The sequence below is a fragment of the Brienomyrus brachyistius genome, unplaced genomic scaffold (genome assembly GCF_023856365.1).
Source record: "Brienomyrus brachyistius isolate T26 unplaced genomic scaffold, BBRACH_0.4 scaffold82, whole genome shotgun sequence".
Taxonomy (NCBI): Eukaryota; Metazoa; Chordata; class Actinopteri; order Osteoglossiformes; family Mormyridae; genus Brienomyrus; species Brienomyrus brachyistius.
Genome location: NW_026042357.1, coordinates 500,681 through 643,341, shown reverse-complemented (window position 1 = coordinate 643,341; position 142,661 = coordinate 500,681). Strand labels below are relative to the sequence as shown.

At 48.0% G+C, this 142,661-nt stretch overlaps 5 protein-coding genes and 1 long non-coding RNA gene across 18 annotated transcripts; 2 read left to right on the top strand and 4 right to left on the bottom strand.

Moving 5' to 3' along the window:
* Window positions 1–39,100: 39,100 nt before the first annotated feature.
* Window positions 39,101–56,904, bottom strand: LOC125726975 (rho GTPase-activating protein 45-like). Its single transcript, XM_049003522.1, has 22 exons — window positions 56,364–56,904; window positions 53,615–53,987; window positions 51,039–51,182; window positions 50,864–50,948; window positions 49,039–49,111; window positions 48,503–48,581; window positions 48,095–48,229; window positions 47,496–47,557; window positions 47,195–47,305; window positions 47,032–47,112; window positions 46,770–46,937; window positions 46,038–46,175; window positions 45,759–45,946; window positions 45,144–45,259; window positions 44,959–45,057; window positions 44,723–44,821; window positions 44,455–44,618; window positions 44,156–44,344; window positions 43,944–44,081; window positions 43,618–43,850; window positions 43,015–43,265; window positions 39,101–42,661 (listed from the first exon to the last, which is right to left on the bottom strand). The coding sequence occupies exons 1-22, from the start codon at window positions 56,499–56,501 to the stop codon at window positions 42,456–42,458; spliced, it is 3,270 nt and encodes a 1,089-aa protein (XP_048859479.1). The 5' UTR covers window positions 56,502–56,904; the 3' UTR covers window positions 39,101–42,455.
* A 491-nt stretch (window positions 56,905–57,395) lies between these two features.
* LOC125726974 (tight junction protein ZO-3-like) lies at window positions 57,396–83,266 on the bottom strand. Of its 4 annotated transcripts, XM_049003518.1 has the most exons (32): window positions 83,108–83,266; window positions 79,869–79,930; window positions 74,808–74,864; window positions 74,388–74,512; window positions 74,011–74,113; window positions 73,028–73,316; window positions 72,834–72,937; window positions 72,088–72,280; window positions 71,880–71,955; window positions 71,693–71,787; window positions 71,188–71,260; window positions 70,979–71,094; window positions 70,736–70,820; window positions 70,573–70,655; window positions 70,225–70,306; window positions 69,258–69,346; window positions 65,117–65,204; window positions 64,492–64,580; window positions 64,287–64,359; window positions 64,033–64,094; window positions 63,479–63,551; window positions 63,106–63,262; window positions 61,566–61,674; window positions 61,255–61,474; window positions 60,948–61,147; window positions 60,124–60,219; window positions 59,933–60,009; window positions 59,529–59,739; window positions 59,240–59,340; window positions 58,621–59,139; window positions 57,833–57,882; window positions 57,396–57,690 (listed from the first exon to the last, which is right to left on the bottom strand). In XM_049003518.1, exons 2-32 carry the CDS (start codon window positions 79,890–79,892, stop codon window positions 57,576–57,578), a joined length of 3,834 nt encoding a protein of 1,277 aa, XP_048859475.1. In that variant the 5' UTR covers window positions 79,893–79,930; window positions 83,108–83,266; the 3' UTR covers window positions 57,396–57,575. The 4 variants fall into 4 exon arrangements, with proteins under 4 accessions (XP_048859475.1, XP_048859476.1, XP_048859474.1 ...); XM_049003519.1 differs by lacking the exon at window positions 79,869–79,930; XM_049003517.1 differs by lacking the exon at window positions 83,108–83,266 and having other exon boundaries at window positions 79,869–80,111.
* LOC125726976 (piggyBac transposable element-derived protein 3-like) lies at window positions 65,211–68,766 on the top strand. 2 transcript variants are annotated; one of them, XM_049003523.1, is made up of 2 exons: window positions 65,211–66,289; window positions 66,862–68,766. In XM_049003523.1, exon 2 carries the CDS (start codon window positions 67,177–67,179, stop codon window positions 68,164–68,166), a length of 990 nt encoding a protein of 329 aa, XP_048859480.1. In that variant the 5' UTR covers window positions 65,211–66,289; window positions 66,862–67,176; the 3' UTR covers window positions 68,167–68,766. The 2 variants fall into 2 exon arrangements, with proteins under 2 accessions (XP_048859480.1, XP_048859481.1); XM_049003524.1 differs by having other exon boundaries at window positions 66,576–68,766.
* Window positions 83,267–84,978: 1,712 nt separating the features above from the next.
* On the bottom strand, window positions 84,979–132,092 carry LOC125726977 (protein strawberry notch homolog 2-like). 5 transcript variants are annotated; one of them, XM_049003526.1, is made up of 33 exons: window positions 131,759–132,092; window positions 124,538–124,615; window positions 120,423–120,624; window positions 118,959–119,041; window positions 116,337–116,436; window positions 104,612–104,761; window positions 100,778–100,855; window positions 99,943–100,042; window positions 99,662–99,822; window positions 99,438–99,571; window positions 99,249–99,339; window positions 99,025–99,168; window positions 98,775–98,892; window positions 98,576–98,681; window positions 98,334–98,487; window positions 97,660–97,836; window positions 97,464–97,561; window positions 96,522–96,604; window positions 96,044–96,226; window positions 95,212–95,333; window positions 94,832–94,963; window positions 94,130–94,265; window positions 93,276–93,388; window positions 92,790–92,861; window positions 92,529–92,637; window positions 92,381–92,452; window positions 92,067–92,210; window positions 91,720–91,814; window positions 91,324–91,416; window positions 89,871–90,002; window positions 89,711–89,787; window positions 89,434–89,624; window positions 84,979–88,751 (listed from the first exon to the last, which is right to left on the bottom strand). In XM_049003526.1, exons 3-33 carry the CDS (start codon window positions 120,543–120,545, stop codon window positions 87,988–87,990), a joined length of 4,335 nt encoding a protein of 1,444 aa, XP_048859483.1. In that variant the 5' UTR covers window positions 120,546–120,624; window positions 124,538–124,615; window positions 131,759–132,092; the 3' UTR covers window positions 84,979–87,987. The 5 variants fall into 5 exon arrangements, with proteins under 5 accessions (XP_048859483.1, XP_048859482.1, XP_048859484.1 ...); XM_049003525.1 differs by lacking the exon at window positions 124,538–124,615 and having other exon boundaries at window positions 131,759–132,091; XM_049003527.1 differs by lacking the exon at window positions 124,538–124,615 and having other exon boundaries at window positions 100,778–100,852; window positions 131,759–132,091.
* Window positions 111,179–115,707, top strand: LOC125726979 (E3 SUMO-protein ligase ZBED1-like). 3 transcript variants are annotated; one of them, XM_049003533.1, is made up of 3 exons: window positions 111,179–111,645; window positions 113,910–114,059; window positions 114,401–115,296. In XM_049003533.1, the coding sequence occupies exons 1-3, from the start codon at window positions 111,423–111,425 to the stop codon at window positions 114,685–114,687; spliced, it is 660 nt and encodes a 219-aa protein (XP_048859490.1). In that variant the 5' UTR covers window positions 111,179–111,422; the 3' UTR covers window positions 114,688–115,296. The 3 variants fall into 3 exon arrangements, with proteins under 3 accessions (XP_048859490.1, XP_048859489.1, XP_048859488.1); XM_049003532.1 differs by lacking the exon at window positions 113,910–114,059 and having other exon boundaries at window positions 111,179–111,534; window positions 114,472–115,707; XM_049003531.1 differs by lacking the exon at window positions 111,179–111,645 and having other exon boundaries at window positions 113,837–114,059; window positions 114,401–115,707.
* A 5,831-nt stretch (window positions 132,093–137,923) lies between the features above and the next one.
* Window positions 137,924–141,863, bottom strand: LOC125726980 (uncharacterized). Of its 3 annotated transcripts, none has more exons than XR_007388484.1 (6): window positions 141,824–141,863; window positions 139,762–139,841; window positions 139,497–139,605; window positions 138,928–138,984; window positions 138,341–138,438; window positions 137,924–138,213 (listed from the first exon to the last, which is right to left on the bottom strand). It is a non-coding gene; the product is annotated as an uncharacterized LOC125726980 (long non-coding RNA). The 3 variants fall into 3 exon arrangements; XR_007388483.1 differs by having other exon boundaries at window positions 141,630–141,857; XR_007388482.1 differs by having other exon boundaries at window positions 141,716–141,857.
* Between the last annotated feature and the right edge of the window lie 798 nt (window positions 141,864–142,661).

The following is a 142,661-nucleotide window of genomic DNA, read 5'->3' as shown; positions in this document are numbered from 1 at the left end:
TCGTCCCCCTACGTATCAGGACTCTGGCCCTATGCATCTTGGGACACCGTCCCCCTATGTGTCAGGACTCTGGCCCTATGCATCTTGGGACTCCGTCCCCCTAAGTATCAGCACTCTGGCCCTATGCATCTTGGGACTCCGTCCCTCTAAGTATCAGCACTCTGGCCCTATGCATCTTGGGACTACGCCCCCCTATATATCAGGACTCCGGCCTTATGCATCTTGGAACTCCGTCCCCCTAAGGATCAGTACTCTGGCCCTATGCATCTTGGGACTCCGTCCCCCTATGTGTCAGGACTCTGGCCCTATGCAACTTGGGACTCCATCCCCCTAAGTATTAGCACTCTGGCCCTATGCATCTTGGGACTCCATCCCCCTAAGTATTAGCACTCTGGCCCTATGCATCTTTGGACTCTGTCCCCCTAAGTATCAGCACTCTGGCCCTATGCATCTTTGGACTCTGCCCCCCTAAGTATCAGGACTCTGGCCCTATGCATCTTGGGACTCCGTCCCTCTATGTGTCAGCACTCTGGCCCTATGCATCTTGGGACTCCATCCCCCTAAAGATCAGTACTCTGGCCCTATGCATCTTGGGACTCCGTCCCCCTATGTGTCAGGATTCTGGCCCTATGCAACTTGGGACTCCGTCCCCCTAAGTATTAGCACTCTGGCCCTATGCATCTTGGGACTCCATCCCCCTAAGTATTAGCACTCTGGCCCTATGCATCGTGGGACTCCATCCCCCTAAGTATTAGAACTCTGGCCCTATGCATCTTTGGACTGTGTCCCCCTAAGTATCAGCACTCTAGCCCTATGCATCTTGGGACTCCGTCCCCCTAAGTATTAGCACTCTGGCCCTATGCATCTTGGGAATCCATCCCCCTAAGTATCAGCACTCTGGCCCTATGCATCTTCGGACTCCGCCCCCCCTAAGGATCAGCACTCTGGCCCTATGCATCTTGGGACTCCGTTCCCCTATGTGTCAGGACTCTGGCCCTATGCATCTTGGGACTCTGCCCCCCTATGTGTCAGGACCCTGGCCATATGCATCTTGAGACTCCGTCCCCCTAAGTATCAGGACTCTAGCCCTATGCATCTTGGGACTCCGTCCCCCTATGTGTCAGGAATCTGGCCCTATGCATCTTGGGACTCCGTCCCCCTAAGTGTCACGACTCTGGCCCAATGCATCTTGGGACTCCGTCCCCCTAAGTGTCAGCACTCTGGCCCTATGCATCTTGGGACGTCGTCCCCCTAAGTATCAGCACCTTGGCCTTTTGCATCTTGGGACTCCGTCCCCCTAAGTATCTTGACTCTGGCCCTATGCATATTGGGACTCCGTCCGCCTATGTGTCAGGACCCTGGCCGTATGCATCTTGGGACTTCGTCCCCCTAAGTATCAGGACTCTGGCCCTATGCATCTTGGGACACCGTCCCCCTATGTGTCAGGACTCTGGCCCTATGCATCCTCGGACTCCGTCCCCCTAAGTATCAGCACTCTGGCCCTATGCATCTTGGGACGTCGTCCCCCTAAGTATCAGCACCTTGGCCTTTTGCATCTTGGGACTCCGTCCCCCTAAGTATCTTGACTCTGGCCCTATGCATATTGGGACTACCGTCCGCCTATGTGTCAGGACCCTGGCCGTATGCATCTTAGGACTTCGTCCCCCTAAGTATCAGGACTCTGGCCCTATGCATCTTGGGACACCGTCCCCCTATGTGTCAGGACTCTGGCCCTATGCATCCTCGGACTCCGTCCCCCTAAGTATCAGCACTCTGGCCCTATGCATCTTTGGACTTCGTCCCCCTATGTGTCAGGACTCTGGCCCCATGCATCTTGGGACTCCATACCCCTAAGTATCAGCACTCTGGCCCTCTGCATCTTGGGACTCCGTCCCCCTAAGTTTCAGGACTCTGGCCCTATGCATCTTGGGACTCCGTCCCCCTATGTGTCAGGACTCTGGCCCTATGCATTTTGGGACTCCGTCCCCCTAAGTATCAGCACTCTGGCCCTATGCATCTTGGGACTCCGTCCCCCTAAGTATCAGGACTCTGGCCCTATGCATCTTGGGACTCCGTCCCCCTATGTGTCAGGACTCTGGCCCTATGCATCTTGGGACTCCGTCCCCCTATGTGTCAGGACTCTGGCCCTATGCATCCTCGGACTCCGTCCCCCTAAGTATCAGCACTCTGGCCCTATGCATCTTTGGACTTTGTCCCCCTATGTGTCAGGACTCTGGCCCCATGCATCTTGGGACTCCATACCCCTAAGTATCAGCACTCTGGCCCTCTGCATCTTGGGACTCCGTCCCCCTAAGTTTCAGGACTCTGGCCCTATGCATCTTGGGACTCCGTCCCCCTATGTGTCAGGACTCTGGCCCTATGCATTTTGGGACTCCGTCCCCCTAAGTATCAGCACTCTGGCCCTATGCATCTTTGGACTCCGTTCCCCTATGTCTCAGGACCCTGGCCCTATGCATCTTGGGACTCCGTCCCCCTAAGTATCAGGACTCTGGCCCTATGCATCTTGGGACTCCGTCCCCCTATGTGTCAGGACTCTGGCCCTATGCATCTTGGGACTCCGTCCCCCTAAGTGTCAGGACTCTGGCCCAATGCATCTTGGGACTCCGTCCCCCTAAGTATCAGCACTCTGGCCCTATGCATCTTGGGACTCCGTCCCTCTAAGTATCAGCACTCTGGCCCTATGCATCTTGGGACTACGCCCCCCTATATATCAGGACTCCGGCCTTATGCATCTTGGAACTCCGTCCCCCTAAGTATCAGGACTCTGGCACTATGCATCTTGGGACTCCGTCCCTCTAAGTATCACCACTCTGGACCTATGCATCTTGGGACTCCAAACCCCTAAGTATCTGGACTCTGGCCCTAGGCATATTGGGACTCCGTCCCCCTATATGTCAGGATCCTGGCCGTATGCATATTGGGACTCCGTCCCCCTATGTGTCAGGACCCCGGCCGTATGCATTTTGGGACTTCGTCCCCCTACGTATCAGGACTCTGGCCCTATGCATCTTGGGACACCGTCCCCCTATGTGTCAGGACTCTGGCCCTATGCATCTTGGGACTCCGTCCCCCTAAGTATTAGCACTCTGGCCCAATGCATCTTGGGACTCCGTCTCCCTAAGTATCAGCACTCTGGCCCTATGCATCTTGGGACTCCGTCCCTCTAAGTATCAGCACTCTGGCCCTATGCATCTTGGGACTACGCCCCCCTATATATCAGGACTCCGGCCTTATGCATCTTGGAACTCCGTCCCCCTAAGGATCAGTACTCTGGCCCTATGCATCTTGGGACTCCGTCCCTCCTATGTGTCAGGACTCTGGCCCTATGCAACTTGGGACTCCATCCCCCTAAGTATTAGCACTCTGGCCCTATGCATCTTGGGACTCCATCCCCCTAAGTATTAGCACTCTGGCCCTATGCATCTTTGGACTCTGTCCCCCTAAGTATCAGCACTCTGGCCCTATGCATCTTGGGACTCCGTCCCCCTAAGTATTAGCACTCTGGCCCTATGCATCTTGGGACTCCATCCCCCTAAGTATTAGCACTCTGGCCCTATGCATCTTTGGACTCTGCCCCCCTAAGTATCAGGACTCTGGCCCTATGCATCTTGGGACTCCGTCCCTCTATGTGTCAGCACTCTGGCCCTATGCATCTTGGGACTCCATCCCCCTAAAGATCAGTACTCTGGCCCTATGCATCTTGGGACTCCGTCCCCCTATGTGTCAGGATTCTGGCCCTATGCAACTTGGGACTCCGTCCCCCTAAGTATTAGCACTCTGGCCCTATGCATCTTGGGACTCCATCCCCCTAAGTATTAGCACTCTGGCCCTATGCATCGTGGGACTCCATCCCCCTAAGTATTAGAACTCTGGCCCTATGCATCTTTGGACTCTGTCCCCCTAAGTATCAGCACTCTGGCCCTATGCATCTTGGGACTCCGTCCCCCTAAGTATTAGCACTCTGGCCCTATGCATCTTGGGACTCCATCCCCCTAAGTATCAGCACTCTGGCCCTATGCATCTTCGGACTCCGCCCCCCTAAGGATCAGCACTCTGGCCCTATGCATCTTGGGACTCCGTTCCCCTATGTGTCAGGACTCTGGCCCTATGCATCTTGGGACTCTGCCCCCCTATGTGTCAGGACCCTGGCCCTATGCATCTTGAGACTCCGTCCCCCTAAGTAGCAGGACTCTAGCCCTATGCATCTTGTGACTCCGTCCCCCTATGTGTCAGGACTCTGGCCCAAATCATCTTGGGACTCCGTCCCCCTAAGTGTCACGACTCTGGCCCAATGCATCTTGGGACTCCGTCCCCCTAAGTGTCAGCACTCTGGCCCTATGCATCTTGGGACGTCGTCCCCCTAAGTATCAGCACCTTGGCCTTTTGCATCTTGGGACTCCGTCCCCCTAAGTATCTTGACTCTGGCCCTAAGCATATTGGGACTCCGTCCGCCTATGTGTCAGGACCCTGGCCGTATGCATCTTGGGACTTCGTCCCCCTAAGTATCAGGACTCTGGCCCTATGCATCTTGGGACACCGTCCCCCTATGTGTCAGGACTCTGGCCCTATGCATCCTCGGACTCCGTCCCCCTAAGTATCAGCACTCTGGCCCTATGCATCTTGGGACGTCGTCCCCCTAAGTATCAGCACCTTGGCCTTTTGCATCTTGGGACTCCGTCCCCCTAAGTATCTTGACTCTGGCCCTATGCATATTGGGACTCCGTCCGCCTATGTGTCAGGACCCTGGCCGTATGCATCTTGGGACTTCGTCCCCCTAAGTATCAGGACTCTGGCCCTATGCATCTTGGGACACCGTCCCCCTATGTGTCAGGACTCTGGCCCTATGCATCCTCGGACTCCGTCCCCCTAAGTATCAGCACTCTGGCCCTATGCATCTTTAGACTTCGTCCCCCTATGTGTCAGGACTCTGGCCCCATGCATCTTGGGACTCCATACCCCTAAGTATCAGCACTCTGGCCCTCTGCATCTTGGGACTCCGTCCCCCTAAGTTTCAGGACTCTGGCCCTATGCATCTTGGGACTCCGTCCCCCTATGTGTCAGGACTCTGGCCCTATGCATTTTGGGACTCCGTCCCCCTAAGTATCAGCACTCTGGCCCTATGCATCTTGGGACTCCGTTCCCCTATATGTCAGGACTCTCGCCCTATGCATTTTGGGACTTCGTCCCCCTATGTGTCAGGACTCTGGCCCTATGCATCCTCGGACTCCGTCCCCCTAAGTATCAGCACTCTGGCCCTATGCATCTTGGGACTCCGTCCCACTAAGTATCAGGACTCTGGCCCTATGCATCTTGGGACTCCGTCCCCCTATGTGTCAGGACTCTGGCCCTATGCATCTTGGGACTCCGTCCCCCTATGTGTCAGGACTCTGGCCCTATGCATCCTCGGACTCCGTCCCCCTAAGTATCAGCACTCTGGCCCTATGCATCTTTGGACTTTGTCCCCCTATGTGTCAGGACTCTGGCCCCATGCATCTTGGGACTCCATACCCCTAAGTATCAGCACTCTGGCCCTCTGCATCTTGGGACTCCGTCCCCCTAAGTTTCAGGACTCTGGCCCTATGCATCTTGGGACTCCGTCCCCCTATGTGTCAGGACTCTGGCCCTATGCATTTTGGGACTCCGTCCCCCTAAGTATCAGCACTCTGGCCCTATGCATCTTTGGACTCCGTTCCCCTATGTCTCAGGACCCTGGCCCTATGCATCTTGGGACTCCGTCCCCCTAAGTATTAGGACTCTGGCCCTATGCATCTTGGGACTCCGTCCCCCTATGTGTCAGGACTCTGGCCCTATGCATCTTGGGACTCCGTCCCCCTAAGTGTCAGGACTCTGGCCCAATGCATCTTGGGACTCCGTCCCCCTAAGTATCAGCACTCTGGCCCTATGCATCTTGGGACTCCGTCCCTCTAAGTATCAGCACTCTGGCCCTATGCATCTTGGGACTACGCCCCCCTATATATCAGGACTCCGGCCTTATGCATCTTGGAACTCCGTCCCCCTAAGTATCAGGACTCTGGCACTATGCATCTTGGGACTCCGTCCCTCTAAGTATCACCACTCTGGACCTATGCATCTTGGGACTCCAAACCCCTAAGTATCTGGACTCTGGCCCTATGCATATTGGGACTCCGTCCCCCTATATGTCAGGATCCTGGCCGTATGCATATTGGGACTCCGTCCCCCTATGTGTCAGGACCCCGGCCGTATGCATTTTGGGACTTCGTCCCCCTACGTATCAGGACTCTGGCCCTATGCATCTTGGGACACCGTCCCCCTATGTGTCAGGACTCTGGCCCTATGCATCTTGGGACTCCGTCCCCCTAAGTATTAGCACTCTGGCCCAATGCATCTTGGGACTCCGTCTCCCTAAGTATCAGCACTCTGGCCCTATGCATCTTGGGACTCCGTCCCTCTAAGTATCAGCACTCTGGCCCTATGCATCTTGGGACTACGCCCCCCTATATATCAGGACTCCGGCCTTATGCATCTTGGAACTCCGTCCCCCTAAGGATCAGTACTCTGGCCCTATGCATCTTGGGACTCCGTCCCCCTATGTGTCAGGACTCTGGCCCTATGCAACTTGGGACTCCATCCCCCTAAGTATTAGCACTCTGGCCCTATGCATCTTGGGACTCCATCCCCCTAAGTATTAGCACTCTGGCCCTATGCATCTTTGGACTCTGTCCCCCTAAGTATCAGCACTCTGGCCCTATGCATCTTGGGACTCCGTCCCCCTAAGTATTAGCACTCTGGCCCTATGCATCTTGGGACTCCATCCCCCTAAGTATTAGCACTCTGGCCCTATGCATCTTTGGACTCTGCCCCCCTAAGTATCAGGACTCTGGCCCTATGCATCTTGGGACTCCGTCCCTCTATGTGTCAGCACTCTGGCCCTATGCATCTTGGACTCCATCCCCCTAAAGATCAGTACTCTGGCCCTATGCATCTTGGGACTCCGTCCCCCTATGTGTCAGGATTCTGGCCCTATGCAACTTGGGACTCCGTCCCCCTAAGTATTAGCACTCTGGCCCTATGCATCTTGGGACTCCATCCCCCTAAGTATTAGCACTCTGGCCCTATGCATCGTGGGACTCCATCCCCCTAAGTATTAGAACTCTGGCCCTATGCATCTTTGGACTCTGTCCCCCTAAGTATCAGCACTCTGGCCCTATGCATCTTGGGACTCCGTCCCCCTAAGTATTAGCACTCTGGCCCTATGCATCTTGGGACTCCATCCCCCTAAGTATCAGCACTCTGGCCCTATGCATCTTCGGACTCCGCCCCCCTAAGGATCAGCACTCTGGCCCTATGCATCTTGGGACTCCGTTCCCCTATGTGTCAGGACTCTGGCCCTATGCATCTTGGGACTCTGCCCCCCTATGTGTCAGGACCCTGGCCCTATGCATCTTGAGACTCCGTCCCCCTAAGTAGCAGGACTCTAGCCCTATGCATCTTGGGACTCCGTCCCCCTATGTGTCAGGACTCTGGCCCAATGCATCTTGGGACTCCGTCCCCCTAAGTGTCACGACTCTGGCCCAATGCATCTTGGGACTCCGTCCCCCTAAGTGTCAGCACTCTGGCCCTATGCATCTTGGGACGTCGTCCCCCTAAGTATCAGCACCTTGGCCTTTTGCATCTTGGGACTCCGTCCCCCTAAGTATCTTGACTCTGGCCCTATGCATATTGGGACTCCGTCCGCCTATGTGTCAGGACCCTGGCCGTATGCATCTTGGGACTTCGTCCCCCTAAGTATCAGGACTCTGGCCCTATGCATCTTGGGACACCGTCCCCCTATGTGTCAGGACTCTGGCCCTATGCATCCTCGGACTCCGTCCCCCTAAGTATCAGCACTCTGGCCCTATGCATCTTGGGACGTCGTCCCCCTAAGTATCAGCACCTTGGCCTTTTGCATCTTGGGCCTCCGTCCCCCTAAGTATCTTGACTCTGGCCCTATGCATATTGGGACTCCGTCCGCCTATGTGTCAGGACCCTGGCCGTATGCATCTTGGGACTTCGTCCCCCTAAGTATCAGGACTCTGGCCCTATGCATCTTGGGACACCGTCCCCCTATGTGTCAGGACTCTGGCCCTATGCATCCTCGGACTCCGTCCCCCTAAGTATCAGCACTCTGGCCCTATGCATCTTTAGACTTCGTCCCCCTATGTGTCAGGACTCTGGCCCCATGCATCTTGGGACTCCATACCCCTAAGTATCAGCACTCTGGCCCTCTGCATCTTGGGACTCCGTCCCCCTAAGTTTCAGGACTCTGGCCCTATGCATCTTGGGACTCCGTCCCCCTATGTGTCAGGACTCTGGCCCTATGCATTTTGGGACTCCGTCCCCCTAAGTATCAGCACTCTGGCCCTATGCATCTTGGGACTCCGTTCCCCTATATGTCAGGACTCTCGCCCTATGCATCTTGGGACTCCGTCCCCCTAAGTATCAGGACTCTGGCCCTATGAATCTTGGGACTCCGTCCCCCTATGTGTCAGGACTCTGGCCCTATGCATCTTGGGACTCCGTCCCCCTATGTGTCAGGACTCTGGCCCTATGCATCCTCGGACTCCGTCCCCCTAAGTATCAGCACTCTGGCCCTATGCATCTTTGGACTTCGTCCCCCTATGTGTCAGGACTCTGGCCCCATGCATCTTGGGACTCCATACCCCTAAGTATCAGCACTCTGGCCCTCTGCATCTTGGGACTCCGTCCCCCTAAGTTTCAGGACTCTGGCCCTATGCATCTTGGGACTCCGTCCCCCTATGTGTCAGGACTCTGGCCCTATGCATTTTGGGACTCCGTCCCCCTAAGTATCAGCACTCTGGCCCTATGCATCTTGGGACTCCGTTCCCCTATGTCTCAGGACCCTGGCCCGATGCATCTTGGGACTCCGTCCCCCTAAGTATCAGGACTCTGGCCCTATGCATCTTGGGACTCCGTCCCCCTATGTGTCAGGACTCTGGCCCTATGCATCTTGGGACTCCGTCCCCCTAAGTGTCAGGACTCTGGCCCAATGCATCTTGGGACTCCGTCCCCCTAAGTATCAGCACTCTGGCCCTATGCATCTTGGGACTCCATCCCCCTATGTGTCAGGACCCTGGCCCTATGCATCTTGGGACTCCGTCCCCCTAAGTGTCACGACTCTGGCCCAATGCATCTTGGGACTCCGTCCCCCTACCCCCTAAGTGTCAGCACTCTGGCCCTATGCATCTTGGGACGTCGTCCCCCTAAGTATCAGCACCTTGGCCTTTTGCATCTTGGGACTCCGTCCCCCTAAGTATCTTGACTCTGGCCCTATGCATATTGGGACTCCGTCCGCCTATGTGTCAGGACCCTGGCCGTATGCATCTTGGGACTTCGTCCCCCTAAGTATCAGGACTCTGGCCCTATGCATCTTGGGACACCGTCCCCCTATGTGTCAGGACTCTGGCCCTATGCATCCTCGGACTCCGTCCCCCTAAGTATCAGCACTCTGGCCCTATGCATCTTGGGACGTCGTCCCCCTAAGTATCAGCACCTTGGCCTTTTGCATCTTGGGACTCCGTCCCCCTAAGTATCTTGACTCTGGCCCTATGCATATTGGGACTTCCGTCCGCCTATGTGTCAGGACCCTGGCCGTATGCATCTTGGGACTTCGTCCCCCTAAGTATCAGGACTCTGGCCCTATGCATCTTGGGACACCGTCCCCCTATGTGTCAGGACTCTGGCCCTATGCATCCTCGGACTCCGTCCCCCTAAGTATCAAGCACTCTGGCCCTATGCATCTTTAGACTTCGTCCCCCTATGTGTCAGGACTCTGGCCCCATGCATCTTGGGACTCCATACCCCTAAGTATCAGCACTCTGGCCCTCTGCATCTTGGGACTCCGTCCCCCTAAGTTTCAGGACTCTGGCCCTATGCATCTTTGGGACTCCGTCCCCCCTATGTGTCAGGACTCTGGCCCTATGCATTTTGGGACTCCGTCCCCCTAAGTATCAGCACTCTGGCCCTATGCATCTTGGGACTTCCGTTCCCCTATATGTCAGGACTCTCGCCCTATGCATCTTGGGACTCCGTCCCCCTAAGTATCAGGACTCTGGCCCTATGAATCTTGGGACTCACGTCCCCCTATGTGTCAGGACTCTGGCCCTATGCATCTTGGGACTCCGTCCCCCTATGTGTCAGGACTCTGGCCCTATGCATCCTCGGACTCCGTCCCCCTAAGTATCAGCACTCTGGCCCTATGCATCTTTGGACTTCGTCCCCCTATGTGTCAGGACTCTGGCCCCATGCATCTTGGGACTCCATACCCCTAAGTATCAGCACTCTGGCCCTCTGCATCTTGGGACTCCAGTCCCCCCCTAAGTTTCAGGACTCTGGCCCTATGCATCTTGGGACTCGGTCCCCCCTATGTGTCAGGACTCTGGCCCTATGCATTTTGGGACTCCGTCCCCCTAAGTATCAGCACTCTGGCCCTATGCATCTTGGGACTCCGTTCCCCTATGTCTCAGGACCCTGGTCCTATGCATCTTGGGACTCCGTCCCCCTAAGTATCAGGACTCTGGCCCTATGCATCTTGGGACTCCGTCCCCCTATGTGTCAGGACTCTGGCCCTATGCATCTTGGGACTCCGTCCCCCTAAGTGTCAGGACTCTGGCCCAATGCATCTTGGGACTCCGTCCCCCTAAGTATCAGCACTCTGGCCCTATGCATCTTGGGACTCCATCCCCCTATGTGTCAGGACCCTGGCCCTATGCATCTTGGGACTCCCGTCCCCCTAAGTGTCACGACTCTGGCCCAATGCATCTTGGGACTCCGTCCCCTTAAGTGTCAGCACTCTGGCCCTATGCATCTTGGGACGTCGTCCCCCTAAGTATCAGCACCTTGGCCTTTTGCATCTTGGGACTCCGTCCCCCTAAGTATCTTGACTCTGGCCCTATGCATATTGGGACTCCGTCCGCCTATGTGTCAGGACCCTGGCCGTATGCATCTTGGGACTTCGTCCCCCTAAGTATCAGGACTCTGGCCCTATGCATCTTGGGACACCGTCCCCCTATGTGTCAGGACTCTGGCCCTATGCATCCTCGGACTCCGTCCCCCTAAGTATCAGCACTCTGGCCCTATGCATCTTGGGACGTCGTCCCCCTAAGTATCAGCACCTTGGCCTTTTGCATCTTGGGACTCCGTCCCCCTAAGTATCTTGACTCTGGCCCTATGCATATTGGGACTCCGTCCGCCTATGTGTCAGGACCCTGGCCGTATGCATCTTGGGACTTCGTCCCCCTAAGTATCAGGACTCTGGCCCTATGCATCTTGGGACACCGTCCCCCTATGTGTCAGGACTCTGGCCCTATGCATCCTCGGACTCCGTCCCCCTAAGTATCAGCACTCTGGCCCTATGCATCTTTGGACTTCGTCCCCCTATGTGTCAGGACTCTGGCCCCATGCATCTTGGGACTCCATACCCCTAAGTATCAGCACTCTGGCCCTCTGCATCTTGGGACTCCGTCCCCATAAGTTTCAGGACTCTGGCCCTATGCATCTTGGGACTCCGTCCCCCTATGTGTCAGGACTCTGGCCCTATGCATTTTGGGACTCCGTCCCCCTAAGTATCAGCACTCTGGCCCTATGCATCTTGGGACTCCGTTCCCCTATATGTCAGGACTCTCGCCCTATGCATCTTGGGACTCCGTCCCCCTAAGTATCAGGACTCTGGCCCTATGCATCTTGGGACTCCGTCCCCCTATGTGTCAGGACTCTGGCCCTATGCATCTTGGGACTCCGTCCCCCTATGTGTCAGGACTCTGGCCCTATGCATCCTCGGACTCCGTCCCCCTAAGTATCAGCACTCTGGCCCTATGCATCTTTGGACTTCGTCCCCCTATGTGTCAGGACTCTGGCCCCATGCATCTTGGGACTCCATACCCCTAAGTATCAGCACTCTGGCCCTCTGCATCTTGGGACTCCGTCCCCCTAAGTTTCAGGACTCTGGCCCTATGCATCTTGGGACTCCGTCCCCCTATGTGTCAGGACTCTGGCCCTATGCATTTTGGGACTCCGTCCCCCTAAGTATCAGCACTCTGGCCCTATGCATCTTGGGACTCCGTTCCCCTATGTCTCAGGACCCTGGCCCTATGCATCTTGGGACTCCGTCCCCCTAAGTATCAGGACTCTGGCCCTATGCATCTTGGGACTCCGTCCCCCTATGTGTCAGGACTCTGGCCCTATGCATCTTGGGACTCCGTCCCCCTAAGTGTCAGGACTCTGGCCCAATGCATCTTGGGACTCCGTCCCCCTAAGTATCAGCACTCTGGCCCTATGCATCTTGGGACTCCATCCCCCTATGTGTCAGGACCCTGGCCCTATGCATCTTGGGACTCTGCCCCCCTATGTGTCAGGACCCTGGCGCTATGCATCTTGGGACTCCGCCCGCCTATATGTCAGGACCCTGGCCCTATGCATCTTGGGACTCCGTCCCCCTAAGTATCAGGACTCTGGCCCTATGCATCTTGGGACTCCGTCCCCCTAAGTGTCAGGACTCTGGCCCAATGCATCTTGGGACTCCGTCCCCCTAAGTATCAGCACTCTGGCCCTATGCATCTTGGGACTCCATCCCCCTATGTGTCAGGACCCTGGCCCTATGCATCTTGGGACTCTGCCCCCCTATGTGTCAGGACCCTGGCGCTATGCATCTTGGGACTCCGTCCGCCTATATGTCAGGACCCTGGCCCTATGCATCTTGGGACTCCGTCCCCCTAAGTATCAGGACTCTGGCCCTATGCATCTTGGGACTCCGTCCCCCTAAGTGTCAGGACTCTGGCCCAATGCATCTTGGGACTCCGTCCCCCTAAGTATCAGCACTCTGGCCCTATGCATCTTGGGACTCCATCCCCCTATGTGTCAGGACCCTGGCCCTATGCATCTTGGGACTCTGCCCCCCTATGTGTCAGGACCCTGGCGCTATGCATCTTGGGACTCCGTCCGCCTATATGTCAGGACCCTGGCCCTATGCATCTTGGGACTCCGTTCCCCTATGTCTCAGGACCCTGGCCCTATGCATCTTGGGACTCCGTCCCCCTAAGTATCAGGACTCTGGCCCTATGCATCTTGGGACTCCGTCCCCCTATGTGTCAGGACTCTGGCCCTATGCATCTTGGGACTCCGTCCCCCTAAGTGTCAGGACTCTGGCCCAATGCATCTTGGGACTCCGTCCCCCTAAGTATCAGCACTCTGGCCCTATGCATCTTGGGACTCCATCCCCCTATGTGTCAGGACCCTGGCCCTATGCATCTTGGGACTCCGTCCCCCTAAGTGTCACGACTCTGGCCCAATGCATCTTGGGACTCCGTCCCCCTAAGTGTCAGCACTCTGGCCCTATGCATCTTGGGACGTCGTCCCCCTAAGTATCAGCACCTTGGCCTTTTGCATCTTGGGACTCCGTCCCCCTAAGTATCAGCACTCTGGCCCTATGCATCTTGGGACTCCATCCCCCTATGTGTCAGGACCCTGGCCCTATGCATCTTGGGACTCTGCCCCCCTATGTGTCAGGACCCTGGCGCTATGCATCTTGGGACTCCGCCCGCCTATATGTCAGGACCCTGGCCCTATGCATCTTGGGACTCCGTCCCCCTAAGTATCAGGACTCTGGCCCTATGCATCTTGGGACTCCGTCCCCCTAAGTGTCAGGACTCTGGCCCAATGCATCTTGGGACTCCGTCCCCCTAAGTATCAGCACTCTGGCCCTATGCATCTTGGGACACCGTCCCCCTATGTGTCAGGACTCTGGCCCTATGCATCTTGGGACTCCGTCCCCCTAAGTATCATCACTCTGGCCCTATGCATCTTGGGACTCCGTCCCCCTAAGTTTCAGGACTCTGGCCCTATACATCTTGGCACTCCGTCCCCCTATGTGTCAGGACTCTGGCCCTATGCATCTTGGGACTCCGTTCCCCTATATGTCAGGACTCTCGTCCTATGCATCTTGGGACTCCGTCCCCCTAAGTATCAGGACTCTGGCCCTATGCATCTTGGGACTCCGTCCCCCTATGTGTCAGGACTCTGGCCCTATGCATCTTGGGACTCCGTCCCCCTATGTGTCAGGACTCTGGCCCTATGCATCCTCGGACTCCGTCCCCCTAAGTATCAGCACTCTGGCCCTATGCATCTTTGGACTTCGTCCCCCTATGTGTCAGGACTCTGGCCCCATGCATCTTGGGACTCCATACCCCTAAGTATCAGCACTCTGGCCCTCTGCATCTTGGGACTCCGTCCCCCTAAGTTTCAGGACTCTGGCCCTATGCATCTTGGGACTCCGTCCCCCTATGTGTCAGGACTCTGGCCCTATGCATTTTGGGACTCCGTCCCCCTAAGTATCAGCACTCTGGCCCTATGCATCTTGGGACTCCGTTCCCCTATGTCTCAGGACCCTGGCCCTATGCATCTTGGGACTCCGTCCCCCTAAGTATCAGGACTCTGGCCCTATGCATCTTGGGACTCCGTCCCCCTATGTGTCAGGACTCTGGCCCTATGCATCTTGGGACTCCGTCCCCCTAAGTGTCAGGACTCTGGCCCAATGCATCTTGGGACTCCGTCCCCCTAAGTATCAGCACTCTGGCCCTATGCATCTTGGGACTCCATCCCCCTATGTGTCAGGACCCTGGCCCTATGCATCTTGGGACTCTGCCCCCCTATGTGTCAGGACCCTGGCGCTATGCATCTTGGGACTCCGCCCGCCTATATGTCAGGACCCTGGCCCTATGCATCTTGGGACTCCGTCCCCCTAAGTATCAGGACTCTGGCCCTATGCATCTTGGGACTCCGTCCCCCTAAGTGTCAGGACTCTGGCCCAATGCATCTTGGGACTCCGTCCCCCTAAGTATCAGCACTCTGGCCCTATGCATCTTGGGACTCCATCCCCCTATGTGTCAGGACCCTGGCCCTATGCATCTTGGGACTCTGCCCCCCTATGTGTCAGGACCCTGGCGCTATGCATCTTGGGACTCCGTCCGCCTATATGTCAGGACCCTGGCCCTATGCATCTTGGGACTCCGTCCCCCTAAGTATCAGGACTCTGGCCCTATGCATCTTGGGACTCCGTCCCCCTAAGTGTCAGGACTCTGGCCCAATGCATCTTGGGACTCCGTCCCCCTAAGTATCAGCACTCTGGCCCTATGCATCTTGGGACTCCATCCCCCTATGTGTCAGGACCCTGGCCCTATGCATCTTGGGACTCTGCCCCCCTATGTGTCAGGACCCTGGCGCTATGCATCTTGGGACTCCGTCCGCCTATATGTCAGGACCCTGGCCCTATGCATCTTGGGACTCCGTTCCCCTATGTCTCAGGACCCTGGCCCTATGCATCTTGGGACTCCGTCCCCCTAAGTATCAGGACTCTGGCCCTATGCATCTTGGGACTCCGTCCCCCTATGTGTCAGGACTCTGGCCCTATGCATCTTGGGACTCCGTCCCCCTAAGTGTCAGGACTCTGGCCCAATGCATCTTGGGACTCCGTCCCCCTAAGTATCAGCACTCTGGCCCTATGCATCTTGGGACTCCATCCCCCTATGTGTCAGGACCCTGGCCCTATGCATCTTGGGACTCCGTCCCCCTAAGTGTCACGACTCTGGCCCAATGCATCTTGGGACTCCGTCCCCCTAAGTGTCAGCACTCTGGCCCTATGCATCTTGGGACGTCGTCCCCCTAAGTATCAGCACCTTGGCCTTTTGCATCTTGGGACTCCGTCCCCCTAAGTATCTTGACTCTGGCCCTATGCATATTGGGACTCCGTCCGCCTATGTGTCAGGACCCTGGCCGTATGCATCTTGGGACTTCGTCCCCCTAAGTATCAGGACTCTGGCCCTATGCATCTTGGGACACCGTCCCCCTATGTGTCAGGACTCTGGCCCTATGCATCCTCGGACTCCGTCCCCCTAAGTATCAGCACTCTGGCCCTATGCATCTTGGGACGTCGTCCCCCTAAGTATCAGCACCTTGGCCTTTTGCATCTTGGGACTCCGTCCCCCTAAGTATCTTGACTCTGGCCCTATGCATATTGGGACTCCGTCCGCCTATGTGTCAGGACCCTGGCCGTATGCATCTTGGGACTTCGTCCCCCTAAGTATCAGGACTCTGGCCCTATGCATCTTGGGACACCGTCCCCCTATGTGTCAGGACTCTGGCCCTATGCATCCTCGGACTCCGTCCCCCTAAGTATCAGCACTCTGGCCCTATGCATCTTTGGACTTCGTCCCCCTATGTGTCAGGACTCTGGCCCCATGCATCTTGGGACTCCATACCCCTAAGTATCAGCACTCTGGCCCTCTGCATCTTGGGACTCCGTCCCCCTAAGTTTCAGGACTCTGGCCCTATGCATCTTGGGACTCCGTCCCCCTATGTGTCAGGACTCTGGCCCTATGCATTTTGGGACTCCGTCCCCCTAAGTATCAGCACTCTGGCCCTATGCATCTTGGGACTCCGTTCCCCTATATGTCAGGACTCTCGCCCTATGCATCTTGGGACTCCGTCCCCCTAAGTATCAGGACTCTGGCCCTATGCATCTTGGGACTCCGTCCCCCTATGTGTCAGGACTCTGGCCCTATGCATCTTGGGACTCCGTCCCCCTATGTGTCAGGACTCTGGCCCTATGCATCCTCGGACTCCGTCCCCCTAAGTATCAGCACTCTGGCCCTATGCATCTTTGGACTTCGTCCCTCTATGTGTCAGGACTCTGGCCCCATGCATCTTGGGACTCCATACCCCTAAGTATCAGCACTCTGGCCCTCTGCATCTTGGGACTCCGTCCCCCTAAGTTTCAGGACTCTGGCCCTATGCATCTTGGGACTCCGTCCCCCTATGTGTCAGGACTCTGGCCCTATGCATTTTGGGACTCCGTCCCCCTAAGTATCAGCACTCTGGCCCTATGCATCTTGGGACTCCGTTCCCCTATGTCTCAGGACCCTGGCCCTATGCATCTTGGGACTCCGTCCCCCTAAGTATCAGGACTCTGGCCCTATGCATCTTGGGACTCCGTCCCCCTATGTGTCAGGACTCTGGCCCTATGCATCTTGGGACTCCGTCCCCCTAAGTGTCAGGACTCTGGCCCAATGCATCTTGGGACTCCGTCCCCCTAAGTATCAGCACTCTGGCCCTATGCATCTTGGGACTCCATCCCCCTATGTGTCAGGACCCTGGCCCTATGCATCTTGGGACTCTGCCCCCCTATGTGTCAGGACCCTGGCGCTATGCATCTTGGGACTCCGCCCGCCTATATGTCAGGACCCTGGCCCTATGCATCTTGGGACTCCGTCCCCCTAAGTATCAGGACTCTGGCCCTATGCATCTTGGGACTCCGTCCCCCTAAGTGTCAGGACTCTGGCCCAATGCATCTTGGGACTCCGTCCCCCTAAGTATCAGCACTCTGGCCCTATGCATCTTGGGACTCCATCCCCCTATGTGTCAGGACCCTGGCCCTATGCATCTTGGGACTCTGCCCCCCTATGTGTCAGGACCCTGGCGCTATGCATCTTGGGACTCCGTCCGCCTATATGTCAGGACCCTGGCCCTATGCATCTTGGGACTCCGTCCCCCTAAGTATCAGGACTCTGGCCCTATGCATCTTGGGACTCCGTCCCCCTATGTGTCAGGACTCTGGCCCTATGCATCTTGGGACTCCGTCCCCCTAAGTGTCAGGACTCTGGCCCAATGCATCTTGGGACTCCGTCCCCCTAAGTATCAGCACTCTGGCCCTATGCATCTTGGGACTCCATCCCCCTATGTGTCAGGACCCTGGCCCTATGCATCTTGGGACTCCGTCCCCCTAAGTGTCACGACTCTGGCCCAATGCATCTTGGGACTCCGTCCCCTTAAGTGTCAGCACTCTGGCCCTATGCATCTTGGGACGTCGTCCCCCTAAGTATCAGCACCTTGGCCTTTTGCATCTTGGGACTCCGTCCCCCTAAGTATCTTGACTCTGGCCCTATGCATATTGGGACTCCGTCCGCCTATGTGTCAGGACCCTGGCCGTATGCATCTTGGGACTTCGTCCCCCTAAGTATCAGGACTCTGGCCCTATGCATCTTGGGACACCGTCCCCCTATGTGTCAGGACTCTGGCCCTATGCATCCTCGGACTCCGTCCCCCTAAGTATCAGCACTCTGGCCCTATGCATCTTGGGACGTCGTCCCCCTAAGTATCAGCACCTTGGCCTTTTGCATCTTGGGACTCCGTCCCCCTAAGTATCTTGACTCTGGCCCTATGCATATTGGGACTCCGTCCGCCTATGTGTCAGGACCCTGGCCGTATGCATCTTGGGACTTCGTCCCCCTAAGTATCAGGACTCTGGCCCTATGCATCTTGGGACACCGTCCCCCTATGTGTCAGGACTCTGGCCCTATGCATCCTCGGACTCCGTCCCCCTAAGTATCAGCACTCTGGCCCTATGCATCTTTGGACTTCGTCCCCCTATGTGTCAGGACTCTGGCCCCATGCATCTTGGGACTCCATACCCCTAAGTATCAGCACTCTGGCCCTCTGCATCTTGGGACTCCGTCCCCATAAGTTTCAGGACTCTGGCCCTATGCATCTTGGGACTCCGTCCCCCTATGTGTCAGGACTCTGGCCCTATGCATTTTGGGACTCCGTCCCCCTAAGTATCAGCACTCTGGCCCTATGCATCTTGGGACTCCGTTCCCCTATATGTCAGGACTCTCGCCCTATGCATCTTGGGACTCCGTCCCCCTAAGTATCAGGACTCTGGCCCTATGCATCTTGGGACTCCGTCCCCCTATGTGTCAGGACTCTGGCCCTATGCATCTTGGGACTCCGTCCCCCTATGTGTCAGGACTCTGGCCCTATGCATCCTCGGACTCCGTCCCCCTAAGTATCAGCACTCTGGCCCTATGCATCTTTGGACTTCGTCCCCCTATGTGTCAGGACTCTGGCCCCATGCATCTTGGGACTCCATACCCCTAAGTATCAGCACTCTGGCCCTCTGCATCTTGGGACTCCGTCCCCCTAAGTTTCAGGACTCTGGCCCTATGCATCTTGGGACTCCGTCCCCCTATGTGTCAGGACTCTGGCCCTATGCATTTTGGGACTCCGTCCCCCTAAGTATCAGCACTCTGGCCCTATGCATCTTGGGACTCCGTTCCCCTATGTCTCAGGACCCTGGCCCTATGCATCTTGGGACTCCGTCCCCCTAAGTATCAGGACTCTGGCCCTATGCATCTTGGGACTCCGTCCCCCTATGTGTCAGGACTCTGGCCCTATGCATCTTGGGACTCCGTCCCCCTAAGTGTCAGGACTCTGGCCCAATGCATCTTGGGACTCCGTCCCCCTAAGTATCAGCACTCTGGCCCTATGCATCTTGGGACTCCATCCCCCTATGTGTCAGGACCCTGGCCCTATGCATCTTGGGACTCTGCCCCCCTATGTGTCAGGACCCTGGCGCTATGCATCTTGGGACTCCGCCCGCCTATATGTCAGGACCCTGGCCCTATGCATCTTGGGACTCCGTCCCCCTAAGTATCAGGACTCTGGCCCTATGCATCTTGGGACTCCGTCCCCCTAAGTGTCAGGACTCTGGCCCAATGCATCTTGGGACTCCGTCCCCCTAAGTATCAGCACTCTGGCCCTATGCATCTTGGGACTCCATCCCCCTATGTGTCAGGACCCTGGCCCTATGCATCTTGGGACTCTGCCCCCCTATGTGTCAGGACCCTGGCGCTATGCATCTTGGGACTCCGTCCGCCTATATGTCAGGACCCTGGCCCTATGCATCTTGGGACTCCGTCCCCCTAAGTATCAGGACTCTGGCCCTATGCATCTTGGGACTCCGTCCCCCTAAGTGTCAGGACTCTGGCCCAATGCATCTTGGGACTCCGTCCCCCTAAGTATCAGCACTCTGGCCCTATGCATCTTGGGACTCCATCCCCCTATGTGTCAGGACCCTGGCCCTATGCATCTTGGGACTCTGCCCCCCTATGTGTCAGGACCCTGGCGCTATGCATCTTGGGACTCCGTCCGCCTATATGTCAGGACCCTGGCCCTATGCATCTTGGGACTCCGTTCCCCTATGTCTCAGGACCCTGGCCCTATGCATCTTGGGACTCCGTCCCCCTAAGTATCAGGACTCTGGCCCTATGCATCTTGGGACTCCGTCCCCCTATGTGTCAGGACTCTGGCCCTATGCATCTTGGGACTCCGTCCCCCTAAGTGTCAGGACTCTGGCCCAATGCATCTTGGGACTCCGTCCCCCTAAGTATCAGCACTCTGGCCCTATGCATCTTGGGACTCCATCCCCCTATGTGTCAGGACCCTGGCCCTATGCATCTTGGGACTCCGTCCCCCTAAGTGTCACGACTCTGGCCCAATGCATCTTGGGACTCCGTCCCCCTAAGTGTCAGCACTCTGGCCCTATGCATCTTGGGACGTCGTCCCCCTAAGTATCAGCACCTTGGCCTTTTGCATCTTGGGACTCCGTCCCCCTAAGTATCAGCACTCTGGCCCTATGCATCTTGGGACTCCATCCCCCTATGTGTCAGGACCCTGGCCCTATGCATCTTGGGACTCTGCCCCCCTATGTGTCAGGACCCTGGCGCTATGCATCTTGGGACTCCGCCCGCCTATATGTCAGGACCCTGGCCCTATGCATCTTGGGACTCCGTCCCCCTAAGTATCAGGACTCTGGCCCTATGCATCTTGGGACTCCGTCCCCCTAAGTGTCAGGACTCTGGCCCAATGCATCTTGGGACTCCGTCCCCCTAAGTATCAGCACTCTGGCCCTATGCATCTTGGGACACCGTCCCCCTATGTGTCAGGACTCTGGCCCTATGCATCTTGGGACTCCGTCCCCCTAAGTATCATCACTCTGGCCCTATGCATCTTGGGACTCCGTCCCCCTAAGTTTCAGGACTCTGGCCCTATACATCTTGGCACTCCGTCCCCCTATGTGTCAGGACTCTGGCCCTATGCATCTTGGGACTCCGTTCCCCTATATGTCAGGACTCTCGTCCTATGCATCTTGGGACTCCGTCCCCCTAAGTATCAGGACTCTGGCCCTATGCATCTTGGGACTCCGTCCCCCTATGTGTCAGGACTCTGGCCCTATGCATCTTGGGACTCCGTCCCCCTATGTGTCAGGACTCTGGCCCTATGCATCCTCGGACTCCGTCCCCCTAAGTATCAGCACTCTGGCCCTATGCATCTTTGGACTTCGTCCCCCTATGTGTCAGGACTCTGGCCCCATGCATCTTGGGACTCCATACCCCTAAGTATCAGCACTCTGGCCCTCTGCATCTTGGGACTCCGTCCCCCTAAGTTTCAGGACTCTGGCCCTATGCATCTTGGGACTCCGTCCCCCTATGTGTCAGGACTCTGGCCCTATGCATTTTGGGACTCCGTCCCCCTAAGTATCAGCACTCTGGCCCTATGCATCTTGGGACTCCGTTCCCCTATGTCTCAGGACCCTGGCCCTATGCATCTTGGGACTCCGTCCCCCTAAGTATCAGGACTCTGGCCCTATGCATCTTGGGACTCCGTCCCCCTATGTGTCAGGACTCTGGCCCTATGCATCTTGGGACTCCGTCCCCCTAAGTGTCAGGACTCTGGCCCAATGCATCTTGGGACTCCGTCCCCCTAAGTATCAGCACTCTGGCCCTATGCATCTTGGGACTCCATCCCCCTATGTGTCAGGACCCTGGCCCTATGCATCTTGGGACTCTGCCCCCCTATGTGTCAGGACCCTGGCGCTATGCATCTTGGGACTCCGCCCGCCTATATGTCAGGACCCTGGCCCTATGCATCTTGGGACTCCGTCCCCCTAAGTATCAGGACTCTGGCCCTATGCATCTTGGGACTCCGTCCCCCTAAGTGTCAGGACTCTGGCCCAATGCATCTTGGGACTCCGTCCCCCTAAGTATCAGCACTCTGGCCCTATGCATCTTGGGACTCCATCCCCCTATGTGTCAGGACCCTGGCCCTATGCATCTTGGGACTCTGCCCCCCTATGTGTCAGGACCCTGGCGCTATGCATCTTGGGACTCCGTCCGCCTATATGTCAGGACCCTGGCCCTATGCATCTTGGGACTCCGTCCCCCTAAGTATCAGGACTCTGGCCCTATGCATCTTGGGACTCCGTCCCCCTAAGTGTCAGGACTCTGGCCCAATGCATCTTGGGACTCCGTCCCCCTAAGTATCAGCACTCTGGCCCTATGCATCTTGGGACTCCATCCCCCTATGTGTCAGGACCCTGGCCCTATGCATCTTGGGACTCTGCCCCCCTATGTGTCAGGACCCTGGCGCTATGCATCTTGGGACTCCGTCCGCCTATATGTCAGGACCCTGGCCCTATGCATCTTGGGACTCCGTTCCCCTATGTCTCAGGACCCTGGCCCTATGCATCTTGGGACTCCGTCCCCCTAAGTATCAGGACTCTGGCCCTATGCATCTTGGGACTCCGTCCCCCTATGTGTCAGGACTCTGGCCCTATGCATCTTGGGACTCCGTCCCCCTAAGTGTCAGGACTCTGGCCCAATGCATCTTGGGACTCCGTCCCCCTAAGTATCAGCACTCTGGCCCTATGCATCTTGGGACTCCATCCCCCTATGTGTCAGGACCCTGGCCCTATGCATCTTGGGACTCCGTCCCCCTAAGTGTCACGACTCTGGCCCAATGCATCTTGGGACTCCGTCCCCCTAAGTGTCAGCACTCTGGCCCTATGCATCTTGGGACGTCGTCCCCCTAAGTATCAGCACCTTGGCCTTTTGCATCTTGGGACTCCGTCCCCCTAAGTATCTTGACTCTGGCCCTATGCATATTGGGACTCCGTCCGCCTATGTGTCAGGACCCTGGCCGTATGCATCTTGGGACTTCGTCCCCCTAAGTATCAGGACTCTGGCCCTATGCATCTTGGGACACCGTCCCCCTATGTGTCAGGACTCTGGCCCTATGCATCCTCGGACTCCGTCCCCCTAAGTATCAGCACTCTGGCCCTATGCATCTTGGGACGTCGTCCCCCTAAGTATCAGCACCTTGGCCTTTTGCATCTTGGGACTCCGTCCCCCTAAGTATCTTGACTCTGGCCCTATGCATATTGGGACTCCGTCCGCCTATGTGTCAGGACCCTGGCCGTATGCATCTTGGGACTTCGTCCCCCTAAGTATCAGGACTCTGGCCCTATGCATCTTGGGACACCGTCCCCCTATGTGTCAGGACTCTGGCCCTATGCATCCTCGGACTCCGTCCCCCTAAGTATCAGCACTCTGGCCCTATGCATCTTTGGACTTCGTCCCCCTATGTGTCAGGACTCTGGCCCCATGCATCTTGGGACTCCATACCCCTAAGTATCAGCACTCTGGCCCTCTGCATCTTGGGACTCCGTCCCCCTAAGTTTCAGGACTCTGGCCCTATGCATCTTGGGACTCCGTCCCCCTATGTGTCAGGACTCTGGCCCTATGCATTTTGGGACTCCGTCCCCCTAAGTATCAGCACTCTGGCCCTATGCATCTTGGGACTCCGTTCCCCTATATGTCAGGACTCTCGCCCTATGCATCTTGGGACTCCGTCCCCCTAAGTATCAGGACTCTGGCCCTATGCATCTTGGGACTCCGTCCCCCTATGTGTCAGGACTCTGGCCCTATGCATCTTGGGACTCCGTCCCCCTATGTGTCAGGACTCTGGCCCTATGCATCCTCGGACTCCGTCCCCCTAAGTATCAGCACTCTGGCCCTATGCATCTTTGGACTTCGTCCCTCTATGTGTCAGGACTCTGGCCCCATGCATCTTGGGACTCCATACCCCTAAGTATCAGCACTCTGGCCCTCTGCATCTTGGGACTCCGTCCCCCTAAGTTTCAGGACTCTGGCCCTATGCATCTTGGGACTCCGTCCCCCTATGTGTCAGGACTCTGGCCCTATGCATTTTGGGACTCCGTCCCCCTAAGTATCAGCACTCTGGCCCTATGCATCTTGGGACTCCGTTCCCCTATGTCTCAGGACCCTGGCCCTATGCATCTTGGGACTCCGTCCCCCTAAGTATCAGGACTCTGGCCCTATGCATCTTGGGACTCCGTCCCCCTATGTGTCAGGACTCTGGCCCTATGCATCTTGGGACTCCGTCCCCCTAAGTGTCAGGACTCTGGCCCAATGCATCTTGGGACTCCGTCCCCCTAAGTATCAGCACTCTGGCCCTATGCATCTTGGGACTCCATCCCCCTATGTGTCAGGACCCTGGCCCTATGCATCTTGGGACTCTGCCCCCCTATGTGTCAGGACCCTGGCGCTATGCATCTTGGGACTCCGCCCGCCTATATGTCAGGACCCTGGCCCTATGCATCTTGGGACTCCGTCCCCCTAAGTATCAGGACTCTGGCCCTATGCATCTTGGGACTCCGTCCCCCTAAGTGTCAGGACTCTGGCCCAATGCATCTTGGGACTCCGTCCCCCTAAGTATCAGCACTCTGGCCCTATGCATCTTGGGACTCCATCCCCCTATGTGTCAGGACCCTGGCCCTATGCATCTTGGGACTCTGCCCCCCTATGTGTCAGGACCCTGGCGCTATGCATCTTGGGACTCCGTCCGCCTATATGTCAGGACCCTGGCCCTATGCATCTTGGGACTCCGTCCCCCTAAGTATCAGGACTCTGGCCCTATGCATCTTGGGACACCGTCCCCCTATGTGTCAGGACTCTGGCCCTATGCATCTTGGGACTCCGTCCCCCTAAGTATCAGCACTCTGGCCCTATGCATCTTGGGACTCCGTCCCCCTAAGTTTCAGGACTCTGGCCCTATACATCTTGGCACTCCGTCCCCCTATGTGTCAGGACTCTGGCCCTATGCATCTTGGGACACCGTCCCCCTATGTGTCAGGACTCTGGCCCTATGCATCTTGGGACTCCGTCCCCCTAAGTATCAGCACTCTGGCCCTATGCATCTTGGGACTCCGTTCCCCTATGTGACAGGACTCTGGCCCTATGCATCTTGGGACTCTGCCCCCCTATGTGTCAGGACCCTGGCCCTATGCATCTTGGGACTCCGTCCCCCTAAGTATCAGGACTCTGGCCCTATGCATCTTGGGACTCCGTCCCCCTATGTGTCAGGACTCTGGCCCTATGCATCTTGGGACTCCGTCCCCCTAAGTGTCAGGACTCTGGCCCAATGCATCTTGGGACTCCGTCCCCCTAAGTATCAGCACTCTGGCCCTATGCATCTTGGGACTCCATCCCCCTATGTGTCAGGACCCTGGCCCTATGCATCTTGGGACTCTGCCCCCCTATGTGTCAGGACCCTGGCGCTATGCATCTTGGGACTCCGTCCGCCTATATGTCAGGACCCTGGCCCTATGCATCTTGGGACTCCGTCCCCCTAAGTATCAGGACTCTGGCCCTATGCATCTTGGGACACCGTCCCCCTATGTGTCAGGACTCTGGCCCTATGCATCTTGGGACTTCGTCCCCCTAAGTATCAGCACTCTGGCCCTATGCATCTTGGGACTCCGTCCCCCTAAGTTTCAGGACTCTGGCCCTATACATCTTGGCACTCCGTCCCCCTATGTGTCAGGACTCTGGCCCTATGCATCTTGGGACACCGTCCCCCTATGTGTCAGGACTCTGGCCCTATGCATCTTGGGACTCCGTCCCCCTAAGTATCAGCACTCTGGCCCTATGCATCTTGGGACTCCGTCCCCCTAAGTTTCAGGACTCTGGCCCAATGCATCTTGGGACTCCGTCCCCCTAAGTATCAGCACTCTGGCCCTATGCATCTTGGGACTCCATCCCCCTATGTGTCAGGACCCTGGCCCTATGCATCTTTGGACTCTGCCCCCCTATGTGTCAGGACCCTGGCGCTATGCATCTTTGGACTCTGCCCCCCTATGTGTCAGGACCCTGGCGCTATGCATCTTGGGACTCCGTCCCCCTATGTATCAGGACTCTGGCCCTATGCATCTTGGGACACCGTCCCCCTATGTGTCAGGACTCTGGCCCAATGCATCTTGGGACTCCGTCCCCCTAAGTATCAGCACTCTGGCCCTATGCATCTTGGGACTCCATCCCCCTATGTGTCAGGACCCTGGCCCTATGCATCTTTGGACTCTGCCCCCCTATGTGTCAGGACCCTGGCCCTATGCATATTGGGACTCCGTCCCCCTATGTGTCAGGACCCTGGCCCTATGCATCTTGGGACTTCGTCCCCCTAAGTATCAGGACTCTGGCCCTATGCATCTTGGGACACCGTCCCCCTATGTGTCAGGACTCTGGCCCTATGCATCTTGGGACTCCGTCCCCCTAAGTATCAGCACTCTGGCCCTATGCATCTTGGGACTCCGTCCCCCTAAGTTTCAGGACTCTGGCCCTATACATCTTGGCACTCCGTCCCCCTATGTGTCAGGACTCTGGCCCTATGCATCTTGGGACTCCGTCCCCCTAAGTATCAGGACTCTGGCACTATGCATCTTGGGACTCCATCCCCCTAAGTATCAGCACTCTGGCCCTATGCATCTTTGGACTCCATCCCCCTATGTGTCAGGACTCTGGCCCTTTGCATCTTAGGACTCCGTCCCCCTATGTGTCTGGACTCTGGCCCTGCCCATCTTGGTACTCTCACCCGGCGTGTCTCGAGACACTGGGCCTGGCACAGCATAGGAATCTGTCCTTGCGTGTCTTAGGACTCTAGACCCATGCACCTCGGGAGTCTGACCCCCATGTGTCTCAGGACTCTGCCTTGCTCCTTACACATGCTTCCCCGTTAACGCTGGATGATCGAAATGAGCCACTACCTTTTTTTCGGCCTTAACTTCACGACATCGGTCTCTTTCTCTCAAGCTTGGCACTTCAGCTAAACGAAACCCTCACCCCAGATGAGCGCCAACGCGGTCGGTCTCGACACATGCCAGCCGACCTCGATGCATGTTGGAGCGGGGGTTAGAGTTGCCCTCCACTGGCTTGCACTCCATGCTGCACAATGATGTTAGGAGAGGGTGAGGGGATTTATTAGCGAGCATTAGGAACGCTAATCTGTTGCAGGTGTTACTGGCCGCCATCCCAGACGTGGCCCTGCCCCAGGAGGCCCCACTATGATGGGGGAGGGGAACAAAGCGACCACCACCTCCTCTCCCCCATCAAACTCCCTCACTCACACTTTTGCTCCTCTGAGGCTCCCCTATGATACGCCCTTTTCTTCCATTGGATCTTCTCTTGTTCAGCCCAAAGGTTCATTGCACATCTGGCTACATCAGCATGTCAGAGGCAAAATCAAACAGGACAGTAAAGGATGCATGAGGTATATTTTTTTATGGTATATATGATTAAAGTTAAATCATAAAAGAAAGACCTTCATTAGTTACTGTGCCATAACTGTGGATACTTAGTTAATGCAGTTTAAAAAGAAACATAGAAATAAATTAGCTAATTTATCCGCTGTAGTGCCAAACATTAATTATATCAGCAATAGTTATAACGCAACATCGGTGGCTGAATTTTCTGCAATGTTTAGCATATACTTTAATTACTATATATCTAAATAATCCCTTGGTTACTACTAGACTAGAAATTTTTAAATTGGTTTGATTTTTCAGATTCTTGACAAGCAGACTATTACATTAAAGTAGTTAAAGCCTGTTCTGAATCCTTTTTTTTCCAGAGGCAGAACAATAATTTTGTTCTCCCTTTTATATAACAAACAGCCTAAATACTTTCCACGTATTGTAGGCAGAAACAGAGAGAAAGGCAGCCTTATTGTTATAAAGGCCCAAGTGTTTAGCATGGTCTGCTCATTTAGGGGTGTGAATTCAGTGAAATATCAACATATTATTGCTTCTTCAGGAGGCCGTCAGATTTGCACAACAAATGCATGGCTCCCTGAAACTGTGCAGAAATCAATCAGATACATTGGCAATTAATGACTAATTATAAGCTGATGAAACTGAAATGCAATCTGAATTTGTGACACTGACGTTTCCGATAGACGTCATTAATTGTATCCTATATACTACAGAAAGATATTATAATATAGACTATATAATTGCCAGTGGAGATTTCTTTAAGACTGCAAGGGAAGCTCAGCTTCCCCAATAATGTCACAAAATTAATGGTCAAATTATGTACTATTGTATTAACATTTTATTGACTAAAAATGCATTAGAAAACGTTAATCTCAAAGACGAGTTCGTTCAGAATCAGTTAGATATAGCAGGTCGGCTGACTTGATTTTCTTCTCATACATTCCCGTAGCGTCACAGTGCATTTCCCCGTTGAAGCCCAGCGTCCATTGACTTCAATGCGGCTGCTTTGAACGTTTTTTTTTCAGTGCTTTGAAACTAGACGGTCATTGGATAAACGCTGCGATTATGTCCCGCCCACGGACGCTCAGCGTCTCTGGGGGTGAATGAGGAGAAAATGAGGAGTGGGCTGGCCTGGACTCCGAGCTTCTGCGTGATGATTGGAGAGTCTGTCGAAAGATTGCATCTCCTTTTGACTGACAGCGATTTTGTACTATAAGGAATCGCTGAAGCTATTCGCGCTCAGTCCCATCGCGGATTTCTCAAGTTCAGTCGAAATAAAAACTGCTGCAACCTATTTCTTTATATTTGCTTGGCGAAATTGCTTGATTTTCATCATACATTTCACACAATTATACACCACATTCCTTGTTTCACTTTTACAGAGTTTAATATTTTTTTAGATCGTTCATTCATTCATTCATTCATTCATATAGTAGGCTTAGGCTAGGCTAGCGTCGTGGGTGAAACTGCACATGATGGCAGACAGTGCTAATATTGTCGACCTGATTTTGGCGAAGCGATTTGAAAGTGTTCCTTACGAGGAAAAACTTAGAATTAAACAGCAGGGCAGATCAACACCTAAGATTGATTTAGTGCAAAAGATAGGGAAAAATAACAGGTCTTTTCAGCTCTCCTGGTATGACAAAGTTAGCTGGCTGACTGGAAGTGCTGTGACAAATAAAATGTACTGCTGGCCATGCCTCTTGATGAAACCATCTCACGGATGTGTTGTTTGGTCAAAGGTGGGGTTTGGAGATCTGTCTAACTTTGACAGGGCATATAAAAGACATGAAAAGAGCAATGAACATGTGAGTGCATGTGCAAGATTAAGTTGCATGGGAAGGATCAGGGTTGAGCATGCAATAAATGAAGGTGCTCGCATTCAAGTGGCTAAACATAATGAAACAGTCAAACAAAACAGGGCCTTCCTAAACCGCCTTATTGATGTGACATCCTTGCTAGGCCGGCAGGAGCTGTCATTTAGGGGACATGATGAGAGTAGTGAATCATCCAACAAGGGGAATTACAGGGAGTTCACAGAAACATTAGCTAAATATAACTCTGTCCTGTCCACACAATTCAAGTCCTCAACTGTGTTTTCTGGTATGTCTCATACTATTCAAAATGACTTGATCTCTGCTCTTGCAGCCACCATTTCTGATCAGATCAGAGATGAGATTCAGGATGGTCCCTTCTTTGGATGGCAGGTGGATGAAACAACTGATATATCCTGCCGTGCCCAACTCTCTGTCATTGTTCGCTATGTGGATAGTGCAGGTAAAATTCAGGAGCGCTTTATTGGATTTTTTTATGTTTCTGGGGGGCGAGATGCCAAGTCCGTTTTTGAAATATTAAATGAGAACATGCAGGGCTACAATTTTAAGGATAAGCTTGTGGCAGACCTATGATGGGGCTGCTGCTGGCCATTGAGAGGACACTGGTCAAGTCACTGGAAAAGACGCCTAGTTGGTACGACAGGGTCACAGACCATTTTCTTGAAAAGGAACGTAGGGCAGAATTTACTTTTAAATAAATAGACAATTTTATGATGTAGGCCGAAAATGAGCTTCCCCTATTTGACAGACCAGTAGCCGCCACTGATAATAACGTCATTCACATTTGAATCATGCACAATAAGAGATTTCATGTTTTAAGTAAAAATATATATGTCCGAGAAACGAGATATTATATTAAGAAATTCGGTGGTAAAGTCTTGCACGTCAATTAAAATGCTGACGTTTATATATGCTCATCATATCTTAAATACGAATACAAAATAGACCTAATTTTCAGACGATTTCAGATCGAGCGTGTACCTACTTTTCTTTGGTTTGGGAACGCTGCCCCCTGGTGGATATATTTCGGTAAAATGAATAGCCACTATCATTGTGTTACGTCAGAATTATTTGCATATTGCCTTTATCTGGACGGACTTGCATCAGTTACAATTCTGCACACAGACATTGATATTCAGCAAAGTAGTTCAGGTTAAGAACCTTTCCCAAGGTTACAAGAGACAGAAGCCCAATGAGACCAAATATTTTCATTATTTCGGTATAATCGTCCAGCTCCTTCATGGACTTATACCAAGAAACGCTCGGAGTCTTTAATGCGGTATCAAGAGAATGCAGCACTTAGTTTGGAAACAAGCAAGTCGAGAAGGAAAAATAATTATCACACTATTATATTGTCAGTACCAAACCAGCATGCAGTATATGGGCATGCAAATGCTTTCATTAGAGTATGCTTCTCAGTTAAGTGTAGTCAGGTACGGTTCATGGTCCTAATACGCCTTGACCGTAATGCCACTAAAATAACATCCACAAGACCCAGACAAAAGCAGTGCGACAAATGAGGTGCTTTAGAGGGAAAATACCTGTTTCTGTTCTGATTTTCCTGTGTAAGCTTAGGCAGCCTGTCATGTGTACATTGTGCTTATAAAATTCATTTTTATATAATGTATGCATTTATATATGAGCAGATTATTGTGTTTCTCTTCTTTCAGCGAGTACAATATGCACACTGTCTTTCTTGTGGTGGATTCAAATTGTAATGTCCTACTCCAACATCTCTCCACTGGCTCCTGGTTAAGTCCAAGGCAGACTTTGAAATTATTCTGCTTACTTACAAGGCAGTAAAGCGTCAGACCCCTGCTTAGGTTACCGATCTGATCAAAGTGTCTAGTCGGGAGGCAGGCAGAGAAATGCGGAATCTTACTATTCCTGACGCGAATGAAAATACTGTTGACGGTAGAGCATTTAGCTACAGGGCATCAAATCTGCGGGACAGAGTGTCAGCAAGTGTGAGTCATGTCCTATCGATCCCAGTATTTAAATCCAAACTGAAGACCTATTACTTTAGCTCGACCCACCATAAATAAGGGCGCCGATGCTGCTGAACATGCCACCATTCTGTCCTGTGCTTTTTCTCGGTCACCTGTCATCATCGCCCCTGGCCCACTTCATCCCTCTCCCCTCCACATGGCCGGATGCCCTGTACCTGCGGTGGTCATCAGCTGAGCTCATGCCATGAACCTAGAAGACTACCTGCCGAGCTCATGGTCTGTAGAGGACTGAAGACTGGCCTGCAGAAGGCCGAAAAAAGAGCTGACCTACAAACATCATGACAGGATCTCGGCCCATGACTGGAAGGTCATGAGTTTGAATCCCCTGGCTGACAGACTGATCATATCACCCTTCAACAAGGCCCTTAACCGCAACAGCTATGACAATAAGGTACACGAGAAATGGGACACGTTCGCTTTCCCCATGCCTCTTTTCTGGCCGTGTGAGATACTTTTGGATTCCTGACCTACTTTTTCTGCAAGTTTGGTTATAAGTTGTGCTGTGGGTTTCCCTTGAACTGGTGATCTCTCGTGTTTTCTTCGTACTGTTGTGTGGTACAATGTTTCCCAGCCTTGTCATTGGGGACCCCCAAACAGTCCATATGTGGACTGTATGCTGGGAGGGAGCAAAAACATGGACTCGGGAGTCCATGAAGTCCGGGTTGAGAAAGACTGGTGTAGTACTGTAGATTGTTGTGATCCCTGAACTTTAGGAGGTGGGTTTATGTCAGATCATTGTTTTTGTCAGATCAAAATGGACGTACATCTGAATAGAATAATAGCACTGATTTATTTAAAGGTTTGAGAATGAGACTGGGATGGTCATGCTGTCATACAGTACAGAACGTTCCCACGCAGATACAGTAGCACTACCAGGTGTACAGCCGTCTGAAATTTATTTTACATGCAATTTTTCTTCAACTTTGATCATACGTGCAAGTCATCACAAGTTGCATAGGTTGTAAGTCAAGGACAGGCTGTTCCTTGAAAATGGTGCACCCTACTGGATACCATACTGCCTCTGGCAAATACATCACAGTAGTGTATATAGTGTGCACACGTAAGACATTACCAACATTAAATACAGTAATAATAAAGTACATTGTACCTTATTATACAGTACTGTACTTTCTCAAATGAAGGTGATTCTAATGTTTTAGCCTAATTTTCAAGAGGCGATATAGCAATTTAAAAAATCATGTATCAAGTGATGATGGAGCAATGAAAATCATGCTTTTTATACCCCTCAAAGGACAAAGGAACAATAAAAAATATAGGCTACTGTTACACATTTTGCAATGAAAACTATTACATCATGTGCCAGTGTATCATCATGTACATAACCTGTAATGAGAAAAATGTATTTATCAAAACATATATTATATCTCAGCCTATTGTAGGTACTCACTGATTTACAGCCTGTACTCGCTTGGTGTGCTGTTTGAAACTAATGAACCATTTCAGGAATTGTTCAAATAATTTTTTTTCAGACTGCAGAGATAACTGAAACCGGAGATAACAGAAATTACAAATACGTGGATCCCACTGTACTTGCATCCATTCAGTGACTTTCCTGGCCATTTTATTCAAAGTGATTTACAAGTTTTATACGCTATGCCAATTTATATTGAGCTACTCATATAGCTCGGCATTTTACTAGAGAAATTGAAGCACCTCCCCCAGCTTCTCTCCTGGGACCTGAATCATTTAGGCTATGAGGCCAAGTTGTTAATCACAGCGTTACCTAGTGTTTCGCACCACTAAACCAGGAAAAGATCAGGTTTGGCTCACCTGATGCCTTCCATGGCAGACAGGGTGTCAGTCATGCCCAGCATGCAGGAGGAGAGTGAAACATCACTCCTCTCTGTACCACCTCATGCTGCACTAACCCAAAGCAGCCATTTGTCGCAAATCCAGGGACCACCGCAGGCCCCCGCAAAGGTCGTGCACACCATATCTGCAGAAGCATATACTTTGGTGGGACAGCAAATTATGTTATGGTTTCTGAGGCCCAGTTTTGGCTGAAAAGTTGAGTGATGTAACTAACACTCTTTGACCTAATAAGGAAGACGCAATGATGACAGACTGGTGACTCTATCCATCTGTTTGTCCGTTAGTCCGTCCATCATCCATATGTTTATATATATATGAACAATAACCCACAACTCTATTAACGTAGCATTATTAAATGCATTTAACTATATGTATGCTCTACACAAGGTAATATGGATTCTTTGCTGAGATTTCTGTGTCAGTGCATTGAGGCTTATATCCTGAGCATCAAACTCAGACCTCTCGTTCTAATAAAATGAATGTGTTTTAATAAGATCAGAATATGCAGATGCCTTGATAGTACTAAGTGGTAGGCAAATGGATGCTTCAAAATATATGCAATTGCAGGAGAAACTACAAAAAAAACATTGAATGTTTCCTCTCCTTGCTGTGATGACAATTTAGATTCCAAAATGTCCTTGGTAATAACTGTAGCCCTTCTCCAATACGCCTGAGTTCCCTGTGCCCTGACACCTGGCACAGACGCTTCAGACAGGACTCTCACGCATCAAACGTGCAATAATAAAAACCTTCCCGTAGTCCATTTTCAGATGGCTTCAATTTCATGCCTTGGTGCTCTGCAGTTAAGTCTCCTGCCTAAACTGACCCTGTGAAGAGAACAGCAGCTTGTGTTTGTTTTGCAGGCAAAGCTGCGATGTGCTTAGGTGACTGAGTATGAAAGGAGAGCTCTGATAAGGAGATGAGGGAGACATTGGTAGCAAGCTGAACTTGATGACAGACTTTCGTTGGACTTTGATGTAGTATAAATTGCACAATAATTAAATAAAAAAAAAAAAACAATGAAAACTTTATTTAAACAATAGCATTTCTTTGGTTGCCGGAAAAAAATCATTACTTCCTGTTCTTAGTCCTCGTCACTTGTTCATTGGATAAAGCTGTTGAAAGCTGTGAGTATCTTTGTATATTTAAATGTACCTCTTTGGCAAACTTATAGAGTATATAAGTCAATCCTTCCTTCGGGCACATCTGAACAGCAGTTAAAATCTGAATGCCATTGGGGTTCGGTAGGTGACCGACTCGAATCCCAGAGTCAGCAGAGAGATTTCCCCGTTGGGCCCCTGAGTGAGGCCCTTAGCCTCCAATTGTTCCAGGGACTTTGTGACCCTGGTGACGTTGCTTTGGAGAAATAAGTGAATTGTAACTGAAATCAGTTTACATGCTATGATGAAAGTATTGCTGTATTTAAACAGAAAGACGTGTCTTGTCCTTGCTTTCACGCAGCCAAAGGAACAATTCGACAAGCAGCTCTGGGCACCAGCAGGAGCATATGGGCCAGCTGTGAATGTTGCGGGGTTAATAGGGCCCTCGGTGGGTGGGGCAAGGTGGAGCCGGGGGGACCAGGAACAAAGCTGCTCCATCCATATGCTGCTCTGCAGCCCTGCCTGGTGAACGGCCGGCACCCAGCTTCTCTGGAGCTGTAGGGCACAATCTGCAGTGAGGATGGCAGAGGGGGCTTCTGGGTAATGAGCAGACAGCAGCACCTCAGAATAGCTAAGGCCCGACACGGTCAGCCCCCCCCCCGCCCCCCCCCCCCCCCCCCCCAATAGCCCTCAGCCTCATCTAGACTGGGAGCCCGAACTGCATTCAGTTTGGGATGACTGGCCTGATCAGTAACTGGCCTGCTCAGATCCTGACCCCAAAAACCAAACAAAGAGGCCACTCTCTCCTACAACAATGGGGTGTGTGGCCCTTACACCCTCCATCTGTTTGTGTGAGGAACAATCAAACGTAAGACCTCCTGACACCCGTAGCCTTCGGGGCAGCGAGAGGCCCTGACATGCAGGAGGGAGCCTCGTCCCTCCATGGAGAGAGAGTGCTGCTTATGTGCCACCAACTGCTGAGGCCTTCAAGCTGGCAACACATGTAACACAGGCCATGACAGCCTGCCCTGGACAAGCTCACCCCCTGACAGCGCGATTGTCCTCTCTCTCTCTCTCTCTCTCTCTCTCTCTCTCTCTCTCTCTCTCACTCACACACACACACACATACACAGAGGTTTGTAATTACATCTTTGTGGAGACTCTCCATTCATTTTCTTACATGATGTCATTAACCCCTACCCAGCCCTAACCTTAACCATAAGTAACCAAGCAAAATACGAGACATTTGGCATTTTTAGTTTTTTGACTGCATTCACAGATCTTTGTGGTGACCTGGAAAATAGTCCCCACAACGTCAAAATAATGGGTTTTATCACATTGTGAGGGACATTTGGTCCCCTCAATTTCATATAAACATAATCCAGACATACACACACAGACACACACTGCTGTACAGAGCCTGACATTTAAAAGCACATGGAAGTCAATGAAACCAGGAAAGTAAGAAACAATTTATTAATTTAGCAGATGCTTTTATTCAAAATATCATACAAAAACAGGGCCAGACAGACAGTCCTTGGGGCAGCTGGGGATTAAGGGCTTTGCTTAAGGGCCCAACGATCACATCACTCTGCCAGCCACGGGATTCAAACTGGTGATTTTCTGATCAAGATCAGAATCATTGACCAAGTATTTTACCTCATACAAGGAATTCAGTTAAGCCTGATGGTCTCTCTCAAGCTATACAGACAATATACAGACAGAGAACACATAATTTACAGACAACACACAATATACAAGCCATATACAAATTATATACAAGACAAGTAATATACATGAAGTGCAAACAACAATGATGAGCATCACTTATGCGAATGAGAGTGTGGTCCGATTTCTTTATTTTATCTTGGCTTACCTTATCCTATCTTATCCTGTCTTATCTTATCTTATCTGATCTCATCTTATGTTGTCTTGTCTTATCTTGCCTTACCTTGCCTTGGGGTTTGGGGGCTAAGTGGCTAACTAGGGGCTTGCTTGGCCTGACCCTCCTATTGTAGCCGCTCCTGATCCGCGTTTGTTAACCACCTGAGGTTTTTTGATAATTCTCTCACTATGGAAAAGTTCAGATGACACTTTTTCTTGTCCAGCTAAGACACTGACGCTTACCACCGTAACAAAAGTACATTCTTTCCCTTAATTCCATTCAGGGTCTCTTTTTCCACTCTTAATGGGACATAAGGGGAGGCTTTGCCCCCATTGTTGGGCAGGTCTCCGGGCTGCAGGCAGGGGCCTACAGAGTTGGAGATGACGGATGGCCTGCCTGCCATGGGGGGATGCAAAACTTTCAAGTACCACCTCCCCAGTGAAAGAAACCATCCCCTTCTGACAGACACATGTGATTTCTCTAGGCTGATGTTTTGTGATTTACGTCCCCATATTTCCCATAAACCAAATGTATCTTCAAAGGTTTTGGTTAATGTTAATGATTATATGACCAAAATCCCGACCATATCAGGCTTGCTAAAGAGGCAGAAAAGCCCAGTGGATTCTGGGAATCCTGATGTCTTATACCGACTGATCCTGCTGTTTCCCTTCCATCTCAGAGGGCTAATGAAGAATTAACATCTAAAACGGGCAAAAGACCACAAGCTGCTAGTAGACCGTGGGAAAATAATTTTTAAATTTTATTGCTTCCATCTCGTGGCCAAACTATGGTACTGCAATTTCGGGAAGAAATCATTTAATTGTTTTCAAACTGCAGTGTTTAAATTTTGCCACAAGACGGCAGTATAAAGAGCGAAAAAACAGCAAAGGAGCTTATAAAATATACTTAAAAAAATGTAAATATAAAAATATAATATAAAATATATAAAAAAATGTAGATGTAGCATATTAAACAGCCAGTACACCGTGGGGAAATTATTTTCACTTTTCTTTCGACTGCAGGAAAGTACTTATTCATTTCACATACTGCCATCTGCTGGCTTTATGAGAATATTTAGATTATCATTTTCCCTCATAATTGCAGTTTTAACATTAAATTGATGATTTTCCACGGTTTTGTGTCCGTTTTATATGCTAATTATTTATTTAAATAGTTTTTGGCAAGTGAAACAATATCAAAATGATCAAAAGTATATTTTATAAGCTCCTTTGCTGTTTTTTAACGAATTTTTAAAGTCAGCGTAGGAGGAAGAAGCCGCGCCCCCTTCTCTGTTCGGGTGCCTCTCCTGGGAGTCCAGGCCACTGATTCCTCTCCCCAAGGCCCTCACATGCTGTTGGGGGCAGGAATGTTTCGCCTGTCCACAGAGGAATAGTTCCCTCTCCTGCCGGGATTTTTTTGGTCTCCTTTGTTATTCACCTGCTTTCTGTGTGGATCAAGATAAAGTATTAGCACAAAGATATAAGTATGCCATATCTCAGGCTTCAGGCTTATGCCCTTGATTAATTCTGAGCTTTGACATAAAATTCTCCTACACTTTTGCTTATATAATTTTAAGGAAGCAGGAAGAATGAAAAATCTGGTAACACTTTACTTAAAGCACTCTTGTCTAATGTATTATAGATCCCTCATAATGCTTTATAATACATTCATAAAGCATTATAAACACAGCTATAACTATAAAAAGGCATAACACATTTTAGCCATGTTTATTATGCATTATGAATACATCTATAATGCACTATAAATACCTTTATAATGCAGTATAATGCATCCTTAATACTTATACTGACCTTTATAATGCATTATGAAATGTATGAAGTGTATTATAGATGAGAGTTTCGTAGAGCAGGCATAATGCATAATAAACATGGCTATAATGTGTTATGCCTTTTTATAAATAGTTATAGCTGTATTTAAAACACTTTATGAGTGCATTATACTACGTTATTAAGGCTTTTCTAATTCATTACGACGATTGTTACAAAGAATCTACTTTAAAAGTCATTAAAAAGTATTGTAGAATGATTATAGTAATCACACAAAACGAGTACTGCAAAGTACTGTACAGTATTATAGTGTATTTAGCTGGGTGTTACACTGCAGTATCAATTTCAGATTGTTCCTGTTGGCTACATTCTCAGATAAGCATCTAGGTGAAGTGGTGTCCACCACTTATATCAGCCTTTGAACGTGCATTGAACTGTAAAAGCACCCCATCTGAAACAAAATAAAGGGTTTGGGGAAGGGAGGGATGGGGTGGGGGGAGCGGGAAAGGAGGAGAATTATAATTCTTTGCAGGCCTTTGGTATTAACCCAAACACCGTAGCTGTCAGCTGCTTGCAGAGGGAGGTGCGAGGGGCAAACATTCACTGTTAATTGGCACTTTGTAAGCTCAGTGCCTTCCTTTTGTGTGGACAGGGAGAGAGACAGGGAGTGAAAGAGAGGGAGAGAGGGAGAGAGGGAGAGACAGACAGAGAGAGAGAGAGAGAGAGAAGGGGAGGGGAGACATACAGGGAACATGGGGGAAGGCTTGGGGGGGGGGAGATGTGGGCACTCTTGTTCTTGTGAGTTTGTTGGTCCTCGTTGAATGTTCACTGTTCACTTCTTATCCTCCCTTAACTGGACTTCCTCTGTATGAGTGAGGCTCACATGTACCCCCATCCAAAGACTCAGCACCGATCTCCCTGTGCTGTCCCTGTGCACGATGTTTATTTTGAAACAGGAGTGACTCTTGTGTGATCTTGTAACTGTGTCATGATGGAAGCTGAAAATGTGGAACAAAGTTCAAACATTTTTTACCAACAATTAATACACTATCAGCTCATTAAATGGGAACATCAAACTAGCTATTTCCAGTCTACCGTCTCCAACGATTGCGATATAGGTGTGCAACACATATTTTTTTCAGCTATTTTTAAGCATATTACCAATGTTACCAGCACGCTAATTGCCATCCACGTGCGTGTTTGTAATGTGCTTATTAATTGCACTGGGGGGACAAACAGACCAGTGACCATGTGGAAGAAAACTTTGATGAGGGGACCCTGTGTCACAGCCACTGGCATAATAACACCAGCAGAGTGTTTTTAAGGATTCAAGATGGCGGTGCAAATTACTCTGTCACAGTGTGATTTATGGTACAGCGCTCAGAAATCCGCAATCCAGCAGGGCTCTGCTACAGTGCATTTAAACAAACATGCTTGTACAGTAAGCTCAGTTAATATGCTCTGTTTATACACTTTTAAATGAGAACATTTATTTCGGTATGGCCCGGCACGTGGTGTCCTCAATAGAGTGGACTCCCAGGGAAAATGCAACCGTGTTGAATTTCCAAAATGCGGGACAAGCATAGCACGCCCTTATTACTAAATAGCCGAATGCTATTACAACACATAATCCAATAAGTGGTTTTATTCACTGTGTCTATTTCCCTTTTATACGCTGCTCGGCACATTTAGCAGGTCAGGGCTGAATGGAAAAAATGAATGGGTGCTGCTTTTGGGTCTCACTCCCTCCCTGCACTCATTTCAACAATAAGCCGATTCAATTCAGCGTGTTTCTCAAACATATGTAAATAACTCAATTGCAAATCATCCTGAGTAAATCTCTTGGCAAGTGCCTCAGCAGTAATAAGAAGCATTGGATGCTGGGGGGCAGCATGGTGGTGCAGTGGTTAGCACTGTTGCCTCACACCTCTGGGACCCGGGTTCGAGTCTCCGCCTGGGTCACATGTGTGCGGAGTTTGCATGTTCTCCCCATGTCATTGTAGGGTTTCCTCCGGTTTCCCCCCACAGTCCAAAAACATGCTGAGGCTAATTGGAGTTGCTAAATTGCCCGTAGGTGTGCATGTGTGAGTGCATGGTGTGTGAGTGTGCCCTGCGATGGGCTGGCCCCCCATCCTGGGTTGCTCCCTGCCTCGTGCCCATTGCTTCCAGGACAATGTAGGCTCCGGACCCAGTAGGATAATTGGTTTGGAAAATGGATGGATGGATGTAGAGGGCAGCAGGCTGTACATCAGGTGTGGCAGAGATGGCAGGCTGCAGACGGCCACGCTATTTAAGGAAATCAACACCTTCTCCTGCTCTACACACACATTCACACACATACAGGTTTGTAATTATATCTTTGTGAGGACTTTCCATTCGATTCTATGGGGAAAACTCTAATCCCAACATGACAACCTTAACCCCCCCCCCCAGCCTTAACCTTAACCATAAGTAACCAAACAAAATACGAGACTTTTGGCATTTTTACTTTTTTTTGATCGCACTCATAGATCTTTGAAGGGACCTGAAAAACGGTCCCCACAATATCAAAAAAACATTTGGTCCCCACAATGTAACATAAACCTAAACCACACACACACACACACGCACACACACAGTTTTGCTGCTATGTCCAATGTAACAAAATACTTTTCCCCAGCCTCTTTCTGATTTGGTTTTACTAATTAATGGAACGATTCTAAAGTTTTGGCCTAATTTTCAAGAGGCAATATAGCAATTTTAAAAAATAGGATGTAGTCAATGTTTACTTACCTTATTTGCTTCCCTGATGTACAGTATGAGCTCGCCAGACTGGTCTGAACTGGGAACCACTTGGGAATGATTAATCCATTTTTTTAAATGATGGAAATGAGCAGAAGAATATATTGGATGACTTTTGTCCCACCTACACTAGCTGATTTGTTACACAAGCAAACTGTACCTGCCACTACCTACAGGCAGATGAAGATGCACATTAAGGTGGTTCTTGGCTATGGGGAAAATTTAAAAATTGCCTTTTTTCATGCATTCATCCTTTTATCTTGTGATGCATTGTAAGTATTCCTGGCCAAAATTTTCATAGTTTTTATATTGATTTTCAGAAGTTGCTCAGCAAGATCAAAGTCTATGACTGTAAATTATCAAATTATACTAAATTTCAGCCAGACTTTCCTGAAAACAAAATGCTTACAGCACCAAAGAATTTGAAGCGTGCTAAAACATCTTATTATTTTGTTGCATTTTAGCATAAAGGGTACTGTCTACCATCCATTGTCCTGTTTAGGGTTGCCGGGGGTTCAGAGCCTGTCCCAGATGCTATGGGTGCAAAGCATGGAATGACCCAGGATGAGGCACCAACCCACCACAGGGCAACCTCACACCATTCATTCACACATGCACACCTATGGGCAATTTTGCAAGTCCTCATTTATGTTTGTCCATACATCCCTTTTTCTTACAGCTCCTTGTCCAGTATGGGGTCCAGCTTCCAATAGCCGTAAATCATTACTGGAACCAATGAAAACACCTTATCAAAGTTCATACTAGTGAATGGGGACACACTAGTGACAGAGTCAATATCACTGGTAGAAAAATAGCCTAGCAGCATAAAATCAGTCAGTGAGCAGAGTGTGGCTCTTTCCACTTAAAGTACTTAAAGTTTGCAGTTGTATAACAAACATTCTTATTCTGCCTCCTGTGCTCCTTACTGCAGAAGAGGCCAAGACTACAGTGGTTTTACTGAGTACCTAACAATGCCTCTAGGATTATTAGGGGAAAATACGGGATTCCCTTTGGCAGGGCATTGGGAAGATGCTAACACTTTACTTGACAGGGCACAGATACTAAGTAATAAAATAATTTACTACTGCAGTACAAATCATGAACAAATATAGTTGCTACTTGAGATAAAAGATGTGTCACAAATTAATGAACAAACATGAGATCAGTATTTCACTTGTGTTATTCATTATTTGCTTCTTCAGTAGTTCACAGGATTTACAGAAGTACAGTAACAAATATAGTAACTGCCTGAGATAAAACATCTCTTGATTCATTAATGAATTATCATGACACCAGTATGTTACTAAGACTTAGTTTGTGGTTAATTAATGCATAAGTAATAGCATAATATGTACTATATTATTTGTGCCCCGTCAAGTAAACTGTGTGGCTGGGAAGATGTATGTCAGAATGTTTCTGTTCTCAAAGGAGTATTTGTGAGATGTGTAACACTGGGATGCGTGAGTGGGCACTGTGCTTTACACCACGCCTGCCTGGCACTGCATGTTCAGTCCTTGCATTTTCCCCCAGTGTGACTTCTCTCACTGTCCAAAATCACAGAGATGATCGAATCAGTGTCTGCAAACCGTCCTTGTGGTATGAATGCGTGGGGTCCTGAAAAAGGCAGGCTTCCCTTCTGGGGTGTCCTCCGTGCTGCCTGAGATCCAGACACATTCCCCCGTCCTGAATGAATGGTTTTGGAAGATTGATGGATGGATTTGGGCATGTGGAAAAAAATTGCAAGGTGCAGAAGATAAGCAGACAGAAGAGCTATGAATGCATAAGTCACTGGTAACTGTTAGGCAGCTCGAAAATGAGCACAGATCCTCTAATCCTGTGTCATGGAATCATCCCACGCGTCACATGGGGCCAGGCGGTGTGACTTCACACTCTCCCAGGAAGGAGGCAGGTTCTCCAGCTTCCCATGAGTCTATCGTCAGTGGGGGTCGCTGCCTGAGATGGGGGGCTGCCCAGGGAGGTCCCCGCTTCCTGTGGGACTTGGTGGGTCACCCACAGCGCACGTCACCTTCTCCTGTCCATCCAGACTGTGAGGATCACCCTGGCTTCCTCTTCCTGGCAGTTTAGGGTCGCCGTCCGAGTCAAGGAATCCCTCACAGGAGTCCGCGCGGCCCAGAGGCTTGCCTTAAAAGAGCACGATTCTGACGTTAATCCAACTGCATTACCAGCACAGCTAACAGGAGGCACTGCATCACATTACAACAAACACTCTCCATGTTGTTCTAGGGTTTCTTTGGTAAATTACACTGCTTGGGGTTAGCAGAAGGCTGCACCGGTACAATGAGCAGGACATGATGAGTCACTCCAGCAGCCTTTCAGCATCCGCCGCTGACCCACGCATCCCATTTCCCATCATCAATCAAAGAGCCTGACCAATGTGCATTATTAGTGCCATCGAAATGTGACACTTCATACCCACTGAAAAATGGCAGGTTACGTGGCAGGATGTAAGCGGGACATTTCCCCTTAAATCTCACCACATGGATCTGTGTTAGTGACGCGACTGTGGATCGGGGAGGTGGGCTGACTCGAGTCACCAGATCCGACCGGAAAGACGAAGCTGTAGAAGACCACAAGCATCTCCACGATGCGGGCCTGGTGTGGGTAGTCGACCAGCGAGGACAGCGTGACAGTGGTCCCAGTGGGCCGCGGCCTCATCAGCGTGGGCCCGAACACAATGCCTAGGTTGCTGGGGCTCATTTTGTTGTGCTCCTCCAACGCCGCCACCCTGAGGAAGACAGAGGAACTACATGGCATTCGGACCATGAAAGACAGTGGCCACGTACCCTGAATGGCCACTAAATTAGGCATGGGTTGGCCCACCCCCCAACCCCAAGCGGTGAATCATGTGACTGCAACTCAAAATATAAAGCAGACAGAGTCAGGAAAGTTAGTTATTATTGGACTGAGCATTAGAATAAGAAAGATAAGGGATTTGACTGCTTTTGAATGTGGTGTAATCACTGGGAAAGATGCGGTTCCACTAGCATCTCAGGAACAGCTGGCTCTCCTGGGATTCCCATGAGCTGCAGTGACTGGATGGAAAGATGTTTCCGGTCGGCTGCTGTGGAGATGCCCACCTTCGTAGGTGGCTTACGATGTAGCGCAGAATGGCCAAGTTAGGCCGCGGTAGCTCCTTCATCAAATCCCGCAGCTTGTCCACGAGCAGCAGGATGTCAGAGTCCATCTCTGAGCCCAGGTCCGCCAGGCCCTTCCCAGGTTCCTCTCTGTCAGGAGCTTCTGCCTGCAGGCTCTCCTTGGCCAAACCCATCAGGCGGCTGTAGAGTTGGAACGGCATGATGGGTTCCGGTAGCTGTAAAGTTAATCGGTGGGGGGTGTTAAAACGATGCTCCTCAAGCGCGGAGAACTTCAGCAGAAGGTACCGAAAGGAGCGCTTGACACACACCTGCCGCAGGTACAGCTTGAGCACGTTGCTGACGTCATGTGGGAAGGCATGCGAGAGCTCCACCAGCTCCATGCCATTCTCGAAGGCCTGGCAGAGCTTCTCCACACGCGTCTTCACCCCGTTCACCCTGTAGATACCCTAGAGGGGCAGAACGCATGAAGCTGGCGCGTGGGTCAGGTCGCACCCCTCGGCACCACCACCACCTTCCTCACCTTCATCTTCAGCGCCCTGCTCTCGATCTCCAGGATGCACTTCTTGATGATGAAGGGGACGCCCTCAGCACTGCAGTGGGCATTCTGGTTGAAGTCCCGTCCGAAGAGATGAAGGCGCCCCTGCAGCTTCCTGTGCCCACACTGGATGGCCAGGCTCTCCAGGCACTTCTTATGGCAGGCCAGCAGACACTGTGGGGGGGGAGGGGCTTCTGGGTGAGCGCCACAGGTGACAGGAAGGCAGGATGGACCAATGGTGATCTACGCCTCCACGGGCACCAGCATTGGGGGCGGGAGCTCACCTCCTCACACTCCGCCCCTTGGAAGTACACGTAGCTGTCACACTCCCTGCACTTGGCCGGCGTGCGCAGCTTGCGCAGTCGGTGCGTCTGCGCAGCCTTGGACAGGCCCACATTGCGGAACGGCCCCGTTGGCGCTGCGATCTCAGGCTCGATGCCATTCATGCCTGCCAGACAGAAGCGGTTCAGACCAGGTTTCCGGCCCATTTCTGGTTCACCAGCTGAGGATTTTGCGAGAGGGATTATACTGACAGCACGATGGCGGACTCACTGTGTTCAAAAGACACAACGTTGTTTTCTTTGTCATCCAGCTCCTCTGTGGAGGACATGGTCCCACTGGAGAGGGTCCTGGGAACCATCCTGACATCCCCTGAAAACGACGGCACCGCGTTCTCTCTGTCAGTGCTGGCTGACTTCCACAGAATCAAATGAAATCCCTGAGAATACAAAACGGCCGCGTACAAGGCACCAGGAAATTTGCCGTTTTGGGGTGAGTCGCCCCAATACCTGTGCTGCTCGTGGGCGATCCCAAACTGCTGCGCTCACCCATGCTGTCTGTGTCGTTCACTACCGTAGGCCACGATTTGTTGGGCTGGTGGCCCCGCCCTACGACGCGGAGGAGGGTGGAGGTGGTGATGATGACAGTAAAAGCCTCCTCACTGGAGGCGAACTGGAGGTTTCCCGGTCCTCACCGTATTTCTGCTTATTGCAGGCAGCGGAAACGCCTTCGCTGCGACCCGCCAGGCTCGAGGATTCAGCACTATCATGGCTCTCTGCGTTTATGCTGTCAGTGCAGGGTTTGCCAGACCTGGGGAAGGACCATGTTTCTCAGACACACAAAAAAAAAACCCCAGAAATACAATGAATACAAATACCCGTCACATCAAATTCCCGTTTATGGGTCAAAGTGAGCCTGAAGCCTGTCCCAGGAGGCAGAGGGCATGACAGGGGACACTCAGCATGGGGCGCCAGTCCATCACTGGGCACAAGACCACCCTGGAGGATACTGTACTACTACTACTACTATATATATATATATATATATATATATATATATATATATATATATATATATATATATATAAAAAATCACGACACCGGTTGCTTCAAGGCATCTGATAAGACAATTTTCCAATACATTGTTAGTTCTCGTATACTAAATATTACATGACACAGGGACATACAAACAGTACAGACAGAGACAGAGTACCAGTGACAGGTGTCCACTGGGACACAGTGAGCTGTGAGCGTGACTCAGCTGCAGTGGGAACAAAAGGCTCATTATGTGAGAGGAGTGCAGCACTTACTGCATGGGGGAGACATACGGCTCGAAGTCGTATTGCACCTCCGGCTCCTCGGCGGCCGACAGCCCTTCGACGTAGGCAGCGTAGCGCAGGCCCGGCTCGTACAGCCTGCTGCTCTCACAGAGGGCCTGGTAGTGCACGGGCAGGGCCACCGTCTGCATGTGCATCATCTGGCAGTAGGACACAGTGGCCTAGGGAGGGGCGAGCCCGGGGGTCACAGGTCAGTCAGGGGAGGCCTTGGCCCCACCCATCCCCGAGCCCGGGGGGGGGGGGCGGACTCACGGATCGCAGGGCCTGGTCGCTCTGCCTGATGATGTCCTGGATCAGCCGCAGCACGGTGACCTTGGTGTCCTCCAACTCCTGGTGCTGGGTTTTGGCGTCGGCGACGCAGGTGCGGTACGTGGCCTCCGCCTCCTCCGCCTGCAAGGGACGGGCGGCTGTTAAGGTGAGAATCTCAGACAGTGACCTGCGGCTTCTCTTCTGCCGCAGAGCGATGAGGAACACACAGGTGTAACCGGCGCTGCTTAAGGAGGACTTCAAATCTCTGATGTTGTCCCCCGAACACATAGCTGCACACATACAGCCCTGAATATTACCCTCCGCACCTTACTAAGGTAAGCAGTAAGACTACTAAAGTAATGCAAAACAATTTACATTAACATTTAAACACAGCAAACAATATTCAACAAACAACAATTCAACAATGACTTGTCAGCCATGTTCTTATACCCAGTTTGTATTAAAATTGAACCAGTAAAGCGGGGTTTGCATTGTTTGCTTTCTGTTTGATTCATTCTTTGATCTGAAGACACCAGACAGACAGACACCAGACAGACAGACAGACAGACACCAGACAGACAAACACTAGACAGACAGACAGACAGACAGACACCAGACAGACAGACACCAGAGAGACAGACAGACAGACACCAGAGAGACAGACACCAGACAGACAGACAAACACTAGACAGACAGACAGCAGACAGGCTTCCCAGCAGGCAGCTTGTGTGTGACCTTGCCACGCGCTTCCTCCTCATGCCTCCGCTTCCTGTCCAGCGTCTTGACCGCCGAGCCGCCACCTTCCTCCTCAGCCCGGCTGGCCGCCGCCTTGGCCTTGTCGTACTCCTCACACCGCGTCTGGTACACCTGCTTGGCTTTGCGCAGGTTGCTTTCGGCCTCCGCCTGAAGGGGGCGCATATGCGTAGTTGTCCCGCAGGGCGTGGGGGGGGGGGGGGGGGGGGGGGGGGCAGCGGTAGCCAGGTGGGCGTGTCCTTACCAGCTTCCTGCGGGCGCGCTGCCACACATCTTTCAGCTCCTTGCACTTCTTCTCATGATCAAACTTGCGCTGCACCAGTGGCTATGGGCGGAGACACATCCCTTATCACCACTGGTCCCGCATTGGCCACACCCCCCCCGCACATTAGCCACGCCCACTTCACCTGGATGAAGTTTTGGATATGCAGGGTCCCCGAGGCCTGCAGAACCCCCAAGCTCTGCTCCTGGTCCTGCTCCAAAGCCAGGTTATAGGTGGACATGAATGGCATGTGTGGCTGCGGGGGACAAAGGCCGTGATAACACATGAAAATAAGACTGCCCGGTCGCCTTAACTAAACCGGTTCCGTGTTCCGACAGTCACATGACTGCTTATAAATCCAAAGTCGCTGCTGTGGCCGATTCTACACCACGGAGGGCATCTTAGCCTGGGGTAGCTCTACTAACCAGCTAGTAAAAGGGAATTACCTGCTCAAAGCTTGGTTTACAGGCTTGGTAGATCTTCTGCAGGCCCTTGGCAAATTCCATCTCTACGTAACAAAAGGAGAAGCAACAGGAAAAACAGTCATTGACACAACCTAATATCTGCAGTCGCTTACAGTCTCACGTTCAGTATCTAGGTGCTGTAATGCACAGCCTGCTTCTGTTTTGATTGTAGCCGATACTAAATCCTGGCCTGGTATAATGAAACACATATTTACTTACCGGCTGATAAAGATGTAAAGCAAAATATGAAAGTTTACACATTTCAATATTTATAAACGGTTATCTGCAGAATCCAGAGCTGGTGATTTTCAGTGCATGACCGCTGTGCAGTACAGCGTCCTGGCGAGTCCGCAGCAGTAAACGCACCGCATGCCATCTCAGACATACCATGCACACTACAGGAAATCCAGAGACATTTCAGCTGACTGCATATGCCTGGGCTGTGGAAGGAAACTGTGCTATCACTGAGTTAAACTGCTGACTAACTGGGCCCAGCTGCCCCATCATGCACACTGCATGGCATTCTGGGTAGGTTTGCCTCAGTGGGGAGTTTCCATCATGATGGATTTCAAACTACCCACCCAGAGCTGATCTTTTCTCCACGTAGCCAATCACGTCTTTCATGCACTTGGAGAGCCCCTTGGCATAGCTCAGGGCGGACTCCACCCCCCCCTCGCTGTGCTGCAGGACGATGTCCACCTCCTCGGCGCTCAGGGCTGTGGGACACACACACACGGGCTTGCAGTGACCTACGGTGCACCCTGGAACAGGTCCATCGGTACTCAGGTCCTCATTGCATCTCAACCAGCCAATCAGGTTTGGAGTCTGGAAATTATGGCCCAAAGCCCCTCCCACCCTTTCTCAGTGATTCAGAGGAGGAGAGGGACATGTGACCGTGTAGAAGGAGGGATAGAGAGAGAATAAGAGAAGGAATTGAATGGACCCACACCAAAAGCGAGAGAGGGAAAGTGAAAAAAGAAGGTTCCTACTGGTATGTGGAGGGTCGTTCGGACTTAACGTTGAGTTTGGCCCCTTGCCCGACACAGATCCGTACAGGTTCTCCAAAGACTGCGGGGGTGACAGACAATGACTTCAGGACAGAGGAAGCAGGTCAGCATTTTGGTATCTCAGGAGCTACAGAGCTGAATATAATGTCAACATCATTAATGCATCATTCTCAACTCCAATAGTCAGGATATCAGGATGTTTTAATAGAATACAGAGTCACACAGTAAATGTGTGTGAATATACAGTCACACAGTAGATGTGTTCAGTGCTTCTGGGTTAATGTAGAATGGTAATACTTCAAATTTCTAATTATTTTTTGTCATATTTATATGGGGTATAACAGAATTTCCCAAGAATAGCTTCTGTGTCCCCCTGCCTTCCCCCCCAGCAGTCACTGGGATTCGGCACTGAAGCCTTTTATCTTCAAACTGCCTGACACTGCCAGGAAACCGCATGCGTGCAAACGGCCAGTCTGGTGTGCTGCGTCGCCATGCCGACGGCAGAAACACCAACTCACCCTGCTCCTCTCGGAAGGCAGTAGGGAGAGCAGGGTGCTGCTATCCACCTCACCCATCAGCAACTCTGACACACTGCAGCGGGCAAGGAGAGAGAAATAAGGAATGAAGGCCAACGGGGAAGCAGACAGGAAGAGGAAGAGGGGGAAGAGAGGGAGATGAGAAGCTATAGAAATCATTAAGGCTGAGCCAGGCATCACGCCGCTGACAGCACATCAGTGTTTTGCACGAAATGTACAAAATACCTTATATTCAACCGGGCCAGACCAGCGTTGAAAGATCCTGGCTGACACGAGATCAAAGAACCACAGTCATTCAGTCTTAGGAAGACTCCCTGAGTGAGAGTGGCACGCTAACAGACCCCTCCGGCCAGTCTGACCTCTGACCCCAGCGCTCAGCTGACTGTCTACCAGCCCCTGCTTACATGCCCCCTCCCTCCGCTGCCCCACATCTTATTTCCCTCATGCAGATCCAGTGCAACACCCTTCTACTCTCCGTTGAGCTTCTGCCGTTGGCACATCTCATCCTACAGCCACCTCATTATTATGTGCCCAAATCCTATGATAATTATGGTAAAAATCCAGCTATTGACAGACGCAAGTAGTAATTAAGCACATTTAATCTTGGGCACGGGAATATCTTAAACAATCCTGCTCTCAATGGCTCTTTACCCTAAACAGTATGCGTGCCGTGATAATTTAAGAGGGGTTAGGCTGCTAGTAACCAAACAACATAATCAGGAATAACAGCTAAATAATAACGGTTAAATGATTTAGGAACAGATAAAAAAGGAAGAGTGACATACACAGAAACATAAGCAGAGAGTAGCTGTGAGTCACAGCCGTGTACGTACACGTTACAGAGTCACTGACGCCATGACTGAAGTGTGACATCGCCTGTAAGGGACACACACACTGCAGCACACAAATCCCTCTCACTCTCACCTATTATCATGGTGACACTCACCACAATTCAGTACACAGCCCCACACACCTCGAAAGAGCATCATCAGCTGTTTTTTTTAAATATTATATATATACACACACACACACACACTATCTTTAAAAAAAGATTTGTGAGGTCCATTTCCCCTAAAACGTTAAAAAAAAGAGCTTGCTCATGTTTACAGACAAACCGAGAAATCTGAGAAAGGCTTGATAAGCATCAGTAGATGGTCAGGTGATTTCTAATAAGGTGTCTAAGTGACTGCAAGGCTTCCTGTTTCTGCTTACTTCGCGGCATGGCCCACTTCCTGTTTACTCTCTGCTGCAGGCAGAGTGGGGACTCTCTTTCGATGGTGTGTGACTACTCGGTGGCTTTCTCTGCTGTTTAGGGGATGGGGGGGGGGGGGGGGTAGGGGGCCTCGTGCCGCCAGCTGGGTGACTGGCTGAGCAGAGGTATTAGTTACGGGGCGGTTCCAGTTTGCTTCGGTTTTCCACTGCAGGCGGGCCGGCTCCCAAAAGGCGTAGCAGGGTTTGGAGAGTGACAGTAACGTAAAACCGAAGAGAGGCGCTTATGTACTGGGTACATCATGATTTACTGTGTGCTAATTTCCCAATTTTCTAGCACATCTGTGAGAATCACCGTGTTATGCTAGCATCAAATGCTAGCTTAATTAGCTAATTCATGCAACTCAGTTCTTGGTGGCAGCGGAAAAAGCACAAATAGGCACAGGAACTTATACTCATAGAAAATATTCAACTTATATAAAATACTCATAGAAATCCATCCATCCATCCATCCATCCATCCATCCATCCCCTGTACTTAGTATCTAACTTCCTATAAACCCCACACTGCTTTTTGGGAGCCCCACGGAGACAACCACCTGCTGCTGAAAGCCACGGCGATCATCTCCACAGCCTTCTCAAAGTCCTTGTTCTCCAAGTCGCTGCAGCCTTCATAGTGGAACCCTGAAAGCAGACAGATGCAGGCCGGTGCTGAGCATCACGTTCCCATTTACGCAACATCCCTCTCACTGGCTCTGGCTGCACTCAGCCTACCTTTGACCTTGGAGATGAGCCTGCCAGCTGCAGTGAGGGTCTCCACTGTGTTGAGGAGGGGGTATGCACCAAAAACCTGCCTCAGGATCCGCAGCACCTCCCCCAGACACTCGTGAGCCAGGGCCTGCCGGTTCTCCCGCTCATCTGCGGGCAAATCAGGGCACAGAGGAGGCCGTGAGCCGCGAGAGGCTGCTACGAATCATGGGACACAACTGGCACCGGCATCGCTTGTGGGTCTCCAGAGGCATCCGCTTGCACTGCAGAGCTGTGACTACGAACTTAGACACAGAGCTTGGAACCCACACGCAACCAACAGCTGTGCATTTCCTGCGACAGCTCTGCAGCTTGCTTCTCTTGCTTCTTTATTCTTTTCAGGTGACAGGGCAGCCTCACGCAGCTCTGCTCCGCCTGTTAGACTCCCCCCCCCCATACCGCTCAGGAGGCAGCTTATATACAAAAAGTGTCCTAGGCTATATCACGGGGAAATCAAGGGTGCCCCCTTACTTCTGGAAAAATGGAACTTATTAAATCTGCATGATCGATCCATAAGTGCAATATACCCCCCACCCCCCCCCCACCCCCCGCAAATCTTACTGTCAGCATTACCCTCCCCATTGGAAAGTTTTACCAACGGTGCGGGAAATCGCAGATTACTGTTTCATTGTTTTTAATCGTTCCACTTTCATCTCCAAGAATCTGCTCCATCAGCCTAGGGCCCCCAGGGACAGTAACCCCCCCCCCTCCAGCCTGAGTCCTCAGGGAGTCTCCTCCCTGTTTAAAACGACACTGTATAACGGTGCTGATAACTGGAAAACATCGGTTATCAATGGTACATATGGGATTCATTGATGGATGTGAAATATCTTTGCAAACAGGTCCAATTATCTGAATTAGTTGTGAGATATTCAACCAGGTGTTTTGTTTTAGCATCACACAACTTTCCAGTCTTTTGCTGTCCCAACTATTTTGAAACTTCACTGGCATCAAATTCAAATTGAGCATATATTTGTCATAAAACAATAACATTTCAACATCTGATAGAATTTCTTTGTTCTATTTTCAATTACATATGGGTTTATATGATTTGCAAATCATTGCATTGTTTTATTTACATTTTACACAACTTTTTCGGAAATGGGGCCTTTTCTTAATAACCTTCTCGCAATTCCATAGTGTTACTTCCACCCGTTTGCATTAGCTGGCTGCTCGTAGGGGGACATGCCAAATTATTGCAAATTCTGCTATATAAACAACGCAATTACAACGAGAAAAAGTACGAGATTATGCAGCCTAATAATTATTCGAGATTATTAATAGTTGAGCTGTTTCGCAGTTCATTCTTCATTCCCACGATTCAAATCGTCATGAAGTTGTACCATGATTCATCATCATACTACAGGATGTTACATGCCTAACGTTAAAAAACAGCTCGGAGCTGATTTAACTTGAACTCAGAGCACACATAGAAAGGCATATTTCACATTCAGCATTCATGTTACTTCATCTGGCCCCTGGGACACAATGAGGTGGCCCGATTTAAAACACAGCCCTCACAGAACAACCCCCCCCCCAAATAAATGTACACTAATTAAATAAAATAGCTCATTAATTTTCAAAAACATCCATCAAAATGTGACATGGCATCTACTGCTGACTAGGACACTAGGACCCAGGGGATTACTATGGCTTTCTACATCTCACTGGGGGCGGAGCCCCCTATGGGTCAGATCCTAGAATCGCCACACAAATGAAACACAACAGTAGCATTGATGTCATGCCTCAAAATCGCAACAGACATATTAGTTCCCTGCACTAGGAAGTCGGGTCATTAGTTTAGCGTATTAGCCCCCCGTGACGCTGTTGGCGATGCAAGTTCGACCCCTGGGCAGCACCCTGCCCGACACACATGCCTCGTTTAACATGCAGCACGTGGCAAACAGAACACTGGGGCTGATGACGAATTTCATAGAAAAGCATGGCGTTTTCTAAAAGCTGCCAGGGTTTCCTGCAGGAGTGTGGTTTTGCTGCAGAAGCACTTCTGCGTGAGGGGGAAGGTCGCAGTCCATCGTGCGGAACATCGGCCTGCCATCAGTCCGACGCGGTGCATGCAGTTCGGACGAAATCGCACATCCTTCGTGTTTATGTAAAAAGGTCTCACACCATGTGGTGTTAGGGTTAGGGCGATCATGCGTCCTCTTTTTGGGAACCTAACAAAGCCAGAAATATCTGAGATTTCACTTCGTTTCATGATGACGTTTGCTCTCTACAGTCACAATACATCCTGTGTATTTGCCTTTGTTCTGACATCTCTCTTTGCGGCCCTGGATGTTTTCATGTCGCAATTGTGCTCCTTGAATAGTCCTATTAGGTTCCTGCTTTATTATGAGTCATTCCTTGCCTCCCTTACAGTCATTTGCCTCACTTGTATGGCGCTTTGGACAAAATCATCCGTTAACTAAAAGTAAATGTAGAGTTTAACAGTGGGGACTACAACCTGGTCTCCTGACGGCAGTTAGCCGCTACGCTGACAGGATGGGGAAGACGAGCAGGGAGACGAGCGAGCGTGTGCGTCTCACCTTCTGCCAGCACCACGTCCTTCAGCTTCTCCACGGCCTCTGCGAAGCACGCCACCTCCTGGAGCAGCGTGGGGATGTCCTCCGCCTCGATTGCCGGCCCCTCACCACAGTCTGGGGGGACGTCCTGAGCGGCGGCGGCTCTTCTGAGGCCTTTGCTGAAAACCCAGGACTGCACGGGGAAGCCAGCGGTGCTGGATTGGTGGCAGGTGGAGGAACGCCTGAGGGTGGCCATGGGGGAAGCGCTCCCGGACAGCCGGGCATGCTGGGTCACGGGGGTCCCCGGGCAGGAGGGGGAGGGGTTCGGGTGGCTGGAGGGGGAAGCGTTGAGGGGATCCAGCCCATCCTGGGGAGGCTGTTCCTGGAGAACTGACAGCTGCAAAACACAGTGGAGAGGGAGGGGGAATGAGTCACACAGTCGATCGAAATACTGCTGGGCGAACTGGTGAAACTGTCCATGGTGTCTGAGTGTTAGTGCGAGTTTGGGGCGTCACCACACGCCCCTTTTTGCTTTATAGCAGGGCTCTTCAAATCTGGCTCCCCATATCAAATCCAGGCCATGTTTTCAGTTCTCCCAGGTAATTAGTTTAATAATTACTGATTCTGATTGGCCACAGAGGCTTCACACCTGACTCACAGGTAAAGGAAGGCTGGGAAATGAGCCGTGTTCAGTCCTTGAGGACCGTGAATTGAATAGCTCTGGTCTATACAATTGCGATAGCTCCAATAAATTGTATGTCTATTTTTAAAAACAATATATAGATATTCACAGTGAAAAGAAGGTCTCCTGAAAACAGCTGTAGTGGCACAGTGGTTAGCCCTGCTGCCTTACAGCAGGAAGGTCCGGGGTTTGATCCCAGGTCCTTTCTGTGGGAAGCGTGCACACAGAGAGTGTGCAAGGTAGGCTGATCGGTGTGCCTAAATTAGCCTTGTAGTTCCGTGAGTGTTGGCATCTGCCCAGGATAATTAAGTTGTATTATTTGAATCTATCTAAATTGTTGATTTTCACTCTGTGGTAGTTAATCAGTTTTTTTATAATACCATTTGTGTCTATTATACAAGTATTTCATCGAATCCATCACATAAAAAATGTAAAAGGTAGCAAAAAATTGTGAGAAATTTACATTTTATCATACAAATTGATTGTGTATAGGGGGATACATGCAATGTATTTGAGTTTTGTGCTATTTGATCTTAAAAGTCTTACAGCGATACAATTTTTGGTTATCTATTTGGGGAATAATCATTAAATCAGAGCAACAAATGACAATTTTAATATACCTAAAGGTTAAGGTGATGTCAATTGCTCTACAGTTCCCACTTGCCGGATAAGATGGATGCATGGATGTACGCTAAAAATCAGCCCATCAGAAAGGATGCAAAATACAGCACTGCTTGTGGTTGAGAAACTGCAGCACGGAAGAGGGCGCTTAAGACCACGTAGTTAAAACCTGAAAATGTTTGTTTCCGTTCCCCAGTGTTGTGCGCATGAGCAGACCACTTAACTTGAAAAGCGCTATTCCAACGTCCAACAGAATAACGGAATGAGGTTTTGGATTAAGATTCGTCAGCCGAGGAATGAAATGTTATGCAAGACTAACGAGGGATTTTAGAGAGCAATATTATAATAAGTATTTAAGTGTACTATAAGTATACTTTTTCAAACTTAAAATTAGTAAATATACTCTCAGTAAACTTCTTATGTACTTAACAGAGATATGCTAAACAAAGTCTGATTTAAGTATACCTGGCTTAAACTGACATGTATTGAGAAAAGTCTAGTTTATATGTAAAATGTATTTTATGTTTAATTGTGGCATTCAAAACAATATTTGTAAATTTTGAGTGACTAAGAGAAAAAACTAAGTATCTTTTGCAAATTTTTATTAGTGTAATCTACATATAGTCATATCGCTATTGTGCTGTTTGTAGCAATTTTACACTTAAAATATATAAACTAAAAGTACACCAATTTAGTCCCAAAAAAGTATACTTAACAAAATGAACTTTAAGTATACTTTTTATATATAGGCCTACATATTATAAATGGGGGGCGGCATGGTGGTGCAGTGGTTAACACTGTCGCCTCACAGCACGCCTGGGTTACATGTGTGCGGAGTTTGCATGTTCTCAACAAGATTTTATATATATATATATATATATATATATATATATATATATATATATATATATATATATATATATATAAGTAATATAAAATAAGTCAAGAATAATAAATAAACATAAGCCAAACTCGGTACTAAGTGGATAAGGTCAATAGAATATATGTGCAAGTATCTACCGAATTAATAATAAATGATGTTGGGGTGGAAACGCGTCGCCTTGTGCAATGTGACAGGAAGACGCTGCTGTCGCGAGAAGCTTCCGCAAAACGGCCAACGACCGTGCGGGACCGCGTTACTGTGCGGGAAGTGGCGGGGGGATGCGACTCCGGGGGGGGGGGAGGGGGGGGCAAACGGCCACCTGCCCAGGCCAGCCTCGCCGTGACCCTATGCACATATATCCTTATACTCTATACAGTAAAAAAGAAAGAAAAAAATGTTTAACCGCGCATGCAAAATTCTGTTCATTCATCGGGGATGTAAGGGTGTGGCATGAAAACAAAACATCTGTTTTTATTAAATGGTGAACATCTGCCAAGAAAATCACCAGGGATTACAACGGAAATACATAAGATCAAGCAATAACGCACTAATAAAATGAAGCGCTCCAAAGTGTTACGGACGCCTACCTGCTTGAGCCACACGTTGGGTTTATTCGGCAGGATGTCCAGCTTGCTTTTCCCCTTAGGATCGCTCTTCTTGCTCCTGTAGTCTGTAACTGAGTACGGACTATAGCTCGATTTGCCCCCCACCCCACGTTTCAGCATGGCGGTTAATTCACACTGCGTTTCTGCCAAGTAACAAGTTAATCAGGACGAGGTGAAGCGCCTCATAGCAGCTGGGCTCGGAGTCCGGAACAAAGGTACCGCCACCGGTCCGTGTCAGCGCCGGACTACAGCAACTACCGAAAGGGCATCGCTGCTATGTAAATACGGCCCATCACTGAGAATTACCCTACTAGACTCAACAAAATACTAATTTGCGATATAACGACATGCGACCTAGAAACCAGCGAAGAGACTCGGAAATAAAGCGTCTTACACCCTAGTTGCTCATAAGGGGAAGGAAGGAGGGAGAGATGAGTGCTACTTAAATGACGGGTTGCGGGTTTCCTGCTCCGCTCTTGAACAACACGGGCAAGCGTGTGGCCTTGATCGGCCCCAACCGGACTTTTAATGCCATTATTGTTAATAATCATTTAGCATGCACCACCCAATAAGACCCAAAGTTGTAGATTTGGCGGCCCAAATCTACCAGACAAGAGGTTTGCATGGAATCTACATTTCTTTTAGTTTGTAAGCTTTTACAAGCAGGCATTCAAGAGGTGGCAGGAAACAAATTAGTGGTAGAGTACCGAAGTGCAATCGGACGCTATTTATTGGTGATTTAATAAATTTGACCGATCGTTTTGTTAGGTGTAAGCGGGTCAACTCAGAGCCGTTCAGAAGTGTTCACTCTTTATGCAACTAAAACAGAAATACGCTTAAGTTTACGTACCAACTGTGCTTTAGTGAAAATGCATTTAATCTCTGAGAATCCACATTCTGAAAATGTAAATAAAAATGAGTTCCACAATTCCATTATTAAAGAGGATCGATGTTAAAAGCCATTATCGTATTAGTTCAAAAACAATTCTTCAAACCACAATAACTAAGATCATCTTAATTTATACAAATCTTTATTAAAACAAATTTACATTAAAAATGAAACATCTGAATTCAAGATCTGTACTTCAAATGGCTGCAGTATCAAAGGTCACACGTAGAGGGCAGTATAACTATGTACATCCATTCAGTTCTCTCTGAAAAGGAGGCTGTGCCGATGTTTGGAGTGCATGCAGTCTATAGTTCTGTGGCGGGGCCCCATTCGATGTCGTCAATTTCATCGTTGTCGTCAGAGGTGTCGCTGCCTTGGATCTGAGTGCGTCTCCACTGTACAGCTTCTCTGTGGGCCAGCCTGAGACGGGGGGGGGGGAGTGGGGGGGGGTATGGGTCTCTGTAAAAGTGTCTTCAACGGCTCATTCGTATGCAACATGCTTAAAATACCAAATAAAAGAAAAACTATTTTTCTGTAAAACATTTTCAAAAGAAGTACTTACACGACGAACGGCGGAGAAGGTTTCTTTTCCTGCGGTTCTGCCATTCGGGTCTGAGGGGGGGGGGGATGCAACGAAAGTTTGAGTTGAAGGTTTGACCCACAGACAGAGTTCATGCATCACAGGCACAGCCGAAGTAAATCTCTGCCGGTCTCTGACCAGCGAAACCACACGACTCACAAACAGATATTTTACACTTCAGTCAGAGACCCGAAGTGCTAAAGACCAACCGCCTTCCCACTACAGACACACACTTTCCATACTGCACTATTAACCTTATAACACTTATGAAAAAGTTGAAGACAGACATGTACATTTTACTAATGCAATTCACCAACTGAACAGAGAAAGCCCACAAACCTGGAGGAACACACTGTCGTACGGCAAGTCCCAAGGGGAAAAATACATTCTGCGCTGAATTATGCTACTGCACTCATGAATCATGCCTCATATATTTAATATATATATGTCTTATGCCCCTTCAAGGCCAGACTTATGCACAGGCCCTGTAGCCCAGGACACCCACATTTTTTCCCCTGTTAGTTACAGCAGACGGGGGCTCAGCAATGACGTCAGTCCTGGCGTGACTAATTCGTCCCTGGCCCCTTGTGTCATTGCACTGGGATGCTCCAAATCCAAATACTACGACTGGCAATGAGAAGAATCTCGATTCTTGGAGTAACGCAGGATTTAAGAGACGTTAAGTAGCTCAGACAATGTGCCTTTCGTTCTGCGCCTCATTCTGTAAAGTGCTGCCTGACTTGCCCAGGATCACAATGGCTGATTCCCACCTGCTTGAGCTTCTCCTCTATGGCCGAGAGTGAGGCTGGCTCATGGGTCTCTGGGAGGTCTTCTAAAGTGGGGAGCTCAGGAAAGGAGCCCTGAGAGGGGGGGTTCGGTGCTCGGAAGTCCGGCGGAACGTCAGACTGGGGGCTGGAGTCCGAGGCCTGGACAGGGCTGCTGGGGGCGTGGCCGAGAGGCTTCGGCTTGGGCACATGCAAGATGGGCGGCAGCTGTCGGGGAGGAGCCTCCGATATGGGTTCGAAGTCCTGAGTCGGACTGTCCTGCCCCCTAGTGGGCTCCGAGGAACGGGCTACGCCCATGTTTCTGCGGCTGTCATGTCTGGGATAGTGGTCAGCCAGGTCCTCGTTGTCGGTGTAGGCCTCGCCGTCAGTATAGCCGTCCCCGTCTGTGTAGGCCTCCCCGTCCGTGTCCTCGTAATCGCTGGTGGCCCGGCTGTCACAGCTCAGGTAGTCGGAGGAGTTGGTGCGTGTCAGGGTGTCTAGCTCCTCCCGTTCCCCACCCTCCAGCTGCATACACAGCGAGACAAGCCGACAGTTCAAAACAGGGCAGAACCCACAAGACATTCCACACAGCAACTCCCTGCAAAGGGACTCCACCCCTACGCACCATAACTTCGGACACCCAGACTGGTTTGGCCTGTTGCTGATGGATCTTGTCCTTGAGGACTTCATACCACACATCGGAGTTGGGCTGAAGCTCAATACGCTCTGGGGCAGGTAGCATGGAGCAATATCAGAAGGAAAATCAGCCTTTAATCAATCACTTCAACACCCAATGCCTTACAACCAAGTAGTATAAAACATCTAGGCATTATCAACATATTCAAGTGACCAAAAAAGGTACAGAGAAGACAGGAGGGATCCCCCCCCCCCCCAGTCCCAGTGCGGGGGCTCACCTGCAAACAGGTGGCTGTAGTACTTGCGCGTTTTGCGTGCCTGAGCGAAGAGACGCCGGGAACTCTTATTGGAGTTTGGACAGAGCCTTTGCCTCATGATCTTCACATCCTTGCGGCTGTGCGGGTCTAGGAACAGCACCAGGGGGTGGTACTGGATGTAGCTGAGCCTTTCCACGGCTGTGGGCGTTATATCCACCAGGGGGTGTTTGTTCTGCGAAAAGCATCAGAAAGACATTAGAGAGAGAGAGACTAAGAGAGTGAAATGGACAGACAGACAGACAGGGAGGCAGATAGGCAGACAGATGGATAGCCAGTCATTATCTATCTAACTGGCTACCCCACGAAACTGTCCCCACATCAGCTAATTTGGGAAACAGCAGAGTGCCCCTTTCAATTCCACTCACCTGCTCAGCTATCTGCCTCACCGTCTCCAGCTTAATGACTGAGGAGGAACCTTCACCTCCACTACGAGGAACCATGTCTGTCCAAGAGCAAGAAAGTGGAACAAGGTTAGGGCTTTAATCCCTTGAGAGACACAAGCCTCTCTTTGTTGATTTGAAATGTATACTTGGACCCTAAATTACAGGCTGCATACCTGCCAGCTGAAATTCCTCAGGCATCTCACTGGCCAGCTTCTCCATGGCAACATCATTCAGAGGACCCATAATGACAATGGGGCGCTTAAAACCGGCTGTGAGAAACATAATCAGACCAAATTAAATAACATTTTTCCCTGCAGAAATCATGGATGTTTAATAATGTCGTATATATTTCTTTCATCATTCTCACGCATAACAGTATAATATCACTTAATTACATCTTTGTCTCTCACTCGTGTTTCAGAACATTGTCACTGATGAAAACCACTTTTAGACGATTGTGACTTTAGTATAGATGGAATGCACTACCAGTAGAGAGAGAATGGGTGTTTGATATCTAATTGACCAATAAAAAAAAGTTTTGTGAAGTCATATATTAACTAGTAATTATGTTTGTACTAATTAACATTTGTATTCACGACAGTCGTTTGTATGGATTATTTCATATTACTAATTTTAACAACGTTGATAGCTAGATTGCTGGCTAACTAGCTAACTAACAGCATTGCTAATTGTGAATGTAGTTTCTATCTACTTCCACTGACGTGTATGTCCTGCTAACAACGTTAAACCACTGAAGGCTATGTAAAGATAGGTGTCTTTGTGGTGCTAAGGATGCTTCAATACATTATTTTATTTGCAACGCAGTGTTTTGAGCAAGTGCATTTTTTTCACACTCCTGAAATAGTTTTTGGAGACATTTTTCATTGAACAGCAATGATGTGTTAATGATTCGAACAACAAGGCAGGATGACACTGATGAAAAGCACTTTCCACGACAATGGCGGCGATCGTCGACCTCCGTCAGCTCCGCCCTTACCTTCTCTCAGCAGGACCTTCTCATACGCAGGGTATTTGCCCTGGATGGTGAGTTGAAGGAGATCATCCCGGCTCTTGCGGACGTTCTTCTTTGCCCCCCGCAGGCCCCGCAGCTTCCAGAACTCCGCCCTGGGGCCTGAGCCCTGCCGCTCACTGCTGCTGGCCCTCTGGGTACGCTCCAGGTTTGCTATGGTCTCCGCCCTGATACAATAGGAAGAATGCCAGCTGGTCAGTATCTTTCCAGAAGTGTTCCACTGTCACCACTGTAACCATTGTGTACTGGGGTAGCACGTTTCCCAGCGACACACCTCGCTTGGTTCGGGATCGTTCCCTTGTCAAGCTCGTGCAGATCGTTGCCCATGCGGATGGCCAGCCAGTTCCCCAGCTTTCCACGGTGCATGGTGTCCACGACCCGGAACACCTCGCCGCGGGTGAAGCCCAAGCCGGTGGGGCCCTCTGGTTCGTGGTCGAAGTGCGTACGAATGTAGAAGGAGTCTCCCAGGCTAGATTTCAGGATCTTCTTGTAAACTGCCGGGAGGAGGAATCAGGATGTCACCACAAGAGGAAAAGTCATGGGGTCCTTTCTCACCCCCCACCACCTCCGGCCTGATGTACTCACTATCCATCTTGTTCTGAGTGAAGATCTCTACTGGCTCCCCTTTGCGCAGGTTGAGCAGGAACATAGCAGCCTCCTCACGTGTCATACGGCTGAAGTCCACGCCGTTCACCTGCAAAAGCCACAGCAGGGAAAGGTAAACAGAGGGCGCTTTTCTTTCTGGAAACAGGTCGCCTCCCTACAGGACATCCACTATTTATGCGAAAAACATCTCACTCTTACATATAGAGTGGATTTTGCTTCTAATAAAATACATTTACAGCATTTTACCATGCACTAAAACACTTTAATGCACAGTGGTGGAAAATATACTCAATTTTCATACTTACCAAACCAACATGTTACTCAAATAAAAGTTATCCAGTAAAATACTAGTAAAAAATACCAGGTCTTTACAGAGGTTGTTGCCGCAGATTAGCTGAATTGCTTTTTTATACTGTGGAAAACAAAAGATCGATCTACCAGCCTGATTTAAAATTGCATTATAAACATTTCATTTTCAGCCAACGCTCCAATGCAATCATCACCTAGCAGCTAACTGTACTGCAAACTCGGAATATTGACAAAGTTTAAGTATTGGGCAGTAATTTTAGTATGTTAACTGATATATTGTGCATCTCTAAATATGATATAGTTTGTTCCATCAAGACAGGTTGTGATGCTTATTGTTTTTTTTGTTGTCATTAATATATTGCTCAAGAATCATAAGAGAAGAATCATGTTTCTCAGTTCTGAGTGGGAAAAAATATCCGTACAGCCACTCAGGTGCCCTGCATGCGAGAGAATTTTATTGGATGAGTAATGAAGTAGTTGTGTAGAATGTACCAGACTAAAAGGGTTAGGCTAGAAATGTTGAAGTGAAAGTGAAAGTTGCAACAGCTTAAAATACAAGCAAAGTACAAAGTACAGCAACAAATTATTTGTACTTACACCTCTGTTAATACATGACAGTAAATAATTAAACTATATGATGGCTAGTTAGTCTAACAGCCCTGTTAACGCTGCCTGCTAATATGTGCTTAATGATGTTATGCAAATCCTGCATGTGTCTCTGATTGTCAGGATAAGCCGTCACGACCCACCCAGCACCCGACGTCCATGGGCTAAATCTGGTCAGCCTGTCATGCCCTTTATTTACACCAAAAATAGTTGTCAAAAATTGGGCTGCTTTGTCTGTCTGATTTGATACAAAGTTACCCCAAGATGGGCATCTGTTTCAGATCACATGCAGCCTACAGCCCGCATGTACAACCTTTTTAATACATGACTTTTCAAACTAAAAAATTATGATTTTTCACCTTTTACTTTGCAACCAAATCTGAACATTGCTGAGACGTCGGGCAAAATGTCTTTTCAATGTCTTGTCAACTAGTTTTTGTTGGATGGAAAAACTGGATAATAAATGCAGCCAGCTGTGTTAGTCTGGACACACCCAACCCCTCAGAAAATGCATAAACAAAAAAAAAGGGTTTTAATCTAAGTAAAATAAAAAAAAAAGATACTGCGTGAAGATGAGCTGTTTTCCTGGCTCACTGGCTCTGACCTGCAGCATTTGGTCGCCCTCTTTCATGCCCTGCTGGTGCGCAGGGCTGTGGGGCTGCACTCCTGCCACAAAGATGCCCACATCGTTGCCGCCCACGAGCCGCAGACCCATGCTGTTCTCCTTCACAAACTCCACCTTCCTCAGATCAGAGCTGTAGCTGTGGGAAAAAAAGTGGGTTTGGTGCCACGTCACAACCTACCAGCATTTAAAACGGGAAAATTAACTATCTGGGTTGTATCCTGTAGCAAATCATGGATGGTGCACTAATAGTGCAGCTGTTAACTGTGTATAACATACAATGGCATGTAACCTGTCACAGAAGGGTCACTATACACTTCCAACAGTGTGTGAAAGTTTAGGATGAAAAACCCACCCATCTGTTGAAAAGGATGGAATATCTGGCGAATCTGGGGGTAAAGAATAAAGTGGCTCTTCTTCATTTTTGGCTGAAAAGATAAAAGGCAATATGAAAGGTAGCAGTTCCTTTGCTCTCATAAGGGGGCGCTAGAGAGTCTATCATCCACTCATCCATCTAGAGATACTGGGATATGTAGCTATTTCTCAGATGCACAGGATGCAAGGGCAAGGTACTCTTTGGGTATTCACTCTCTCGTTCTCTCTCTCTCTCACACACACTCACAAATGTAGGGAAACAGACTGACTGTGCCACCCATGTCGCTAGAGCTAACAGACATTTATTTAACAATTTTCTTTCATTTATTTAGAAATATGTTTTGTCTAAGATTATGCACAAGTGAGGATCTGACAGAAGGGTGAGCTAATGTCCCTGTAGCAGTTGGGCTTAAGCACCCAACAGTGATATTATTACCAGCTATGGGCTTTGAACCCATGATCTTCTGGACACAGGTCCAGATTACTAAACTGCTGAGCTACACATAATGTTATCTTAATGAAATATGAACTTACAGTAGCCTGTGGGACTGCGTAGCTCAGACATATTGGTTCGGAGAGTGCCATTGACCGGAAAACTGCAAAGACATCGGCATCGATCTGTAAGCTTCCAGCCAAACCTGTCCTCTCTGTATTCCTCAACACCAGTTCCCGCAGGGGAGGGGGGGGGTAGCGGTCTCCGGAACCCAGGCCCTGTGACATAATCTCTCCCCGGGGTTTCACGGAGCAGCCCCACAGGGATAATGTGAACAGAATGTGACGTCAAGTACCTGGGGCTGATGTCGTACTCTGTGCTCTCGTACCTCTGAGGGGGAGAGGGAATATGCTCTGACCCCGAGGAATCTGGGGTGGAGTCAAACATGTAGAGTGAGGATAAGCGTCTGCATCTTCAAGCACCAGAGCAAAGATCAATTCAACAGGTCAATTCTGCCCACAACACAACTGGGCAGCAGGTGGAGTGCGGTGCAGGCTGACCTTCCTGGGGCGGTCTGTCGGGTGACGGGCTTCTTCGCAGGGGGTCTTGACGGAGGGGCATGGGGGGTGACTGTGTTTCGGGAAACACCCTTTGGGACAGAGGACTGGTATTCATACACCAGTAAGCTGTAATTGGTCGCATCATCAGAAGCAAAACTCTCCCAGTCTAATTTGAAGCCTGAGATCGATGCAGAAGGTTTTACTAATGAAGATCAAGGATTTTTATTTGTTGTTGTGCCTGTGGATTAGTGCAACGAAATATAGTAGCAGAAATAAATAACATAACGTAACATAATACTATATTAATTACTATATTGATTTAATAAACATTAAACTAACCATAGGTGGGTAATTCAGGTCCAGAGAGTAAAAATCCAGACCAAGATTTTGTTTCAACCAACCAGGTGAGTGCTTTGTCACTGTCACTCTTTATACTCAGCTGGTTGGTTGAAACAAAATCTTGGTCTGGATTTTTACTCTCTGGACCAGAACGGCCTTGTACATGTTACACTGTTATGAAGTAGGCAGAGCCAAATGCGACGATCTGTACCTGGCCTATCAGGCCCATCTGGGGGCTTTTAAATTCATCCTATTTACTGTCCAGTGATTACTCCTCCAGGCTTACCTGTATCCATCCTTGCCTTGCCAGGCGTTTCTCGTTTGGGGGGCGTTTTGTTCTGGAACAGACGTGTAGCTGGCCTCCGAATCGGATCCTGATTGACATGCATAAACATAAGGTTCAGTTCAGTATACAGTCGTGCCCCACATGGATACAAACGCTGTAGCTACATTTTTATCATTTTCATCCACGGGTCAGGAGCCTGTCCCATGCAGCACAAGGCACGGTAGGGGACGCCCTGGATGGAACGCCAGTCCATCTCGGGGCACGGTAGGGGACGCCCTGGCTGGAACGCCAGTCCATCTCGGGGCACGGTAGGGGATGCCCTGGATGGAACGCCAGTCCATCTCGGGGCACGGTAGGGGACGCCCTGGATGGAACGCCAGTCCATCTCGGGGCACGGTAGGGGACGCCCTGGCTGGAACGCCAGTCCATCTCGGGGCACATACGGACTCACACAAAGTATCAACATTTAGTGTCTAAAGTGCTTACAGAAAGTCTTGAGATGCTAAATTACAGAAAAATGTTGCAAATTTATTGGTTTCATTACAAAAGTCCATTGCATAATGTTTAACATATCTGCACTTATCTTCTGCTCAAGCATTTTCTTTTTATAGTCAATTTGTTTTTGACTCACTGAGTTCTGTTTTTGCCATTTATGCTATTAATTACAATTATGGTCGCTGGCTCCCAAAGGGATACTGAACACAAATGTTTGGTGTTTTATGTTATTGCAAAGATGTTACAAAAGCACCCAATGATGCTTGTCAATGAACTTCTTAACTCTTTTAGAACTATAATCAGAATCAGATTCCTTTTTATTAGGCAAGTATGTTTCCAAACAAGGAATTTGCCTGGGTGGGGCTTTTACAAGACATTACAAAGAACATTCAATGTTCAGCAAGGCATATATAGAAAAGTAAAAACACTAGATAATTATTATATTACCCAAATACTAATCTAACCCTCTATGGCATGGTGTAACCCTCAGGCAACAAACCACTATTTTGGCCCACACACTGCCCCTTTAAATTTTTACCAAAAAAACATCACAGTAAAAGTCTGATGACAAGTCTGTAACCAATAAAATTTGAGGTGGGCGTGGATTTGACCTTTCGTCTGGGGGTGGAACAGTCCTTTTTGCAACCATAGCCGGCTTGGACACACTGCTAGCAAAAGGTAAGATACATTTCACTTTTTAATATGTTAAAATTTAAATAATTTTGTATAAATAATATCTGTGATGTGCATGAATATGTGAAGAAGCCTATTTAATTGATTAAAGGCACTTTTTGTCTTTATTTATATACTAAAACGGTAGTCTTTCATTTGTTGCCACAGGGCAACATTGCGCAGTTAGACCACTTTCGTTTGAACAATAACATGCTCATGGATGGAGATGTGTAGGGATGCATAGTTATCACCATAATCATTTTTTTGATGTACTATCTACTATTATTCACAGGAAATGGATGCAAGGACATTTTATGGGTGTAAGGAACATGATCGAGCAGTTAGGCACATTCCTTCTGACAGTGAGGACAGTGAGCTTGAGGAGAGTGACAGTGAGGAAGAATGGACACCAGGATCAGGTTTGAGGGAGAGTTAGGAGATCAGGGTTCAGTTAGTAGAGTATGTCATGAAAATGTGTGCATGCTGGTGTTTGTGTGTGTGTGTGTGTTTGTGTGCGCGTGCATGAGAGGTATATGACCTATTCTAATTGTATGATTCCTTGTTTCTTTTGAAAACAGACGGTCTGTCTGATGACAATGAGTCTGTGAATGAAGAGGAAAATGAAGATGATGTATCAAAGGAAGATGTTTCACGATTACCCCGCTGGAGAACACACCACAGTACCATCATCACTGATTACCCAGAATGGCAGGCCAGCCTTCCAAAATCAGACAATATCATGTCCCCCTATGAATACTTCAAGATGTTTTTTTCTGAAGACATATTGGAAGTAGTTGTAGAGCAGTCAAATTTATATGCCATTCAGTGTGATACCAACAAGCCCCTAAACCTCACAACTAAAGAACTGGAGCAGTTCATGGGTACAGCGGTGTATGTCATTGTTTGGATTACCAGGTACCCGCATGTTTTGGAACAAAGCCACTCGAGTGTCCCAGGTAGCTGACACCATAACACTAAACAGATGGGAGTTTATAAAAAAATCCCTGCACTTCAACAACAATGAAGTGAAACAAGGAGAAAATCTTGATCCACTCCACAAAATCCGACCACTGGTCATTCACCTTACCTCGAGGCTGCAGACAATCCCAATGTCTGAGAAGCTGGCTGTAGATGAGCAGATGGTCCCCTTCAAGGGAAGAAATAGACTCAAGCAATACCTGCCATCAAAACCAAAGAAATGGGGCTACAAGATACTCATCTTAGCTGGCTCTGATGGTGTCCCACACAATTTTGAGATTTATACAGGGAGAGCTGTGCAACCCCCTGAGCTGCCAGATGTAGGAGCAAGTGGCAACGTTGTCCTCCGCCTGGCCCAACCAATACCCACGCAGCAGAACTACAAGATGTTCTTTGACAACTGGTTCACGAGTGTCCCTCTCATACTCACACTTGCTCAGCAGGGAATTCACTGTACTGGTACTGTTCGTAGCAACAGACTACCAGGTGTCAACTTGATGTGTGATGCTGAGTTGAAGAGAACTGGACGTGGATCTTTTGAACAGAAGACGGCTAAGGTTGGAGAAACCACCTTGCATGTTGTGAAGTGGTATGATAACCGTTCAGTCAGTCTTCTCAGTAATTACATTGGAGCACACCCAGTCACCAAGGTTGATAGGTGGGATGGCAAGCAAAAAAAAATCATTCAAGTCCCCTGTCCAGCTGTGGTGAGAGAGTACAATAAGAATATGGGTGGGGTGGATCATTGCACTGTACCGCAACAAAATCAGGTCGAAGAAGTGGTACCACCGGCTGATGTTCCACCTTATCGACATGACCATCGTGACTGCCTGGCTGCTCTACAAGAGAGACTGCAGCAGTGCTGGGATGAGAAAAGACGAACAGATGAAGCTTTACACGTTTAAGTCATATATTGCAGAAAGCTTGTGCAAAAGTGGCAAGAATCTGGAACGTAAGAGAGGTCGTCCCAGTTCCACAATTGCTGGGGAGTATGAAGAAAAGAGGAGAAGAGGACCCGCTACACCTATTCCAGTCCCTGATGTGCGTCTGGATGCCACAGCCCACTGGATGGTCATGGATGAAAAGAAAGGGAGATGCAAGGTACCCGGATGCAAAGGTAGACCTAAAGCCAAGTGCCAAAAATGTGGCGTGCATCTGTGTTTCACATCCACCAGCAACTGCTTCCTGAGGTTCCATACAGAATAATATAGACTGTGCTTTGTAGGGTTGGAGAAACACTGATTCAGTCTGTACCCCACAGGAACATACATTCAGAAACACAAACATACACTGTAGCTAATCTCCAACACACAGATTGATAAACCATCCACTGATGATTGTTGAAATAAAACTTGTTGAAATTGTTGTTGTCGTTGAAATAAAACTTTTAAAATTAATTTATTGCTTGTTTGCTTCTCATTCAACTTATTATATAATATACAAAACCTTGGCGTTTTAGTACCCTTGTAGCATCTTGTTGCCCTGAGACAACAGACCAAAATCTGGTGGGGGGGGGGGCTGGGGGGGGACACATTTTATGATTAATATTTTATCAAGGACCCCCAAGCTCCCTAAAACTAGAGTAAAATATTTTTTTCCTCCTAAAATAAAAATTCATGCCATAGAGGGCTAATAATAATTATATAATTATCATCTAATAATTTGGGTTTCAATTTATTACTACTTGAAATTAATGTTTTATTTAAACCTACTGGTTGGTAATTGATATTTCTGTAAAATGAATAAAGTTATTTTTGTTATAAAACCAATAAATTTGCAATATTTTTACTGAATTCGGCAAGGATCCCAAGATTTTGTGAGCTGCATGTATTAATGCTGTCTTGCTGCACTCTTGCTAAGCACCTTGGGGCAACTGTTTTGTGAAAAGGTGCATATAAAAATGAACTAAACTGAGAATGCAGTTAGCAGTATTCAGCACCGAACGCCCCCTCCCACCCCCCCACCTTGACGTTTTTGGTATGCTCTGCAGACTCACTCTTAGGCACCGGTGAGTCCCTCATTGCTGGAGCAATCCACCGGGGCTGGTCTGCAGGGGGGGTCAGCGGGGAGCCCACAGGAGTCACCCTGCAAAAGAATGAGGCAGTGTGAACGATATGCCAGGGGTCCCTGGAGGAGGGAGGCACGACGGCCCCTGATCATGCCCACAAATTTAGCAGAGACTGAATCATCCCATTGATGCACTGCCTGTGGCACTAAGCAGCATCATCATGCAAAGCCAGACAAATGCACAGCAGAGGTGAGAGAGAGGCGAGTGTGCTGAACAGCGCCGCCCCGGTGGGGAGGAGCAGACAGCATTATAATTAAGGTCAACCTAATCAATGAAGGTAAATGAACTAATCTAAAAGATTAAACATTTTTACAAGCGGATATTATAGACGTTGTATTAAATCTAAATCTGCGGCTAAAATGTTCAATCTACTGGGCCTAATCTGATTCAGGCATGGGGGTGGTTTGAGAATTTCATTTAAAAAAATAAAAAATCACAATGGTGCTGTTGTTGTTTAATAGAGCCTGGCACAGTGAGGGTAAAAGAGCATAAATATGCCCTCTGCCCCTTCTCATCTCTATGGCATGTCGAGATCGAGGCACCAGACTGACCCAAATACGGAGGAACATGTTTGGTGTGTTTAGTCAGGTTTTATTAGAATACAAAAACGAAAGAAACAGAAAAACAGAACACGCTATTATCAATTAAAAAGACAATACAAAGAGAAAAGTATATCTAAAACAAAAACAAAAAATGTACAATAACGTAATACAAAAAAAAACTGACTTTCAAATCCACAAAGACAAAATAAATGTGATAAGAAAATAACAGAAAAACATGAATCCAGCAGAAGTTTGGCAAACGCGTAATGTCGGCTTTTCCGGTGCTGGGGCTCTTGCCAATGCTCCGTCCTCAGACGGCAGTTTTGGGTGTGGCTGTGGACCCTCATCTGTACCTGTATCGGTTCCTAGAGTCCGGGCTGGTGGGGGTGCCCTGCCTGCGGGGGGGGCTGGAGCTGCTGTCGGACTCCGAGTCATCTGGGGGGAGAGGTGAGATTAACCGGTGGTGGTGATGTGCTGGCCTGGACCAGCTGTCCGGCCTAGCACAAGCCTACTCTGGCTTTGCTTACACATCTCGTGCTTTTATACCCAGAGATGCTTATGCTCAGGGGGAGGGGGGGCTGGGTTATGACCGGGTTGTAAAATTCTGGGAATTTTCCCATTAATTTTGGAAAATTCCCCATCTTAACTTTCCATAGAATGGAAAGTTTGTGGAAAGTTTTCTACTCAGTTTTGAAATGTACCTTTAGGCGAGGACCTCATAGAGGAGATGCTGACAGGGGTAGGCCGCAGGGAGATGCCAGGGTGGGCAATATCAGGGAGGACCCTGTGTGAGGAATGGGGGAGGGCTGTTAGCACATGGGACATACCTGGTGTCACACACCCCTTCTCTAGTTGCACAGCTACCTGTATCTTTTTGGATCGTCCATCCTGGGGCTGCTCCGTCTGGGAGGGGGTGAAGCACTCTGGTCCGAGTCTGACTCTGATACTTCTACAAAAGAAAAAAAAATTTAATAAAAAAATGCGACTGTAGAAGAATTCGTTCTGAAGTGTGCCCCATGCCCCTAGAGGGGTGATTATCATGTGCCTGGGAACAAAGGCCATGTGTGCAAGGATGGTGAGAATGGCGCAATGTCTGGTATCTGATACCTTTACGTGGCCTGGAGGAAGAGGAGGCGGCATGGGGAGGTGCCCAGACAGCGGGATTCAGGCTGTAGGAGACAGGGGCAGTTTGTGGGTTGGGCACGGGGATGCCAGACAAGGTCCTGCAGGAAGACGGAGTGTGAAGGATGAAATGGCGAAGAGAAAGACAAGCGTTGAGTTTGCCATGTGACTGACAAGCAGGACAATCGCATCACCTGTACTTTGGGTCTGTGGTGTCTCGTCGGGGGCGGGGCGAGGTGCTCCGGTCTGATTCAGAGTCCGACGGCACTGGGGCAGAAACAGAGACGCCCATCCAAATTTATCCCTCTCAGCTTTAAAACATGGGGCTGCCGTCCAAATCCAGGTGTCTGGACCCAAAGTAGACTATTTCAATCTACCGTAGTCTACTAATTTCCAGCCACCTACAGGAAGCTCAGCTAGAGACTGAAAAGGATATCTGAAATTCACAACTTGGACAGATTTGAAGGGACTGTGTGGCCAACAATTACACCACGTATGCAGAAAGGAAGTGGAAGGGGACAACAGGAAGTGAGGGAAGTAAACCACTGTAGCTCAAAGCAGGCATCCTTTTTGGCATGCGGGGCTTTCCCAGCATTCCCCAGATGTTATAAAGCTTTTCAGTAAAAGCCACTATATAAAAACATTTTGAGAGCCCCCAGTCCAAGGTCAAACAGCTGCTTCAACAGCTAAGGCACTCACCTCTTCGGGTAGGCAAGGCCTGTGTGGGGGGTCTGTTTACGGTGGACCGTAGGGGCGGGGAGTCACGGATCTTGGGGGCAGCTTCAGCACGAGATCTAAGAGAATGAGGAGAAGAGGTAGCTGGGTGCATGAGCCTGGGGGAATCTGGCTGACCCCGCAACACCCAGATTTGTTCACAAGGGCCTACCTGCGCATACGTCGCTCTCGGGCCTCTGAGCGGGACACCCGTCCCCTGGTCGAGGGGATGTCTAGATCCGAAATATCTGATAAGGAAAGAACACCCACACACCATAAGCGTGAACCCTAAGGAAAACAGTCTTTGAAGCATCATGCCATCCCTCCAGCGACTCCATGCAGGTCAGTCACATGACCACTCTCTGGGCAGCCGCTCTCACCCTCCAGCTCCGAGCTGCTGTCATCACGCCTGTCATCATCATCGCTGTTGTTGGGACTGTCGTCCACCTCAGGGATGTTGACCAGGAACTGCCTCTGGTCTCTCAGCACCAGCATGGTGAGCTTCCCTTTGGATTTCTCCACTAAATGTTTAGTTTCCAGCAGCGAGAGGTTCTCCGTGGTCATCCCGTTGATCTGCAGAAGACAGTGAGTTCGAGGGTCATGCCATACAGGCAGGGACGAGACTTTGAGGACCAGCCCTGCATCAGCTCTAGGTATCACTCCCTCCTCAAAACTAAATATCCAAATCATAATACAGCCACGTCCAAGTGTGCATGATGTTTACTAACCTCAGATGGAAAACCTTCCTTTGTGTGTGACTGTGCAAATATCCCATAATGAACTGCCACCTTACCTGGGTTGCATCCTACCCAGTTCCCCCCGCTTCCTGAAACCCAAACCAGATAAGCTGGTCCTGGGAATCGGCAGATGACTTTGTTGATATTCAGTGGGTAATGATCCGATTCCCTACCACTGCTCTTTGCATGTTCTCATAATGTTCTGTAGCATTCCCTTGGGTACTCTGGGTTCCTCACACTCTCCACAGGCATGCAGTTAGACAAACTAGCATCTCCAAATGGTCCACAACTGTGTGTGCACCCCTTGATGGACTGGCTTTCCATCTAGGCCGTTGGGATGTATTCCCGCACTGGATCAACAGCTGAATGACGGGCAGTGGGGCTCTTGCCTTGAGGACGAGGTCTCCTTCTTGCAGTGTTCCCTCCTTAGCTGCCAAGCCCGTGTCGGTCATGTGCTTGATGAAGATCTGGCTCCCCAACTTTAGGCCGTACTCTGCAAGAGACGGGGAGATCATTCAGTATCAAAGAAATTGGCATCAGAATCGTCACACATCCTTCGTCATCATAGCCCTCCCCCACTCACCATCATTGGGCTTCTTCTTCAGCAGTGTGGCCTTTATGGGCTTGTCAGACCCCTCCTGCTTCGGCAGCCGCTTGAATCCCGACATCAGGGCCAGGGGGTGACCATTGGGCTCGGGGGTGTGGCTGCGTGCCCTGCGCCCCCGTAGGCCATAGCCTGGCTCACTTCCAGAGTCGGAGCCTCGCCGCTGCCCCCTGTTTGCAGACGGGCCATCCAGCAGGTTGGAATGGGAGGCAGAACGGTTTGGCCTGTTGGTCAGTGGGACCTGGATTTTCCGGGGCCTTTTCACAGTCTAAAGTGGGACAAAGGGGTCCACGTTTAAATTTCATGGTTCCTTTCCCCAGAACTATACTGCTTTCTGGCTGCGACGAGGTTTTGCTCCATCGTGTGCACGTCCTCAGCCCCCACCAGAAACGGTTCAGAAGCAGAGTGCTTTGCAGGGTGGCTGGGAAAACTCATGAATATTAACGAGGAAAGTGTTACCTGATTGGCAGACTGAACTACTGTCAGAAGCATCCCAGAAGCAGCATCCGGCAAAATTACTGGTGTCCGGAGAGCCGCTTCTGGGATGATGCGGATGAAATCATGAGCATTGATTAGAGTGAAGGCTTTTATCTTTTCTTTTATCTAATCAGCTAATCCTCAAACCAATCAGAGGGCCAGGAGGTGAAATTCACCTTATGCTCCAACCTGAAGCTCTCACCCAGGGTAGAAGGCAAAAGTTCAGTGTGTTCAGATGGAAGACGTACGCAACCCCAAAACACAGGCTGAGCAGAGATAAATGCTCAGCTAACAAACAACTACATCATTTCTGACTCACCTGTTATTTTACCGGCGCCTTCCTGATGTAATGGTTTCATAACAAATATGTGGCAAAGGGACATACAATTTACACAGAGAGTTAATAAAAATTCGTAAATAAGGCAGATGCGGGCACCAGCAGCAGGCCTGCAGTGCCGCTGGAGGGCAAACACCGCAACACTTACGATGTTGGCAGTTTTCCCGCAGCCCTTTAGGTGCTGAATAGTGAAGTTGGAGGACACGTTCTCCATCGAAACGCCGTTGACCATGACAATCTGATCCCTCGTGCTGTGGAGGGGGGCAGAAGGCGCCAGTCAGTGGGTGTAGCGTTACAGCCCCTTTCGGAGGGGCGGGGAAGGACATTTGTGATTAACATTACAATTAACGCTCGGGGTAAGAAACGGCCCACTCAGTTTCAGTTGCGTTGTTGGTTCTAGATAAGGAGTCAGGGAAAGGCTTGTACAAAAAAATGACTTCTCTCTGTACACAGCGAAGGTACACACATCGAGATTGTGAGCGTACGTGCAGACCAGCCCCGTAAACGTAGAGGGATGGGACTCACTGCAGTCTCCCCGCAGCCGGTCCATTGCGCACCACATCCGAGATCACCACCGCCATGTCCCCCGTGTCCGGGTTTGGCTTATCCCGCCCCCCGGATATCGCCAAACCGAAGCCCACCTTGGAATCCTGCAGGGGGTGGGGGTGGGGGCAGGGTAGAGCAAGCAGGCGGCAGTGAGCGAGAGTGCATTCCTTCACCTGCCCGTGGTGTCACATGACCCGAAAGGTCTACAGCTTCTGCTCTCTCATTTCCTGCTAGGATTCCATTCCAAATAAAAAATGGGGAGAATTTTTTACATTTTCTTACGACTCCCCGGAAACTTTGCACTTCTTCCAAAGCTCGAGAATTTGCATCAGCTTCCATAAAAACTGATCCAGTGTCGATAAGAGAAGTCGTCACGCCGGCTGAGCGAGAGAGACCAACCTTGTTCAGCGTCACCGTGTACTGCTCCCAGATGGTCATTTCCTCCATGTCTGCTTCCTAAAACGAACACAGGTCACAAAAACCATAAAGTCAACAATGACCAGCCAAATGACCAGCTCTCAGAAAGACGTGTTGAAACAGCGACGTAAATCTCGAACCGAGAGTATTGGTGGCGAGCAACGATCCTACGGCGGCAGGGGGAGTGTCGGGCGAAAGCTGCACCTGCGTATGAGAAGCGTGAGGAGGCAGGAGGACTGACTCGATGGGATTGTCCTATGACATGTTCTCTCCTGCACCATTGGGGGAGGGAGGAGTCTTGGCTATAAATTCCTTTAACTCCTCCTAGGCTCTCAAGACCTACGTGGTAGTTGGTCAGCCAGAATATACCGCGCTAACATGGAGACAGCTCAGGCTGATGCTTTGCTTGGAGCCCAGCAAATACTACTATTAAGCGGTTTATCAGTTCCGGAAGCCTTTTTGACAAACGCTGCACAGACATCCTGGCAGATAAGCAGATATCTTTCCGTAAAACTCGTTCGGCGAGATAGGCCACTACATAGGTCCTGTGCAACCCTAAAATTTCCACATACAGGAACAGCGACACAGAGCAATATAAACGAGAATGGACTCAAACAACAAGGTTATAAGTGTGGGGGGGGGGGGGAGAATACAGACTCTTTAGAATGCTTACAAATCCTAGCTTTGTGGCAGTTATGGACAATAGTCCACAGACTACGCTACTGAGGCAGAAAATGGGTCAGGGGTCACGCCACACTCGGCCGGCCACGCCTCAGGTGGAGCTGTGAGGGCCCTGAAAGACACAGCTCACAGCTGCTGGTTTACACTGCATCCTACCGAGTGCAGCCCAACTTTACCGGAACGGTGGAAACACGCTGAATTAGCCAAACAGGATCAGATGCTTCTCAGTCTCTTGGTTTTCCATTTCCAAGAACGGTTTCATATGACAATGTCTGTATGATAATAATCTGAGCGTAAATACACAACAAAGCTCAAAATAAAACCTATTGACCTACAGAAAGCTGTATCAGGCAACTATATTCACACAGAAATGTCTATGACATTGTCTTATGTCCTGCCCACATCTGGTCGCACAAAAACGTCGTGTTTCATACTTTGGAATGAAATATCATTTGATAACTTATCTTTTGCATAGTTTTTGGTATGCAGCTTGCGGAAAACGCATATCTATAGCTAAAGTCCGAACACTTTGCCGTTATGAGCAAATTTGATTTTGCCGTTACGCAATGCGGCTTTCATAGGGAGACGTTGGTCTCCTGTCGGCCATCGAGCAACAACGATGCCAGCAAAAAGAAGGCATGACGATGTGGCATGACGATCCATGAAGATCAGTCAGCAGGGCTGGGAGAAAAGCAGCTGCAGGTAGAGCCCTGGGTGTGAATATGCTTCTTTTTGTGTAAACAATTTTCTGAACTCAGATGCGTAAGGGAGCAGCACAATAGTACTGAAGGTCGCACTGTTGTCTCGATCCTCCAGTGTTGGAGGTACGAATGCATGTTCTCCAAGTGCTGCGCAAGATCTCTGGCCACTTCGATTTCCCAAGACCTGCAGTCAGGCAAAATGGCGCCTTCGAATTGCCTACAGTGTGACAGTGCACATGCATTAAAAACCTGTTATTTTGACCTTGTGGGGACTGTTTTTTTTTTGTATCAACAAGAAAAAACTCAATTTCATAAAAATCTGGAATTACAATCAAAAACCTAAAAATGCCAAAAGACTTGTACTATGTTTGGTTACCTATTGTTAAGGTTTGGGTTCAGTAGACAGAGACCTGATACTACATTCAAGGTGCCCCCTGCCTTGTGCCCAGTCCTGCTTGAATAGGCTCTCATGGCCTGACCCTGAATATCCCGTTGGAAGATGGCTGTATGATTGTGAGGTAACTCCAAGGCTTCCAAATTGCTGATAAGTCCCAGAGACCCAAGTGCAGCGACAAAAGGAGGAAGGAGACCAATCTCGGGTAAGTAGCCAGTAAAATTACATGTTTGAACCCCAGCCCCCAACCCTGAATGGTCACCCAAATCTGCCACCAGTCAGATTAAATCTAACCAAGGCAGACTAATGCCAGGCACCCCGCTGAGCCCCCTCAGGACAGCCCTCCAATCTGACAGGTAAGCGCTGGGCTGATCCGCCCTTTTACACTCCAGAGGATACGGCCTGGAATAGCATGAGACAGGTTCTGCTACTCAGACACACCCTTCAGCCTGTTTAACCTGGGACTTCATACACTTGAGATAAAAAGCTAGTTAACAAGTCAACAAGAAGCTAAACTATGCCAAAAATTCAGGGGGGGGGGGGCAGTAAAGGGGAATTTTCAGAGTCTTTCACATGGCACAACCTTGAAACTCCAAAAATAAATTCATTAAATTTACTAACATCTACACCTGTAGTGGAAAACAAAAAGTAATGTAAGCTGAGGTGGAAATTTCAGGTGCAGAAAGTAAAAATCCAGACCAAGATTTTGTCTCAACCAACCAATTGCATACTCTGACTCTTTACACTCAACTGGTTGGCTGAAACAAAATCTTGGTCTGGATTTCCACCTCTGAATATGACAGCTAAACCAAAACCACACAGCAGTAAAAAGCAGGGAATGGAATAGTCCACCTTTCACGAGGCCTGTTTTATAGTGCTTCACGAAACACCATGACAATGTCAGGTACATCCAAGAGAAACGTCCTGCAGACATTTACCTGCCGAACTGGATATGGGAGTGGCCTGCCAAATATTACGCAAATGGGATCCCTGTGTTCCCTTCTAGGAATGCTGTTTGTTTTAAGAAGAGAGCAGAGCGGTCAGCGACTGCGAGAGGAGGGTAAGGGGGAGGTGTCGAGTGACAGGGATTTTCAGGGCTTATCTAGAGTCGACCCTCCCACATGTTTATAAAGTCGACAGGTTTGAGTTTGTCCCTGTCTTAAGCCAGCCAGATCGCAATACCCACGCCTGCCTCGAGAGCCTTAAATGCCGGATTGTTCAGCAGGGGGGTCAGAAGACACATTGACAAGTTGTCAACTAATAATATTGTTGTTATTTTTATTATACACACAGACACAGACATACAGTACTGTGCAAAAGCCTACTACCCCTGTTTGGCTATTCATTTCCTCAGTGAGTTATTTAACTAATTAAGTTAATAAATTTCAACACCAGCTCAATTAATTAACAAATATTGTCATCAACTGCTTATTTAGATTAAAAATCTTGGGACAGAATCAATCCTGTACAAATCACTTATAGTAATCAAGCAGTCTAATTACAGTGTTCATTTTGGGGGAGTTTATACATGACAACACATGGCTAGCTACCTGAGGCTAATGCTGCGTGCACAGAAAACATGACAGGGACAACAGTGTCATTTTCACTCAATGACAAATATAGGCTTATCACAGCTTATGATAAACTTTCAAAAATGAGCAATCGAGATGCAGCAGCCAAACTACAATAAGCTACATTTCCTGTACAGTCCAGTACTGTATTGTATTATAGCGTATTTGAATTATACACAATAATTTGTACAGTACGGTAATTTGATAAGCGTTTGAAACAGCTGTACTATTATTCTCAGAGTCAAAATTCAGTAAATAGTAACTCTGTTTTATTACCTTATATGCATGTAATAAATATACAAATGTCAATTAGACTGTAATCTACCTGAGACATTGAAAAAGAAAAAAACGATCTATAACGATCTATAACGGTTATAACGATCATCCGCTTGTACTGTTCAATTTCACCCAGACAGACATGATCACTACAAGCGGTTGCTACTGTCCATAAAACGGCTGAGGTGCCCCTGAGGAGAGGTTTGGGAACTGAAGTGCTGCTCATCTAGCCATCCAGCAAGGTAGCAGTAACATAAAATATTTGCATTTTTATTGTTAGTTCATTTTCATATATTTTAATGCTAAATATTTTTATAAACAAATACACACTTACTACAGAGATAGATTTCTTGACAGATGTTCTGTGAATTCTGCACAGTGCAGGATATACAGGGGAGAGATTCGGGGATGTGGCACAGGGTCAGCCGAGGTACTGTGGCCCTGGAATGGGCGGTTAAGGGCCTTGCTCAAGGGCCCAAAAGCAAGGTTACTCCTCCAGGCCAAAAATTCCCCCGTTCCCCCTCCCCCCCACCAACCACCTGACCACTTTTGTGAGTTAATCATAAACAGAAACATTTTTACGCTACCCTAGATGGAGAAAGGAAAATAAAACAATCTCATAAAGAGAAATTATATTGGTACTACAGTGTAAAAACGGCATATTAAAAAAACTTGCAAGGTGTGCCAACCGGTTAAATGCTGGATGCAAGATCAGTGGGTTGTACCATACCAGAGCAAGGTGTGAAATGCAGAGAGGCCCAGCTTTTTGAAAAAGGCAACGTGGGAAAAAGTTATGAAATTCACCTCATTACCATTAATTTCCCAAGCTGACACCGGATACAGTCATTACAGAAGCCACCCTAAAGAGGAAACCTGTTCAGATCAAATACTACACCAGTGTAAACAGTGACTCCGCAATAACGATGTAAACCTTAGTAAAGAGGTCAAGTTACCTGTCAGAGGCAGTGTGGCTGCCCCCCCCCTCGTTTCTGTCCGATACAAAGGAAGACGACCTATCACATGTGGCACGAGGAGCCAGAGGAGACCGAGCACCAGGGAGAAAAGCCTCAAAGGCAAACAGAGCCAACATTCGAGCTTATGGAAAGAAGAGAGGACAGCAGAAAGGACAAGGCACACAGAAGCACACTGGCAGCCCCCTAACACCGCCACTGCCCTGCGCACGGCCCGGTAACCATTGGAGACGGCATCTGAGGCGCCAAAGAATAATTTCCGCAAGAACAGGGCACGATGGGACATAGCGACCTCAACGTGTAGTCAAGACTGACTGCATATTTAAAATGCAAGTCAAAAATCTATGTACCGAACAGGACAGCCGAACACGGACAGACTGCAGGATGTCCGTATACTAAGGGAAAAGGCTAAACATACTAAGGAAGAAGCCCAAACAGCATCTACTCACCTCCTCCCTGAATCGCACTGCCATTCCTCTGATGAGATTACCTCATGGAAAACAACGCTGACCTCTCACAAAGAAAAAAATGTCAGTGTAATTACGATTAAAGAATGAATGCCAGGAATTCGAGACAATCCATTAAAGCCAAGGATGTCTCCTTTAACCTTTCGTAAATGAATGGACCAAATCAGATCTAAATGGAAACAGGACACTGTCTTCAAGTCAGCAGGTGGGTACAAGCGCGGTGTTTTCACTAGACCAGAAACACCTTGCAGAGAACCCACCTAGTCAATAGCGAGCTCCACCCTCAGGTCTACCCTTTTTATAAGCACTTCCTTTTACCTTGCGTTGCCAGGCACTCTCAAGCAGGACCTGGACGAGCACCTGGGGCCAGCTCTGGCGAAAGGAGCACGCCCAAGGAGGCGTCGCCCAATAAGGACAGCTCAGCCAATCAGAGAGCTCGGCTGCTTATTCTAACTGGCATAGAGTGCCATTGTGAAATTCAATCTTTCTGGGGAGTGGGGGGTGAGGGGTGGCGGGGCCGGGGGGGGGGGGGGGGGTGGGGGGTGCTGTTATCTTTGACATTAATCCTTAACATTATATAGGTCACTCGAGCTGAGCTAGCTAAGGGCATATAGTTTAATACTGTTCTAGTTAATCGTTGACAGACTAACTTCAAGATCTGCAGGTTAGAAATGTATCCAGGCGTACCTTCAGTGCACAGACATGAGGGAAGGTCTTAGCAGGCATTTGATAAAATAGGCTTTCAGTGACATATGAGCCATGGTACTGAGCAGCACGCTAGCAGCAAGAGGAATACTCAACTATAGTTTGTTCTGAAAATCAACACTTGTGCGTCAACAGGTAAAGTCTATACACCCAACAATATAAAAAAAAAAACATACAAACATGTCATGAAACGCCAACATAAGTCACATTCTTCTACAAAAATGACAAAAAGTAGCAGAGACTAGTCACCCGGAATGTGGACGCCAGTATCGGCGTGTGTCAGTACTGTGACATCACACCGGACTGTTGTTGTTCATAGCACAGATATCCTAAGGTGTCCTAACAGTAGGTGAGTCGCGTTCAGTTTCGTGCACTGTGGTATCGCTCCTTCACAACATGATGCAGTCACTGATACGCCAGCCCCTGCTAGCAAACACAGGTCAGAGGGATGACACTCTGAATACCCAGCTTACTGTATTTGCTGACAATGTTCTACAGGTAAATGTGCAAAAAGTATCACATTTTCATCCCGGACATAATGAATAGACTAGTGGCGATATCCTACATCTAAATAAGTTCTCAGCAGCTTATTTAGAAGATTAAGGAACACGTGTAATGAAAAACCATTTGCTAACCAAAGCAATCATTACTTTTCCGTCTTAAATAATCAACAAAACACTGGGACTGAGGACGCTGAACGAAGCCTCGTTTGGTGTCACCCTTAGAATAAACTTTCGAATTTTATAAGCATATTTTGTAGGCCTTGCATTAATACCTCTCACTGTGCCCATCTACTCCATGCAAAACTCCGGCACGCTTCACGGTCACACGACAAAAAAGTGCAAAGTCCTTTAGTGGATCCATCGAGCGTTCAGAACATCGAGAAATAAACTCAGGCGGTAAAAGGCCGTTACAAAAGATCACCCGATGCATGACATACTGGGCCGATCAAACTAATAAGCGCGAATAATACTAAATAATGAATCACCTGCTGTAGCGAAGGTCGGATTCAGCCCGACTTCATGAGGCAAACAGCCGCCAGCGGCCGGCTTGAGCACCACCCAGGTGTGTTCATTGACCCCCGGCAGGTAAACATTCGTGCACAATGAGCTACTGTCATCCGCACCGAGGGCACGGCAGAGTGACCGCTGTTTGCTTCTCAAAGCCTGACTGTCCATATTCTGAAGTCGCTTTTTAAAAATGCACAGTGAACGCATAGAATAGACCGCCGATCAAAACAATGAATATGTTTTAAGCAGCATCCGACACAATCCTACAGCTGCTTACATGCAGATACATGAAAGGCTCCGTGTGATCAAAGAAAACTTTAATTATGTACACTAGAGACCCCCGAACACCAGCCTGCTTAACAAATGTAAAAACACCCATTTCAGCATTTCAATGCAGATCTTCCCCACAAGGGGATGCTCGTGCATGGCTGATCGCCCTCCATTTGAAACACTTGGTTAAAAAAAGAAAAGAAAGAAATTGCCAAAGGGAATCGAGAACCGAGAGACTCAGCGGTGCGGGAATGCAGTGCGCCGAAACTGCGGCGATACCAGCTTATTGGCAGGGAGCCGCCGAAGCAGCGGAACCTGAAAGGCGAGTTGCGGAGCTGCGAATGGAGGCCGGACAATGCAGCCCTCTGCCGCACACGCCCACTTTGGCACTGAATACCCTGTTCAGATCACCCCCACACCCGCAATCCCCACACAGCAAGCATTTACCCTGGAATACAGCTACGTCACATCAGTCACTAAATCAAAGTAACATCGTTTTGGGTGGGTGGGGAGGGAGGTCTTACTTATTTCAAACTCTTAAAACCTGTAGATCTACAGGCAAGTATAGGTTAAAGATACAACAACTCAGCCCCGATAAGACTAATAAACCGGATCTTATGTCGTTTTTTTCCAGTACCAACGTGTCTTTTTCAGCTGTCTTCATTAAACCTTAAATCACCTCCCATTTAAGACCCATAATCTTCCAGGTTCCAATACCAGTGAGTCAAGCCTCTTATGCATGCACAAAATAAACATGGAACACAATTTATTTCGCATTTCCTCTTCGATGTTTATAAGCCGGCCAAGGTTAATCGTACATTTAAATGTGTTTCGTTAAAGAAGCCAAATTGTCATATATAATCACATTTAAGCTACATTAAACTTCTCCCATATTTGGGAGACACCTGTTGGTCTTTAATGATTTGACCTATTACAAAGGTGCGCAATCTATTGATGAAAAGGAAGAAGTATTGAGTTCAACAATTAGCGATAAACCAGCATTTGAAGTTAACTGTCCATCGACATTATAACTTTATAACATTACAACAGGACAAAACGCTCCGGTTGTATGTGCCTTTTATGCGGATATGAGAGCTTTGAAATTAAATTACAGAGTCATCGGGGCACAGCCGAACATGAGCCGGGTACTTAAGAAACGGAAACTTCTGCAATAATTTATAGAACGTTACACTTAAACACTAAGTGCCTTGGAGGTTAAAAAAGAAAGAAACTCACCTGCACGTTGGTACAAAGTGAAAACGACGAGATGGGCTCCTTTACGAAAACATGCAGGCTGACTGACAGACCGTCAAGCGCTCGCCGAAAGTTTAACTAAACCGAATAGTGTCACTGTCAGGGATATATAGCTGGCACTTCCTTAGTTACCAGTCTGTTATTTGGGGGGAAAAACACACCTGAAGGCAGAAAGCAAAGGCAGGATCGGGGGAGGAGCGTGGGTAGGTGCTCGTCACACGTGTAGCGCCCTCCATTGACGGATCAGACGCGGTGCACCCAGCAGGCTGTCATAACGCTCCTCGACGTACTCCCGTTACTCCCAGCGCTGAAACTACACTTAAAAGCGGGGGGAAACTTTCCCGACACGCCCGTAACGCGCCGAGAGTGTCCATCACAGCTCAAGATTAAACGTTTTTAAGTTATTTTTAGAAATACGAACAACATCTTGGTTCCCATCAAGAACAAGGCATAGCACCGTAAAAACAAACCAGTACTCGATTCATTGATTTAAAAAGAATTTGACATGCTAGATAAATGATCAGATTAATGCCACTGTAAGGCCACTTTAAAAAAAATTGCTTCTCGTCCTTTTTTTTTGGAGGGGGTGGGTCGGGCGGGCGGGATTTTTTTATTTTATTTTTTTACAAATTTTGATTGACTGTTTGGACTTTCAAATATGTAAGAAAATACATATTTGAAAATACATACCGAAGACAGCAGACCTACTTAGTACGCCTCCTCAGTTCTTCGTTTGTTGCGTTTCAAATATATTAAATGTAAGAAAATACAAGAATGTAAATTCCTTGATCCATGTGTATCTCATAAATGCCTTCCCAACTATGGATTTGGTTACTTTATGCTGATGTTTCATTCGTGAATATAAAAATGATACTATTTGAAACCAATATTCTGTTTGTCATTCCCATTCTACATGAACAACCAAGATTTTAAAAAATATATCTAGAAAGAAAGTGTATTAAAACATGTTAAAACACGAGGAATTTACAAAATACAGGAACCTGAATGGTTGAACAAGGAAATGCAACTCTACAAACAAGTACTTAAGAACATGTACCACATCACTTCCCCAGATTTAAATCTTTGCACCAGCCCATCTCAGGTAGAGACAAATTTAGGTTCATGAAACCATTCCAAGACTAGGATTACACAATGTGGATCAATCGTCGATGTGGAATGCGCGGGAAATTCAAATTTCGTCATTCTTGGGCATTTTCCATGCGATTTTTACGAAAAAAAAAATTCGGGTCGGAGGCATTTCGGCGGGTCGGGCGGGGACGAGAACCAATTTTTTTTTAAGTGGCCTAATACAATAATGATATAGTATTGTTAAGCGTCTAGCCAGCATATATTGCTCTTGACTGCATTTAGGCCTATATAAACATTTCCATGTCTCATAAAAAGGCTTATAGCTCTCCATTCTCAATAAAATTCTAATAAAATAACCACTCCCGCCCATAATTAAAATGCATTAAAAACGTAAGCAACGTCATTATTTACCTCAAAGCACTTAGGGAGTGTTTGTGGTAGAATGAAAACCAATCCAATTCGGCGATCTTCTGAAAGTTTTTATTTGTTAACAAAATCAAGATTGCATTACAATATATTCGCTCTGTTATGAGTAGAAAACTTCTTTTTAAAGAATTAGTTGAAAGGCACAATTTTTACAATATATACAGTTCGATCTAAATTATAAATATATAGAAAATAACAAAAGCAAAACCCAGAAAAGTGCTAAACAGTTTTACAGAAAAAAATAGCATGTTTGCTTTTTATTTATTTATTCATTTTTTTTTTAAAGTACAACCAGTAGCATGTTGATTTTGCTATTAGCAATAAATTACTTCGGGGGGGGGGGGGGGTGGTGGTGGTGTTCCATCTGACAAGGTGAAGGGACTTAACATGGGAACAGCATACAAAAAATATCCGTGAAGAATGCGGGGGGAACGACAGGTCATGAATTACACGCAACAGTAAATGGATTATGCCATTCTTAGTGCAAATTAAAAAGATGAGCAGTACAGCAAAATAATCTAACTATCCAATTAATTTTCCAATTTGGGGGGGGGGGGGGGGGAGTATGCCTGACGGGGGTGGGTGGAGGGTTCCAGTCGCAAGCGGCTTGTAAAACGGTGCCTAACGTGGGAAATGAATACCAGTTGGTTTCGTTATTCAGCGATGAAAACAATTCTGGAGCGACAGACATATAATACTTTTCCAGAACAGATGTGTACCTCGCAAAGGAGGATGTGTACCTCGCAAAGGAGGATGTGCCCCTCGGCGCGGCTGGCTCCCCACCCGCGTGACTGTGAAAAGGTGGTGGTGGTGGTCACTGGTTTGCGGTACGGGCTGTTTATCTGGCGGAAATGAAGCGAGTCGGTACTCCTCTCCGTTTTGCTATGGGCCGCCGAGTGTGCATTAAAGGGTGTTTGGAGGAGCCTGGCGTGAGAGACCGTGCCTCGGCCACGGTTTTGGGAAGCTGGCAAATTCACCCATTTCCACAAATGACAGAAGTCGACATTCTTTTCATACACCACTTTTTATCTTTGCCCTAAGATGGCATAAACACTTAAAAATAACCAGAACTCAGCACAGTAACGAACGGCGAAACCTTCGAATCAAGTTTCAAACATCAAAAAGACAACTAATCACCTCCAGTGCAGAATGGAGGTGGAAAGGAGGGATTTTTTTTTTAATTTGTCGCAGATACCAGATCTTATATATATAATCTTATTATAATTTGTAATGGATATTTTGATATAGAATTTTTTCCTGAGATTAAGATTCGGATGTAGCCGGTAACTTCGGGTGCGGAAATACTTTGGTATCACTCAGCAGTCACAATAACTGTACAAGAGTCAGGAGGACAAAACTGCAGAAGAAAACAAACAAAACAAACAAAAACCCCACTCACACGCACACCAGCGACCCTGTACAGTAGTACACAACAGTGCAATATATTTGGTGGGAGATTACGATAGATATATTTTGTGTATATTAATTTTGTTTTTTAAAAAAGTCCCTGACAAAACATTTGACTTTTTAAAGTATTATCAACTACAGAACAGGATTATAATATTAAAAACTATTTCCACTAAAATGTCCCTTAAATATAAATAACAATAACAATATTAACACCCATAAAAACACATTGCTTTTATCCAATTTCTGTCTTACAACACGGAACATGAGCCTCGATCCTAAAAACAAAGGATCTCAATTTAAGTTTCTTAAAACATTTGGTAGCCAGTGCAAGCAACCTACACATAATCGGGGGAAAATAGTCCAATTTGACCCTGAAGCGTAAACAGCACTTAGACACGTTTTCTACACCATGTTTATTTTATTGCTTTTGGTGAGGCTGAGTGTGAGATCTGGGCCACCACCACTGAACGATTAAGAGTGCAGCAATGCAGTGATCCTGCCAGGCCCAGATGCAAACATGGAGAATCCTAAGGGCCAAAACCGGTATATTCAGACTGCAAAATCAGAAACTTTCCTGAGGATTTAAAATGAAGAGTTTACTAAAGAATCACATTATCAGGTAATGTGTCACAAAGGCAGGAAAAAAACAAGGTTTACCGGAAGTTCTCAACATGTTGAACTTGTGAAATGATCGACTTAAACAACCAGAACTTTATTTCTTGGGAAGAATTCGGGGAGCCATACACAGATGACAGGAAGTAATTCAGGTTGGGAGGAGGAGGGGGAATCACATGACCACCACCACATGACTAAGGGGCTAATTAAATATAACCCAATAAATAAGATGCCACAGAATATAAATATATACACAAGATCAGGTGTTTAAATTAGCTCACTTCTCACCTTGTTCTGAAGGCACTATTACAACAGTAGGTTGTTTAATCATGTCGTTCCCCTTTAAGCGAGATGGGCACACACGCAGCTACTCTATACCAAGTGGTGAAATGAAAGGTTCGGCCCAATGAATCATTAAACCGACACCCCCGATTGCGACACAAGCGAGATGTGGGATTTCACGTTGGTGGGTGTACCTCTTTCCGACGGGATATTTAAGTTTCACGGCACTTGGGTTGGGAAGGTAGGGCAGACGGGGGGTGGGGGGGGGGGCGCGGCATTCTCTCAAAGCAACTACATCAAACCTGGGATCTGTTCATCGCAGCAAACGAAGAGGCACAGAAACCTCTGCAGAGTGAGCAGGGAAACAGCGCGACCCTAACTTGACACATCCCGTCTACGCACCAGTAGGGTTAGGGTTTTACGCCGTGGGGGTGCAGCTGGCTCCTGACCTACATTTGAAAAGGTGCTTCTTGGAAGGCAATGCTGATTCTGCACCCCCTGCTTTAGGCTCACCGAATGCGATGACAGGGATACGCCAAACTGACCGGCTCCCGCAATGGACATATCCGCAGATAAAATGGACTCTTCTGACCTCAACAGTAGGCTATTTAACCTTCTCACTGGCGCCAACCCTGCAGGCCTGACTTAGTGGAGGTACCAAAACCATCTGACGATATCAAATATCCAACTTTCACCTGCTCCGCCGGCCAAAAAGATATGCTACCGCACCGTGACCCCTGCGCCCGGCACTGGTGGTATGGTCCAAGGGCTACCGATGGGACTGCTGCCGGAGATGGTGGGGAATCCTCCAAAGGTTACGCGGCACGCTTCTGGACGCAACGTTGTTCTATACAATCTGTTTGGTTTCGGTTTCTCTGCGATGAAATCAGAGAGGTTTCCTTCCAATCTGTCTTGGAGGGAAAGGCATTTCTATAGAAATTAGGAGCCGAGCTAAAACTGCGCGCTGGAAGCAGGAGGAGGTCCGAACACCACCAGGCCGCCGCTAGCATTGCTGTGGCGACCCGGCGGCTGCCTGCCAATCAATTCCGGTACTGGATGACAGACTGTCTGTTCGGGTTGGTTCCCAGCATACTGTCCAAAACTTCCCGTGCGTTTATGGGTCCCTCCGTGTTGGGGTGCCCATTCACCAAGGGCTGGGGCTGTGGTTCTGTCGGGGTGGGGACGGAGGAGAACAGGGGGGAGGAGCGGGGCACAGGGGGAAAGGAGGTTCTGACAGAAGAGGGCATGGATGAGTAGGGTAGGGTTAGGGGGGGACTGTTAAAATTCAGGTAATTCTGGTAATCCACCTGGCCCTCCGGTGGCACTGCCGCAAGTGGTAGCTGCAGCATGCGCTGCGCATGCAGGGAGTGCTGCGAGTGTTGAGTGCGCGGCACTTGAGCAGTACTGAGTGCCGCCGACGGCATCAGAGCATCCAAGGACAGGTCTTGGCCGTCGCCAACGGGGCCTACGAAGCCGTCCAGAACTAGGCCCAAGCCCAGGCCCAGGCCCAGGCCCAGACTGCCGTCCGGGGAGGGCGAGGAACTGCTTATGGTCAGGTCCAGCACATCGTCGGAGTTCCTCTGGGCAGGCAGGCATTGCAGGGCTGGGCTGGGGAAGAACTGCTGGGTGGAGAACCCGCACAGGCTGGAGACCATGATCTCCTTCCGCCGCTGCTCCTGGTCGTCGGCCCGCCGCTGCTCCTCCTCACGCTGCTCCTGTTCCCGCCGCTTGCGCTTCACCTCCTCATCCATATGGAGCAGTTCGTCGCGCACCCGCGCCACGCAGTTCTCCGGGATCTTGATGCCTGAGGATGACAAACAAGTCAGGTCTTCTGTCCACATCTGGAGGCCCAGCAGTAGGCAGGATGCTAACCAGCGGCAGGATCGGATCCCGCTTCGAACAAACAGCAGGTCCCGGTCACTAGGTATTATCAGGACCCCCAGAAACAGCCCTGCTCCATTGAGGAGAACAAGGGCAAGAACTGGCTCCCCAAACGTGCGCCTGCTTACTGCACGGCGAGCGGGAGACGAGTGGATGCCAGGCAACGCGTGGCTGAACTCCTCTAAGCCATTGAGAAAGCCAGGTGAACAGAGAAATCACACAATGAACGGCACCCAGGGGAAAGCCAAGGGAATTCTTCAGAACTGCATTATGGTGCTTTAGAATAGTGCCAAGGGTGATTAAATTACAGGAAGAACCCATGGGTTTGTCAGCAATGAGATGTATAGGCACAGACTTGAAAATGAATGTGTATGGACTGACGGCAGTACACAGAAACGGGGGAAGGCCAGGCCAGTCTCTCAACCCGCCAGAGTGTAAACTTTTACATTTGACATTTGATGCTTTTTTTCCCCAAAGCAGCTTGAAGTCAGGGAAGGGTCACAATTTGTGTGCGCTCCCTGAGATATGAACCCACTACCTTTGTGTTGTTAGTGCAAGGCTCTTCTTGTTGAGCTATGAAGGAGTGAAGCCCCCCCGCTACGCACCGACTTGCTTGTTGTGCTGCTTGGTCTTGAGCCGGACGATCTGCAGGATGCTGGAGTTGGTGATGTCGGACACCACGTCGGCGACGCGCTTCCAGACGCGCAGCAGCGCGCCGCACAGCATGTGGTACTGCCGCAGCCGCATGCCTAGCCAGCATTCGTGGCCCTCCTCAATCTGCTTGCACTTCCCGTTCCTGCGGGGAAGGGCATGTGGGTCAGGGGCGACGGCGCACGCACCTCCGGGCCGCGCTCGGGGCGGGGGTCAAGTGGGCACACTCACCAATTAGCGTGGCTGCATTTCTGGAAGGAGAACTTAAACTGATGTTCCCAAGGCTCTCTGGCCTCGTCTGCAGTCACCTGCGTGTGGAAAGACCGCCGGCATCGTCACAACGGCGCCCCCAGACCCTGCAGTCTCTTCCCCACGTCAGCCGGATGCTCACCTTGCGGTACCTGCGCAGCAAGTTGTCCAGGTTCTCCGGATGCGCCTGCTTGCCGATGTTGGGCTTGTAGAGGATGACGTTGCGGTTGCGCCCTTGCTCAGCCAGGAGCACACAGGGATAGTTTCCCCGCATCTGAGAAAACAAGAGAGTGCCACCATGTCAGAGTCAACGCAGTCTAGCTGATCTATGGTATGTTTAATGACTGGTGCTGCCCCCATCTGGTCAGCAGTACAAACTGCACCGTCGTCTCCGCAGCTGCCTGACATCTAGGGCTGAGGGTGAGAAATCAGAACAACCCACTCAACAGAAATCCCCTTTAAACACTGCTTTATTACGGTTTAAACCCTACTAAACGCTCAAGTTTTACTTACATAAAAATGTTCTGAGGGCAGAATGAAAAACGATTGGTTCAGAGAGATAACCAATCAGATTGCAGAGAAGGAGGGTCCAAGCAACTAGTGGACCAAACATAACCCAAAGACACAACGGGGTCAGTATTACCGGCATGTAACGGCACTATATCCATAGAAGTTCCTGGATACCGGGGGCCATTTATACATTCGATTATATTAATGTATGTCCCGGAGCTAGAATGACCTGCACAGAAAACAGCATATATATGAATTCATCTCTAAGCAAATTATATACTGCATGTATCCATTGTCTAGAATCTATTTATCATTTTGTGCATTTCTTTGGTAAGTTTCAGATAAAACCCTCACACAGTTTGGTCATTAAAAAGTGCTCCATCTAGTGGGATTAATAATGCATTACCAGAAAAAACGGTGGAAAAGTGGTTACAGGAAACCATCTCCAACCAGCTCTTACAAAAACTTGCAAAATGTAAAAATGTTTAAAGATAGTGTCAAGGCCAAAACGGTAACTGACATCAGTGATGATGGCAATAATACCAGGAAATGCCAATGGTGGCTGGGAGGGCCTGGGAGGTACCTTCTCAGCTCTCCTTTGCACCAAGATCACCGATACGAGTGACTCCCAGCCATCAAAACCTCAGGTAACCATTTCCGTCTTCTCAGTCTCGGGTAAAAGCCCCACCACGCCCTACTGGCTGATGAAGGACCCAGCGGTGCAGAAGCATGTTTCACTCAAGTCCTCCCCGCCCCCTTTTCAGCCGTGTCACCGATACGCGAGGTTCTCTTAACTTGCACGGCGGGATTCCTGGAAGCTGATGTGCATTTCTGGCCGTCCGGGAAACTCTCTGAGGGCGCACCGGGTGTGTGCGTGACGCCGAGGATCCCGGCGGGGCTGCCGTCTCTTGCGAGGACGGCGCCCATTTTGTCTCAAGTACCAAAAAGCTATTATTCATTCGCTGATGTCAGCCAGGCTCGGGGAGACGCGCTGTGCTATTACTACCTACACAGTTGTTCCTGTTAATTCTGGCACTGAAATACTAGGGCTAGGTTCTCCCACACAAGTACATGAAAAGGCTCACCTTTCGTGACAGGTAAAAACCCTCATCCGGGCCTTGGAGGGTCTCGGCCTTGTCGCAGGCTTCCTTCCAGGGCATCCCTCGGTCTACCCTGATCTGGTGACATAGAAGACAGTCACTCTGGCTGAAGTGACACCCCTCTCCCATCTTATCACCCACACAGGGGCTGGTATTGGCTTTATCTATGAGCAGCTGGACCACGTCCTCATTATTAAAAGTATGCGATCTGGGTCTCGGATGACAGCCCTCTCAATATCTGCCGGCTAGACTCGTCTAACTCAGTCAATCACATACACGCCAAGTAAAAGGATGTGGTCCAGGCATGGCCGGTTAAGGAGTCTCTGTGTATAGCAGATCTGGGAGTGTTATGGCCCTGGGATATGGTTGGAGCTACCATACCTTGTAGAGCACCACCTGGCCATCCTGAGGGTTCCCAGCAGTGAGGAACTTCTCCTGGGTCTCCTCATAGATCTCATCATTACCGGGAGCCAGGTCTACAAGGAGGAACACAGTGCAGTTACACTAGGCCACAAGACCTTCCTTATGAGTCGGGCCCAGTAGCAGCTGGGAGGAAGCAAAATCATGGACCATCTGGGGGGTTCCTGAGGACTGAGCCGAGAAACACTGATGTAGGTCATTACTTTTACTAATCTATATAGTTACGGGAAACTGACTGTTCAAAGACTACAGGCTTCGGTAAACACTGACATTCATGAGCCATGAGCAGCCTGAGAGATGCGGCCTACCTAAGATCCCCATGTCGTACTTCCCTTCCTTCTTGTCCTTCTCTATCAAGTAGTCAAAGTTGTCAGTGAAGTACTGGAAGAGCGCATTCTGTTTATCCACCTCCAGGCCCAGGATGCGGTTAAGGAACTTCGTAATGCTGCAGTCTGTGAAGAGCAACAGGAAAAAAGGCCCCACTGAAGGAAGCTTCTAGAAAGAAAGAGTGCTGCACACCACGATCTGTCTCTGGGGTGAAATAAGGACTGGTGTGATGAAGAATACTCAAAGTGTACTATATTTTGCATCAAAGACATGATGGCAGGCCACTTGTCCTTACCTTTCTCAGTACTGAGACCAAAGCGAGGCTCTTTACAGAAGATGCCAACATCCATCATCCCACGCTTCATGTCTGAAAGAAAGCATCATGATCTTATGAGCGAGAGAGAGAGAGAGAGAGAGAGAGAGAGAGAGAGAGAAGGGTTCACCTCTGAAGAACATGGCATCTCCGTCTGGGTAATCCCTGGGAGGTGGCACCTTGCTCTCGATGTGGCCCAGGATGGCTTTGGTAATCTTGTCCAGAGCCTTAGTGCCATACTACAAAGGAGGCCAGAAAAGATGGTAAACTATCTTTCCCCAAACTACCTGACTTTGACCGGGGGAAGCACTACAGAGCACAGAAGGTTTAAGGCTTTAACCAGGTATAACACAGGGCGATTCAAGTACACGGCATGTGGCTGGGTCCTTACCTTGTTCTCAAAGTTGTATTTGCTCAAGTCTCTGGACTCGGTGGCTCTCCTGTCGCCATGGGTCAGGGCCCCCTGCAGAACACAGCTTGAGGTCAGGAGCTAAGCAAGGACTCGCACGGCGGTCTGTGGAGGGTGCAGTCAGACCGCTAGGGGCGTGGAGCCAAGTACCAGTGAGGGAAGTTGTTGACGCGGCACCCGCCTGAAGGAGGCAGCCTTTCACCAGCAGAATGACCATGCCGATAATGGAAGTATACGCGACTGGAGATCAGCCAATTTTTTTAAACCATTTTATTTACCTTTTTAAAATGATTCCTTAACTCTAGCTCTCAGGGAAATGCATTTCATTGCCTGCTGTAGTGCTGTGCATCTGATAACCACTGATTTGGTTTTTGAGGAGAAGCTGCTAGACTGTGGAGATGCCGCCCATGGTGTGACCAGGACGAGAGCGAGAGCGCAAGCCAGTCTGGGAGCGAGAGGGTGACGTACCAGGCTCTCTAGCCTCTTGGCTACGATGGAGGCGAAGCGTCTTTCCCCGCCCAGCTCGGAGATGAGGAAGATGTACTCCGGGGCAGTGACCTGGTTAGAGCGGTGAGTCCGACCTGACAGGAAGCAGTGGGACATCAGAGACAATGGCGCAGCACTCAACACTGCAAACCTTTATTGTAGCCAAAAGGTGACAATACAGGTGCTCCTCGAATTATGACATGGCTACTTTACGATAAACCCATCGTAAATGGAAAGTATCGCAACTCAAAAGTGAATATATGATAGACAGAAACACAGAATGATATAGACAGACAGACACTGTCACTGAATAAATGATGACCACTACTGTACTAAATATTAGTGGCTGGACATTAAATACATGAATACAAGTTAACTGGGTTAAACAGAATAAAAAACACTATGAGATGTTTATACTAACTACAGAGACCAGAAGCCTGGCAGCTGCAATGATCCGGCATATTTACAAAGTATAGTTAGCTCAGGTATACAACAAAATTGAAATGACTTAATGGGCACCGTTTTCACATCAGCATTAACTTGAAATTCCACAAGACAAACCACTGTGAATTGGGGAGCATTTCCAGACAACTCTAGCTATAAATAAAGGCTCGTATCACACTGCTTTATGCCTTACAGTATCAATGCATTAGTGTGGAGTAAAAAAAATTAACAAAAACTCTACAAGTGGCTTTACAACTGACTCAGTAGATGTCGCCAACTGGCAGACAAGCACAGTGAGACTGTGGTTTCTAAATGAGAACACCAGCGTAAGCAAGACATGATGAAACCGGAATCACGCGTCCTTGACAAAGCGGCCAGGAAGTGGCTCTTACCAAACTGCTGTATGGCGCGGTCGGCACTCCACGGCAGCTCCAGCGTCATGTGCACCCTCCGCTTCTGGTTTTTCACCCGCTTGTCAGCCTGCAGGGAGATGCCGGAGCTGGCTGCCTCCGAGATGATGGCCACGAGCTGTGGACAGGGTGCATCTCAAATGAGTCGCCACTACACTGCTGTCATGGGCTTACATAAACAGGTGATGTAATAATGTGGTGGCGGGAGGATGCACAAATCAGGTCGAAACCAGCAGGGGGGGGGGGGCAAAACTGCATATAGAATTTTATCCGTTAATCAAACGCACATTCTAGCTCCCATAACAAGCTTCTGACATTCCCCTGATGTTCCCCAGACGAGCTCCCAATGGTTCCCTGATGTTCCCCAGACGAGCTCCCAATGGTTCCCTGATGTTCCCCAGATGAGCTCCCAATGGTTCCCTGATGTTCCCCAGACGAGCTCCCAATAGTTCCCTGATGTTCCCCAGACAAGCTCCCAATAGTTCCCTGATGTTCCTCAGACAAGCTCCCGATGTTCTTAACATTCTCATGAGCTTCTCCTGACTATCCCAACATTCCCCTGACATTCCCTCAAACTCCCCTTATATTCTCTCAGTGTTCCCCAAGACATTCTTCTAACTTTTTCCCAGCTTTCCCAGAGGTTCTCTTCACATTCCCGAGACATTCTCCCAATGTTCTCCTCACCTTCTCCCCACTCATGAAGCGTTCCTTCTCCTTGATGTTGACGTAGTCGATGGTGAGGCCCTGCTCTGCACGAGACTCGTAACGCACGCTGCCGTCCGGCCGCCGAACCACGCGGCCCTTCCGGCCCGTCATCTGGGAGAAGACAGAAATACCTTAGGGTCTGCGGGAGCTGCCAGAAAGCTCCCAGTGTTTCACAACCCAGTCCTCGGGGGAACCCTGGACAGTCCACGTTTTTGCTTCCTCTCAGCTCCCAGCTGATTCGGTGTTCCTGACTGCCAGGGAGCTGGGAGGGAGCATAAACGTGGACTGTCCGGGGTTCCCTGAGGAATGGACTGTTGAACACTGCTTTAGCCTAACACAGTGAACCGCAGGGGGCTCACCTCCGAGACTCTGTCCGGCCCTCCAAAGCGGTCGATCAGTTCATCTAGAGTGTTCAGAGGTAGTTCTCTTCCCAGCTCGGAAATTTTGTTCAGGAGGCCTTGCTTCATTTCTTCAATTTTTGCTGAGTAGAAAGACCAGAAAATGTGCATGTATCTAACGCTGTGTCATTTGGAAAGTTTAAATCCCTTTCTATGAAATAACATTGCGTAATGAATAGCCACTAATAAACTACTCTTCATTTTATATCCAAAAAATACCGATATTAGTCATCAAAAAACAATATGTACATCTACCACTATGGGGCGCTGCACCCTTAATACTGTAACTTCCGAAATTCCAGGAAAATACCTTTTTTTCCAGATCAGAATAGGTCAGAATAACAGCACATGTAAATACTGACTTGGCAGAAAGGAAAGATTAACAGCGCTGACAATGTGCCTGCTTTCCTGATAAGTCCTATCCAGCTATTCTCAGTATCTGGATTTATATAAAAACATTTTGAAAATTTTTTTTCCCCAGCTTCATAAATTTGGGAACAGGTAAAAGATCATTTGAAAAGGCCATGTAAATGAGCACTGTCTTTTGTACTGTGAACAAACCAATGTGAAAATATGCGAATCATTTTGCGGATCATTATTCATGATCCGCAAAACACCTTCTGTGCATAAAGGCCGAGGACAGATGACTCCGCTGCAGGCCAGAGTGAAGGTTTCACTGTCTGTCTGTTGTATGTGGGAGGGTCAGGACTCCAGCTAAATCATGAGCTGGTTGGCCATAAGCTGGGCCGCCGTGTCCAATCACGGGGTCCCATTCCGTCTGTGTCCAACCTACCAGTGTGACAGTTGGTGTGGTTAACAAAGATGACGTCATCGTTGTCCTGGAGGGAGTCGGGGGAGGAGTTTGAGTCGCTGTCCAGACCGTCGGAGTCAGTGCTGCTGTCGTCACTGATGTTGATCACGCCCCCGTTGTCCACGCTGTGCTTCGGGAACTTGGGCTGCCGTCCCTTGGGCTTTCCTAGACCAGCGGAGAACACGTTTCGGTTTGAGCCCTAAGCACACTCCACCATAGGGAGGATCAAACCGGTTACATTGCAGATTGATAATGACCATCTCACATCCTCATTCTCCATAGGTTTCAATATTCTTGTATGGAAAAAAAACCCCGTACTAATTTAACAAACATTTTATATAATCCATAAAAAGTTTCCAAAATGTTATACCAGCGTGTTCCATCACAAAATGACTCCATCGCTCTCATTCAGGGGCAACTCTGCTAAAAATTAGCGCAGAAGGGAAGTAGTCATGCTTACGTTTTCTCTTGTTCCCATTGCCCTTCTCTCTTCTCTGCTTTTCGGACGGAAAATGCTTCTGTACCAGAGACTGAAACACACCCCTGAAAGACAGAAGCCAGCGTTACCATGGATCTCTCTAAACACGAGCCGGCTGAAGGAAGCCTGCGGGAGCTCGTTCAGGCGAGACATGAACACGCGAATTGGTCTTTGTCTCTGCCGGACACCTGTGAAGGCTGCACACACCCGCGTGGGGGCTCAAGAGCTCACGTTCAAGTGACTCTGTGTCAGTTTAAGGCATGGGTGTCAAAATCCAGCCCTGGGGACCAGAGTCCTGCACATTTTTTAAACTCCTAGTGCTAATTACCACGTTGCTCTTGAGCTGAATAATTTGTAGTAGAACCGGGAAAGAACTAAACTACACAGGGCTCTGGCCCCCCAGGACTGCAGTTTGACACCCCTGGCTTAAGGCGTATCAATGGCTGAGGTTTAACACTCAAACAAAACAAGCGATTCACTAGAATCATGGTGGAAAGCACCACACGTTCTTAATGACAACACTTTACTGATCTCCATGGGTAAATTCTCTTTTTGCCTATCCCCATCTCACTCTCCATGACACAGACACATATGTAGCTGAGAGCAGAGCTGGGTAAATCAGGTCCAGAGAGTAAAATGTCCAGGCCAAGATTTTGGTTCAACTACCAGAGTATAAAGAGTCACAGTCACAGTCTGAACTTCTACTCTCTGGACCTGAATTACCCAAATCAGGCGGAGGAGAGCGAGCTTGGCAGCAAAGGGCAGCCAGCTACAGTGACGCCCATGGAGCTGGAGGTTAAGGGCCTCACTCAAAGGCCCACAAACGTGACCATTCTGCCGAAGCTGGGCTCCACCACACTGACATGGCTCTATGACTTGGCAGCAGAAGCATCAGGTGAACCACAGCTCCTGGATGGTACGTACTCAGCAGCGGAGACAAATCGGTCCAGGTGTCCATCATTCTCGTCCAGGACTTCTCTAGTGCGAGCCTCGCCCGTGGACTGCAGGCCAATCACAATGCACTTTGGGGGGGGGGGGGGGGAGAGAGAGAGAGATGGCATTGGTTACAGCCCTCCTGCCACGCCCTCAGCTCCTCCCCCAATGAGGCTCACTGTCTCACCTTGCCAGCCGCCAGCTCCCTGTTGGCCAGCTCCACGAGGCGCGGCACCTTGGCGGCTATGCAGAGATATTTGAAGAAGCGCTGGTGCGACGACCAGAACTGGCCCCACAGCGCTTTGCGGGAGACCAGGCTCAGCTCGTCGGCAGCCTTGGTAAAAACCTCCAGAGCTTCTGCCCACTGAGGTCCAAATAAACAGAGAGGGTGGGAAATGAGGGAGATGCTTCCATGACCTCCGTCAGTGACATAGAGCCATACAGCACCCTGAATCCGACCTCCTGAGGCAGCTCACCCTTCACACAGACTGGGTAATAAATATTACTGATGGCCGGATGAAACTTCATGAACCATTTGCTGCATTGTCTGACCCCACTAGATAGTGCTCTATGTTCATAAAAGCCTCAAAGCATGTCCCAAAGTAAAACGGCCACCATCTAGTCAAAAATTACAGCAAATATTTCATGATGCTTCATTTGCCCATCACTAACAAATGTTAGTTACAAGGACACCAGCATGAGATCTCAGCCAGCAAAGACAGGCTGATTAAACAGCTCTATAGTATTCCAAAAAGCTAAACAAAACGACACTAGCGACATCCCAAAGTGCCTGACGGTGACCCGATGTTTAAATTCAACCAAAACGAGCTCCCCGGGCCCCAAACTCCCTGAAGCCCTCACCAGCCTGGCAGCCTTATTGTAGACCAGCTTGAATTTGTTGTCCAGGCTGATCTCCTCAATGCGGAAGGACACGCCCTGGAAGCTGAGCTGGCGGGCAATGTACATGCCGCTGACCTTCATGTCCATAGCCACGATCTCCATGGCGCCCACTCCCCTGCGGCAGAGAGGTGGGAACCCCTGTCAGCGGCGCCTCAGCAATGAGACACCCAGAGCCAGGGCAACACAGATTGCAAGGGACAAACCTCTTTTCGATGGCATGCAGGAAGTCATCGAACATCTTGAAGGGAGTTCCCTCGCCCCAGATTCCCAGACGGCTCATGTAGATCATGTTCTTTGGCTCAGAAGCACCTGGAAGAAGGCAGCATTAGGAAGATAATCAGGAGCAAGGTCACCACAAGTGTTGCTAGCGCAGGACAGTACGGGGCAGGTGAGGGGCCCGACCTGTAGCACTGGCGTAAACCACCCTGGCCAGCGGCAGCTTGTTCTGCAGGTCCAGCACTGCCTTGCCCATCTTTGTGGACGTGGCATTTTTGGCTTTGTGGCATTCGTCGAATATGATCTGGCAGAGGAGGTGGTCAAGGAATAAAACACATGTTGGGAAGGGTGGCATAAGTGTTAAGCTCGAAAATTACTCTGTCATAAAGATGGAGGTGGGGCCCCATCGGGGGGGGCGACCATCAGCAAGGGATACGACTCCATCGAAGCCCGGTTTGCACCAGTCCAGGATCTGCTTTAGCCTGGTCCGGCGTTGGCCGCCCGCCTGGCTCTCCCCGATCAGCGCCGAGTAAGTGGCGAACAGGACTCCTTCTGAGGTAGCGGTGTCTCCATACTTAATCTGGGAGGTGCAGAGAGGCAGGGGTGAGCGTGGCCACTCGCCAGCCCTAGGGGGCACAGGAACTAGATGAGAGCACCAACCTTATTTAAGGCATGAACATGAATATCGGGAGCGTCTATGTCTTTGAGGTCTCGCTCCGCGTCGTACTTCAGGTCGTTGGAAACGCTGAACCTGGAGGGGTTGGGGGGGTGTCAGTACACTCGCTCCCGTAACTCGCTAAGGAGAGCCGTCGTTTCCTGAAAGGCTGTGGGACGGGAGGCCGCCTTTACCATAATGCTTTGTTCCGGCCCTTTAAGAAGTTCTCCACGATGATACCGGCCACAGTGCGGCCCTTGCCCACACCGGCCCCGTCGCCAATGAGGAAACCAGCCCTCTGGTTATTCTGAAGGATCACCTCGTGTTGCTGGAGGTGACCAGACAGAGAGAGAGTGTGAGGTTAGTGGGGGTGAGGGTGGGCTCAGAGCTCAGACCCCCCAGAAACTCCCATGGGAACCTGGCAGGCGTATATGATGGCCTCCAGCTGCAGGGCGGACAGCAGGCCCTTCTCGATGGTGCTCTCGGGAATGGACAGCGTGTAGGTGATGTCAGGCGGCGGCACGCTGGACAGGGTGTTGGTCTCCACGACAATGTCAGGGTGGGACTTCCCGATGGTGGCTGCGGAGAGCATAGAGAGCTAAGTGAGGGACGGCCCAGGACGGGGCCCGCCACAGAGCTGAGGGGCCACGGCCCAGGCCTGACGGGGCCCCTGGCCTGCAACGGAGCGGCATGCCGTACACTTGAAAGGCTTGTAATCCGCATAGGTATCGATGTGCCCGAGCTCCTCAGACTCCTCTTCCTCAGCATCCTCCTCCTCCTCAGGCGGGGCAGGGGGCTCCTGCGGAAAGGGAGGCCTTGTCACTGAAGAAGCCTGCCATTCTGCGGGTGTTAAAAGGCAGCAGGAGTGTGCGATAAAGCAACACAGAGCTCTAAAGCTGAGCATTCGAGGATCGGGGACTGCATGGGAACACGTGGCATTTTAAGGTCAGGCTTCAGTCTCATCGTGAAAGGGACGGCACCTCTATAGGCTGTGGGTTCCCAATTTTCCGTTTACACCCCCCAAAATAACAGTGCCAGGGACTCGCGACCCCCATTTTGCCGACCGATGGGGGGGCCCCTCAGTACATTTACTCAGTACATGAGATTTATATCAATACAACGGTTGTGGAATATTTCCACTTTTTATAAACATACCCTGGAAGTCATCTCATAATCTCCAGTATGGGATTCCCCCCGCCCCCCCTGATCCAATTCAACTTATTTTTATATAGCGCCTTTCACAACAGAGTCGTCCCAAGGCGCTTCACATGGGTGTATAAATCCAACATCATTAAGAAAGAATGACACAAAAAAACAAAGCAAAGAAGGACAAGGAAATGAAAGAGAGAGACAGATGACGATGGAGGAGAGGAACCAGGAACCTCTGGGGGTCCAAGGTCGATTAGCTGTCCAAACCCCCCCGGGCATGCTAACATTATTGAAAAAGAAGGTGTGGGCTTCCTTGCTAGGTTAGTTGTGGTCAAGGTCAAAGCCAGATAGAGCACAGTCACAGCAGGGAGGTGGGCAGAGTTACCTGGTATCCTACAGACGGGGTGTTGATAATGGCGGAAACATCTTCAAAACTGTTCAATCCCTGAAACCTGTTTGGCTGCTTGGGGGAGGGGGAAAGACAGGACAGAATCAAACAGGAAACAAAACGTTAGACAGAACTGCTGACATGCACATACATGCATACAATGGAGAGAATGGGTGAGAATGAAGGAAGCAGGACCAGCAGCACCGATGCCGGCAACACTTATCAGGTTATGGTTTAATGGCCTGGTCAGGGGTGGGGATTGTGGTTAAAAATATAATACTACAATACTACAGATATGTGTGTAGGTTGCTGAGGCAGAACCAAACACCATCCATCCATCCATCCATCCATCATCTCCCGCTTAATCCGGAGTCGGGTCGCGGCAGCCTCAGCAGGGAGACCCAGACTTCCCTCTCCCCGGACACTTCGTCCAGCTCCTCTGGGGGGACCCCGAGGCGTTCCCAGGCCAGCCGAGAGACATAGTCTCTCCAGCGTGTCCTGGGTCTTCCCCGGGGTCTCCTCCCAGTGGGACATGCCCGGAATACCTCCCCAGGGAGGCGTCCCGGAGGCATCCTGATCAGATGCCCGAGCCACCTCATCTGGCTCCTCTCGATGCGGAGGAGCAGCGGCTCTACTCTGAGTCCCTCCCGAATGACTGAGCTCCTCACCCTATCTCTAAGGGAGAGCCCAGCCACCCTGCGGAGGAAACTCATTTCGGCCGCTTGTACCCGCGATCTCGTTCTTTCGGTCACTACCCAAAGCTCATGACCATAGGTGAGGGTAGGAACGTAGATCGACTGGTAAATCGAGAGCTTCGCCTTTTGGCTCAGCTCTCTCTTCACCATGACAGACCGATGCAGCGCCCGCATGACTGCTGACGCCACACCGATCCGCCTGTCGATCTCCCGCTCCATCGTTCCCCCACTCGTGAACAAGATCCCGAGATACTTAAACTCCTCCACTTGGGGGAGGACCCCATCCCCAGCCCGGAGAGAGCACTCTACCCTTTTCCGGCTGAGAACCATGGTCTCGGATTTGGAGGTGCTGATTCTCATCCAAGCCGCTTCGCACTCGGCTGCGAACTGCTCCAGTGAGAGCTGAAGGTCACGGCTCGATGAGGCCAACAGAACCACATCATCCGCAAAAAGCAGAGACCTAATCCTGAGGTCACCGAACCGGACGCCCTCAACGCCCTGGCTGCGCCTAGAAATTCTGTCCATAAAAACTATGAACAGAATCGGTGACAAAGGGCAGCCCTGACGGAGTCCAACCCTCACCGGAAACGAGTCCGACTTATTGCCGCCCATGCGGACCAAACTCTGGCACCGGTCATACAGGGAACGAACCGCCCTTAAAAGGGAGCCCGGTACCCCATACTCCCGGAGCACTCCCCACATGACCCCACGAGGGACACGGTCGAATGCCTTTTCCAAGTCCACAAAACACATGTAGACTGGTCGGGCAAACTCTCATGAACCCTCCAGAACCCTGCTGAGAGTATAGAGCTGGTCCACTGTTCCACGGCCAGGGCGAAAACCACACTGCTCCTCCTGAATCCGAGGTTCGACAATCCGGCGGACTCTCCTTTCCAGGACCCCCGAATAGACCTTACCAGGGAGGCTGAGGAGTGTGATCCCCCTGTAGTTGGAGCACACCCTCCGGTCCCCCTTCTTAAAGAGGGGGACCACCACCCCGGTCTGCCAATCCAGAGGCACTGCCCCCGATGTCCACGCGATGCTGCAGATGCGTGTCAGCCAGGACAGCCCCGCAGCATCCAGAGCCTTGAGGAACTCTGGGCGAACCTCGTCCACCCCCGGGGCCCGGCCACCGAGGAGCTTTTTGACCACCTCAGCGACCTCCACCCCCGAGATAGGCGAGTCCACCCCCAAGTCCCCACACTCTGCTTCCATATTGGAAGGCGTGTCGGTGGGATTGAGGAGGTCTTCGAAGTACTCCCTCCACCGACCCAAAACGTCCTGAGCTGAGGTCAGCAGCGCACCATCCCCACCATAAATAGTGTTGATGCTGCACCGCTTTCCCGCCCGGAGCCGCCAGATGGTGGACCAGAATTTCCTCGAAGCCGTCTGGAAGTCGTTCTCCATGGCCTCACCAAACTCCTCCCACACCCGAGTTTTTGCCTCAGCGACCGCCAAAGCCGCATTCCGCTTGGCCTGCCGGTAGCCGTCAGCTGCGTCTGGAGTCCCACAGGCCAGAATGGCCCGATAAGACTCCTTCTTCAGCTTGACGGCATCCCTTACCACCGGTGTCCACCAGCGGGTTCGGGGATTACCGCCGCGATAGGCACCGACCACCTTACGTCCGCAGCTCCGGTCAGCCGCCTCCACAATGGAGGCACGGAACATGGCCCATTCGGACTCAATGTCCCCCGCCTCCCCCGGGATATGGGAGAAGTTCTGCTGGAGGTAGGAGTTGAAACTCTCCCTGATCGGGGATTCCGCCAGACGTTCCCAGCAGACCCTCACTATACGCTTGGGCCTGCCAGGCCTGGCCGGCTTCCTCCCCCACCAGCGGAGCCAACCCACCACCAGGTAGTGATCGGTTGACAGCTCCGCCCCTCTCTTCACCCGAGTGTCCAAAACATGCGGCCGGAAGTCCGACGACACGACTACAAAGTCGATCATCGAACTGCGGCCTAGGGTGTCCTGGTGCCAAGTGCACATATGGACACCCTTATGCTTGAACATGGTGTTCATTATGGATAGTCCGTGACGAGCACAGAAGTCCAATAACAAAACACCGCTCGGGTTCAGATCGGGGGGGGCGTTCCTCCCAATCACGCCCCTCCAGGTCTCACTGTCGCTGCCCACGTGAGCATTGAAGTCCCCCAGCAGAACAAGGAAGTCCCCAGGAGGAGCGCTCTCCAACACCCCCTCCAAGGACTCCAAAAAGGGTGGGTATTCCGAACTGCTGTTTGGCGCATAAGCGCAAACAACAGTCAGGACCCGTCCCCCCACCCGAAGGCGGAGGGAGGCTACCCTCTCGTCCACTGCGGTAAACCCCAATGTACAGGCGCCCAGCCTGGGGGCAATAAGTATGCCCACGCCCGCTCGGCGCCTCTCCCCGCGGGCAACTCCAGAGTGGAAAAGGGTCCAACCCCCCTCAAGGAGACTGGTTCCAGAGCCCAAGCCGTGCGTCGAGGTGAGTCCGACTATATCTAGCCAGAACTTCACAACCTCGCGCACCAGCTCAGGCTCTTTCCCCATCAGAGAGGTGACATTCCATGTCCCTAGAGCTAGCTTCTGCAGCCGAGGATCGGACCGCCAAGGTCCCCGCCTTTGGCCGCCGCCCAGATCACCTCGCACCCGACCCTTATGGCCCCTCCCATGGGTGGTGAGCCCATTGGAGGGGGGACCCACGTGCCTTGTTCGGGCTGTGCCCAACCAGGCCCCATGGGTGTAGGCCTGGCCGCCAGGTGCTCGACATCGAGCCCCACCCTCAGGCCTGGCTCCAGGGGGGGGCCCCGGTGACCCGCGTCCGGGCAAGGGAAAACGTGGTTCCAAAATTTTTCTCATCATAAGGGGTTTTTGAGCCGTACTTCGTCTGGTTCCTCACCCAGGACCTGTTTGCCTTGGGTGACCCTACCAGGGGCATAAAGCCCCAGACAACATAGCTCCTGGGATCATTGTAACACGCAAACCCCTCCACCACGATAAGGTGTCGGCTCCAGGAGGGGAGAACCAAACACCTAATGGCAAAAAATAATCACCAAACTGAGACCGAGAGGGATCGTGTGTGTGTGTGTGTGTGTGTGGGGGCGGGGGTTGCGGCTTGAGGTTTCGTAGGTACGGACGGGTGCGTGGAAAGCCTCACCTGCAGCTGGCTGTGCGTGGGCGTGTTTATGTCCCACAATGTGGGCGCGTTGTCAGGCCGCGGGAAGCCCACGTCTGGGTAATCGCAAAGCGAATCAGAGGGAGAGGAGAACAGGGAGTCGTTGGAGAGGTCATTGATGCAGGGGAGTTCCTGTGGACATAGGAGGCATGACCTTTCTGAGCGGCGGCCCGTGGCAGACCAGGGTGACAGTCATCCTACAGCGCCAGGGGATCCCAGCTTAGGTGACGAAGGCAGGGCGTATCACCCACCACAAGGATTATTTGAAATGATATTCCCGAACTTTGCAGTGCCAGGTTTGAAAACCCAGGCTAGGCCCAGACGGTCAGCCGATGCGCTTTCAGGTGGGGGGCAAACGAGGTCGCAAACAAAGCCAGGGGTTACATTCTGCCCCCCGAGCAGGGAGCAACCTACAACTGGGTTTATTTTCAATCTGCGAGTGAAGTGCACTCAATTCCAAATGCATGTATGTGCTAAAGGGACTGAAGACAACCGGTCGATAACTCCTGAGAAGTGTGTTACATGAGAGCTGCTCCAGCTGGGAGATAAAAGAGTTGCAGATGCACTGCCAAGTGTTACCACCAGTCTGCCTTTACACATGCCCACCAATCTGCCTTTAATACTCACACTCTCCTACTCCCACTTATCTGCCTTTAATATACACACTCTCCTACTCCCACCAATCTGCCTTTAATACTCACACTCTCCTACTCCCACCAATCTGCGTTTAATACTCACACTCTCCTACTCCCACCAATCTGCTTTAATACTCACACTCTCCTACTCCCACCAATCTGCGTTTAATACTCACACTCTCCTACTCCCACCAATCTGCGTTTAATACTCACACTCTCCTACTCCCACCTATCTGCGTTTAATACTCACACTCTCCTACTCCCACCAATCTGCGTTTAATACTCACACTCTCCTACTCCCACCTATCTGCGTTTAATACTCACACTCTCCTACTCCCACCTATCTGCGTTTAATACACTTTTGTTCGCACTAACATGTTGCTAGTGTTAATAACAGCAGTAAATCTAACAACCTCAACCAAAAAGCTGTAGTGTCCCTATCATAGTGGCTGCTCTGTCATGAAATCGTACAGCTTAAGTTGTCAAACACATTGTACTTTATAAAATATTGGATGGGCGTAGTTTATTGGTGATTTCATGTTCGTCAGTTTCAACTCACATGAAACAAAAGAAGTACGTTTCAATAGTGATTAGTCTCATATCTGGCATACCAAGCTTTTGGACTAGTCTCACGCAAGAAATCTTACATCAAATCTATATTAAAATGAATCTATTTTTTAAATGAAAAAAGCACCTGCCATAGGGACTTGGAAGTCTTTTCTAATTCTGTACCAAAGTGAAAATACGGCGTAGCCACACCACAGACAGACATCAGAGCCACGCCTTCAGGCCTTACAGGCGGTATGAGAGCACAGGGGCAAGGTGGTGCCCACACTTCCCAGGACCGTGGCTCCGGGAGAGGCTCCCCTAAGCATACGATTTCCCTCTCAACTCCAGCTGGCTTCATAGACAACAATAGTGCTCTTAGAGAAACTCTGTGCAATCGGCATGTACGCTGCCCATTGCAGCCAGCAGACAGAGACCAGTCCGCTGATATTGCCCAACCTTCAGAGGAGAGCTGAAGCCCTTCCGAAGCTGAAGGGAGGCCTGTCTTCCTGGAAGCTTCACTTCCCAGACCCACTGCCATCATTCCGAGAAACCAGAGTTCTGCCGGGAGCAGCTCGTGACTTGGGACGCCAGGGCACAAGCATGGAATAACTGTAAGTAAGCCAACCCCACCATCCCCTGCCCCCGGCCGATACTTGTTCTGATGACACAAATGCTACAAACATTGGCGAGGGGTGGGGGGGGGGGCGGGGGGGGGGGGGGATGGGGGGTCGGTTGGTGGTGGTGGTTGCATGGCAGAAAAAAAAAATCATCATGGAGATTCGAAAGAGACCCAGAATCTGGGAGCCGCGGCTTCTGCATACAATTAAAAAACGTGAATGAAAGAATGAGAAGCGTCTGGTGCCAGCGATGGAGCAGAGATCCTCAGAGCATGATAGCTGCTTCGGGAAGGAGAGATAAGCAGCTCCAGCTGACAGATGCTAATCGCCACTTCATTTACATTTTGTCCCCTCCCCCAAGTCATCACTTGCCATTAGCCCCTCTGCTTCCAGCCTGCGATCCCTGGTGAAGAGACAGGGAGGCTGGGGGGCTATACCTGGCAGAGAGCTGTCGTTTCGGGGATAAGCAAGAGGTCAATCGCCATGCCGATGCTGATCGATGAGAGAGATCACAGTGAAAACGCTTCACGCAACACCTTCAAAACGAACGAGCTATACCCCGATCCTCACACTGACACTGATTTACGCTCCAACAATCACCATGACAACATGTTTGCAAACAGAAAATACAGAGGGGCAACATGGGGAACCAGGACGGTCCAGTGCTGCTCAGACTCCCCCTTGCTGGGGCCCCACCATGCCTTCCAGGCCTTCCACCGCCAGGAAGTGGGAGCCGAAAGTAGCTTGTTAGCAGCCCCCCCAGTTGCCACCCTGGGGGGAGGGGAGGCAGCACACGTAGCACGTGTGGAAGATCCGGAGGGGACCTCCCACTCAGATCCCTCCTCTTCCTCTTCGTCAAAGCAGCCAAATGGATCAGCGACTACAAACCGGCTGCACAACACTACGGGGCTACTACTTAGCTCCCTCTGCCCCCCCTCCAGGAGATGGGCTACACATTCTGATTTCATTCATACAGAGCTTTAAAATCCAGTCCTTAAAATAATGGCCACATGAAAAATAATGGCAGCACAATAACTTGCTCATGATTTATTTTACATATTGACACATATTTGTCTGCAGTATGTAAATATAGAGAGAGAAAATTTGGCAGTTTTATAACGCTGCCAATGCATTTCATTACTACTGTGAAAGTGTGGCAGACGCCCACTTACGTGACCGGGCCACATGCCTCTGTGAGTGCCAGGGTGCCACGTCTGGGTAAGCGGTGCCGTTTGAGGACAGAGCACTCTTTGTGCCCCGGCTGCCAGGCCGCGCCCCTTGACGACAAGCTCCCCAACCGACGCTACGGCGACATCACCCTGCACCCTGATGACATCACCCTGTGCGCTCCTTCACGCAATCGGGTTCTGCCATCTTTGTGCCAGCGAGACACCAGTGAATAATACTGCGCTGTTGTGACAATACTGCTGGACAGCTTGATCAGGCAAGCAGGCTGACACGCTTCTTAAGCAGAGCCCTAAAAGCCACTGGCGCAGTGTGCGTGTCTCTGCAGTGACTGGGACCCGCTTCCAGCAAACAGAACGGTCACAGCAACCACAGAGCCAGCTGTGACATGCGCGCGCACACACACACACACACACACACACACACACACACACGAACTCGCTGCCCTTTGTGGCTGGCCGGATAAGGCCAGGGGAGCAGTCAATGCCACCGGATGGGTAAAGACGTGATCGGGTGGAAACTCTGACTGGTTTACAGTAAATCAATGTTTCATTTTTTTTAAACCCTCCACGTTGTCATGGTGGTCTCCATGCAGGTAACCCCTGAACACACATCATTAGATCAGGCTCTAAAGCTAAGAGTGGAAAGGAAAAAGTGAACAAAACTAACGGATGGGTAAAGTGACCAGAACAGAAACTTAATTTCTCCACACACATACATCCACCCCCACCCACACACACTCACACACAGAACTACCGTTATAAAAATGATATTTTCAAATCTGCCAGAGCTAAATGAAAACCTGCATCTCCCCTTCTGAAGATAACATCTTCAAACTGTAAGTTGACAAAATCAAATCCCCACCCCCCGCTTCCTTTATGGGTAAATTAAGGTCTGCAGCCAGAATTCCTGGGGACCCCCGCTCAGACGAATAACAGCCCTTGATAATGCCCCCCCAAGTACCCTGTCACAAGTGTGATGGAACGGTGGAAACTGCTGCCTCCAGCTTCCAGGAACGTGCAGAGCCCTCCTCCCTCTCACAGCTAAAACAGTTTAGGGGCCCCGAGGCCCAAGGAGAGAGCACAGCATCTCTCAGGCAGTGAGGCCATACCTCCCAGCAGCCAACTGTCAATCTCGGGGCTCCCATGTTTGCCCTCTTCATGAGAACTGACAGTCAGGTGAAATTTGTGACGAAAACCCCACGTCAGTCTTACAGTAGCGAGCGTGCCTGAGGCAGGCCACTCCCCGCGTCAGGTTCCATACGGGAAGTAGGCTTTGTCTACTGGGAATTCAACCACGGGCAAAACCGGGGGACGTGTCCCTTCTCGGTCACATGCAGCACTTTCAGGGCCGGTTACTGCGGGAGTGCGGCGGTCGCTGTCCTGCACCGGCTGCCCCTACCCCTGGTGGCTGGCCGGCCGGCTGCGATAACAAGCAGGTAGCCCGAGCTCGATAAGCACTAATGTATTTAGCTACGTGTGAACTTCGCTCTTTGCCAGCTGGCAAACGAGGAAGTAAAGTGGCGGTCAGGACGAGCTTCAATATTAACCCTGAAAACAGCACCCGCCCCCACCCCACAAGAAAAAGACACAATATGAGCCTTAACACAACTATGCCTAATGAACTTCCAGTCAGCGTCATGGTAACAGCTACAGAGAAAGATCACAAATGACAGAGCAGTGCAGGCCGCCGCAGGCAGGCCGGCCGGTACCTTAGGGAGAGGCAGTCCCAGCTGAGAATAAAGTTTACTCCAAAGCTGCATCTGAGACATGAGTCCTAATGCTGTTGGGAAGCTGGCCGAGCTGCGGGTGAAAGTGCGAGCAAGAAGTCATGCGTCTCTCTCCCTCTCTCTCTGCCGGGGTCTGTCCACCCCCCGTCTTGTCCTGTCCCGGCAGGCACGCAGCCGCACGCACGGCGCCTCTGCCTCGCCGGCCCTGCGGGAAGCTTCCTGCTGCCAGGGGAGTGCTGGCTATCTGCATAGGGGCTCACTTGCTCGCTCGCTCTGAGCGCGGTCTGGCCCGCTGGCAGTGAGTGTGAGCCGAGGAGGGAGGGAGAGAGGGAGGGGAGGGGAGGAGCTTTCAGGAAATGATGCCTTCGTTGGTAAGTGACTGAAATTACTGGCAGTAAAGCCCATTTTTCTGAATATGGTGTAACTCAACCGCATTATTAGTGTAAACAGTGCGACTCCCTCTCTGTTCCCGTGACTCCTACACTCGCCTAAATCATGGCTCCTCACGCGTGACTCTGCCATCTTTAAAGCCCTTGGCTGGCCTTTTCTACACGGTGTAACAGTTGGTCAGAAACCCCTTTAGCACCTATTGGATGCTGCTTTTTGACCATGAACCGTGCCATGTGCCACCGACTTCCGTGGGACAGACTTCCTCTCTGCCAGGTGCTGCCCTTTGCCTGAAAGTTGCCTCACATCCCGCGGTCAGCCGCTACTTCCAGGATTCATGGGGCTTTCCTGGATGACAGGCCCTCCTAACAGAAAGGTGTGTGTGTCAGGGACGGGAACCCAGTAACACGGCTGGGGGGAGGGAGATTCTTATTTACCAGATGCGGTAAATTTACCGGACCCTTCAGAGTCCGCCAGAGTCATTTCAGTTGATAACTCAGTGAAGGCCGGGATGCGGCGCCACAGCGGCGAGGACGGGGGAGCATCACGGACGGGAATGCAGCCCCCCCCCACCGCGGTCCAAACCTCCGTGCAGACGAGTCACTGCCTCCCCTCATACGATCAATGGAACTGTCCCCGGGGAGAGGGGGGGGGGTTGAGGGAGAAGAGAACCGGACCTCTGTGAAAGCTCATTTCCTCATGTTAACACTTGAAAACAACATCACAGCCGCGTAAAGATCACAGCCATCGAAAACCACAGCAGCAAGCAGCCAGCGAACTCCCAGAAACCTTCCGTGAACTCGGCACAGCACCCACGCATTTACCTGTAGCAGTACTCTGATGGAAGCAGTGGGGGGCACCAGTGGGCTCACCTAAGCCTGATCTTCACTGGCTGGGCAGTATGAAGCCTGATGCACGTGCGCGGAAAGTCACCCGAGTGCCTCCAGAGTGAAACCATTTAGCACAAGCGCGCTACTCCCACGGTGCGACTGCTTCTCAGTGTTTTAGATCACTATTCTCGGTTACTATTGACATTACTACTGCTTGTCGCTGCCTGAAACGCTACCTCTCGCTCTCCTCCCCTCCGTGGTAAACTCAGCGGCTTCCTGCCCGCTGTGCTCACCCTCGCCAGGCCACGACCTGTCTTTTCGTTACCACGAATCAGCCGTGGCTTTTGCCGTTGCCGGGGAGTCGACAGCCAGCCAGTGGAGGCATACCGCGAAAAGTGGGGTGAGTCACTGGCAGCGAGATGCTGGCCTGTGGTGGGAACAGGGCCCCCTGCCGACCAGGCAGGATGAGTCAGCCCGGCATCTCCTCTGGCCTTGCTCCTGCTCGCCCTTATGGCCTGCAGCTAAGCCAGAATTCCCAGGCAAACGCGAGGCCCTTCACATACATGAGAGCAGATGACCGGAATGTACAAACGCCGACCTCAACTCCTTAAGGCTGAAATGGAGGTTAATCGAGGCTGTTTTCACTGTGCGCGCGAACATCCTGTAAACAGCGTGCGTAGTGGCTCTTCACAATAAGAGGAAATCCTGATAGAGCATCACGCTCACATACAACAAAGGGCAACAATTCATTGGTGCACTTCTCACACCGGTGAGATGACAAAACAGGGCGAGAATCAAAAACAGAACACACACAACCAACTTGAGTAGGGAACGCAGAAGGAGCCATCTGCGTGAGTAACCATGTGGCTCGGGGCACCCGCAAGAGCATGGAGACATCCACCGAGCCGGGGATTCAGATCGCTTCATCACAGATACAGCCTCAGAAAATGGCAAAACAAAGAGAAAATAAAAGGTGAAAGGAAACAAGACTCCAGCTGCCGGATTCATGATGCCACGTGTCACACAAATCAGCGAGCCCTGGCGGACGGAGGCCTGCAGTCAATCAGGAGGGACCCCCGCTATGGTAAGTGCTTCGTTTGTCATTCAGAATGCATTCAGCATATGAGAGAGGAGGGGTACTGAGGCAAGCACAGGTCCTGGAATACGTACAAAACAATGTAGAAAAGATGCTACGTATTTTTAAGAATACATCTAAACTAATAAAAGATGCGAAACTGAGTGAAAATTTATCTGAAATTTTAAACACATGGTTATTTTATTTAAGTTATTGTCTGTTTTTTTGGCTGCTGGATCCATGCAAATGTCGGAATGCAGACAGACAAAAACTGAGCAGTTGGACTGCATTCTGACAGGATCTGGCACCAGTTAAGTACTGGGTACAACACTGCATCAGCGCTAGTGCTGGGCGATATGTAAGGAATAATTGACGACGGGCCGTTGAATTATTAGAAAATAATGCACACCCGAGGTGGTAATGCGGCCACGACGCGAAGCGGAGAAGGGATCAAGGGATTCGTCCGGTTTTTCTACTTAAATCGCTATTGTGAGTAGGATTATTTCTTCCGCATCTCATCCAACGACTCTTTTGCTAGTTCCAAAACGTCATTTTAAAGCTGGCAATGGAGGCTTGAGCCGTTGATAGCAGACTAATGCAGTTAATAATGAAGTTATTAGAAAGAGAGCGAGAGAGACAGAGACACAGAGAAAGAGAAACAGAGAGAGAGCTTGTATGAATTAGGCTACCTCTGTGTGTCCCTCAACAGTGTTCTGAAGCACCGTCTCTAAACTGTAAGTCTGCTTTAAGATGCAGCGCTGTTATTACCTCGCTAGTGAGAAATGTCATGTGTAGCCTTTAAGTTGGTACACTAGGCTAACTAATACTGCTGCAGCCCAGTTGTTGAAAGTTTCATATTCACCGTAAATATTAAAATTTACTTTCGGAAAATCGTCTGTCATGTTGTTGTTTTTGTTAGTCCTGTGTGCTGTATAGGTACTGTATGCTAATTTCCGTTATTACAGTTAACTATGCGAAGTGATATGGAACTGTAATACAGTCAAGAGAGCTACCTGGAACTACGTTCGCCGTGCGTTTATCTGAAAATAATTGCACACCTCAGAACGTTCGTCAGCCAATCAGATTCAAGCATTCAACGGTCCCGTAGTATAAGACGATATATATCGTGGGGACGATAGAAAAGTGTCTATCGTCCTATTTCTCTTCTATCGTTTCTATCGTTTCTAACCTAATTTTATCAATTACTAAAGAAAATATTGCATTAAATAGGCTATGACAAATGTATGATAATGTCTTGTCGCTATGCAATGCATACTCTACCCTTTATATAAGTGATAATCAAGAATAAAAATGAACTTTAAAAAAAAACTTTTTCGCAAAGTAACTCCGTCTTGTCGTTTTGCGACATGACGCTTTACGTTGTTGCGACATGCTTTACACTAGTTAACTTGTGAGTGATGGAGAAGCAAGAGGTTGAAGATGAATGCCCGGAGTCGCAACAAACTGAAACTGCTATGCAGGCAGCATCCCAAGAAGTACTTTTACTGAAACGTGGGGGTACGTCAGTGATTTGGTTGCATTTTGGCTTCAAGAGCTCCGACACGGAGCAGAAGACAGTCATGTGCAAACTCTGCCAAAAGACTGTTTCTGCGCCCGACGCTAACACAACAAACCTCTTTTACCACTTGAAGAAGGTCCACGAAAAAGAATACGGGAGAATAGAAGAAATGCGACGTAAAGAAAGTTGTGAAACAAGTGGCGAGAAAAAATATAGCCAGCCTAAAATTAAAGAGTCTTTCATAAAAAGCACACCGTATGAAAAAACGTCCCAGCGCCATAAAGAAATCACATGTGCCATCTTGCATTACATTTGTAAAGGCATGACCCCCGTGTATGCAGTTGAGAAGAGTAGCTTCCGAGACCTCGTCAAAGTCCTTGACCCGAGGTACGTTATGCCCAGTCGTAAGCACTTCAGTAAAGTCGAGTTGCCTCGCTTATATAACGCATGCCGGGCCGAAGTAGAGAAGGATGTTCGCAGTGTGGTCCATTATGCCTTGACAACTGACCTGTGGACGAGCAGAGCTACGCAGCCCTACATGAGCGTAACCATCCATTACATCAGCAAAGACGGGATCCTCTGTGCTCGCTGTTTACAGACTGTGTACTTTCCAGATGACCACACGGGAGCCATGATAGCCCAAGGTGCGTTACTCGTGCAGTAATTTGTATGATGTACTTTTAGTTTACTGTTCTGTCATTTTTACTGTAGTAATTCCGAGTGAGACCCCTTAATAAAGTATTTATCTATCTAGGTCTGAGAGATGCACTGGAGTCATGGGGATTGCAAGAATGCCACCTTGTCTGTGTCACCACGGATAATGCCACTAACAACATCTCTGCAATGGAACTGAATGAGTGGGAACGGCTACAGTGCTTTGGTCATCGTCTACAGCTAGCCATTGGTAAGTGTAAAACAATCTAAAAATTGCCTAGTGTAATATTGCAATGGGAATACTATACTAACAGCAAAAATATTAGTGAATTGAGATTAGTTTGGTTATCCTGTGTTATGTTTGATGTACAAGACATTATTATTGAACAAGTTATACTTGCCTACATTTTATTCATTATTTATTATTTTACCTGTTATGGCAAAAACTGAATACTAGCTGCCCACAGATCTAGTTGTATTACCATACGTTAAATGTTAAATAAATCCATAAATTGGTTAAGGAATACATGATCAAGTTAAAATGTCAAAATATGTTATTAAATTACATACTTTTCCATTTGATCCAAACAGAGAACGCTCTGAAAGTTCTCACACCAGCATCTACAAAGCAGGCTGTGGAACGTGCAGTTGGAGTCAAAAAGGTGGTCAGTGCCTTCTCCAACTCATGGAAGAGAAAACGTGACTTGGCTAAGGCACAAGCAGTGCTGGGCTTGCCTCCCCATCAGCTCATCACTGAAACCCCTACAAGATGGGGCTCTCGGCAGCAGATAATAGAGAGGTTCCTTGAACAGGAGAAAGCTCTTTCACAGGTCCTCCTTGCAGACAAGGAGACATGGACATTGGACATTACACACTGATTCTTTTCATTGTGGATTCTGAATTGTTTGTAGCCTAGATTCACCTCATGAAAGTAACCCATTTTCTTTGCTTGCTATCTGACTTAGGCAAGACACCTGGTGCCAAGCTGGCAAGACATGGTGGTGCTAGAGTCCTTAAACACAGCACTGGGTCCACTGTTCGAGTTTATTGATGCTTTGTCGGGGGAGAAGTATGTCAGCGTATCTTTTCTGAAGCCGGAACTGCACCTCTTTAACAACGAAATCCTCAGCCAGAAGGATGGGAATACAGAGCTCACAAAAGCAATAAAAGAGGGCATTCTCAAGTACCTTAATGAAAAGTATGATGACCATACCACCAACAACCTTCTGGACATGGCGACACTTGTTGACCCACGGTTTAAGACAGCCTACATGAAGGAAGAGAGGGTGGAGTTCATAAAAATGAGAGCTGCAGCAGAGCTGGTGGACATGGCGGCAGCTGAAAGTGCACAAACAGAAGCAGCCTCCATTTCACCCCCAGCTGCTGAAGATAATCCAGAGCTTCCCTGTCCCCATCCCACAAAGAAAACAAAGAAGAGTTTGGGTAGCTACTTCAAAAAGGCAGGTCAAGGTACCACCCACTCCCAGCCAAGCAGAGCATCCATTGAACTGGAGCTCTCCATGTATCTTCAGGCACCTGGGCCTGACTCGGAGACCGACCCTCTGGAATGGTGGAGGCAGCATGAGTTGAGTTTCCCATCAGTGGCCAGGCTCGCCAAGAAGTACTTATGCATTCCCGCTACTAGTTCTTCATCTGAAAGGGCCTTCAGTGCGAATGGGAACATCATCACATGTAAGAGGTCATGTCTTAAGCCAAACACAGTTGACCAACTTGTCTTCCTTGCACTCAACCTCTAAATTTGACAGACATTTTTTCTACTTTTACAAAGTAGCCTTTTATGTTTGCACTTTTATTCATGGCTAATGCCTTAAAAAATGGTTGTGCACTTAAATTTTTTTTTTAAATAGAGTTTATTTTGATAATACTATTTAAATAACTATGATGTGGATAAAAAAATGTATTTTTCTCATTTGTGACAGTTCAGTTAAATGTAACTTCAAAATAAAGTTGCAAAAAAAAGTATGCAATGATATTTTTGTCAAACTTTTCAGAGAATAACTGAAAACGTACTTAATTGTGGTATATCGTGATATATATCGTTATCGTGATTTAAATTAATCTATATGGCGATATATGATTTTTCCATATCACCCAGCACTAATCAGCGCCCTGTGATCTCCCTTCCTACACACCGTTCAGCGCTCAGGACCAACTACAGCGTGCACACATTAGCTATTAATACCGCTACAAGTCAAGCCAGCAAAAAGATAGTTCAAACCAGAGGCAGTGACCACAATTCAGGCTGGCATGGGGACTGCTATTACAGTAAATACCGTTATTAGTACAAGGTGGGAGGGAAGGTGAGGGTGGGTGGATAGCGGTGAAATATAAATCAGACCACATTGCTTCCTAAGAGCACTTCTATAATCCAGAAGGGGAAAAAAAACAAAAGGAGTCAGAAACTCTCTGCAAGGGACAGGAGGGGGACTGACAGCAAGCGCCAGTGAGCATTATGAGTCACCAAAGATGGACGGCGGGAGCGAGAGCAGGATCTCTCAGCACTCACCTGAGAAAAGTCTCCGTTGGTGGGCAGGCTAAAGTTTGTGAAATCCACGTCGTCGAATATTTCCGGGTGCATATCCAAAGCAGGACTTGAGTGGTATTGCCTAAGAGAGAGACACATAACAGAACAGCTGGTCAGACACAGGCATGTCACGCTGGTGTGACCTATGGACACGCCCCTCGTTGGCAACAACAAAACTCGTGGAACACACGAGGCAGGAGTGGCAAACACTCACAGAGGTTCCTTCATCACAACGTTGCCCGCATGGCCAGCCCTGTGGGCCCTCACTGCTCCCCGTGGCCTCCAGGCGATCCCCTGCGATCCCCTGCACTCCCTACTTGCCTACCGCTGCCTCCCAGACTGACAATAGCATTCAGCCCGTAGGCACGTCACATTATTGCCTGTCATTACACAATATTCAAGCCGGCTGGCAATAACCTCGAAGCCTTGAGCCTATAAATAGCACTGCAGATTCACAAGGTTCCCAGTTTATTGCTGCCAATTGATTCCGCACGTCACTCTGCCCTTACCGTCACGTGACACGCCGGCTCAAATCAAGGACAGCCATCGGTCACCCCAATGCTATCATGACCGTTTCCCATCCCCATAGGTCAGGGAGGTCACCTCTGCTGGACTCTGGCTGTGACAACCCCCTCGCATTCACACAGCAAGCCACCCCACGTCGTAATCTTCCAGCACTCCGGTCACATGACAGCCATCTCAGAAAACAATTGCAGCATCGTTTAAGAGAATCACTTCCTCATGGAAAATAACTAGCTTTAGACTAGGAAAGTCCAATTTTTACCCCGAAAGATGGAACGAAGCGCTACAGTGACAGCCTACATCCATTTACAGAGTATTTATTAACGTAAAAGAGCAATTTCCATTACCTCAGTCAGATGTCCGCAGAAAGGCAGCTAGGCGACTGTAGTTTCGCTTTGACTCAGGGTAAACAAGCCTATCAGGGTAAGGTAGTAATATCACACCATGATAACACTGCTCAGAAATCACTACACTTGGCACACTTCCACGTTGCAAGTCACCACGAAACACTGCAGGCTTTTTCGCATGAAGGTTGTTCTCTTCACACATAAAAAGGAGGAACATGTAAGCTTCTGGGTTCCACCTGAAGGTGGTCCATGGCATGCTTCTCTGGCCTGGAAATTGAGCTTAAGCACTGCTCGAGGAGGAGGTCTGCGGGCTCTTCTCTAACAACAATAGGGATTAAGCACCCTAACAAATGGACACCTCTCGTCCTTTTCATTGGCTCATACAATGACCTCCTGACCAAACCTTTAGAGATATAACTCTTCATTAAAGGGCAGGAATTTTGGCAAATGACGACACCCCTTTCACACTATACTTTCCTACCTCTGTGACAAACTCTACAAATGGCCAATCCCCCCTTCTTCAGGGGTAAAATGTCGTTATAAAGTCATTATCGAGGGAGGAAGAAAATCCAACTGTGGTTCAGGAAGCAGCCCCGCTGCTGACCTGTCAGGCTGGTGAACTTCTTGTCAAAACCAAGTGCAGCTTCAGTACGGCCACCGTTCCTGTGGGGGGCTGACGTGTCAAAACACTCAGATGGCAACGTCCACAGGGCAATGTCTAAAACTGCCATCTGCTCCAGGCATTTGGAACACCACTTTAATGTAATGTACCCGAAGGCCCTGCATTAAAGCCAGAGGCCACACCAGCGGCCACAACATGACAGTCTGGGTTGAGGTCTATGCCGCTTCACCGAAATGCTTTCCTATGCAGTACTGAGTCTGGAGTTGGTGTAGCCAATAGCCGAAAGGGTTTCGAGAATGCAGGGCTGAGAGAGAACAGAGCAGAATAATAAGTGGGGGCAGAAGAAGATACAGGGGCAGAGAAAGCAAAATGCAACAAAGAGCCAGAATTCCGAACAGAATTCCGAACTATCACTATCGTAATACGAAAAATAGCTCAGGAGATTTTCAAAGAACAAAAGCACTGGCGTCTCATTTAGTTTGGCTTCTTCTATCTGGGACAAACGCCCACCTCCTGAATCCACTAATGTATTCCCAAAACCAGGGGCCTTATGTTCTCCACATACCTAGAAGATAAAAAAAAAAAAATCGCATGACTGGGCTGTAGTGCCACTTGAAGGGGTGGGGGAGGTCGCCGATCACACCCAGGACAGGGTGCCATGAAAAAATAGGTTACTGAAGACATAAAGACTGGCAACAGGGTAGTTACATCCCACTGCAGGGTATCCAGAGCAAAGGTCCTGACGTGTCAGACCGGTTGATCGTGAAAGTTCGCTCATCAGGACACTCTGTGTCTTGAAGGCCAGCTGAAGAAAAGAAACTCCCAGTAATTCCCATTCTTTCTTCATAAATAAGACTTTTGAGACAGCATGATGCGTGAGACAATACGCTGATATCCACACGGGTGCCACAAAAAAAAGTAGCCGATTACCGGACTGTAACTCACACCGCCTACAAAAGTCAAAGGTTCGCAGGCAGTAAAACAAGCTTTTGACAGCCATCAAGAAAAAGACCTCTTCATACTGCCGCCGTTTTTTCAGACAAAGGCAGGGGAAAGCCTAAACAGACCGAAGGCGATGGAGGTAGCAAGTTTCAGAACAATCTCTATACTTACTGGTTTCCAGATTGCATAGAACTGGTCAAGTTGTATGCAGATTGCGGCGGGAATCTCCAGGAATTAGTGGGGTAGATCTGACTCTGGAGTGGGGGGAAAAAAGCTGGTTAAAGCACGACATGGCAAAGACCAGAGAGAGCGTGAACCGACTGGGACTGCGGATACACGGGGGAGAGCTAAGGTAAGAGAAAGCGTGCAGTAAAACATCGTAATCTGGGAAGAGTGCACACAGGGGGTACAAAGGGACACCCAGGGCATGTGGGAGGGTATGAGTGAAACAGGCCATAACCGCAGGGTGGGGGGTTCCAGGAAGCTCAGCTTTGGCAGATGAATGATGGCTACAGACCCTCTGACCTACTATGAGCCCCAAGACAAGGCCTGGTATTTAATCCTGCGCAATCAAAAGTATGGAACTTCAAGATGCTGATATTCCACTGGCGTAAAAAATGGTACTTCATGAATGACATCACAAAGCGAGGTGGGGTATGTTGTACTGAATTCGAAAAACGGGTAGTATATCGTAGGGCATGTTATGCACATGCAATTCATACGTCGTTAGTCAGCTAGATTAAGATCAGGCTTTTTCTTACCTTCTATTCAATATATGAACATTACAGCACAGGGAGTTATGCTAAAACATTTTTACTCTGTCACAGAAAAAATTGAGTATTGCAATTTTAATGATTATCGCTTTTCAAGATTTTGTAGTATGTTTAAAAAAGTTCACCTATGCTGTGTTTGCATGAGCACTGCATGCGTTCCCAGAAATGAGTTTGTTTCTGAGTTTGTAATTGTTTCATGGTGCTGGCTGTATTGTGTCTAGAGGCAGGCTATTTAATAATAATAATAAATCAATAATAATAATAATAATAATAATAATAATAAAAATCAATCCTTTATTGTCCCTGTGGGGAAATTCTTTACGCCTCCCTCAACTTGCTCTTGTAGAGCAAGCTGTCTGCGAAGGACAGCCCCCTGTTGGGGAGCCCAGGGAGCTGGGGCTTAAGGGCCTTGCTCAAGGACCCGCAAACGGGCTGAGGCTGGGATTAAACCGGCGACCTTGTGCCACACGCTGCCTCCATTTGTCCCACAAAAATCACAGATTTTCTCTCGGGGCCACCATCGCAACCCAGAGGCTAGTAGCGCCCACAACCAAGATACCAGTATGACCTTTACTTCTAAAAGTCTGGCCAGTAGGCCGTTTGGCTGGCAAATACCCCAGGTTCTGGAATAACTCTGTTAATTGTTTAAAACAACATTATTGTGTGTTCATGTGCTCAATAAATTAACCCCTGGCATTCAAGGAAGACTCTGACCCAGAATCGGTTCACGTGGCTTCCCAGGAACAGAATATATGAAAATACACTTCAGTTATCCTTCAGTGGGCACCGGTAATTAAAGAGCTTCCAATTGCAATTTCTAATTACAAACATGACAGAGCCCATGGTTCAACTCCAGGTATACCTGCATGGGCATGTGGAGCAGCGACGAGCTGGCCAGGCCATACAGGCCCCCCTCGAGCTGAGGGCCCTCCGGGTGCAGGAAGTCGTCCCCGTCCATGACAGGAGGCGCGGGCTGAATATGCATCAGGCTCCGGCTCGAGGCATGGCTGGCTGACGGAGCTTCTCAGACCATGCCCTTACTGTGGCAGAACACCATCCATGGCCTGCAGCAAGTAGAACAGGAAACATGGGATGCCGGTTCTAGCATGGCATTAAGTCAGAAAAATTTCAGTTGGGTGGTCATTTTGGGGTAGCACATATATATATACAGTCGAACCTCGTTACTACGTACTCCGGATACAACGTTTTCACCTTTTCAATGTACAGGTTTCTAATTCCCGTTTTTAGCCTATGTATTATTCCAATAGCAGCCATTGTTTACAGCGTACACCCTTACAGCGTAAACTTCGATACAACATCCAAATTTCTAGAGAAAATACGAAAACTAACCATCGTTACAACGTACAGCGCTCTCCCCACCCACCACAACTTCAGCTACATCTACCTGTATCTACCTGATCTTCGCCCGACAATGCACATTTGTCTATTGCGTTGTAACTTCCTGCGTTAAATGAGATGCCTTGACCGATCGTTACTGGACTGCGTAGTAATGGCTTGTTAAGTGCTCTGTGCGTATTCCTTGTTTATTAAACCTTGTGAAATACCGGTCATGCCGGTAATTGTGAATTCAGAATAATAATGGAAGTAAAGGATTTTATGATTTAATTTGACCAATATTTCATTAATATTTTCAGGCCAAATGCCAATTTGGATGCAAATGTTTATTTTAAAAATCCATTTTGAGCAGCCATTGTGTATTTTCGTTGCCGTTTATCGCCGGCCGGCACTAAGTAATCGTGAGTAATTTAAGGAAAATTTCAAGGATCCAAATGAGCTTTGTCGAATTATTTAACAAGTAATAATGTGTTTGTTTGTTTTGTAGTCAATTTAAGGGTCTGTTCTATTAAAGTTTTATCATTTACATGGATATTTCGTGAGTTCTTTCATCCATCTTGCACTAAGTGGTTACAACGTTCTATGCTTATAACGTACATGTTTTTGATATCCCATCTTGTACGTAGTAACGAGGTTCGACTGTATATATATATATATATATATATATATATATATATATAAAAAGGCACCTATAAAATAAGGGGATATTTAAGGTCCCTAAACGCTACAGCTCGACATTGTTGATAATTCAGGCAGTGATGGAATTATCAAATACACATTTCATTTATAAATTTCTTGCAGTGAAGGTAACAGGCTTACACTAAGAACAAGACTCCCAAACTTCTGCATGACTCCTGTTCTGAGAGCACATTTAGTTCAGCAGCACCATGAGCTCATTCTTTATCAGTATATCATCAGGGACAGAGAGCAACAGTTACGTAATAAAAGAGGTTTTTTTTAATCAAAGTTTGATTTAACTGAAATGCAAATACGATGGGGGGGTGGCCAATGTCAGACCAGGTTTCAGTCTAGGGTGGCCATAGCCACCCCTTGATACACCCCCCGCCCCGGATCTGCGTATGCATTTAAGCATCATAGCTCTTAAAAAAGCAGAAAAAAACATAAGAAATTCCACTATTCATCTCTCTACCAACTGGTTATCTCGTGCACCATCACAAAAAGCCTGGAACTGATCCCAAAAAGCACAGGCAAAAGGATAAGATGCCAGTCTGCTGCAGGGCGCGCGCACACACACACGCGCACACACACACACGCACACGCACGCATGCACACACACACACACACACGCACACACACGCGCACGCACGCACACACACACACGCACACACACGCACGCACGCACACACACACACGCACACACACGCACGCACGCACGCTCACACACACACACACACGCACGCACACACACACGCACGCACGCACGCACACACACACACGCACGCACGCACGCACACACACACACGCACGCATGCACGCTCACACACACACACACGCACGCACACACACACGCACGCACGCACACACGCACACAACATTTTTGGGATGCCATTTACCAAACAACATCTTTTTGAACTTTGTGAGGAAACTGAAAGGACCCCCATGCAACACATATGGAGAGGGGGTAGGATTCCAGCACAGCAGGTGTTATGCAACAGTGCCGGCCACTGAGCAGCAGCACAAGTCGTAAAATTTCCACACAAACACAAAAGCATTTCTCATCAGATGACTTCATAGGAATCCAACCGTCGTCACACACACAGCTGTGGTTTTTAGAAGAACATAGAGCTTGTGACATTCCAGTTAGTATAGGATGCACAGAGAAAAGATCTACCTCTGTACTCCACAAACTACGATCGATTAAGAAAGATAAAGACATGTTGAGGTCACGGCTCCCCCCCCCCACACATAATTTCTCGGGAATCAGGATGGCATCAATAGTAAACAAATTCTCATAGTGAAACTGAGCATGAGACTTGCACATCAAATAAGCACTGTGAGATTTGAGGAGGGAGAGAGGAAATTAGCAAATACCACGAGATGACATCAATGTGAGAAACACTTCATTCACATCAGCACAGAGACGTACCGTCGTCTTTCTTATTACTTAGAAAACAGAAATGTGTGAATTCCGCTGTATTACGAGAATGTTTTTTAACACTTTAAAACATCATGGGTCTCCTTTCCTAGTTAGAGTCATACACAGTAAAATGAAAATAAAAGCTCACAACACTGAGGTATATATTAGTGGGACATTTAGAGGATACCTGACAATAACAACAGTCAAAAGACAGATGGCCCTGTTAACGCTGGCCCAGCAGCCTCTGTGTTCGACACGGCTATTCCTGACGGAATTACGGGGGGGTGGGGAGCAGGGTACTCTGGGAAATCGAGAGGCTGGGAAAAAAACAGTGTGAGCGACCGGGCCAGCTGGATTACGCCACAGACCCTGCCGCTGCGTTTAATCTGGGGGTGATCGCACCCATGCTACGAGGGCCACGCACTCGCTTCTTGGGGCTCCCACATTCCCTGCACACTCTCCGTTGCCAAATTTAACAGCAAGAGTTGAAGCCAGCCTGTAATGAACCTCTCAGCGTTATGGGCCCGGGGCGTAAATCTACACCAGTGTTTCCCAACCCAGTCCTCAGGGACCCCCAGACTGTCCATTGGGAGCTGGGAGGGAGTGTGGACTGTTTGGCTGGAGCTCTGATCACCTTGACAGAAGAAGCAAACAGTTCCCTGTACGACATGACCCAGACACGGAGTGACCCCAGGCTGCAACAGCAGCCTGCTGCCCCCGCCCATCTTCCGCCTAGCCCCCACACCTGCCTCTCTGCGTTCAACAGTACCCCAGGCAGCGGGGTGTGCAACAGAACAACAGAGTGTCCTTCTGCAGGCAGACGATCAATAATGGACATTATTGGGCTCTGGAATGTCTTCTTCCTGTAAAGCTGTATTACCATTGCTGGTAAACAGTGGGGTAAAAAAAAAATTTTGAAAACAGCATCCAGTAGAGAATTTCCAAGGGAATATTGCTCCAAATATGTTTAAAATATATATATATATAAAACTGAAGCTGTTTCCCATTATGTCCTTGGTGTCTGTAGTGTCAAGCTACAACCATTCATTCATTAAAAATAGTTCACGCAAACGTTTGGTTTGATTTCCGTACTGTTTCCATGTTTAGACTTTGCTAGCCACTCTGATTAGGCTCCTGTGTTGAGGAAGTGCAAACATGGCCGCTCCACTGACAGACAGAATGCCGAGACTTTAAGAACCTTACGCCTTATTCCTGATTGCAGGTTAGCGTCAGGAGAAATGATCAGGTCGTCAGGGCTAAATGTCTCACTGCACGATCAGTCACACTCCCACCCATCCCGATCACGTAGGGAGCCGTCCACTGCCACATGCAGTGCAAAAGGCGGCATTTTAAAGACGCACAGCACACTGCGGTGCTCTGATTACCCAGTAAGATAACACTGACTGAACGTTTATACTAGTTTCACCTTTGTAATGTAAAATATCCAATGAGCCGCCACCACTCAGAAGCTGCAGTGCGTGTTTTTCCCAAAAAAAACAAACAAAACAAAACCAGTAGCGCACCTTGATTCAGAGGTCATGTCATGACTGCCTGCCAAGTGACGCACGCGGAAGTCACCTCGGGGCTGGGGTTGCTCCAATCTGCAACGTTAAGACACCATAAGGAAGAGGCCAGAGGTGGGGGCAGGGGGGGGTTCCTTTTAGAGCAAACTAGAAGGTTTTCATTTCGCATTGTTCCACATGCCTGGCTAGACAGAAATTATTTCAGTTTTCCTTTCACTAACCCAAGCAATGCTGTTTCTAATGGTGACTTACCCAACGGCTGCCTTGATGATAAAATCATGGGTAGTGGAAAGTACCTGCACATGAAGACACCAGTTCCAGAGGGCCAAACCTGGCACTGTAAATGTTCTGCCACTTATGAACCAGTCAAACACACGCGCAACAGATTTCCAAGATCAAGGCACACCTTTAATAACACTTAAAGCTCTCAAGCCTGATTATGATGATGACCCATCAGAGACAAATTAAAGAATAGTGCTAGCTCGTTGGCAAAACACAGATGTATCACATTAATCTTCGGGTGTTTTAATGGAGGTTTTGCAAACAGAATCCATTTAGGGGGGGAACCGGGGGCCAGAGGCAGCAAACACTTAGAAACGATTAACATACATAAGCAGGAGCATGGAGCTGAATTTAAGCAGAAACTCGCAAGGGTACAATACCCCAAGTTCTAGCATCATAAGGGGCATTTAAAAAAATTATAAATTTGAGCCACAGGCCCAGACTTTTACCAAGCTGCTCCCTCACTGATTTCCATTCCATCCAACCCATTACAGTGCCATATTTGACACAGAAGTAAAGAGGGACTCCCAGCTAGCAGGTAAAAAGCTGCCAAATTGCACTTTCCCTTAGAGCAGTTACTGGCCTTTATCTTACCGGATCTGCACTGAAGACGTCTCCAAACTGACAAGCCACTGAGAGGTAAGATACAGGAAGCAGCCTCACTATATTCTCAATTGGGAGCCCTTTTCCCCACCATGTAAATTATACATCAGCATCCTGCCAGCCTCAAAGGGAATCCGTCTGCTCGAACCGGCATGCCAGAAGCAGGTGAAAACAGCATTTACTCCGAAGGCATTAACTGCCAACGCTCAGCACTGATGCCATTCTGCTGACTAAGGGCATAAGGATAAACAATGTCTGAAATCCCAAGGAAATTTCAGAATCGGGACACAAATGGACTAATCGCGCGTACTTATGACATAGTTCCAGCATTAGTCCAGCATAGACACACTGGGAAAAGGCGATTCCACAAAACTCAAAGCTGTCACGTCTCAAGGTAACATACCCCGGGCACCTTATGAAACAGCCGAACTCCTAGAGACGGTTGGCGGACACACTGCATGCAAAATACCCATTTAAATGTTTTTACATAAACGATTCGTCTGGCATGTTTTTTTTTAATAAAAAAGGAATACTTTCTACAGAAATTCATTTTAATGGGGGGGGGGGGACTTGCACGTATACGTATAACAAAGAACGATTCGTCTTTCATTTTTCCTGCCTATTTTTCCTGGGGAAGGAACATTGGTAGGAAGGCTGTTGGACATGAAGCCACATGTGAGGAAGGGATACTTCATCGATGGCAGAGAAAATCCACCCGCCTTTTCAGAATATGGATGCAATCCCAGTATTAGGCAACACCTGAGATCAGCTGAATGTTGCAAATAGAAGGAAGTTTTAAGATTAAAGTTACATCAGAGCACATTGCCTGCCATAAACCTGCCACCGGGCGGATTAAGGAGGAGACTGGTGTGGCGCTGCTTCACTTTCGCGATGACCCATTGCCTGTGACATTTGGAGGTGGTCTTGGATGTCACATGGCCAGAGGAGCTGCCGTGCCGGCTGACGGGGAGCAGGGGGAGGGGGGACTTACCACTAAAGGATGGGAAAAGGGTGGGTGGGGAAGCGTCCGCCAGAAACCAGCCGGACGCACGGGGAGGTGCTTACCACCATTCTGTAGCTCCCAAACTGACACAGAGTAAAAGTGTGCGATATTTCTAATGCAAAGGGACATCTCTCATGGAGGCAGACAATGCTGAGAGGCCGAGGGCAGCGGAGACAGGTGTGCCTTAGGGTCATCTGGTTTCCCAGCTCCTCTCAGTCGCCCGCATCTGACCCCTGACATTAAACTGCTTTTGACTGATGAGAGCTTCAAAGAGCACTAAGAGTTCCCATAGACCACCAATACGAGAACTGTTTCAGTATGTCTGTTTATACATACACCCAGCACACATTCTCTCTTTTTCTCTCTCTCTCTGCCTCTCTGCACAATCACGAGGACCACAACCCATCTGCTGTAGGCTGCATTAAGAAATCAAATTTTTTAAAAAATGACATGTTAAAATAGGGCAATAACAGCAGTCATTGTGTGCCATTCAGTTACATCATTTTCGGTTCAGAACGCATAATGAAACGAACGAATGCCCTTCTTGACATTGGCGAAACCTAAATTTGCAACTTGTGACTGTGGCTGTGGGTTGGTTACGAATAGTGTTGCAGCGCTCAAAGACCCTCCCACATCACTTAAATCAGTAGTTAAAGAACATTTTGGTTTCCTGATAGATTGCACCAACACCAGGGAGAGAGCAGTTGATAAGACCAAGACCGTAATAAGAAACCACCTCTGCAAGTTAGTCTCCCCATGGCATTTTAGGCACTTTTAGTAAAAAATTACTAAGGCTAGAGTGTTTATTGCTACAGATACACAAGAGAACACAGGATTCAGTTTGTTATGGTTGTCTTTTGATTTTTTACAGTTTACAAATAAGCTTCTATCAGGTTTTGTTATTTAGACACGTCAACAGACATTTTGCCTTGTTTGGTTTAAAATGGTTTCTAATTGTGTTTGCAGTTTTAATGACGACTTCTAAATAAAATTATGCTTCTCTGCTGTACTGAGATGGCACCGTGAGCACAAAACTGAGACGCGTACTGAACAGTGAACTTTGCGTGAAAAGTTTCAGAACATCGATGATCAAACACTGAGAGCCGTGCAGCAAGATACCACCGACAAGCAGTTGCTAAAAGGATGCCCCCACAAATCTTGGAAAGTAAGTCATGGTGAATCCCTTGTGCTCATTGCTTATAGAGAAGTATCATAAACAGGAGCAGCGCATAAACGTTAAGGTTACTGAGGTCTAGCTGCCTCACAACATGCACTCAAACAAACAAGAAAAAAACTGCAACACCAAAGACTAAAAAAGAAACACTGTCTTACATTAACCAAAAATTTGAAAATAGAAAAGGGGAAAAAAGGATGCAGAAGTGACACAGAAAAATGAAATCACAACGAGACAGAAACAGACAGAATTAGGATTCCAAGTCAGGAAATGAGAGCCTATGTTTGGAAGTTTGAATCAAACTAGTCCAATTTAGCACACTTATTCACCATTGGTGCATCTACAGGTCAGGCAGTGAATGAAATGAGAGAATGATGTGAGAGAGACATGAACACCTCTCAGCACTGGGGGAAATTTATTTCAAGTCGGTCTTGCAATGTTCACTAAACAGCTGAAAATGTTTAAAAAAAAGAGAGAGAGAAATACAACCGACACTACTAACGTCGACATGTAAATCTGCAACAAGGTTTTAAAATGAATAAATGCAGAATAATCAGCTCAGGACTTCACATGGAGAAAAAACAAAGTCCTGGTATCAGTACGAACGCAGTTCAGGACGTGATGTTCTGAGTCAGGCTAAGGTGTCATCTCAGCTGGGTGTCCTTCCAAATCGGGGGAAAACTGACAAGGGCCATTTTTAAGGACTAAAGCCGACTTCCCAGGAACCACCTCTCTTCCCGCCCCACGTCGTTACTGCTCTAAATTAACGTTTGACAAAAAGAAGGATGACTTTCCTGTCTCCTTAGACACACACATATACATCAGTCCTCTACTACGGAGAACATCTGGTATTACCCCCGAAACCACAAATCCAGGCGTCAAAAGCCTCATTTGGAAGTAATTAGCATTCGACCAGCGTGTGTGCATTCACACCCCACATCTAATCTGAAGTTTCTGAATCTATCTGAATTATTCACATAACGTTCTCAGCATACACCAAAAGCAATGTCTGTAAAAGGTGTGGGAATTTAAACCTGGAATCTGATCCCAAATGTTTACTACAGACTTTCAATTTTTTTTTAATTATTGTACACAGACCTTTTGTTAACATTCGCTTTCTCAGAACAAAGAAAAAATACATTTCATGCACTGAACAAAGAAATCACTGTCTTATTAAAAATAGCAACAGTAACCCTTTTTTCTACAGTCATCTTTTTTTTTTGTTTTTTTTTTGGGGGGGGGGGGGGTCAGTTTATGTTTAATACATGAACCATTACCTAATGAACACAGGGATTCCAGGAAGGCAGAAATGTAGTTGAGACCATAACCCAATCCTGACCCCCACCCCACCACCACCACTACAACTCTCCATGCTCCATTTTAGGAATTTTTCTCTCTTAGTCCAATCAGCCTAGAAGCCATAAATGAAATTTATCACCAGTCCGCTGGAGGTGGAGAGTATCAACACAAAAGGACGCGGCGCAGATGGGGCGGTGAAATCAAAAGGCAGAAGGGCTCGTCACTCGCCTCAGGCAATGCCGGCTGCTCATTTACGCACCGGCCCGGCTGCAGAGAAGGTGCCCATGTAAGAAGAAAAAAAAAAGAGAGAGAGAGAGAGAGAGAGGGCAGCGAAGCATGATTTCAATGAAACGCAGACCCCTTTCTGCCCATCCGTCATGCCACTGACTGACTTTCAGGACTGTAATGCGTCTCTCAACAAATTAAGTGAGCGTGGCCATGGGCAGAGCTTCGCTTTCGGTTTACTTCACCTTCTGTGACAATTTCGTTCACAAGACATCTTTCACAGAAATGCTCAGGCAGCCTCCCCTGAGATGGAGACCAGTAAGGTTATTAATATTCTCCTGTCAATTTACATGGCGAGGTCACCTTAACTGACAAACCTATGAGTTTAAACCGTAGCTGAACAATTTCCGGTTTGAACAGCAAACCCCCAGGACAAGGCTGACCCTCAAACACGAGGCTGATGCTACTGCTTTGCAGTGCACAGGACCCGACATACTGGGTACATTCACCGCACAAATAACAAATGGAATCCAATGGTAGAGGAAATGACTGAACTGAAAAAACAGGTCATAACAACTTGTCCCGAGCTTCTTTCCTACCCTCCTCTCTTGCCTGCCCACTGGGGAGGGGAGGGGAGGGGGAGGTTTAAATAAGCAGTAGGGAAAAGATTTTTTAATGAAATGGCACTTAATTTGATGTAATTCAAAACAGAACCCCCCCCCCAACATAAAATAGTGGTTTGGGCTGAGGTGAAAATAAATCATGCCACCACGGGTAAGCACAAGTCAAAAGCAAAACAAGCCCCCCATGTCATCACGAACCCCAACAAGTCTGAAACGTGGATCACCGCAGCGGAGCTGAAGCCCAAGACAGCAGCACAAAGTAAGCCATGACCAAAGAAAGCAAGCAGAGGGAAAAGTACACACACGGCTTCCACACTACACCCACACCCGCAAGTACAGGCAAGCCCAGCACTGCGTGACATCCAGCTGAGTCGCTGGCCTCCACAGAGCTTTTCACTGACAGTTGATCTGGGTATCTCACGCAGGTGTGACCAGAAGCACATCCCAGTCCGTCTTGTACGCTTACAACCGGAAACATAACTTGAATGGAAGTTCAATGTTAGAAGAATGACCGTGTGGGGATCTGCCTATCCGACAAAAGGAGCAGGAACACACAAAAAGCGAAACACAGCGAGACAAAAAGGCCAAGGTCACTTACATTTTAGAAAAAAAAAGGACAGCATTCGAAGGAAATTTTGCATTTTTTCTTTAGCTAGAAAATCTTCAACTTCATGAGAAAGAAGCCAGAAGTTTTTTCTACATAGTCTACCATACATTCTCGTCTTCTGTCAGATATAGTTTGCTTGTAGAAGATAACCAAAACCTTGACATTCAAGCTGAAAATTACTTCTGATAATTGTTCAGAAGTAATTTTCCATCATAATGTTGGTTTTCATCTAGTTAGGCAGAACAGAAAAGATGACTGTATTTTTGCTACATTTATTTAAATACATTGACACTGAGCACATACCGAGTAAACTGCAGTTTCGTAATAAATCCTTCCTAATTTGGGCTACTTCACAGATTTCGTCTAATAAAAAATCCTGCAGAAGATAAACTAAAACAGCTTATTGTTTCCTCGCGCATAAAAAAGATAAACCTTTTGCGGGTGTAAAATCCCTTTACGTATCAAATCACATTAATGCCTCGTTTACTTAGCATGTGGTGGAAAACTAAAAGCAAACACGCAATAAAAAAACGAATTATATTAGTTATGTATGATATGCAAAATGAATCGGGAAAATACCCACCGGGTTTTGCACAGATCACGGCTATCATTACAATTTGTCTGAATTTTAGGAAATGTGACATTTATCAATTGTGCATGGATAGGTATGTACTAGGAAATCAAGCGGAAAACACCTGCAAGAATGATGGCTTTGTCGATTATGCCTTTTACTGACAGGACAAAAAACAAAGTATGGTTCTGCAGCAACACCATCATCACCGCTAATAATAGTAACTATTATTATTATTATTACTATTATTATTATCCGTATTATTATTATTATTATTAATAATGATCTGGTACTTAAGAACCAAGTACGGTAGACAAGGAAATAAAGTGTTTCCCCTCACCGACAAAATGTCATTAAAATCGTTCACCCTCCGCGCTTATCGCAGCGTAGACTGGCTGCCGGGGAGGTCGATCTGCGCCGAACTGTCACACGGCTCCCTGTCACTTAACACCACCGGCGTCTCGGCATAAGCGCGGCTCGGGCGGTAACTTTTACCCACAACTACAGGACAAATGTGGAGTGACTCCGCTAGCGCCACGTTACCGCCGACAACGCCGCCGCCGCCTCGCAGGTGAGACGCGACCACGTCAAAGAAAAAGTTAGACCCCGAACTACCTGAGCAGCGGCGACTGCCGCTACTTCACATAACCACCAAGATATTAGAATAAAACGGAACAGCTTGTAAAAATGGCAATATGTACAGAAAAACAGCGGTACCGCGCGGGATAACTAGCCAAAGTCGGCTGTCCGAGACGGGCAGCTAGCGGGCTAGCTGTTTGCTAGCGACCTGGCGAGCCGCGTCGGGCTAGGAAGAAAGGCTCGCAAAGTACCCACCTCAACCGGCGCACGGGTTATCCGACTCGGCCACCTTCGAAGGACGGGTTCCGCCACTGCCCCTTCTTATTATTCGATGGAAAGTGGCGGTTTTTAACAGGAATTCTCGCCCCGAATCGTTTTCTTACTTCCGGATAAACGCCGCCATCTTGAATGAGTGAGGCGACACTTCCGCCGGCGCTCTGGCCTCCTGCCGATGAGGGCGGAAGGGGGTCGCGCGTGTCCTACACCATCGTGGCCGCAAGAGGGGGGTCGGTCACCTGCGGCACCATCATGGCCGTGCGAGGGCTCACGGATACTGCAAAGGGCCTAAACAATCGTGCACTGCAAGGCCGGGGAGACACCCCCCCACAGTATTCAATTGTCCTCCAATATATTTTATAATTACGCCCCCCCCACCAATGTTGACTCCATTGCTACGGCATTGGTGCAGTGGACTTAATGGAGAAGATGCACTGCCTAAATTAAGATATTCGGTTGACAGACATATCTGTGCATGCCGTCGTCCAAAGAAGCCTGTGATCAAATGACATGTGACCAGTGATTTTATTTATTTGTAGTATATATTTTTGTTTTCATTCAGTTGAAATGATAGAATGATTTGTAAGCATTGTGAGTACAAAAACTTGCTAAAACATGGAGTTGGAGACCATGGAACCAAGTCCCAAAGACGGCATTATACCCTTAGGGTATACAAAAACACTTATTGTATAAAATAGTATTAAGTAAATGTCTCTTTAAATCACAGTAAGTTCGCCGTATCCGTTTTTAATTTTTTAAAACAGAAGTGCTAATAATAATGTAGACAAGCTGTACTACTTAGTTCTATATCGCTTTGACGTAATAGGAAGGCTAACCAAGGTTAAGATTTAGTACCAAGATTAAAAACGTCATTCAATAGATTATTCAGAGTTACGTTTTTACCAGCGTATTTTCGGTTGTGGTTTAAAAAGTTGCCCTTGTATTAGCGAATACTATTTCAAAGTTAAAAATGATTCTTACAGGAATCATTGTACCTTTGAAACCTATGTCGTGACTTTTCTGTTAAAAAAAAAAAAAAAAACATAAAAATAAATGAGAACTCTCAAAAGTGAAAACGACAATGAAAATGTCATCATTTGCTTAAGCTTTGCAACCTTTTACCTACGTGATAAAAGAAGCGGAGCTATTCTGCAACCACAATGAAGATGAGTATCTTTTGGTAGGCAATCTAAGTCATATATTCATATTTTTACTTCGTGCATGGATACGTCAGAGATTTTCCCAGCTATTCAGTTTAATACCAGCTGTCCAAGTAAAAAAAAATAGAATATTAAAACCCCCCAACAAACTACTTCGACACACTATTTTATAATATTTTACGTTATAATATTACATTTATAATAATTTTAGGTTCTGTCCATAGATCGACAACTTACCGTTTGGGTTTTAATATTAGTCATACTTCCTCATAACTTCATCGGTTTCGTTCTCTCAGTAATTAATCGTGTTTATTGTAGGTTTGCCCGGTGTATTAGTAAAGTCTGTTATTTTAGTTTGAGGGGTTTTACTTATTAATTGGGTTTATAAATAGACAAGGAAGTAAACACAAAAATGACCATAGTCTCTCGTAAAACTGTGGTAAATGCCCTTTAAAAATAACTACCTCCGGCTCATATGATGTACTCGTATTTTTGGGCTAAAAGTAATGTCATAATTACCCTACTTCTTGCTCAGTTGACAAGACTTTGAAGTTACATTGTTTGAAAGTATGGCTGAAGCAGAGCTTAAGAAAAGTGAGGCAAGGAACCGGAGCAGAATTGCTCGTAGGTGGTGCCTTGTATTTGACTGCCTGCGTACTCATCTGATCTTGGATGAAGGCCAGCCGTTTCCAGTAAAATAGTCTTTCCTGGTATGATAGTGCTTAGGCACCAAACAATACATTCCAATGTCAGGAATATTTTGTAAGATAAAATACAGTAATAATAGAACCATTTTCTTAACCCTAGAGATGGTCTATAGATACCCAGCTTACCACGGCTCACAACAAAACTGCAAGGGTCTGCTTCACCAAGCGCTGGTCTATTTTCTACGACAAGCACTATGTGACTACAGTAGATAGTTATACAGGATGGCTTATCATAATAAGGGAACTGACTCCATTACACAAATTAGGAAACACTGGAATAACCATGACCAGAGTGATTTAAATTGACCCAATGATAAGATATATTCTGCAGAATGGCGGCAGTTTCACCAAAAATCTGCCGTGTAGAGACTGTGTAAACTGAACATTACTTAAGGGAAGAAAAGGTTTTGAAATTGTCTATCTAAGTGATTCTTCAAAATCTACAGATGCCTTATTCCACCATTTACAGTTTTAAAAACCTTACTTCCCCAGACATATGTAAATAAAACAAGCATTACATGTTAGCATAACTGGCTAACTGTCCATTACAAAAATAGATTACCTGACATTTAAGACACTATTACATATGTAAAATATGAATTTGTATAATAAAATTTTCTTAAGTAATGATATTCTTATTGGTACAAAATGGAGATCTGGGATTTTAGCAAACAGCTGTACTACCCTTGCTTTGCATACTCGTATCTGGATTCCTGTCTGGTCCAGATTTCCAGTTTCTTTTCGTCTTTTTTGAAGTTTGCGTCCAAGGTTCCTGTTGCTGATTCCATACTGCTGCTTCTGTTCATTCCAAAATCCATGTTTGTCTAAATTCTACTTCATCTTCGACCTCTGACTAGAACGATCCTCACACTTGTGCTCCAGTTTGTTTTAATTTTGAAAAAATTTCAAAAATCAAAATTCTTAAGATTCCTTTCCATTGATCAATTTTTAATAACTAATTACTGGCTCTGGGTCAGAGAGATTAGGAGCCAATCGTGTTAATTATATGGAATGGGCCGCTGGCTATCACACCTTCAGATGTCAGTAGACTTATAACCACATGATGAAAAAGTGTAAACCCATAACCTGTATGGCAGTAGCTTAACCCGATAAGAAACCTCAATTTACTCCCCTAATTTTAGTAGTTATACTCATGTTCAATTGTGTACTTCTCTGACCAGTTTTAACACCTTATGGCTTACATATATAAAAATGATCGAAACAAATCATGTTGTGTATCACGTGTTACGTAAAAATAAGAAGCGAATGCTTCTCATATGGCTCCGTCTACTGGCTGAAATGTGTAAAAGCATGATTGCAAAAACGCTACTTTATCGTAATCAAGAAAAAAAAACACCCCACCCCCAGTCTGAGACAAGCTGTTGGAAGGATTTGGGTTCAGTCATATGTGATCACTTTAAGGACACATTAGTTTTCTGCGTTTTTTTCTAATTCACATTAAAATAAATTAATACGTAGACCTATATATTTCGTTAATATATTGCATAAAATCGTAAATTTGCTGTTGTATCGGTACTAGACTTTGCTCCGGAAAATTTAACTACACCGTCAGAAAAAAGTACCTTTTGTAGTGCAAGTACTTGTCACTGGAGTTGTACCCTCAAAGATCTGCCAGTTGTACCCTAGATGTAGTAAATGTACCTTTTAGTCTAATGTAAGGTACAAAAATAGACTCAGGAACACTTGGGGAACAAAACTGTGCCAGATTTGTAGCCTTTTTTTCTCACAGTGCAGAATAGGTGGGTAAAGGTTCAATAAAGGTTTTGTTATGACTGACTTCGTGGATACAATGCAAACCTGCATGAAAAACACATCGCACAATGGTAATGCAAATTTGTCGCGAAACGGTCATATACAACCCTAAAATAAGATGCTGTGTCCGAACCTCATTATACCAGTTAATGCCTCATTATATCAGTTAATTTTTTCCACAATGTTCAATTACTTTCTCACTACCAGAGAAGCTTCGGGGTTTGTTAACTGCTGCGAGAGGCACTGAGCTGCCCTCGAACAGAAAGGCATGCAAGTGATGGATGCAGTTCGTACTTTCTGTAACCTTTCTGTAACTTTACTGTAACCTTTCAGCAGATACATAACTTCACATAAAGACACTGATGTACCTCGGAACATAGAACGCTATGTATACAATTAAGATAATTAAAAAGATTTCACTTAAAATTGGTAATTTTATGTATGTTAGATTTTTTTTCTAGATATTTTAGGCTACAATATAATTATTTGGAGGCGATCAGGTTTATCTTGTCTTAATTAAACAACCGACCAACTTCTCCATCTTGCTTCTTATCATTATTACAGGAAAATGGATCGGCTGCGTTAAGATGTGTGTCGTCCTGAATAGGCCGCTCTGTAGGCCTAGTTTAGTTTGTGAACTATATGTGGACCAAATTATGATATTGAAGATGCAGCAAGTTAATATGTCGCTATGTTGTACTACCACTTTTAAGCAATACAAATTAAACTGAAAAGTGTGATCAAAAACGTATTTTTGTTGGATACCAACCTATACATATCGGGTCGTTAAATAGTAGACATTTGAAATTTGCCATTGTAGGCTTATGAAGCTTACAAATGCATCAAAATAGCAAGTAACATTCTCCCTTATTCATTTGTATCGTCCGCTTGAAAATGCATTAAAATATCAAGTTATTCATCTTACCACGTCTTAACTCTAGCAGTCTAACTAATAAGGTAAGTGTTATGCAGCAATACGGTAAGTGGAAAAAGTTAAAGTACAACAAAGACGGGATATAAAAGTAAGTAAGTCATGTAGGAATATTTCATCCACTCTATAGATTAATGTTCGGTAAGAGCTACATGTACTAATTAAATTATAATGGTCATTATAAAACTGATGGGGGGGGACACACATTATTTTAACGCAAAGCTGACATTTTGTGAAACTGTTTATTTTTGGTCGTTTACTACATTTTTGGACATCAATAAGGAAAAGGTTAACGTTGAACGAGGCGGAGCTGTTCTCTGGCAAGGTGCGATTTGGACATGAAAATGCAGAGCTGGGCTTCCACTCCCTTAGTTCTCTTATTTTTTAAACAGAAATTTAAAGGCCATCGCATAGTACATTTCAAAGATATATCACTCATGTAAACATCATCTGTAATTGTGAAACAGTAGGCCATTTGTACATTATCCCGCTATCGTACTGAAAGGTTATCTGAGGTCTGGTCAGTCGGGTGTTTCTCAGCCCCTAGGGGGCACTGTAACACTTGCCAGGTCACTATATATTTTTTTTTTTAATTCAGGCGTTATTAAGGAACCTTACTACAAAGGAGCACATATATGGAGAAAATGCCAGTGTTGGTTTTTTATCTGTGCAGCGGTTTTAGTCACGCCATTTATCTTGGTTGGAGTCAGTAGAAATGATTATAATTAGGCTGTCGCTGTTGGTTCTGTAGCCCGCTGGTACTGCCGCTGCTGCTACAGCTGAAAGAAGTGCTTATGATAAAAATGATAATTATAATTGTATTGATTTCTTTATTACCAAGTTGATGGTATGTTTGTGAAAGGATAAATGATAAGACCTTTACCTTTTATTGATTAGTATATTCCGCATTTTACAGTTCAGTGACTTTAGATAATGAGCCAGACATATAGAATATTTAGTATTGAAATGTTTCCCCCTTGCTGGGCCCCAACAGCTCTTACGGCGTGACTGTCACACAAACGCACCCGCTCTCCTTTTCTCAAGTCAGAAGTGTGGAAAGACTATACGGGTGAGTTCTCCCTGTCTTTCCATTCAGTCTAATTCTTTTCGAAATAAACCTAATTACTAAATAAAAGGCATCGAGTTTCTTGCTTTCTAATATTAAAAGGACAGCCGCCACAGGAATAACAATTATTGCTGCGTTTAAAGTTCATTTCCCCAAAGTACGTGCTACTGGTCCTTCCCTAGTGGGCAAAAACACATGGAATACATGTGGAAACAGCATGTGGAAAAGACAGGTTAATTACGCGTAAAAGGCAAGTTTTTTTCACGTGGATTTTGATATGTGGAATATATGTATTGTGTTCAACATAAATTCTACAAACCCAGTGGCCACAAACATGTGCAATACATGTTGAAACAACATGTGGAAAACACAGGTTAATTACGCGTAAAAGGCAAGTTTAGTTCACGTGGATTGTATGTATTGTGTTCAACATAAATTCTGCAAAGTTTACAATATCTACGACATCCTCTGTAAAGTAGACATAAAAAGACATAATTCACATAAATGTTCAATTATAATGGATTTATTTAGATATACTTCAAAACAAACTAAATGAGATGCACATTACAATTGGGTGTAGTGCATAATACTAACACATGCCACAATATTTGGCACTAAAAAATAAACGAAACACTCGTGACCAGTTAGATAACTGTCTAAATCAAACCATAGCACTCGCTACAATAATAATTATAGCATGTCTGGTCTTCCTTGACGCTTTGGTGCATTTCTTAGTCTGCTGGCAATGAAGCTGTGAACAAAGGCTTCTGTAACCCTATGGCTCTTTACCACACTGTCTGTGAATCAAGTGACAAAAAACATTCAGAAGTGTTAACAAATTCAGATGTGTGGACTCCAATTCATCAATTACAAACGTTTTGATAAAAAAGACACAATAACGTAAGTTACTGTTCAATCACTCACCAATTATTAATTTACAAAGTGCTGTCTTCTCAAAAGATGCTTTCTCCCATCTCAATCCTTTCATGTTAAATTTACACATTAGCGCATTGGTTAAGAATCTAGAAGAAAATAAATATTTTAATCAACATCACAAACTTAGCGGTCTTTAAACACCAATTTCACATGATTAACAAAAGGAAATAAAACTGTCTAAATGTGGTGTTCACACTTTGATCTATAATGTCAGATGAATTAATCAGAATTATTGTATTAATGTTTGACTTTAAATAGTTAGAATATAATACAGATTTCCTCATATTATAAACATTTTAATCTAATTTTGTCAGAAAAAAAAACATAGAAACTGAAAAGTTCATCTATCAAAAGACAAGGTAAACAAAATAAATACAATAAAATTGATGTGTGAGCATTTACAGAGTCATACTGCATGGTCAGAATTATCAGGAAAATAAACTTACATGACTCATATTTCTTTCATTAAAAAATTGATAATTGTTTTATATGATGATAATGGCATGAACCAAGCATTTACCTAAAACTTGGGAAATGCTGATGTGTAGTGCATAGTGATGCTGAAATTCACATACCTGCTGGTCAATTTTTTCCTTTGCAGTAGCCCCACCAATTTTCATGCACTTCTTAAACTGAAATAAAGTATAACATAGAGCTTTTGAGGAAACAGGTTTTGTTTTAGTGAATGCTGTGGTATAAATTCCAAAATCATAACATGGAAACCTCTGCATATTTAATTTAAACATTGTTATTTAAAGATATATGTTTACAATAAATTTAAGTCACCAGATAAGCCTTGGAGCTGCGTATGAACCACTAACCATAATGGCAATCATCTGACTAGATATGATTTCATTTGCAACATTGCTTATAATATGCACCATTCAATTGTCAAGTAAATAATGAACTGAGCTCATACAATTTTACATCATAGGCTCTGAACTAATAAATTCAACTGAATACATTAAATAGTGAATAAATATCTCACAACAAATCATCCGTAATATCAGATTTAGGCTGGACATAAAAAAATACCTTATGCACTATTAATCCACATTCCACTAGGTATCTATTTGCAACAGCTGTATATCACTCCCACACTGTACTGTCTGTAACATCACGGTTTCAGAGACGGTGCCTTCACCTTCTATTGGAGGTAAGCAAGATGCTGGCAAACCAGGGTAGGAGGCTTCAAATGGTAGAGGAGATGTACCTGAAGTTGTCCAGATGGACAGTCTGGAAGCATTGCATGACTTTGAACAAGAGTTGTAAGATGAAAGAAAAAAAGAAAGATGGGTAAGACAAAAACATACATTTTACTCCATGAAGATCAGCATATCATATCTGTGTCAGTGCCACTGCATTTGTGCTTTGATCATACAGTAGCTAAACTTGGTCACTTTACTTACTTTATTCTGACATTTGAAATTTGTCATTGTGAGATTTTCTGGCAGTAAGCATTTGTGATGGACATTCTTTGAACTTTGCCCTAGAATAAAAATGAGAACACAAAAATAAGAATTCTATAAAAACTTTGAAAACTTAACTTTAGGCCATATCGCTCAGCACTTTTTAATGTGTAGATTGAATTAAGTATGTATTAATTACACGAGAAAAGCTTCGAAATCCTGGATAATTAGTAACTAGACAGGAAAAACATAAAGACTAAAAGCGAAAGACTACTGCAAGGACTTCAGTCGGCGTACACAAGCATGACTTTCATGACCGATGCATTATAATGCTATATCAATAACATTACAGTACACAAAACATGCCGTCTATATAACTTAATTGTACAGTTTTCATTACTGTATGTCTGAAAAGCTTCACAACTCTGAATAATCTGACAACGGACAAGAATAATTAAATATAATTAACACCGCCTCTGCACTCATCAGCAATGGGTTGGCGACACAAGATCTGTACTCTGTACAAAATTTTAATTTGTCATGTAAGAATATGATCATTTTTAAAGAACATCAACTGGGTAACATTAAAAATTGCTCTCGGTGAAGCACATGTGATGCCGTCAGCTGTAAACCATACTGTTTTACAATATGAATCTCAAAAAGGTAATTTATCTGACTCACTGTTTAATATGTAAAGCAAAGCATGTATTACTCATATGAGCTTCGAGAAACGTCGAAATCCTAGTCACTGGATGAAAGGAGAAATCCGCGCGAAAGACGGCTTAACGGTCAGCAGTCGTCATAAACCCAGGAAAAAACGTTCAAATTTGGATGACGTCAGACGCACTGATAGCGTCGTAACGCAATTTTTCCATTCCACATTATTTATACTCACTGGATTTTTTTCCTTAAATAAAATACTACACAATCCGTCACTAGGTCACAAAAATAAAACAACAAGATACTGAAATAAAAGTGTAGCTTGTTAGCGTTTCGAACACAGTTGCCGTAAAGTTTACGGAGTTTATCGAGGCTCCGACTCAGCAGTCTCCTCAGGCATGTAGAAGCCCGTCAAGACCAAAATGAGGCAATAGTAATATTGGACTTTAACAGCTGAAACTACAGATTGGTAGTGGGATCAAAAATTCCACGTGGATTTAGTACATCTTTCCCACATACCTAAAATCACGATGGATCTATGTGGATATCAGGTGAAAATTGGTGGATCCACCACTTCACCAAATAACCACCAAAAATCCACGTGAATAACACATGCTGTGCCCACTGGGTAAAAACTAGCATTAGTTCCCCAGATAGCACACATATTTTGAAATGAAATGATTCCATATCAGACAAAAAGGTTGAATCAACGTCGGTCTTCGATCTCTCACTTTATATCAACATTGAATCAAGGTTTTGCCACCATCGATTTTTCAATATTGAAAATCTGACCAAAAATCAATTCAGTTTCAAGGCTGATAATTTAACACTGAGCATAATTCGACGCATTTAACTATAATGCAACGTTGAAACAATAACATGGTGCTATCTGGATGATTTTTTACAGACTTTTGCAATTTGCTCAGCCTGTTTGCCAACTCCAGTAGGACATGCATACTTCTGCACTGACAACTTGGTGCTTTCGCGGTTTCGGAAAACCTTTGAAGTGTTTGCAAAGAGTAGGGGTTTCAAGTGAAGTGACACATCGCGTAAGCTTGCGTGCTACTGTTCAAGAGATCGATAGATTATATCTCTATTTTCCATCACCTCCTTAAAACACTGAAAAGCAAAGCGGTTATGTAAGGAATAATTGACGACGGGCCGTTGAATTATTAGAAAATAACGCACACCCGAGGTGGTTACTGTACCGTTACTGTAGCGTCCCCGGTTGAAATGATGGTCTCTCAAACTGATGGTTCACAATCCTTTATTTAACCTTGCCTTGTGAACTCACCGTAAGAGCTTGTTCCTCATCAACCAGGAGCTAAAACCATCACTGGTATTTAAGAAATTAACCAAAAAAAGAATCGTAATATAACTATTCCTTTTCCACGGAACACACCTTGCTTCTACTTCCATGAAGTTTCCCGCTACTGTGCGGTTTGCAACACTGGTTTACTGCAGCTTGTTGCTCTATGTTCCTTCAAAATAAAAGCCGTTCTTTCACAATAAAAGGCATCACTCGTCTTATACAGTTAAACAAGGAATAACATTTGTAAACAATAAATGTAATAAACGAAATATTAATACGGTCGTTTACAGTTACACCTCGGGTGTGCATTATTTTTCTAATAATTCAACGGTCAGGAGTCAATTATTCCGCTTATACTACGGTTGCCACACCTCCAGACATCGATCAGATGATATATTTCAAGGGATTCGTCCGGTTTTTCTACTTAAATCGCTATTATAGTAGGATTATTTCTTTCGCATCTCATCCAACGACTCTTTTGCTAGTTCCAAAACGTCATTTTAAAGCTGGCAATGGAGGCTTGAGCCGTTGATAGCAGACTAATGCAGTCAATAATGAAGTTATTAGAAAGAGAGCGAGAGACACAGAGAAAGAGAAACAGAGAGAGAGAGAGCCTGTATGAATTAGGCTACCTCTGTGTGTCCCTCAACAGTGCTCTGAAGCACCGTCTCTAAACTGTAAGTCTGCTTTAAGATGCAGCGCTGTTATTACCTCGCTAGTGAGAAATGTCATGTGTAGCCTTTAAGTTGCTACATTAGGCTAACTGATAAAATCGTCAGGGCAGCGCTGACAACACGTTTTTGTGTGAGTGTGTAACCGTAGTGTGCGTGTGCAAGGACGTGTGATTGCAGTATTGAGACAGAAAAGCTTGTGCATGTATATTTATTCATTTAATTATTTATTCGTTTGTTGCATTTTTCTATTTATT

What these genes read in the sequence shown, in the direction of transcription:
- LOC125726975 (XM_049003522.1), bottom strand. Translation starts at nt 56,501, where the DNA reads ATGCTGAAACGTGGGGTGGGGGGCAAATCGAGCTATAGTCCGTACTCA. An exon ending in CCGTATGTCTCCCCCATGCA is followed by an intron (nt 45,260 to 45,758) that starts GTAAGTGCTGCA and finishes GTCCTTCCCCAG; the next exon opens with GTCTGGCAAACCCTGCACTG. An exon ending in CGTTGTGTCTTTTGAACACA is followed by an intron (nt 44,619 to 44,722) that starts GTGAGTCCGCCA and finishes TCTGTCTGGCAG; the next exon opens with GCATGAATGGCATCGAGCCT.
- LOC125726976 (XM_049003523.1), top strand. Translation starts at nt 67,177, where the DNA reads ATGTCATTGTTTGGATTACCAGGTACCCGCATGTTTTGGAACAAAGCC.
- LOC125726974 (XM_049003518.1), bottom strand. Translation starts at nt 79,892, where the DNA reads ATGGCAGTGCGATTCAGGGAGGAG. An exon ending in CAAGGCAAGGATGGATACAG is followed by an intron (nt 64,581 to 65,116) that starts GTAAGCCTGGAG and finishes TCTGTCCCAAAG; the next exon opens with GGTGTTTCCCGAAACACAGT. An exon ending in CCTTCTCCGCCGTTCGTCGT is followed by an intron (nt 57,691 to 57,832) that starts GTAAGTACTTCT and finishes CCCCCGTCTCAG; the next exon opens with GCTGGCCCACAGAGAAGCTG.
- LOC125726979 (XM_049003532.1), top strand. Translation starts at nt 114,805, where the DNA reads ATGGTGGTGCTAGAGTCCTTAAACACAGCACTGGGTCCACTGTTCGAG.
- LOC125726977 (XM_049003526.1), bottom strand. Translation starts at nt 120,545, where the DNA reads ATGCATATTCAGCCCGCGCCTCCTGTCATGGACGGGGACGACTTCCTG. An exon ending in TGCTCCACATGCCCATGCAG is followed by an intron (nt 119,042 to 120,422) that starts GTATACCTGGAG and finishes CCCCCACTCCAG; the next exon opens with AGTCAGATCTACCCCACTAA. An exon ending in CCACACCAACTGTCACACTG is followed by an intron (nt 95,334 to 96,043) that starts GTAGGTTGGACA and finishes CTTTCTACTCAG; the next exon opens with CAAAAATTGAAGAAATGAAG.